Source organism: Miscanthus floridulus, chromosome 1, assembly GCF_019320115.1.
Source record: "Miscanthus floridulus cultivar M001 chromosome 1, ASM1932011v1, whole genome shotgun sequence".
Lineage (NCBI taxonomy): Eukaryota > Viridiplantae > Streptophyta > Magnoliopsida > Poales > Poaceae > Miscanthus > Miscanthus floridulus.
This window is the reverse complement of record NC_089580.1, coordinates 30,543,385-30,686,259: the sequence shown is the minus strand read 5'-3', so window position 1 is coordinate 30,686,259 and position 142,875 is coordinate 30,543,385. Positions and strand designations below refer to the sequence as shown.

Here is a 142,875-nt window from a genome sequence, read left to right as displayed (position 1 = left end):
GTTGATCAACATAGACTAGTTCATTAATAAAGCCATTTAAAAATGCACTTTTCACATCTATTTGATAAAGTTTTATTTCATGATGTGATGCATATGCAAGGAGGATACGGATGGCTTCTAATCTTGCAACCGGTGCAAAGGTCTCTCCAAAATCCAAACCTTCAACTTAAGAGAACCCTTTTGCAACTAGTCTTGCCTTCTTCCTCACAACAACACCTTGATCATCTTGCTTGTTTTGGAACACCCACTTTGTTCCAATGACTCTTGCACCTTTTGGCCGATCTTCAAAAGTCCAAACTTCATTGCGGGTGAAGTTGTTCAACTCTTCATGCATTGCATTTATCCAATCCGGATGTTGAAGAGCTTCTTCTACCTTAGTAGGCTCAAAGCAAAAGACAAAAGAGTGATGAGCAATAAATGAAGCAAGCTTTTATGAGCGAGTCATTACACCCTTTGATGGACTCCCTATGATGAGATCTTGTGGATGATCTTGTAGTAGAGGTGTATTTCTTCTATTGACCACTTGAGGGAGAGGTTGTGGAGCATCAACATCTTGTGCTTGTACCACCATTTGTTCATGGGAGACATGAGTATCTTCATTTTCTACTCTCTCATCTTTTTCACCATCTTGTGGCACACTTGATGAAGAAGGTGGATCAATCACTTGTACATCATCTTCATCATCTTTAGGCTTGATGTCTCCAACTAGAATGTTCTTCATAGCCTCCCTCAATGGTTCATCACCTACATCATCAAGATTCTTATGTGCTCCTTGGGAGCCATTAGATTCATCAAATTCCACATCTTATGTTTCTTCAACCAAGCCGGTGGCATGATTAAATACTCTATATGCTTTGGACTTTGATGAGTAACCAACAAGAAAACCAATATCACAACGTCTTTGAAACTTCCCTAGGTGTTGCCGCTTCTTGTAGATGTAGCATTTGCAACTAAATACCCGAAAGAATGAGACATCCGGCTTCTTCCCATTGAGCAACTCATAAGGTGTCTTGCCAAGAAACTTTTGAAGGAATAGGCGGTTGGATGCATAACATGCGGTGTTGATAGCTTCCGCCCATAGAGCTTCGGGTGTGTTGTACTCATCAAGCATTATTCTTGCAAGTATGATAAGTGTCTAGTTCTTTCTCTCTACTACACCATTTTTGTTTAGGAGTGTATGTTACGGAGACTTCATGCTTGATTCCAACTTCATCACAATAAGCTTCAATATTTGTGTTGTCAAACTCTTTTTCATTATCATTTCTTATCTTCTTGAGCTTCACTTCAAACTCATTTTGTGCTCTCTTGGCAAACTTCTTGAAACATGATGCAACTTCGGTCTTATCATGAAGGAATAATACCCATGTATATCTAAAGTAGTCATCAACAATCACAAGACAATAGAAATTTCCTCCCAAGCTCTTATAAGTTGTTGGTCCAAATAGATCCATGTGAAGGAGCTCTAGCACTCTTATTGTTGACATGAAAGCTTTTGTAGGATGAGTGTTTGCAACTTGCTTACCGGCTTGACATGCACTACAAAGTTTGTCCTTCTCAAATTTCACATCCTTCAATCCTCTCACCAACTCATTCTTCATAAGCTTCTTGAGTGAGCTCATACCAACATGAGCAAGTCTTCTATGCCATAGCCGCCCAAGTGATGTTTTGGTGAATAGGCATGTCTTCAAGTTAGCATCTTCGGAGGTGAAATCGACTAGATATAGGTTGTTGTATCTAAATCCTTTGAATATCACATGATCATTATCTTTCTTAGATACAACCACTTCCTTATCGGTAAACAAGCATTGGAAGCCAAGATCACAAAATTGACCAACGGATAACAAGTTGAAGCTCAAAGAAGAAACATATAACACATTTGAGATTGAGTGATCATTTGATATTGCCACTTTGCCCAATCTTTTAACTTTGCCCTTTGAATTATCACCAAATGTAATTCTTTCTTGACCATCAACTTCTTCATCTAGTGAGGTGAACATACGAGGATCTGTCATATATTGAGTGCAACCACTATCAATTACCCAGTGACTTCCACCGATCTTGTAGTTCACCTACACACAAGAGATCACGCTTGTTTAGGGACCTAAACTTGTTGAGGGCCCTTGACTTTCTCAACAAGTGACTTTGTAACCTAAATTTTCTTAGGCCTATTCTTGTTGGAAGGTCCTAAGAACATGACTTTTATTTTACCACTAGAGTCCTTTCTAAGCATATAATGAGCATTGAAAGCAAAAGGTCTAGCGTGCTTGGGCAAGGGTTGTGGTGGTGGAGTTTGACACTCATGGGCAAAGTGACCTTCTTGTCCACACTCAAAACACCTCTTTGGCTTTGGCTTTGACTTGTGTTGTTGTTGGTGTTGAGCTTGAGCCTTCTTCTCTTGATGTGCCAAATACCCAATTCCACTTCTATCCATCTTCATGATGGTGTTTATGAGTAGCTCACTTTGAAGATGTTGACCTCTTGTAAACTTGCTCAAGCCGGTCTTGAGATGTTCTCTTTCTAACTTGAGCTTCTTTTTCTCTTCTTTGAGTTCATCATGATTTTTTTCCTTTAGTCTCTTGTTCTCTTCTTTGAGCATCTCATTCTCAAGAGCTAGATCACTATCATGGTCAAGGTTCTCTATCACAATAGTGTTGGTGGTTAATAGCTTTTCAAGATCTTTCTTGAGCTTCTGATTCTCATTCTTGATCTTGACATACTCATCATAGTTGTCAGACTCAACCACTTGCTTGCCTTTGCTACTAGAACCTTGCTCAATGCTCTCAATAATCAAATCATCACATGATGTAGCTATATCAATCTTAACAACATGGTTAGTTGCATCATGTGGCTCATTGGATAATAGCTCATGAGAGACAACAAGATTATCATGATTGATCTTAAGATTTGTATATTCTTCTTTTAGCATATTGTAGCTAGTGATGAGCTCATTATGTATTCCCTTAAGTTTATCATGTTTTTCTTTAAACTCTTTCTTAGAGGATTTGAGCTCTTTGAGTTTGGATGACATAGCTTCATTTGCTTCTCTAAGCTCAACACTAGCCTTTTCCGCTATGTCACATTTAGCTAAAAGTGAGTCATTCTTAAGTTCTAGCTTTTCATTTTCAGCTCTTGTCTTTCTAATGATCTTAGTATATTGGTTAAGCAACTTGACAAGATCATCATAAGAAGGTGATTCAAATTCATCATCACTATCACTATCATCATTGCTAGCAAGATCATCACAACTACTTTCATCATCACTTTGTACCTTTCGTTCACCCTTGGCCATAAGGCATATGTGTGTAGAGGATGATGACGGTGGTGTCGGTGAAGATAGTGAAGTGTCAATCACAATAACGGCCATCTTCTCATTCTCACTATTATCATCGGATGAGCAACTTGACGAATCAATATCCGTGAGCCAATCACCGACGATGTATGCCTTGCCAATTTTCTTCTTCTTGTAGAAATTCTTCTTCTTGCCATCCTTCTTCTTGCATGGCTTGTTTTTTTTCTTCGCATCATCATCTTCATTGCTTGAGTCATCTTTCTTGCCCTTGTACTTCTTCTTATATTTGTCTTTCTTTGGCTTGGGGCATTGATGTGCAAGATGACCAAGTTCTCCACAATTATAGCAATCCATCTCCGAGATTGGCTTCCTTCTATTGCTAGTGAAGAACTTCTTTTTGTCGTCAAACTTGACACCGTTCTTATTGAGTTTCTTAAGCATCTTGGTGGTTCTTCTCACCATGAGAGCAAGGCTTACATCATCAATTTCATCATCACTTGAGCTCTCATATTTAATTCTTGCTTTGCCCTTCTCTTAGCTAGCCTTGAATGCCAAGTCTTTCTTCTTGGTGAAAGAAGAGCCATCTTGTGGTGTGATGTGCATATACATCTCATGTGCGTTGATCTTTCCCAATATTTGAGTTGGGGTAGCGGTGGAAAGATCACCTTGATGAAGCACGGTCACAATATGACCATATTTGTTAATAGGGAGGACACTTAAGATCTTTCTTACAACATCGGATGGTTGCATTTGTGTGAGTCCAAGCCCATTGAATTCCTCTACAAAAATATTCAAGCGTGAGTACATTTCATTAACACTTTCTTTCGGAAGCATCTCAAAGGAATTAAGCTTTTTCATGACAAGATGATAGTGTTCCTCATGCTCACTCTTTGTTCCCTCATGGAGCGCATAAATGTCCGACCATAGTGCATGGGCGTCCTTGTGGTTCCGCACACGGTTAAACACATCTTTGCAAATGCCTCTAAAGATGGTGTTTCTAGCCTTTGCATTCCATTTTTCGTAATTTACTTTATCGCCTTGAAGGTCGGAGGATCCTTAGGTTTTGGGAAACCTTGGGAGGCGGCTCTAAGAATTCCAACATCTAGAGCTTTTAAATAAGCCTCCATGCAGATTTTCCAATAAGAAAAATCATCTCCCTCAAAGATAGGAGGAGGTCCATCCCTGTAGGATATCTTTCTCTAGGCGGTTAAGCCTAATTTCGTGAGCACGAGGCTCTGATACCAATTAAAAGGATCAAGATGCCCAAGAGGGGGTAAATTGGGCTAATTCTAAAATTCTTTGCAATAATTAAACCCTACGCTTAGCCCACTTCACCTCTTGTGCCTAGAATGTGTTCCTATTGTTCTACCGCATAAAAGTTTTGCACCCTATATTTCAATCCTACTCTAGCATGACAATTCTAAGAATGTAAAGACAAGAAACGAATTGCTCAAATACAAATGCTTAAAGTAAAGAGAGGAGAAAGAACGCAGTGATGTTTTGCTGAGGTATCGGAGAGTCACCACTCCCCACTAGTCCTCGTTGGAGCACCCGCGCAAGGGTTTAGCTCCCCCTTGATCTACGCAAGGATCAAGTGCTCTCTACAGGCTGATTCTTCAACACTCCATCGCGGTGAATCGCTCACAACCGCTCACAACTTGAGTTGGGTCATCCACAAGCTCCGTCGGATGATCACCAAACTCCCAATCATCACCGAGTCGTCTAGGTGATGGGGATCACCAAGAGTAACAAGCACAAACTCTCACTTGACCATAATAAGCCTAATGAGAAAGGTGGATGCACACTTGCTACTCTCCATGCACAAATGAGGCCTTAATCTTGGATTCTCAAATCTCAATCACCTCACTAGGCTCTTGCTCTCCTTTACACTCTCAAGGGTGTTTCACAGTTGAACAAATGGGCAAGAGACCTCCCTTGAATGAATAGAGGAAGTATTTATACCCCCTCATTCAAAACGAACCATTAGGAGGTTGAGTCAGCACTCTGCGGAGTGATCAGATGCTCCGGTCATGGTGACCAGACGCTCCGGTCAGTTATCCCTGTCACAAAGCTGTTAAGTTGTGACCGGACTCTGACCTGCGTCCGGTCAGCACTGACCGAACGCATCGGGTCATGAAAACTACTCTCTAGACCTTACTGATTTTGATCGGACACTGGCACCCAGAGTCCGGTCACTTCACTGTTTAGCGTCCGGTCAGTAACCGGATCCTGACCAGTGTTCGGTCAGCACTGACCGAATGCGTCCGATCAGGAAACTCCCTCTCTAGAACCTCTCTAGAGTTGACCGGACACAGGAACCCAGTGTCCGGTCACTTTTCACTCAGCGTCCGATCACAACCAGACGGCTCTAGTTGATCAAATGAACTGACCAGACTCACCCTTCAGTGTCCGGTCATAACCAGACCAGCGTCCGGTCAGTCATTTGATCCTCCATTCACTTCCAACTTAAAATCATGTGTGAATTAAGTTTGCTCCAATTGATCTTAGGGCTACTCCTGAGCTACCTAGTGCTAGATTTGACAAGTGTGCACCACACCTAACCCACTAGACTCACTTAGGTCAAGCTACTAGTCCATACCCCCTGTCAACAGAATATCGTCGGCAGTCCACCAAGGGGTATCCCACGATGGTAGATTTGTCGGTGGGGGTGCGCGTAATCAGGAACCGAATGGTGACACAAGGCGTAGAGACAGCGATTTAGACACATTTAGGCCGTCTGATCGACGTAATACCCTATGTCCTGTGTCTTTGGTGTATTGTATTGAGATGTAGTAGATAGATCTGTATGGATCTTGTCCGCTAGGGAACCCTTGTCTATCCTTATATAGTCTAGAGGGACAGGGTTACAAGTAAAGTAGCCTATTTAGTACTATACAATATCTTGCGGTGCACGCCGAGTAGCGCCGTGCATGCCTTGATCTTGTGGGCTGGGCCACCTCTGATGATGCGGCCCATGTCTTGTCTTGAGGATACCGGGGGCCATACCCCTAAAGCTAGTCCCCGAGCCTAACAGTAGGTGACGTAGTCACGTGGTGCCAGGGTCAGAAAGTAGAAGACCAGCCGAGTAGGCAGCCAGTCCCTGGGCGTAGCCTCGAGATGAGAACAAGCACATTCACCGCAAGATGAAGTGTGCCCACTTAGTCCCCGAGCCTGACAGTAGGTGACGTAGTCGCGTGGTGCTAGGGTCAGAAAATAGAAGACTAGCCAAGCAGGTAGCCAGTCCCTGGGCGTAGCCTCGAGATGAGAACAAGCACATTCACCGTAAGGTGAAGTGTGCCCACTTAGTCCCCGAGCCTGCTAGAAGATGAAGAATGAATCTTGCAGCAGGGTCAAAGAAAAAGAAGTCTAAAAGCTTGCTGACGTTGTCTGACATGCATGTATCAAGACCCCAGACGTGCTGCCCAAAATTAGCACCCTAATCCGAACAACATGGAGCAGCTTGATAGCACACCGACAAGACGTAGCAAGATCCGACCACCAAGGGAGCACCGAGGAGTCCCCGACATCGCTGGCGATGACCGAGCATCGAGGAGCGAGGAGTCCCCGGCGTCGCTGGTGATGCCCGAGCATCGAGGAGCGAGGAGTCCCCGGCGTCGCTGGTGATGACCGAGCACCGAGGAGCGAGGAGTCCTCGACGTTGCTGGCGATGACCGAGCACCGAGGAGCGAGGAGTCCCCGGCGTCGCTGGTGATGACCGAGCATCGAGGAGCGAGGAGTCCTCGACGTCGCTGGCGATGACCGAGCACCGAGGAGCGAGGAGTCCCCAGCGTCGCTGGTGATGACTGAACACCGAGGAGCGAGGAGTCCCTAGCGTCGCTGGCGATGACCGAGCACCGAGGGGCGAGGAGTCCTCGGCGTCGCTGGCGATGTCCGAGCACCGAGGAGCGAGGAATCCCCGGCGTCGCTGGCGATGTCCGAGCACTGAGGAGCGAGGAGTCCCCAGCGTTGCTAGCAATGACCAAGCACCGAGGAGCGAGGAGTCCCCGGCGTCGCTGGCGATGATCGAGCACTGAGGAGCAAGGAGTCCCTGACGTAGGCGGTGATGTTCAAGCACCGAGGAGTCCCAGGCGAAGCTGGCGAGGTCCGAGCACCGAGGAGTCCCTGGTGTAGCTGACGATGACCGAGCATGGAGGAGCGAGGAGTCCCCGGCGTAGGCGGCGATGTTCGAGCACCGAGGAGTCCCAGGTGAAGCTGGCGAGGTCCGAGCACCGAGGAGTCCCCGGCGTAACTGACGATGACCGAGCACCGAGGAGCGAGGAGTCCCCGGCGTAGGTGGCGATGTTTGAGCACCGAGGAGTCCTAGGCAAAGCTGGCGAGGTCCGAGCACCGAGGAGTTCCCAGCGTAGCTGACGACGTCTGTGCGGTGTAGTGTGCCCACTTAGTCCTCGAGCACGAAGTATCTGTGCGCCGAGGAGTCCCCGGCGTAGCTAGCGATGAAGCATGAGCGACGAACAGTCTGGTCAACTGGTCAGCGGTGAAGTGAGCATTGAGTAGAAGCGACCGGCGAACAGTCCGATCAATTGGTCGAAGATGGAGTCCATGAACCAAGCGGTCCGACCAGTTGATCGGTGGAGAAGTCCGAGCACCAGGTGATCCGATCACCTGGACGATGATCCTGCAATACAAACATGTAGAACGGGTAGTACATGATGTAAAGATATATGAACTCTAGAGAAAAATCAGCAATGGTGATGAAACGGCATATGCAGTTTGGCGATCAGTTGGCGTGAAGATATATTTATATTTAATATAAACCGCCCAAACAGTTAGTGTGTAGCTGAGTCTCCAGCCCTAACTAGCCCATTAACCATAACATCGAGCGCGGAGCCCGTGCACGTGTAGGAGGAACATGCGTCGCTAAGGAGCCGCTGCCCACCACCCATAACGCAGAGGGCAGACGCTCGTGCACATGTAGAGAGGAGCCGGAGATAGGGCCATCTCTGGAGGCATCCGAGCATCAACATGACTGTTCGAGGGTTCGGAAAATCGTTTGGAGAGTAAATATAGAGAAAACAGCTCGGAGAAACATTATGACGATTAACGAAGATTGGAGAATATTTAAAAGAATATTAAAGCGTGACTTAGCTTTAGACAGAATGTCTGGTCGACGACGTATGGCGTTATCTGGTCGGCGTTGATGGCGAGCATCTGGCGGGTGGTGAGTTGTTGGTGAAGACGACCTCGGAGGTGGTTCTGAGATCAGATCTGCTGTCGCGGGGGCTAGAGTAGCCAGCGATGAATCGTCGTCGTCGACCGGCATGGATCGCTATGAGATTGATGACGAGAACGCGTTGTTGATTTGAGGTCCATCTGGCTCGCCATGGATCAAGCGCACACCCTGACCTGGCGCGCCAACTGTCGATAGAATATGCTCGGCAGTCCACCGAGGGGTATCCCACGATGGTAGATTTGTCGGTGGGGGTGCGCGTAATCAGGAACCGGATGGTGACACAAGGCGCAGAGACAGCGATTTAGACAGGTTCGGGCCGTCTGATCAACGTAATACCCTACGTCCTGTGTCTTTGGTGTATTGTATTGAGATATAGTAGATAGATCTGTATGGATCTTGTCCGCTAGGGGGGCCCTGCCTCTCCTTATATAGTCTGGAGGGACAGGGTTACAAGTAAAGTAGCCTATTTGGTACTATACAATATCTTGCGGTGCACGCCGAGCAGCGTCGTGCACGCCTTGATCTTGTGGGTCGGGCCACCTCTGATGGTGCGGCCCATGTCTTGTCTTGATGATACCGGGGGCCATACCCCCACACCCCCCTTAATAGTACGGTCAAAGGAAAAACAAAGCTCTAAACTACTCTAAGTGTCTCTTCAACACCAAACGGCACTTAGAACTAGTCCATCCTTAACATTTTCGTCCATTCTTTGAAAACCGAAACGATTTCTATCGTAGGGGCATGACAAACATGATTGCCCAATCAATTGTCATTACCATGACCTAATCTTAATTGCCTCTGCAAAACATACGTTAGTCATAGTAATCTCGTATTGTCATTAATCATCGAAACCCAACTAGGGGCCTAGATGCTTTCAGGGGTGGGAAAAGAAAAATGAGGAAAGATAGGGTTCGAGGTGAGAAAATCGCAAGAGAGAAAGATCTTGTGGGAGGGCTTGAATGGGTATAGAAATAAATTTAGGGTTCCTGATCTAAAACATCACAAATCCTGGGACCGATCAAATTTTGATATTGAAAGTGGAATACTAGAAACTCTTAGAGATAGACTTCTTTATTCCTCCTAATATTTTTTTAGGAGTTGGAAAACACCATGTTATTAGAAAGAAAAAATAGGATACTCTTGGAGATGCTCGTATAGGTACTATTACGGGTAGTGTTGCTAGAGTGATGTTCAAAATATTGATGATTTATAGATTGTTTGTAAAAAGTCAAAAATATAGTGGGAAAACGAAGTATTGTTTAAAAAGAGTAAAAGATAACGGAACTGCTCTTCTAGGGCCGCGCGAGAGTTTCTCGTGGCTGTAGAAATGTGAATAGCCGGGGGGCGGGTCGGGGTGGGGTTTCGCTGAAGGGTAGGTGTATTTGTTTGCTGCAGCGCGGTGGTGGTGTTGCCCACGGGCCACGGCAGGGCGTGGCCTCCGGCGACGTACAGGGAACAGGGGAGCCCTTAGCACGGATGAGGCGAGCTCGCCGATCGCCGAGCAGGAAGACGACACGGAGATTTTAACATTAGAGCTTCCCCGTTTCCTGCCGGTAATAGTTTCATCATTGACGACTGTTTTCATGCAATCATGCCTCCCTCCCTCCAACTCAGCATGAAGAACGACCCATTTTTCAACAAATCAAACTAATGAAAAAAAAACGCAGTTAACAGATGTAAGCAGAATTGCCATCAGAACATCAGACACAAGCCCAAAAACTGATTCTTCCCGTGCTATGTCCATTTTTTTTCCAAGAAAAAACTATAATAATAACCAGAAACTCTAATAAAAACCAGTGATTTTATTCGATGGTACATATACAGAGATGCATCAGTATACAGAACCTCCAATAAAAGATATTCCGAACGTTCCAGCTATTTACAGCATAATAAGACCACACACCGGTTTTCATTAGTAAGTAGAAAAGTACAGCCTAAACTGCATAGGTGCAACCCTAATCTTACCACAGGCCATAAAAACAGCTTCAGATTATCATGCTGCAAAACTTCCAAAAGGGGCACCTGGATGGTGGATGACTTGATTCAGTCAGTCTCATGATCAGGGCGTGGTGTGTACCAATTAGGGTATCTACCCATCCTTCTCAGCAACCTTGTGTATGGAGACTCTGGCATCAACGCCTCCTCTTCTTCGGCGAGCTCTTCCTGTGTTTTCGGTATCCCATCAGGCACGGGGAATGGCCTTGGCTTTGCAGTTTGCCCCTGGGAGCTTGATGGTACGGAATTACGAGCTTTCTCTGCCATCTTCTTCCGTAAATTTGAGCGATGATGGATGCTCTCAATCAGGTACCTCACGTCACCCTCTGAGTCCTTCACCATCCTTGAGATTTCCTCTTTGGGCAGCTCTTGCTGTGAAGAGTTGGATGAGTCCAGGTGACACGCATGATTTCAAATATCTGTTGACTGATGGATAATTAGCACGTACCTCAAGTTTATTCAGTTCAAAGTAAGCATCCCAACAGCTGCAACATTCATCACCTTCAATGGTCGTGCAATAATCTGTTCCCAAACAAGGAGAAGCATAGTTTAGTACTAGTTGCAAACAACTTATATGTCCAGCGATTGAAAGCACAAAGTTACTAGACTTGAGATCCTACTCGTACCTGATCCACACATGTCAGAAAAAAAAGGCTAACTGAATTGTGCGAGTTCAGTAAACTCTGTCTAACTTCCTCCACTAGCACTACATCTAATTCTGTCTAACTTTCTCCACTAGCACTACATCTAATTCCGTCTAACTTTCTCCACTAGCACTACATCTGTGGTCTGTCTAGTCTACGATACCTCAAATTTCACAGTTCGACATCATGATACAGATTATACCTCTCATGAAAACAATTCTGCTTTATAATTGCAAATGCGGGAATATGAAGGCTCACAAGAGTATGCCTACTTAGTATTTGCAGGCCTTTTTTTTGCGGGTAGCTTACTTACAGACCTTGGCAACACAAATATCATCTTACAACGTGACCATGTGTATGTAAAAAGCATATCCCACCAAAACAATTCAGAGATCCAAATATCCAATGCCGTTAAATACATATACCGCTTCAAATGCTTTGTGCCTCTGAATAATGGACAGCACTCTGACTAGAACATTTTCTCCTTGTGCTTGTTCACCAGAACATTGTAACCACCAAGCGGTTTGTGACTCAGTATTAATACATGCTAGTTATATGGTCCTCCGACGTTTACAAAAACATGAAAAGAATGTTTGAACTACAACAGAAGGTAGATCACGACTCTAGTTAATCCTATGCCAAAATAACATGTACTACCATCCAAAATTACTCCATTTTAATCAGGACGACAACAGAGCTATAAACAAATCTAAACTAGAAAAAACTGTGGCAGGACGCCGCATATGACACGCATAACAAAAATATTCAGAAAAATAGATCAGGAAGCAACGAGGCGAGGGCAGTGCGGCCGCCGAGCGGCGACCGGCGTACCTGTGATCTGGTCCTTGGTGCGCTGGACGAGGGGCTTGTCCTGCCTGAGGAACTCGTCGAGGATGCTGCGGCTGGAGCTGAAGGGCTCCCGCTTTGGGATGGAGTCGTAGTTCCGCGCCGCGCGCACCACTACCGCCGCCGGCGCACGCCGCCCCGACGCGGGCGAGCAGCAAGCGGTGAGGTGCGCCGGCGACGGCGACGGCGACACCGCCGCCGGAACCAGCGGCCGGAGTGTGGTGGAAGACAGCATTTGCCCTCGATTCTTTTTTGTTTCAGCGAGATCGGTGGATTTTTTTTCGCGTAGCGGAATTGCGAGCGGATTAGCTTCGGGAGAGCTATATAATAAATCGGCGGGGTCGGCACTCGGCAAGTGCTAGAGTAGAACGGATAAGGATCGGACTTGACCTTTTCCTGCTTTTTGCAGGTTGGTCCTTCATTATGGAATATTTTCGAAAATAACCTGGTTTTTGTATCTTGCATTCAGAGTCTTACAACAGTTGGGTCTGTCAACAACGAATAGGAAAAACTTGTAAATTTGTGGGGACTAGAATGCTTAGTGTGAACTCTGAAGAGACCCAATCGGCGAGCTGGTCTTGCCAACAAGAGTACAAAACGACGGTCTCAAAAGGGTAAAAGAAATATCTTCAGATAGGAGTAGGAGTACTTCAATTCTAGTTCCAGCTGCATGTCTGTATTGGACTTGTTTCCTGCGCCTTTGGTTGGCGCTTGTGAGCCGTCGGTTTAGAGGACGTAGATCCTGAGATCCATTGGCGCTAAGAAGCTGTGAAGAGAGAAATATCACAAGACCGATTGCTAGAATATGTAATTATGTAAATAAAAATATTGGTGTCAATACTTACCTACACCGTACATGGCATAAGATGTGCTAACTAGCGACGTTTGCAGTTTGCTACTTCGTGCCAAAAATAACTTTTTTGACAAAAATAAATGCTCTTAGCACCAATTAAGATGTGCTTAGTATAAATTGTTGTATGATGCTAAAGAAGTAATTCTAGATGACTATCCTTAGCACCCAACCATCGTGTTCGCTTGTTGGTTTCAGCCAGACTTATTCAACTGGTCAACAGTGTTTTCCTCTTACAATAAATCAGCCCAAACTAATCTAAAAATCAACCAGCAAACACGCTGAACATGTCAAAAGGGATAACGTCACCCTGCTAAAAGAATCATATGAATTGACCAGACGGACAATTTCTCTTCTTGAGTTCGCATGTTGACGGAGTATGATATCATGAAACTTGAACAGCTCCCTCAAATGCTCACGTCTTTATAGGAGTTTAACCCAAAGATTTTTCTTGCATCTGCAGATCCCCGGAATCAACCCGATGTCAGAATTCCTGTGCCAAAAAAAAAAAAAGAACAATGTCAGAGTTCTGTACAGTGAGACACCAGATCGTAGCATACCCGTTTTCTTCTGAAATCCTGTCAGGATATGTATCTGTGTGATGGGCTATGACCTTGTAACTGGGCCTGGAGTAGCTGGCGAGTATATGAGCCCAGAGTAGCGGGTGTTGCGCTGTTATAAGCAACATCCGTTCAAGTAGTTGGCAACGAAGAATAAACATTCTGTAACCGCCCTGAAACGGTCTGAATCTAACGGAAATCAGCCATGTTCTCTGTCTGTTCTTGCTACTTAGGTTCATAACAAATCCACATTTAATCTCGTCCCTATACAAACATCATGCTCGAACTCACCCAAACTGAAATATAAACAAACGAAGATTGCTTCCCAATCACAGGCTTCCCGCTTCCCAGCTATAAAAATTTTGAACAACAAAATATTTTGATTTCACGCGATCTGGAAATCTGGCAGCTCAAATTAACAAGGACTGCTTCCACGTGGCCCAGCCGGACAGCCGGCACCTTATTGCGAGCCGTTCGGCCTACTTTCTTCTGGACCAGTCCTTTATGCTAAATTGGTCCAAATACGGCCTATACTCCGGTCTTCATGTTTTTAAAAGAAACTTACCGGCTCAGCCTCTCTCTCTTGAGTACCTGCTTTCAAGTCAGGTAGGTCGTGATCATACAGCGTATGGGCTCAAGTCAGGTAGGTCGTGATCATACAGCGTATGGGCTGCATCAAAGGTCCCTCAGCATCATCCACGTCGGAACTGGAGGACTTTGACATGATCTTCGACGGCAACCTGACTGTATCCGACGTCAAAGCACTGGATGCGCTCTTCCCTGATGGCGGAAAGGGTTCATCCAGCAACCGCAAAGACGCAGGGCCACCTTCTAGGTTGTACCGCTGCGTTGATATTGGTTATTTTCCATTTATGTAATATCAAAACGTTAGTTCTTTTGATATGATGGTCCAGCTACGGCTGTTTTAGGTCGACCTCCTTTGCTGCTCGATAGAAGCGCGTTGTTTATATGTTTATGCCCCGTTCGGCTTGCTGAAATTTGGCTGAATTGGTTGAAAACACTATTATGACTGAATTATTGTGAGAGAAAAACATTGTTCCGACTGAAAAAAATAAGCTGAATAGTGCAGATTATAAGGTAAGCCAAATCTGGCCTTAAACTCTTCTTTTTAATATAATGATACGTAAATCTTTTGTGTATTCGAGAGGAAAAAAAACTTACATGGTTCGGCTTCAAGCACAACAATTGGGCTGACATGTTACGAGAGGCATCATATTCTGGAGTCGGGAGATCCACCTGCAAGTTCGTCATGCTGCTGTAGCGACCAGTGCTGTGATCTGGCTGCCCCTGAGGCACACCAACCAAGTATGCCAAAATCGGGCCCGTTCGTTGGTCTAAAACTTGACTGAAACTGACTAGTTCTATGAGAGAGAAATATTGTTTGGCTGGTTTGGTGAACAGTAAATTGTGAGGGGGAGCAGCCGGCTGGCTGGTCTTTCTAGACCAGCGAACGACCCTATTGTATATTCTGAATTAAATTGAAGGACTTTAGGTATAAGATCATAAAATTCTAAAATCATAGAAATGTAAACTCTATCGACTAGGATCGATCATAAAGATTGCTTCCCAATTTGTACGCCAAAATTATACTAGATTTTATTTTAATAGCAGTGACACCAACCCTTTTTTGAGCCCTGGCCCAGGTTTTGGTTTGGATAGTCCTGGGACCTACATTTGATTGGGTGTTTGGTTTGGTGGGATCCTTGGCAGGTCAATCTGTTTGACATGGCGGACATTTCATGGTACGGTTGGTACTCCTGTGATGGCTACGATGGCAATCCTACTAGGACGGGTACGATTGCAGACAGTTTTTAATGGCAATCCAAGCTTATGTGGTGTTCCATCCCGTTACTAAAATTTTGGAGATGTGTTGGAGGACGTTGCATGGGGTGTTTGGATATTAATAAAAAAACAAATTACATAATCCGTTAGTACTCCACGAGACGATTTTTTAAGCCTAATTAATCCAGCATTAGCATATGTTTACTGTAGCAAAACATTATCAAATCATGGACTAATTAGGCTTAAAAATTTCGTCTCGTAGATTAGTCGCAAACTATATAATTAGTTTCGTAATTAGTCTATATTTAATACTCCATGCATATGTCCAAACATCCGATAAGACAACAACTAAAATTTAGGAGGGAAAAAAAAACACCCCCTTAATTGATGTGAGTACGTGTACAGAATAATATTACTACCCACAGTTACCCTGTTCGGATGTTTTTTTTCAGCGAACCAGCTGCTTCTTCTTTTTTTGCAATTTTTTTTTCACGTGGTGAATATTTTGCTCTGCCGCATCTTTATTAGCAATCCCTAGTAACCCGTGAGAAGTCGGTGATGGTCCATTTGTAAAAGTAGTTTGGAAAAGAGGCCAAATTGAAAATTCGAACCATATCTCTACAAAGTCTATATCGTTCGTATACCAGACAATAGTACCTACTGCTGGTACAGTACAAACATTTGCAAATTAGATGACATGGAGTTTCATAGAGATATTCATGTGCAGCCTGCAGCTACAGTCTCCAGACTCCATACTAGTATGTGCTTGCTGAAAGAAGTGTCAGCTTTTAATTATTTTGCATCAAAGGGTAAAGGAGACAGGACCAGGGAGCTTTGCCCAAAGACGAGCTAGCTAGCCTGAGCTGCCACTCCAATTGGAAGCACCGAAGCAGGGAAGAAAGGGGCCAAGCTACCATGTACCATAGTGGATAGGTAAATCATAGAAGTGTCAATATTTCCCTGCAGCTATTCTAGGCCTTGTTTAGTTCCTCTAAAGTTTACTCCATATCACATCGGATGTTTGACACATGTACGGAGTATTAAATATAGACTAAAAAATAACTACTTGCACATATTGCGACTAATTTGTGAGACGAATTTTTTAAGCCTAATTAGTCCATAATTTGACAACGTGGTGCTATAGTAAACATGTGCTAATGACAGATTAATTAGGCTTAATAAATTCGCTTCGCGGATTACTGACGGATTCTGTAATTTATTTTTTTATTAGTATCCGAAAACCATATGCAACGCCCCGTGTGACACTCGTCATGACATCACCTTAGCAAAGGTCTGCAATTGCAGCTGTACCAGCATGTATGTATGGATACTAGTACAGTCTTATCTCCAATTAATTGGAGCTGGTCCTGTCATGGCTGTGTATAAAAAAAGGCTTCAAAAGCTATGGTTTTAGGTGTACATGCTTTGGCGGTTTGGCCTTTGGCCAAAAGTCTTTTCTTAGCTGTGGCAAAGGGGCTTCAAGAGGAAAGAAAACAGCATCATGATGGCATGGGCCAGTTGTGAGATAGATTTGGCTTTTGACCCTTCCTCCTTTTTCCCCAACGCTTTGCTGCTCAGTGGAGGAAGAGATGGAAAACCAGATTGTTCCTCCTAATACTTTCATCACCTGTTCACTTTAAAAAAATATATTTTTTTCAGCAACTGTCAAAGCTTCCCTGAAGATAAGTCTCGGGCTTGAATTCAGATGGGTAGACTGAACATCATCTATAATTGAGCTGTGAGCTAGTGTGGCATCAAGAGGAACCAGTCTAAACACATTCTTCTAGAAAGGAAAGCTATGCGTATCCTATGGTCATGCCAGGCTTTAAACTAATACCATTACTTTTCAAAAAAAAAAAAACTAATACCATGGATGCTCCACATGGAGAAGAAAAAAAATAAGGTAAAGATCGCCATACATGGGCATTGACCTAAATTAGTTCGATTTTGTCATGTGCCTTTGTTTATCTTAGTAGTCGATAAGCTTTCGTTTTTTTAAGGATAATGAATGATATGGTCACATTGGCGGCTTTGTCCATCCAATAATGTTGTTATCTTGTGCACCAACCGAGTCATCACACCATGATTGGGTTTAATAAAGTCAGACCACTCATGCATGTCTTGTAGTAGTACGCATAAATTACTGTTCAGGCTGTCAATTTCTCGACACATCAGCTGATGTATTGGGAAAAGAAGTTTATGCAGGTATATATTCTGGCTATTTCGAATAAAAAATGAAAATACGGGAATAAAAAACACAGAAACTGTCTATCATCATGCCTATTATATTTCAAGAATATCGAGATACGTACAACAAGGCTTCCTACAAAATCTCCCTAAATAATCGTTTCTTGAAGCAATATTCAATGGACAAACAAAAAGAACTAGCTTAGAAACGATCCTCCGTAATATTTTCTTACACATGTGTAGGGGTTCACTAAAATAAAAAATAATAATAAATGGAAAGTTTGCTGCCGTAATCAAAAGAGGGGGCTCACTATCAATCTATCATGATCCTGAACATCACATCGGAGACACTATGGGCAGGGCCCACATATCTGTCTAACCTATTGACAGAGAGCATTGCGTTAGAAGCCTGAAGATGACCCCCTGAAGATCTAGCAGCCACGGTCGCCAACGTTGACGCCGTGCAAATTAAAACGTTTCCCCGATCTCGAAGAGATTCGTGGATGGATGAGCAGGTAGCTGACGACTGACAAGTAGATCGATCGAGGACGAGGAGCTTGCGCTGAGTTTCCTCGTCATCCCTGAAGGACCAACACAGCTCCCTCTTAATTTGTATAGGTGATGAAGAACTGATGATGACTGAACATGGAGGATCATGTGCAGCACAGCAAGCAAGAAGCTGCAAGCCGCCGTGAACACGGCCAAGGAGAAAACCAAGGGCCACACAGTTTCTACGAAAAAAGTATCTATCTGTCTATCTCCAGCAGGACACAGCCCTCTCTATCTGCTCTAGTTTATTCACAGCTGATGGCGGCACGGCGTTAGCTTACAACCGGATTTTCAGGTTGACATTCGACCGTATCAGTTGAGATTATCTGCTTAATTAAACACGCACCCCCATCGCGCTTACGCAACGCAGCCAGGGGTTCGGTTGGTCCATGGTCCACATGGCCAACGGAGGAGTGCTAGGGCCGGCGCCCGGCAGGCCGGCAGAGATGTCTCGCTGGCCGCTGCTCGTCCGATCCCTCCCGTGAAAGGCTCCTGCGCATGCACGTACGCGGGTCGGCCAAAAATCTCAGAAGCCCAGACGCGTCGGTACCGGCCTTTTCTGCATGGTCGCCGGCCGCCGCACAGCGACTGTTGGCAACCGCAGCGCTACTACTGACAAAACCCCGAACAAATATGCCCATACCCTGATGCGCTTGTTTGGAGCTCGGAAAGCTACAAATTTCAAAGGAATCGGTATAATTTTCCGAGAGAGAGAAAAAAAAGAGACGGGGTTCACATGCATCCACTATGTCCCCAACAGTAGACGAGCGAGTGTTTGAACAAGTTGGTTCGCCATACGAATGCATGCTTGCAGTACGTGGGTGGGTGTTGACTGTTGAGACTCGAAATTTGTATACGCGTCCCTTTTCTCCCCGAACCATTTGAACATTTTGGATAGGACGGAGGAAACCACCGGACGCCGTCACCCGATCGTGTGGTCGTTTTTGCCGCGATCGGCGTACGTCCAACACGATCGCACGGTTCCATGGGCCCGTTCGCACGTACAGCTACTTGCCTTGTTGTACCCCCGAGACGACACGGACAGATCTGCCGGACCGGGGCCGGGACGACGGACGCGTCCTCGGCCTCAGAAATGAAAGCCTCCGCAAGTCAGCCGGGGTGACGCTGGTCTGACACGGACGCATGAAAGCGTCGCGGTCTGGGCGTCTCACTCTTGATTAACGCTGCGTGTTATTACAAGCACTCAAGCCTCACGTACCAGTTGTCTTCTGGGGACGAACTGACATGTCCGTCGCACGAACACTTTACCTTGAGCCTACGCGTTGGTGCGAGTTACCAAAACCAAGGTCGTCGCTACCTGTTGTCAAAAAAAAAAGGGGGGGGGGGGGGGGGGGGGGGGGGTGTCGTCGCTACCCAACATTTTTACGGTTCTCGTTTTACGCCTCATTAGAATAGGACAATAATTTCATAAGAATTAGATTATTTTTACAGAGAAAACATAGAAGACATGGAAAAAATTTATATATTTTAAAGAGACATTTAGTGCAGAAAACTAGGGACTACCCTAAACATAGTAATTTTGTAACTACACTGCACCGGTTGCAGATTCTTCAATCTACTGTGGCTCTAGCAACACCACTCCACGCCTACATAGATGTATTGATGCACTGATGGATAAAGGAAGGAGAGGTCGATAGAGAAAAAGGGAAATGGTGATGGAGGGGAAAAGAGCTCGGCCATCCTCCCCTTCTTTCCTATATTAATCTCACTTTATTATCTTGATTGATCATTTCTTTCCTTTATCTTTCGGGGTCAGCTTCGTCACATTTATCGACATATACAACCCAATTCATTTACTTCTTTGGATTAGCAACGCCATGCTCTCACTCCCAACCGTGTCACCACCAAACAAATACACATACACACCACAAAGAATCACCAGGGCGGAGCCAGGGACTTGTGACAGGAGGGCTTATTCTCTTCCTCCTCCCTTTCTTCTTCCTCTTCTTTCTCCCTATTTTCTTATTCTTCCTCTCCATCCATGGCTAGAAAAATTAGGGATGAGGGGTCTTTAGGAGGGCTCAGCTCCATGAGCAACTTGGAGGTATGGGGCTGGAGCTCCTACATTGGGTTCACCACTTCACCCCTGAGTGTGACTGTTGATGTTTCACCACCGATAGCCTGTCACGGGGGTACCCGGGGCAGTTTGTTCGGGCTTTAGCGTATGCAGAACTCGACGGTAAACGCAAGAGACAGTCGATTTATCCTGGTTCGTGCCCTCGACCGTGATCGAGTAATAGCCCTACGTCCAGTCGGCGTTTAGCCTTTGCGTTGGATTGATTGTAAAGTGTTGTGTTGCGTTATCTTCTGTCTAAGTCCAGGAACTCTGCCCTCCTTTATATAGTCAGGAGGCCAGAGTCCTAGTCGGTTTACAATGTAGAGTCCCTAGTAGGATTATAGAATAATACTACTACTAAGATTACATGAAAAGAATCCTAGTTAGACTAGGGCTTCTCCCTTCCTTGTGGGGTATCCCATCGGTCCCGTATCGACAAGCCCCTGAGCACTTAATGGTTGAGCCCTGGAAGCCTCATCTTGTTCCTTCAGGTCTTGCCGAGCAGGAACAAGCGTCGTTCGAGTGCTTTCTTGAGTGAAACCGTGTAGCGCTTCTTGGGATCTTCGAGTGGTGCGTGCTTTTTGAAGAAAAAGGTACTCCCATCTGGGTGTAGCCCCCGAGCCTCTTGCTATTTGGAACAAGGAGCTAGAGGGTCTTGTCTTAAAATTGCTCTGATTCTTCGTCGATATAGCTCGGTCCGGGTTTTTTTGGTAAGTCTTTGAAGTGGTTTATCTTGAAGAAGTCTTCTTGGCGACGTGCGCTTTTAGTGCACTCACTGAGTGTAGCCCCGAGTCTCTTGCTATTTGGAACAAGGAGCTGGAGGGTCTTGAATCTTATGTTGTTTGAAAACTGCTGTCTTGGAGAAGTCTTCTTGGTGACGTGCGCTTTTTCAAAGAAAAAAGTGCACTCACTGAGTGTAGCCCCCAAGCCTCTTGCTATTTGGAACAAAAAGTTGAAGGGTCTTGAATCTTATGTTGTTTGAAAACTAAAAACCTCTCCTGTTGCAGCCCCCGAGCATATATCCGGGTTCTTTTATACGGAAAGAACTCAGATGCAGGGTCTTGGTATATTCTCTGGTAATATACTGTTGTCAGATGTAGTTGTATGGTGGTGGTTGAGTGTAAATGTTGTTTGTTCATGAGTTGTACAGTGTTGGTATATCCTTTCGAATATGCTTGTCCTTGAGTATTGTTCCTTCACGCCTGAGTCTTCTTTTATTGAATTCTGTCTTTTCATTGTGTCCTTTGTTAGGTTTGTTCCGTTGGTGCTCCCGATCCATGTGCACCGCTTCTTTGATCTATAAATACCCTCCTGGTGTGCTGTTTTGATTCATCGAGCATTTTGTTGCGTGGTCTGAAATCTCCGTAGTCATGAATATGATAGTTTCTGAAGTAGAGCAGCCACCGGGCGTATCTTGTAGCTCTTGTATATCTTGTCGTAGCTGGAGGGAGTCTTGTGATAGAGATTAAAGGTAGATTAATCTCGTAGCGGCATTGTACCAGGAGGTACGTAGCGGTAGTTGGAGGAAGTCTTGTGATGCAGGATATGTTCCTTCATCCAGCAGTTCTAGGTAGATCCCCCTTGCCTGCCCTGCGACTGTCTGGTGTAGATCAACGCCTGATCTGGTGTCACATCGGACTTGGGTAGACAGATGCCTGCTGTGCTTCCCTGTTCCATGTTGTTCCACCATGCTGCTGACTTCTGCCTCGGATGTTCTGCGTCCGTCCTTTAAAGAAAACAGTGTAGCCGAGTGCGGTTTGTTCTATCGAGTAGCAATTTGGAACACGTAGTCGTTCCAGAGCCTAGTTGTGTCCGGGTTCCTTTTTGCTATCTTGCTCGTCGTAGTACCTCATTGGGTCTTGTCAGATGTGTAATCTTGTAATTTTTGAAGCCATTTATAATGGAAAGAATGTTGTTTTCTGGGTTGTCATTCTTTTTTCTGCTGATGTCCTGGTTGTTTGTGAGATTCCCGAGTTCTTTCTATAAGAACCGAGTTCTTGTGTTCCTTGTGAGGTAACCCTTCATTGCTTCATGGTTGATGAGTTCTTTTTATGGCAATATGTTAACTCTGCTTTGGTGCTGGATGGATAAGTCTGACATTTGCCCGTTGAATTGTACCTTTATGTAGAAGTGTGACGTCCGTCATTTTAGCTTTGTCACTTGTGTTGGGAAATGAGCTGTTGCATTCTGATGCCGTGTTTAAACGGGCCTAGTGGGCCATATTTTTATTGCTGTAAAAATCTATTTAAAGGCCTTCTTTCTTCTTTTTCTTTGCTGCCCTGCTTTTGCCTTGAAACCCTAGTCCTCACTTCGCCGTCGCCATTGTCACCGTCATCTGAGCGCCGCCGCCTGACCGTCATCGTTTCTTAGTGCCTTATTGCTTTCGCTAGTTTATGGGTAGGAAGAAATCAGCGAGCAAGTCCTAGGCAACCTTTGTAGATGAGGAGGCATCACTTTCTGTGACTGAAAATCAAGAATTCATGGCCATGAGGGCTGCTCAGAAGGTCTGGCCGGCTCCGACTACAACTAAGGATCAGTTGCGCGAGCTTGTCAGTGATTGCTTGATCTAGGACAAGGAGATTGCTGAGTGGAGAGCTCCAGGCCAGCATCGGGTCCCAACTCTAGGCTCTGGTAAGATTGTTCTTTTTGTCTCCTTTATCCATGCTGGACTTTGCCTTCCTGCCTCTGCTTTTCTTCATTGCTTTCTCAATTATTTTGGGATTAGCTTGAACCATCTTACTTTCAATGATGTCCTTCATCTTTCTATTTTTGTTCATTTTTGTGAAACTTTTCTTAGAATTCCTCCTTCTCTTTCTCTCTTTCATTACTTCTTCTGTCTGAAGCCCCAACCTCGCAGCGATGACACCCATGTTCTTGGTGGCTGCGGGATTCAGTTTCGTCAGGGTCATAAGGGTAGATTCTTTGATTATGACTTGATTGATTCTGTGAGGGATTGGAAAAGCAGAGGGATGCAGCTGTCCAGGAGGCCCTAAAGAATGTGGAGGCCTTGAAGAGTGAGTGCAATGGTATTGTGGGTTCTTTTTGTTTCCTCTTGTATTCAAATTTCCCTTTTGCTGACTTGTTTTTGGTGTTTGGTCTAGCTCTCCGAGCTGAAAAGCAGAAGCTCTCGGAGGGTATTGAGGAAATGAAGACACTTGCTCGCAATAGTCACAACAGGGCTGAAGAGGTAATTACTCATGCTAAAGAAGAACTCGCGCTTGCCAAGTTGATTAGGCGTGGAGCTGACAGGGATCTTATGCAGGTCCAAAAAATGGTTGAAGTCTTGACTGGTAAGTTGGCAACGGCTACTAAGAACTGGAATGCTTTGTGGAAATCATTTCGGTCAGTAGCCGATCTTCTCCAGACTCCATCGGATGATGGTCAATCTTGGGCTCAGTTTATTCCCCAAGTTCCGACCTGTTTCTAGGAGTTCGTGAAGAGGTGCGCCCAACTATGTACCAGAAATGTTCTTGCCCACGTCCAGGTTCTTGCTCCGGAGATGCCTTTGTCCAAGATTGCAGAGGAAGCCGAGAGTCAAGAATATCTGGATGCCGTTGAAAAGATAGAGCCTGAGGTCGAAGATTTGGCCAGAAGGATTGTAGATAATCTTAACATTGATATTTCTTCTCTTGATGACGATGCTTGATGTATTTGACCTTAGTACTCCAGCCTCTGTAATAGGCTATTATGCTTATTTTTAATGAAGATCCTTTATTTTTCGTTGACGTCTTCTTTGCCTGGATGTCTTTGATTTTGTCAAGTGCTTGTCATGCTTTCGTCTGCACCGTGTAAACAACTCGGTATTAGTAGATCGTTGTCTTAACAAACTTTCTTGATTTGTCAAGTGTTTGTCTGGCTTTCGTCTGCGCCGTTTAAATAGCTCGGTATTTGTAGATCATTGTGTTGACAAACTTTCTTGATTTGTCGAGTGCTTGTCTGGCTGCCGTGTAAACAACTCAGGGTAAGTAGATCTTTGTCTTTACAACCTTTTTGTTCTTGTTAGTACTGAAAAGACTTTTGCTTTTTGGGTCGGGTGTTAGCTTCTTAGCTACCCTCATCGGTGGGCTCAAGCATCTTTTCAACTCTTTTGCTCTCAGCCGGTGTGCTCAGGCGTAATTTCAGTCATTTTGCTTTTTGGTTCGGGTGTTAGCTTATTAGCTACCCTCATCGGTGGGCTCAAGCATCTTTTCAGCTCTTTTGCTCTCGGCCGGTATGCTTAGGCATAATTTCAGCCATTTTGTTTTTTGGTTCGGGTGTTAGCTTAATAGCTACCCTCATCGGCGGGCTCAAGCATCTTTTCAGCTTTTTTGCTCTCGGCCGGTATGCTCAGGTATAATTTCAGCCATTTTGCTTTTTGGTTCAGGTGTTAGCTTATTAGCTACCCTCATCGGTGGGCTCAAGCATCTTTTTAGCTCTTTTGCTCTCGGCCGGTATGCTCAGGCATAATTTCAGCCATTTTGCTTTTTGGTTCGGGTGTTAGCTTATTAGCTACCCTCATCGGCGGGCTCAAGCATCTTTTCAGCTCTTTTGCTCTCGGCCGGTATGCTCAGTGAAAACAACTGGGGGAAAGCCATAATAAGACATATGTTGTCAAGGAACACCATCTTTATTGATTATGAATGTTGATCTCTTGTGGCTTGTATATATATTCTTCCTTGAGTTGTTTTCATGCGTAGAATCTTCTTAGTTGACTGATGTGCTATGTATTGTTGACTTCTTTTCTATCTTCAGTTATCAACTTGTACGCACCAGCTGTCGATGTTTCGATGATTTTGCTTGTCTGGGTTGTCTTAGTTTTTTTCTATCTGGGAACCTCTCTCATGTCTTCTCTTCTGTAGTAATCATCTTTTCTACTATGCATCTGAATTCTTTATTGTTTCTTGGATTTTCTTTGCAGAAGTCCTAAAATTGCCACCTAGCCATGATTCCATCAGAGAAAGCTTTGATTACTTCTCGTTCAGTGATGTTATGTACTTGAGCACGTAGTTCACCAAATCATCGATAGTAATCTCTAAGACTTTCGCCCCCTTTCTGCTTAAGTCCTTTTAATTCTGCGTGGGTGATGGGGTGCGTAATGATACCCACGAAATTTTTACAGAAAACTCTTTGCAAGTCCTCCCAATTTCTGATTGACCCTGCATTTAATTTGTCGAACCATTGGAGGGGCATGGTTTCTAGGGCCATGGGAAAGAACAAGGTCTTGATGTCATCGTCTCCTCCAGCTAGTTCAATCGACTATGAGTAAATCCTGAGCCACTGCCTTGATTCAGTCTTGCCATCATATTTAGCGTGGTTGGATGGCTTGAACTTGTGAGGTAGCCGTATTGAAGCAAGTCTGTTCGTAAAACAGGGGAATCTCTCATGCGTTCTGGCTTCTTTGTATTCTAATTCGGCACCTCCTTCCTACCAACTGTCGTTTTGGTAAGAGTAGTTCTGTGGGGACATCTGAATGGGTGCTTCGCTTCTGATGTTCCTTGGTTGTTCGACTTGGTAGTTTTGACTATGGTCCCTTCTAATTTCTCTATTGTGACTCCCACTTGGTCCAAGTCTCTTGAAAGTGGACCTCCTTTGATTTTGATCTTCTTTCCTATGAGATGTTGACCTGGCAGGTAGTCTTGAGCAGGTCCTTTCATCGTGCGTCCTTAGGGCTGCTGACCGGAGAAGGTCCCGGAGCTGTTCCTATTTTTCATTGGGAAGTGATGTCGCTCCGAGTTCTTCTAGTGCTTCTCGGATCCTATTGTAGGGTGTTTTCGCCGTGTGTCTTTCTTCGACTTCTTGTTCTGATTTTCTTCTGTCGTACTTATCCAAATTTGACTCATATTTGATCCAGGCTTCCTTGCGCTGCCTAGCGTGGTGTTGGCGTCCTTGTTTCAATTTGTTTCTTCTTTCTCTGGCTTGCCTCTGATTCTTGGTCTCACCATCGTGCCCCTGGATAAAGGGTGATATGTTGGACTCAGATTCATCCGATGACTTGATGTCGGGTGCTTCTAGGGGGACCAATGGTGATCGAGGACAGCGAACCATGAATACTTCTCATGCGTGAATTGTTCTATTATCGATGTTGGTTTCCATACTGTCGGAGTCACTGACAACTTTAGTAGAGGCTTCAAGTTCGTAGATCGATCGAGTCTCCTTCTTGGTAGGGTAGAATCGCTGTCGTCGTCATGTCGACTAGTCGGGTTCCGCTATCCTTAGGAACAGAACCTGGCTAGTGGGCGATGCAGTTTTGAGATGTTATAGTTAATACTAGGCCTTCCTGAGCTCCTTTTAGTGGCATTCTAAGCACCAAATCGAGGGATCCTTCGGGCCATGCCTGATAAGATTTTGGTATTTTGTGGAGTTCAAACAGAAAAAGGACTCAACTTCTTGAAAGGATTCTGAGTGTACTCCGAGTTGTATTCTTGATAGGCTGAAACCGCGTTCTGGAACCCTACCAGAAAAGAACTTGGCCTCTCGAAAGAACTCGGATAGGACTCCATCTTGGATGCGGAGCCTGAGTTTGAGTTGGATGCGCAAAGCCACAAAATCTGAGTTGGATTGGTCATCGTGAGCTACGCAAATCTTTCGGCGAGTTGATCCATCATAGTCATCGAAATAGAAAGGTCTTCATGGTGATCCGAAACTTCAAGGAGACAGCTTTGGAGATTGCCATTGTCATCTACCTCGCAGATCCATGAATCGAAGATGAAGGTTGATCCCGTCGAGAAGATCATGTTGTCGAGGTCCGTCGAGCTCTCGGATGTAGTTTCGACAAAAGCCCCTACCTGGCACGCTAGCTGTCGATGTTTCACTACCGATAGCCTGCCATAGGGGTACCCGGGGCAGTTTGTTCGGGCTTCAGCGTATGCAGAACTCGATGGTAAATGCAAGAGACAGTCGATTTATCCTGGTTCAGGCCCTCGACCGTGATCGAGTAATAGCCGTACGTCCAGTCGGCGTTTAGCCTTTGCGTTGGATTGATTGTAAAGTGTTGTGTTATCTTCTAAGTCTAGGAACTCTGCCCTCTTTTATATAGTTAGGAGGCCAGAGTTCTAGTTGGTTTACAATGTATAGTCCCTAGTAGGATTACAAAATAATACTACTACTAAGATTACATGGAAAGAATCCTAGTTAGACTAGGGCTTTTCCCTTCCTTGTGAGGTATTCCGTGGGTTCCGTATTGACAGTGACCCTACTCCTTTGCCTACTATCACATTTTTTCTATCATATTACCTTAGAGAGTATATCTCAACCTTCATTCCATAGAGGTCGCCACTAGTGTTAGGCGTGAGCAAAAGAAAATTTGAGTTATCAGTATGTAGTTTGGTTCTCGGGCGAAGAAAACAAACAAAATTTTGGTCTTTTAATCTTTTTGCTTGGGTACCCATAGATCAAATGGACCAAGAATCTATAGATTCAGACTGCTTCACATTGTTGTATTCCCCACCCTATGGCAATAGCCTAGTCAATAGTCTAGGGTAGAGTCTAGCAAAATGAGGCAATAGGGTCATCATCAGAGAATCTAGGGGTGATATGATATGATGTTCTATTCAGACCATGAACTAAATAAGAGTTTAGTATATAGCATATTAGCTAAGAACCATTAGGATGGCTTGACCTCGATGGTTTATTGTACATCAACCTATGTAGCAGCCTGAAATCCCCTAAGGCCCCACCTAGGCATCGAGGTGCAACAACTTCCCTGAGTCCTCTACTCTTGCCTTCACTTCTACCACATCCAATCATTGCACATCGCCATGTGCAGACCCCTCGCCCCCCCTAAATATGTGAATTTGTGCGAGGTACGAGTTGTGGCAGAACAACCTGAAATAACATACTTTCGGAGGCGCTCGTCTTCTACTAGACACTAAGCACCTCAAAAGTGAGCTACATCGAACAGTTTCATCGAGAACACCCCAAGGGAGAACTCAAAACAATCCATGTTTTACCTCCAGAATCCAATAATGAGTACGAGCTTATAATACTTAGTCCATTTCATACAACAAGAGTTCTTGGAAATTATTTATTACAATACCAGAGTTCAGAGTGCTATAATTAAACATCGAAATGAAAATAAACATCTAGCAAAAACGATACAAGGATCCATCTGTGCCAACCAGAAGAATCCTCCACACAAGAGCTACTCCTCAAGCTGTACCTGCAATAGGGGTAAAATAAACTCTGAGTACATAATGTACTCGCAAGACTTACCCGACTAGTGGGAATAGTTTCCCGACTCTCAAGGATATGATAGACAATATGAGTTTGTTGTTTTCTTTTTGTTTGCGGAAAGCATTACTAATAGTTTATCCTAACAGTCAAGTTTTATTACCAGTCATGATTACTTTATTAGCTAACCATTCTAGGTAAGCACATGTTCTACTTTCAAGCAAGGGTTGAGCAATTAGAACCATTTCACCATCTTTTATCTTCCAGTTCTTACTAAGGCGTTAGACCATAGCCAAGTCGTACCATCACACGGAAATGGTGATTCGTAAACCAATGCGTCAGGGACCAATACTAGAATACCCGAAGAGGAGCTAATGACCATCAACATTGATTTATCTGAGTAGTCAAGAGCGCGACTATAGCTCCAACCGACCCACAGGTGTGCAAGCTTCGCCTTGTTCGACCTCTGGGGGAGGGCTCCACCTCGCCCAACCCCGAGGCCATAGGCTCCGCCTCGCTCGACCCTAAGGCCGCAGTCTCTGACTCACCCGACCCTTGGGTTTACGCTCCACCTCAACCGACCCCAAGGCCATAGGCTCCGCCTCTCTCGACCCTTGGGTTTGCGCTCTGCCTTGCTCGACCCTTGGGTTTGCGCTCCGCCTCGCCTAACCCCAAGGTCTTGGGCTTCGCCTTGCCTGATCCTTGGGTTTACACTCTGCCTCACCTGACCTCTAGGGGAGGGCTTTGCCTCGCCCAACCCTGAGGCCACGAGCTCTGCCTCACCCGACCCTTGGGTTCATGCTCCGCCTCGCCCGACCCCGAGGTCGCAGGCTTTGTCTCGCCCGACGGAGATCCATACCGCCGCCAACCATTCCATGTCCAAGCGTATGGGCCTGGGTCAAAGCTCTAACACTAGGTCAGGGTGGGCATTAGGTTCTCGGTTCGGTTCCCTTGGTTATTGATGAAATTCAGTTCCTAGAAAACAGGAACCGATCGGTTCCAAAAAATTTTAGGAACCGAGCATTTCGGTTCTTGGTTATTTCAGTTCGGTTCCGGTTCTAACCGAACTAGCTAAATTTTTTCAGAAGACCTCAAGACAATAATAAATATACTTGTTCTAAGGCAAATTTATGCAACACAATATTCATTTTTAATAATAATAATATATAAGAAAACAATAGCAATATAGTAAAACAAATATATAGCAGTTCAAATATAAAACATTACACATAAACTAAACATAATCCTACAAAATACAAGTAAGTGAAGTATAATTCATATAATTCGGTTCTTTTGGTTAATTCGGTTAATCGAGAGTAGGAACCGAATTTTCTTCGGTTATTTCGGTTCTTCAATATTAGGAACCGAACTAGGAACCGAAATTTTCGGTTTCGGTTCCGTTATTTCGGTTTGGTTCTCGGTTCTCGGTTATTTTTGCCTAGGGTTAACACTAGGGAAGAGACCGGCATGCCCCGATGTAACCCATGTCTATGATGGGTCATACCGAAGGATTCACATCAAGAACAACGTCGGACGTACCAGTGTTGTTCTACCTAACCCTCGTACGAACACTAACAGGCGCGTCAGCTCACCACGACATCCGCTGCGCTGGAATGGAACGCCATGACCGGCAGACGATGCCTACACATGGCGCTAGTGGTGGACATGGCCACGATGTGTAGCTGTCCCTATTGACATCTATAGAGTCGGTGGGACCTATATGAAGGATGAGAAGGACCCAACGATCCTAAAGAACTTCAGCTATCTCTGGTTCTTCTCTTTTCCTCTGTTGTAACCTGTGCTTTCCCTTGGCCTATAAAAGAGAAAACAGGGCATCCCCTACCGGAATCCAATTCAAGATGAACCCATCGAACCCCGAACCGATTAGAACATGACACAAGCACACGGCTGAGCAGCGATTGAGCTCTCAGCACCTGTTCATTCTTTCCACCAGAGACTTGAGACATGTCCCTCTCTCGCTCGTTTTGTAACCCCTACTGCAAACTTTCAGTGCTGGTAACACGAGCAATAGCAATGAACTGAATATAGGGACTTTCTGCCCGAACCAGTATAAACCTCATATCCTCTAAGCACACCATCCGAGCTAGATGCGCAATACTAGAAATTTACTCGTCGGTGGTAACTCAAAACACCGACAGTTGGCGCTCCAGGTAGGGGCCTTTTGCGCATCTCAACATCCACTTTAGGTCTCGGATGGCCAGTCATGGCGTCAGCTGGGTCCTGAGTGCGCACGTGTGCTTCGGGAACTAGGACTTCATCATCACAACGGAGGGAGGGTTGGTGCAGGCTCCCATTGCTGTCCAACCTCTCCACTTCACTGGCCTCGACATGATCGCCGAGGCACTTAAGGAGCTACAGCTGCACGCACCAGAGGCTCATGTCCCTAGGAGCGACTAGCTCCTTGGCTTCGACTACGGGAGGTTAGAGCACCAGCTCGGCGCCTTCCTAGGACCCCAACTATCCCAGGAGAACCTACGCCAGCTCACCTTCTCATTCGCCAATGTCAAGACACAGCTTGCCAAAGGAGAGCTGCTCTCCCCGGAATACCTAATCCAGAGCGCCGCAATAGCACTCCCGTCTAGTCTCCGCAATGCCACAGAGACCGTTGGCCACCTTGTGGCACAATGCATGCCTCCATCCCCCGCGAACGATGAGTTTGTGGGGATGACTGAATATGTCGTGGAGTCTTTCTACGACCTCCTCGCAGGAGAGTCGAAGTCGCCCTCTAGCTCTTGTGAATGTTTTATGGTAGTCATCACCCCTCTCATGAATGTTTCATGGCAGGTACCCCTAAGGGACACGTTGAAAGCATCCATGAAGAAGAGTATACCCCAACAAATGACCTCAACGACGAGGTCAAGAGGGATGCAGGGGCCCTACCTTGCCCACGGGTGGAGCAGCTGAAGGTCTAGCACCAAGAGCTCAAGGAAGCATGACTCTAGCTCGAGTAGGAATGCGTGGAGCTCTAGCGAGAGATCAAGTGCCACGGAGATGGTGGACGCGTGCGCTATGGCCCATGATGTGAACTGGAGGATCATCGAGGATGATGAAGCCCTTCCACACTTCACCCGGGTGAGCCAGAACATCGCTGCAGCGGTGGCCTTGCTTCGAGGGCTTCTAGGGGCCGCAACGCCCAAGGATCATCAGGCCCATCACAAGATAAGCATGCTACTCGAGCATGCAGTGCCATAGCAGGTCGAGATCTCGCTGTCCCAATGACGCAAGCTCGACGCCAACTAGCACACGCCCTCAGAGCGACCTGACAAGGATGCGTCAGTCTACCAGGCACCGCAAGGCTATAGGCCATGCACCGTGGCCCTGGTGCATGAGCATCTTGGGCGCCACCATGATGCGTGTGACACCCTCGATGCCCGTAGATGTACCCATGGTGACGCGAGGGAGGGGGCTAGCCACGGCTACCACCCTCATTGTGGCGAATGCTACGACAACTGCGAGGACCGAAGCCCGAGCCCTGACTTACTAGGACCTCAAGCCTTTGGCCGACACATCCTCAATGCCACCTTTCCATCGTGGTACCGATCACCGACCAACATCCCAAAGTACTCTAGGAAATGAACCCCAGACTATGGCTCGAGGATTATCGGCTTGCTTGCCAAGCTGATGGAGCAGATAATGATAATTTCATTATCCACAAAGTTCCATTATTCTTGGCCAATTCGACATGAACGTGGTTGGAACACCTTCCGTCCAACCAAATCCAAAGTTGGGTGGACCTAAACGAGATCTTAGTGGGGAACTTCTAGGGCACATACGCGCATCCTAGGAACCCATGGGATCTAAAAAACTACCAAGAGAAGGCTAAGAAAATTCTTTATGGGTACATCTGGTGCTTCTCCTAGCAGTGCAACGAGCTGCCCAACGTCGCCGATGCCGACATCATAGGAGCTTTCCTGTCTGAGACCACCTACGAGTCTCTACTCTATAATGTGGGACATAAGGGCCCTTGAACCACCAAGGAGCTCCTCGACATCACCACCAGCCACGCCTTAGGTGAGGAGGCGGTCGTAGCGATCTTTGACCACCTCAAGGGCAAGGCAAAGTGGGACGAGGATGCCGACAAAGGCGCCTCCAACCGTCTCGGCAAGAAGAAGAACAAGCAGCGGCGTGAGGGCCCACTTATGGCTGCTGCCAACCAGAAGGGTGGTCGAAAGCCTACTGAGGGTACCCCAAACCACTTCGAGAAGCTGCTCGAAGGGCTATGCCCAAACCATGCCTTACTTGTCAAGCATCTCTATAAGGACCGTGACCTCATGAAGCGATTCGTGTTCAGAGGCTCCAACAAGGGGGAGCATAGGGGGGACCTGTAACAGAACCGACCAATTATACGAAATTAAGTAAGAAAATCATCTGCCAGAGCAGACGATTTAGCAAACTTAAGCCCGTATAACCCGGTAGTCCGTGAAATCGCGAAGGATTTCAAACCAACTTCCATTCCAGCCAAGATCGTAATAAGTTTAGCGGTCACCATCACATATTACATAAAAGTTTGCATCACGGATACATCAGAGTTTCAATATAGTTATTACAAACCAGTTCGAATAAAAGTAGCGGAAGTCATTAGTTCAAACCACACACACACGCGGAGTTCAAATATAGTGCCAGCGAATGATCATATCTAACAAAAGCATCAGACGAGACGTAAGGAATGACCATGCCCATGGTCCTTAGCATCACCCATCATAGGATACAAGCAGTTGATACAGTAGCCATAATACATCTGCCCATCTGCAACAAGTGGGAATAAAACCCTGAGTACGAGAAGGTACTCAGCTAGACTTACCCGACATAACCAAAAATAAATGACACCAAGGATTATGAAGGGCTTTATAGTAGGGTAGCTGACTCATTTGCAAAAAGAAGCATTTTTAGTATTTCAAGAGGCTTTCAAAAAGCACTATTGCCAAGTTAATTATTATTAACCTGTCGACTAGATTTGCACCTATACTAGAGTAAACATGTGATTAAGCAGATAATGATAACCAATGATCATTAAACAACTTCCATACTATCATATTCATTATAACTGTCCAAGTGTTCCATAACATTTACTACGATGAAGTAACTCAAGTCAAGTGCTCACTATCCAGGAGCGATGGCGATTCGAATCGATTCCTAACCAGCTGGTGATTTATTCCTTACACAAACCTCACTCACCCGCTAAAGTGAGATATTGATCACCGAGTCAACTTTCTAGGAATCTTGAGTTTGCTAGGAACCACATGTACCCGGGGGCCGACCGACTGCACTTTGGTATTATCATCCCGCCCCCGTGTCCTACCACACCTGCTCCGGCACAGTGCGTTGTGGGCAATCTACTCGGCCCGAAAAATCTCCCAGCTTCGCGGTCGGAAGGTACTTTATCTGGCCAGCTAAATGTAAGGCATACGTTCAACATGACTCGAGGCCCAACAACGGTCGGTCCTTAATCGACACAGACGGAAACACTACAGTCCAAAACTCTGCAAGTCTTCGTCCGGTCTCAACTTCATTTAACACTTAGTTATACCATGACTTCATAGTCATCCAAGCAGATCCAGGTAACCACCAATAGCTCGCAGGTGACAGGAAATCATCCAACTTCTACCGGTCTAAGCTAGCTAAGCATTGACTCGACTGCGGATACCAGGGTAACAAGGATATAGTATAACAAAGGTAAACAAGGTATAATGCAGCAACGGTTGCAAACAACTCCTGAACGTAATGCATCAATTAAAGTAAAGCATTTAATTAAATAATTGCAAACCGGGAGAAAAATGCTCCGGGGCTTACCTCTCTCGAAGGAGCTCGGGTGGTGATCGGGGCACTCCGGAAGTTCTTCAATATCCTCCTCGTTGGCTTCTGGCACTTCCTACTGCTGCACCTCGAGCTGCTCCTCGAGCTCCTCGGGTATGATGACTGGGTTCTCGGTTTGCGATCCTGTATGATGCAATGTGCGTAAGTGCTTATGCAAACGGTGCATCGAATGAGATGAATGCAATGGATATGTTTAAATGCAAGGTAGTCAACATCATCCAAGAAAATATACTACAAGCACATGTCATCTACTGCATTCTCTTCTACTACTAATATGTTAAGTCAACATATTTTATTAAATACTTCAAAGATACACCAAAGCTTTACTAATTTCTTAAATCCCACAAAAAGCAACACTTAATTAAAACCTAATTAATAATAGGTTTGAATAGCAACCTCCATTTTTCTTGCTTAAAAAAAATCTTAGAAAATTACTACAGCATAGTACTACCCTAAGTAGTTTACTAACAGATTTTTATGATGTTTTAATGAGTGGATTAGCCTACACAAAAATAACAAGCTATGGCATGATTTTGTACAAGAAAATACTTTGAACTGTGAAAAGTGTCAAACAACAGAATTAATATTTTTCCTAGGTTCTTCATAGCATATAATGACTGTACAAAAATCATCACATGCATATTTTATACAAAGTTTGCTCTCTAACAAAAATAACAAAAATCAGCCATTAAAGGTACTTGAACTACACCTCAAAATTTTCCCACAGCACATGCATGAAACATATTTTTCCTAGGAAGTACATGACATAAGAAGATTAACAAACTTGGAGATCATATTTTTTCTAAAGTCTATAGATTTTTCTACACATTTTTCAAGTTATCATCAATATACATGATTAAATAAAATCCTATAGAAAAGTATCCCAAAAATGACATGCAATAATTTTCTCAAGTAGATCTGATGATAAGGAACCTAGCAAAATTTGTTTTAACAAATTTGGAGTAAATTTGAGCACCCAAACATTTTTCAAACCATTTCAGATTTCAAATAATAAAGAATAAATAAAAACAAATCATTTAAACAATGCTGGGCTGGCCCGTGGGGAACAGCTGGCCCATGGCCGCATCTGGCCCGCGCGGTCCGAGCGAAAAGGGGAGCGCGGCGGCCTGGTAGGGCTTCGGCCCACGGCCGCTTTCGGCCTGGCTGGTTGAGGTAGAGTGCCTCACCGGTGTGCGCGCTGGCGTGGCGGCGCAGCTCGGCTAGCGGCCGGCGGCCATCTTCGTCCACGGCAGAGCGAGATGGCGAGCGCACGGGATGTGCGAGGAGAAGGCGAGTGCGGTAGGGTAGCTAGGCGAGGCTGGAGAGGAGAAGGAAGACGGCTTCCATGGTGGCCGAGCACGGCGGCGCCATGGCCGTCGGTGGCGAGACGTGGGGAGGCTCGACCTGTGCTCGGAAGGCGGCGCAAGCTCGAGCGCGGCTTGAAGGAGGGCGAGGCGGAGTTGCGGGCGGGAGGAATCAGAGAATGGCGCGGTGGTGCGGGAGCTCGACGCCGGCGGAGCTGCGGGCGCGGAGAGCGGCAGAGCGGGAGGCTCTCGGTTCTGGAGGGGAGGAGAGGAAGCACGGGCGGGAGTGAGCGAGCGCACGGGCACCAGCAGGTGAAGACGGGCGCGTGGGCGCGGTGTCAGGCCATGGTTCCAAAAATTGAAGCCAAATTTTTGGAATTTATTTTTGAAGCCAAATTTTGAATTAATTTGAATACAAACATTGCTCCAAAAATTGAACTAAACATTGCCAGATGATTTGCAATAGTAGCCAAACATGTTTTACTAACCCAGCAAGAAAAATTTAGGGCAAAACAATTCTTAAACAGGCGTATGCAACATTCAAGTTTCAAGCATGTTTCAGATGTTTCAAAACAATGTTTCAATTGGTATTCACATGATTAAGCATGTATAATTTGGATGCTTGATGATGCATGATATGTGTGATTTGCAGTGCCTAAATGTAGGCATAACACCAGGGTGTTACAGCCCTCCCCCCTTATAAAAATCTCGTCCCGAGATTTGGGTTACGAACCATTTGTTATAAAATTCTTCATAAGCTTTTTGTAGATACTCTCCTGTTTCCCAAGTAGCATCTCCCTCATCATGATGATCCCACTATATCTTATATGTTTTCGCCACACTATTCCGAGTAGCACGTTCCTTGGTGTCTAACACCCGGACTGGTTGCTCACGATACACCAAATCTGATTTGAGTTGGATACCTCGAGGTTCTATTCTTTCCTCTGGAACACGCAAATATTTCTTGAGATGTGATACATGGAAAACTAGGAAAACGGTACTCATTGTTTCAGGTAACTCTAACTTGTAGGCTACCGGACCTCTTTATTCCAAGATCTTGTATGGTCCTACGAATCTCGCGGCAAGCTTTCTTCGGATTCCAAACCTTTTCTTCTTCATTGGCGTGACTTTCAGTTAAACATAGTCACCAACTTCAAACGCAAGGGGTCTCCTTCTTTTGTCTGCATAGCTTTTCTGACGTGATTGGGCAGCTTTCATATTCTGCTGAATAATATGAACTTTCTTCTCGGCTTCTTCTACAAAGTCAATGCCATAATATCTTCTATCACTAGGCTCGACCCAATTTAATGGTGTTCTACATTTTCTGCCATATAAAGCTTCGAAGGGAGCCATCTTGATGCTTTCTTGATAACTATTATTATAGGAAAACTCAGCTAATGGTAACCATGACTCCCATGATCCCTTAGAAGATAATACATAGGCTCTTAACATAACTTCCAAAATAGCATTCACTCGTTCAGTCTGACCATCTGTCTGAGGATGATAAGCGGTACTGCGAATCAAACTAGTTCCTAAGCCTTTGTGTAAATGTTCCCAAAAATGAGCCGTGAACTGTGAGCCTCTATCAGATACTATGGTCTTTGGTATACCATGCAACCTCACAATTTCTACGATATACTTCTCGGCATATTGAGGTGGTCGATAATCTGTTTTGACCAGCAAGAAATGAGCGGTCTTGGTAAGACGGTCCACAATTACCCAAATCGAATCATGTCCTTTTTGAGTAGTGGGTAGACCCGTGATAAAATCCATACTGATATCGTCCCACTTCCAACTAGGGACTGATAAGGGTTGCAACATACCGGCAGGTTTCATGTGAATGGCTTTCACTCGACAACAGGTGTCACATCTGGCAACATATACTGTAATTTCTTTCTTCATTTTGGTCCACCAATAACGAGATCTTAGTTCTTGATACATCTTACTACTTCCGGGATGGATAGATAGCTTAGAAAGGTGAGCTTCATCCATGAGTTTATTCCTAAGCTCTCGATCCTTGGGAACCACAAGACGGTCGTCAAACCACAACACGCCCTGTTCATCCACTTTAAAGTATTGAGACAGCTTTTCTTTTATTTTCTCTTTGATGTGGAATATCCCCTTGTCAGTTTTCTGGCCTTCTATGATCTTACTTTCCAAAGAGCAACTAATCTAAATACTATGTAACACAGCAGGATGCATTAGATCGAACCCATCTTCAAGTAATGGCTGCACATTCAAGTAATGTGACTTTCTGCTCAAAGCATCTACCACTACATTGGCTTTTCCAGGATGATATTGCACATTCAAGTTGTAATCCTTGATCAATTCCAACCATCTACGCTGTCTCATGTTTAGCTCTGGTTGGGTAAAGATATATTTAAGACTCTTGTGATCCGTGAAAATATTGCACACATTACCAAGTAGGTAATGTCTCCAAATTTTTAGGGCGTGCACAACTACAGCAAGTTCAAGATCATGTGTTGGATAGTTGACCTCGTGCTTTCTCAATTGACGTGATGCATAAGCTATGACTCTCCTTTCTTGCATAAGAACACAACCCAATCCAGTCTTTGATGCGTCACAAAACACATCAAATGGTTTCTCGATATCTGGTTGGGCTAGAACAGGAGCAGTGGTCAACAGTTTCCGCAAAGTGTGGAAAGCTGCTTCACACTCCTCTGTCCACACAAACTTGTGATCCTTCTGTAGGAGGCTTGTCATTGGTTTGGCGATCTTTGAAAAGTCTGGTATAAAGCGACGGTAATAACCCGCTAGTCCTAAGAAACTTCTAATCTCAGGAACTGTGGTCGGTGCTTTCCAATTCATAACTTCTTGCACCTTACTTGGATCGACTGAAACCCCATTCTCTGACAGAATGTGACCAAGGAAAGGAACTTCCTTCAACCAGAATTCGCATTTGCTAAACTTAGCATACAATTGATGGTCTCTAAGTCTGGTCAAGACAGTTCTCAGATGCTCTTCATGATCTTTCTCATTCTCGGAGTACACGAGAATGTCATCGATGAACACTACCACAAACTTATCCAATTCTGGCATGAAAACTGTATTCATCAAAAACATAAAGTATGCAGGAGCATTTGTCAAGCCAAAAGACATGACAAGATACTCATACAACCCGTATCTGGTGGAAAATGCAGTTTTTGGTATATCCTGTGGCCTAATCTTAATCTGATGATAACTGGATCTCAAATCTATTTTTGAGAACACCTTGGCCTTGGATAATTGGTCAAACAGAACATCAATATGTGGCAAGGGATATTTATTCTTGATGGTCACAGCATTGAGTGGCCTGTAATCTACGCACATTCTCAACGTGCCCTCTTTCTTCTTTTTCACAAACAAGGCGGGACATCCCCATTCAGACTTGTTTGGTCGAATAAACCCCTTTTTCGACAAATCTTCTAATTGTTTCTTTAGCTCAGCTAGTTCATCTGGAGGCATCCGATAGGGTCTCCTTGAAATCGGAGCTATTCCGGGGACTAGCTCAATTCCAAACTCAATCTCCCTATCTGGCGGAAGACCAGGTAGCTCATCCAGGAATACATCTGGGAATTCACACACTACCAGAATCTGATGAATAGGAATGACTGCCATAGCACATGTAACACTTATCAGGTCTGTTCTCCGAGGCAATGGTACTTGGAAAGTACCCTCACCTAGTGGATCCTTAAGGGTAAGTACTCGACCTCCAGTATCTATGACTGCTCCTCAATCCTTCATCCAATCCATCCCTATAATGACATCCAAAACTAATCCAGGCATAACTATCAAGTTCACTCGGAACTTCCTGCTACCTAATTCAAGGGTTGCCCCTCGAACCATCCGGTTGGTCAAAACATTAGCCCCTGCTGAACTTATACGGTAACCATAACCCAATTCTGTGCATAGTTGTTCATGTTTCTGTGCAAATGCTTGACTCATAAAATAATGCGATGATCCAGAATCAAATAGAACAACTGCAGGATTTTCGTTGATAGGAAACTTACCAGCAGTGACGGGCTCTCCCTCTGGAATTTCATCCACTGTTGTACTATGCACTCTAGCATTATAAGTCTGCTGCTTCTTCTTAGGCGGGTACGGACAAAACCTCAAGAAATGGCCGGGTTGATCACAGTTATAGCAGGGTCCCCTCACTGTCCCGGCAGATCCCACAGCTCCCTTGGAGCTGCCTTGTACCGCAGTTGCGGCTGCTTTGTTGGGCTGCACTGCCATCTTGTACGGCTTTTGAGGTCCACGGAAATTCTGACTTCTTTGCTGAGGTGGTCGGAACCTAGCGCCAGGTGCCGATGGGCGATATGGAGGACGACCTCCCATAGGTGCTCTAGCTTGAGACGGCCCACCTTCAAAGGCTCTCTTGCGTGTCTTGGCTGCGGTGCTGGCGTTGTTATTCTTCTCCTGCTTCAGACAGTCGCTGATGAAGTCATTGAATCTGACGCGGTTGTTGGTACCAACATGCTTCATCATTTTTGGATTGAGACCCCTCTTAAAACTGGCTATTCTTTTAGCATCTGTGTCAACCATGTCGGGAGCATAGCGACACAAATTGTTGAAGGCATGCAGGTATTGCGTCACGGTCTTGGTGCCCTGGTTCAACGCCAGAAATTCTCCCAACTTCATCTCGGTCAGCCCTGGTGGAATATAGGCTCCACGAAAGGCCTCAGCAAACTCTCTCCAAGAAATCTGAGCATTTGGAGGAAAGGTGGTGCGATGGTGCTTCCACCACATTCCCGCCGGTCCCTGCAATTGAAGTGCAGCATACTCCGTTTTTAGAACCTCAGTCATTCTCAACACATAGAATTTATCTTCCATCGTGTTGATCCATTCTTTAGCATCGAGTGGCTCTGTTGCTTCCTTGAATACTGGCGGCCTGGTGTCCATGAAATCTTTGAAGCTGCTATATTGGTTCACTCCCATGCCACCACCTTGATTGTTACCACGTTGAACGTTGTTGGCGATGGTGCGCAGAAAATCCTCCATGTTTTTCTGGGATTGTTCCGCGTTGCACTGACTCCCGAGCAGCTGTGCGAGGAACATCTCGGGGGTAAACCGAGGAGGAGGTGGCAAATGTGGTTCATGGGGAGGTTCATTGTTGTTGCCGTGGTTTCCACCACCACCACTAGTCCCCGCACCATTAGCACCGGGCTCAGCGGCCTCATACGTGGTTCGGCGAGTGTTTGTCATCTGCATATTTCAGCAACAAGTAACGATTGAGTGAAGCTATAATAATTGCGAGTGAAGGAAAAATCATGCCGTACTGAATTTACTGGAGAGAATAAATTCATACAATAAAACAGAGGTACAACAATCGCATCCCAATTAAAACAATAGCACTTAATCGAATTACTTAAACGGCAAACATCGCGTCCATACAATCACATTGCTAGCATACATACACTGGACTTTTTATGCGTTCAGATATCGCATTCAAAAATCAGTTCCAACCACATGCCAAGTCTCATACGTTCGAAACAACATACGATAGATTACATGCCAACAAAAGAAAGGTCATCGCGACAGGGCCTAGACACTAGCGCAAGGCAACTAGCCTACTCCTCGGGGCCATCGTCGGGGTCGGAGATGTCACCATCGCCTCCAGGTGAAACTGCAGGCTCGTCCTGGTTGTCGTCGTCGATGTCCATGCCAGCGGCGTTCGGTGGAGCATATGGGCCAACCCCATTGTAGAGCGCGTGAAACTCCTCGTGCAGGTTGCCGTTGTATTCCTCTAGCTCATCGACCCTTTGCAGCAGAAGGTTTCTTGCGTTCCAGACTTCATTCCTTTCCTGAACCAGCTGTCCAATCAAGCGGTCTGCATTGTTGTTGGCTTGAGTCAACGTATGCACTCGCTGCATAGCTCTATCACCTCTCTCAACCGCCTGATCTCGCTGTAAGTTCATATCAGCCAACTGCTCCTGCAAGCTAGCTATAGCACGTGCCTGTCTCTTCTTCTGCTTCTTCCCTTTTAGCTTATCCTCACTACGCAAGCCAGTTAAAGTCCAGTAGGTACGCTCAAGACCCTCATATGCTCTGATGGCGGCGAACATAGCACTCATTGCCTGGTTGTCGCTAGCCTGTCCTTCAGCTGGACCTCTGACCAATGCACTTCCTTGAGGCTGAACCCAAATAGCATCACGAGGATCATCCCTAGGAAAAGTACTAGCTAGAGCTGCTGCAAGCTCACTGGGAAATCTACTCATAATGTCCCTGATGACACGGAAGGCTGCTCCCTCTGCACCCTCAGCTGGAGTGCGACCCTCAAACTCCAAATGCCAACCATCCCAATCTAGAGCATCACCGAGAGTAGGAACCGTGATCTCCACCACTGCAAGTCCATCCTCTGTTAACTGGCTCTCATTCCAAGAGTACACCGGTTCTTGACCATCTGGGTACCCCACATCATGGAGCACTCTCCAAAGCAAAGTTGGCATGCCAAACTCGCTCAAGAAGGTGTTCGTGGTGCGGTGCTCCCTCAGGGCCAACGGACGTCGAGGTGCTCTTCCTCCGGTGGACTTACGGGCGGTCTGCTTCGTGCGGGCCATCTGTAGCAAAAGTTCTTTGATTACTTCAGGGAAACATATTTTAGGTGATACAACTTTTATCAAAATGAGATAATCAATTTATAAGGGGAGGAATGCATGAGATGAATGAAATGCATAAGTAACATGATGTATGTACGTGCCGTACGTTCTCACAAACTTAGGAAATAAATAATTTCTAACGACGAATTCGGTGGCATACAAACGATCTCTCAAATACATAGCTAATTCGTTCTACACAATAGTGTTGTTATGTACCTACAGAAGATTCATTTCAGCCCAATTCCCGATGAATGCATAAAAGTAGTAAAGTTTTATCTACACGCTCTACACGAATCCCCAGATACGTGTACAACGGTAGTAACTACCCAAACCATCGTCCTATTGATGGCATCGCCTCAACAGACAGAAGACCCATACATGAGATACGTTTGTAAAACATGCGTAGAACATGTAATTACTCCAGCATCATATAAGCATTCACCCTAGATCGACGGTGTATCCGATCATGCTCTCACAACTCATACTTACCGAGGCGTAGAGGCAAATGATCCATACATTACCACTCAAACAAGTGGCACTCATACAATAGCACGCCGTATGAGCGACGAAAAAGAAATATGATGCAAGAACCCCAGCCAGTACTTAATTAAGCCACCTAAAGTCCTTAGCTGGGCATAAAGGATATGATCACTGGCACACTTTATAGTTTTAAAATCACGTTTTCCAAATGCCTTTTTGTTTTAAATACACTTGTGAACAGTAACACGCTAAACCCATGCTCTGATGCCAGCTGTAACAGAACCGACCAATTATATGAAATTAAGTAAGAAAATCATCCGCCAGAGCAGACGATTTAGCAAACTTAAGCCCGTATAACCCGGTAGTCCGTGAAATCGCGAAGGATTTCAAACCAACTTCCATTCCAGCCAAGATCGTAATAAGTTTAGCGGTCACCATCACATATTACATAAAAGTTTGCATCACGGATGCATCAGAGTTTCAACATAGTTATTACAAACCAGTTCGAATAAAAGTAGCGGAAGTCATTGGTTCAAACCACACACACACACGCGGAGTTCAAATATAGTGCCAGCGAATGATCATCTCCAACAAAAGCATCAGACGAGACGTAAGGAATGACCATGCCCATGGTCCTTAGCATCACCCATCGCAGGATACAGGTAGTTGATACAGTAGCCGTAATACATCTGCCCATCTACAACAAGTGGGAATAAAACCCTGAGTACGAGAAGGTACTCAGCTAGACTTATCCGACATAACCAAAAATAAATGACACCAAGGATTATGAAGGGCTTTATAGTAGGGTAGCTGACTCATTTGCAAAAAGAAGCATTTTTAGTATTTCAAGAAGCTTTCAAAAAGCATTATTGCCAAGTTAATTATTATTAACCTGTCGACTAGATTTGCACCTATACTAGAGTAAACATGTGATTAAGCAGATAATGATAACCAATGATCATTAAACAACTTCCATACTATCATATTCATTATAACTGTCCAAGTGTTCCATAACATTTACTACGATGAAATAACTCAAGTCAAGTGCTCACTATCCAGGAGCGATGGCGATTCGAATCGATTCCTAACCAGCTGGTGATTTATTCCTTACACAAACCTCACTCACCCGCTAAAGTGAGATATTGATCACCGAGTCAACTTTCTAGGAATCTCAAGTTTGCCTGGAACCACATGTACCCAGGGGCCAACCGACTGCACTTTGGTCTTATCATCCCGCCCCCGTGTCCTACCGCACCTGCTCCGGCACAGTGCGTTGCGGGCAATCTACTCGGCCCAAAAAATCTCCCAGCTTCGCGGTCGGAAGGTACTTTATCCGGCCAGCTAAATGTAAGGCATGCGTTCAACATGACTCGAGGCCCAACAACGGTCGGTTCTTAATCGACACAGACGGAAACACTACAGTCCAAAACTCTGCAAGTCTCCGTCCGGTCTCAACTTCATTTAACACTTAGTTATACCATGACTTCATAGTCATTCAAGCAGATCCAGGTAACCACCTATAGCTCGCAGGTGACAGGAAATCACCCGACTTCTACCGGTCTAAGCTAGCTAAGCATTGACTCGACTGCGGATACCAGGGTAACAAGGATATAGTATAACAAAGGTAAACAAGGTATAATGCAGCAACGGTTGCAAACAACTCCTGAACGTAATGCATCAATTAAAGTAAAGCATTTAACTAAATAATTGCAAATCGAGAGAAAAATGCTCCGGGGCTTGCCTCTCTCGAAGGAGCTCGGGCGGTGATCGGGGCACTCCAGAAGTTCTTCAACGTCCTCCTCGTCGGCTTCTGGCACTTCCTGCTACTACACCTCGAGCTGCTCCTCGGGCTCCTCAGGTATGACGACTGGGTTCTCGGTTTGCGATCCTATATGATGCAATGTGCGTAAGTGCTTATGTAAACGATGCATCGAATGAGATGAATGCAATGGATATGTTTAAATGCAAGGTAGTCAACATCATCCAAGAAAATATACTACAAGCACATGTCATCTACTGCATTCTCTTCTACTACTAATATGTTAAGTCAACATATTTTATTAAATGCTTCAAAGATACACCAAAGCTTTACTAATTTCTTAAATCCCACAAAAAGCAACACTTAATTAAAACCTAATTAATAATAGGTTTGAATAGCAACCTCCATTTTTCTTGCTTAAAAAAATCTTAGAAAATTACTACAGCATAGTACTACCCTAAGTAGTTTACTAACAGATTTTTATGATGTTTTAATGAGTGGATTAGCCTACACAAAAATAACAAGCTATGGCATGATTTTGTACATGAAAATACTTTGAACTGTGAAAAGTGTCAAACAACAGAATTAATATTTTTCCTAGGTTCTTCATAGCATATAATGACTGTACAAAAATCATCACATGCATGTTTTATACAAAGTTTGCTCTCTAACAAAAATAACAAAAATCAGCCATTAAAGGTACTTGAACTACACCTCAAAATTGGAGCTAGGGGGTATTTATACCTTTTCCCTTCCTCCCCAACGTCTCTCTAGAGCACTCCACTCATTCAGCTCATCCAAGAACAGAAGAGAGCAACTCTCTCTCTCCCTCACTCACCATTGGAGCTCCTCAAGCTTCTCCCTTTGATTCTCTTCCAAATCCAACAGAGTTTGAGCCTCCAAACTGTATTAGAGAGCAGCCCCAACAATTCTTCATCTCCTAGAGCACTTGATTCATGTTTTGGTCGGTGGATGTGTTTATTCCTCTTGGAGCTTTGCTCCTAGCCAGTTAGAGCATCGCCCGTGGAGCTTGTCAACTTGTGTGACAGTCCCAAGAAGTTTGTAATCACCCCAAACAGCTAGTGAAATCACCCCTCATCTCAATAGTTCTTTCTCTTGACTTGAGAATGAGGAAAGGGTTAAAAGAGACCCAAAGCCTATGTGGCAACCTCAACAATGTGGACATAGGCAAGCCTTAGTGGCAAGCTAAACCACGAGATAAATCGATGTCTCACTTGTGTTCTTATGATTTGCATTGTTATACTTGTATTTGTGGTGATTCTAGGGTTTGGTCCCGATCTACTTGCTCATGCACTTTCGCCAACATCTAGGTGGTGGAATAGGCTCTACACTACCCTAGGAACATCAATAATTTGCTCGATCTACTTTTCCTTGTGCAGTTTTTGAATTGTAGTTTGAGCTTGTCTACAGATGTGGCAGTGCCACAGTGCGGCAGTGCTACACCTTGGGACCAACAATGCCACACCTAGAATTTAACTTCCACTACGAGCTTGTTTTAAACAGGCCTGTTCACCCTCCACTAGACGACATCAATGTCCTTTCAATTCCTGTAACATAAATACACAACACACATATATACGATGAATTATAAAATAGAGGTTATGCACAGGAGCTTGCCTTGGGAAGGCACGGTGTTAGCTGAGTCAGTCAGTGACGGCTTTGGACCTCCTCCTACATGAGAATCTCCTTCTCGTACTCCTCAATGATCTCCTCAAACTCGTGATCGCCGGTGGTCACGATCTCCGCCAACTCATTCTCTACATGCATTGCATTTAGACAACAACAACTCTTAAACTAAGAATACGCATACTAAGCTACTAAGCTAGCTCTAATGACTAAGATATTGAGCTAACTATCATCTTTACTAAGTAAAGTGTTGTGTTCAACTAACAAACACCTAAATTTACAAATGAAGGATATATCTTTATTTCTACTAAGGATTTAATGCATATTGAAACAAAGAGCATTTAACTACCCTAATGCTTAGTCTATTCTAAGGCTACAAAAATTACAGTGAGCATATAATAATATAATGAAGCTACCATAAAAAATTTAGGACTAAAGTTATCACCAATTTACCACAAAAATTCCTATGATATTTATCCTAATAATATTAAGCACTCTCAAATGATTTAATAGCCCCTAGTATCATCATGTATATGTATACATTAATTACACCAACAGATAGATCATAATTTTAGCAACCTAACAAAATTTGTTTCATAATTTTTGGGCATCTACAAGATTTTATATTAATTAAACAAAACTGGCTCTCGAAGAAAAATATAAAGCTATTTTTAATTCTTTACGAAAAAAGAAACCGAACTAGCCCAGTGCGGCCCATGTGGGCGCGACCCATGCACGGAAGCGGCCCACGGCGAGGAGCCCACGCGCGTGCTGGTGTTTTAGCAGAAAAGCCCCCACGCTTTTCTTCTATTAACAAGACCACTATGCGCCCTATTCCATTAGTCCGTGATTATGCGTGAAGGCCCCCGAAAAGACTCATCTTCGCATCAGGAAGGTCCCCGAAGCCCTCGCGCTCATCGACACGGTAGTGGCCAGCACAGAGCCGCTACATCGACCAACTAGGACACACGCAGACCTAGCTAGGGGGTCGATGCTCACCTACAGACCGACTCGCAACGCTGGGCAGCGGTTAGAAGATCGGAGACGAAGTAGGGCAACTTCTCCACATTGATGGGCAACCTACGGTGGTGACGATAATGTTCCGATGAGCCATGATGCTAAGGGGGTAGGAGAAGTAGTGGGTGAGCATCAACGACTCACCAAAGACCTAGCCCAGGCGATGGTTCGACCAGAGATGTCCAGAGCAAGGCTGGCCACGTACATGTGGCGAGCTCGGCGATGAGCCACGGCGAACATGACTGCGTCAGCAGTGTCGAGACAGTGGTAGGGGTACGGCTCAGGTGCGCATGGCAAGGAGGGGTTTGAGGCGAGTCTAGCGGTGCAGCCAATTTGGCTCGAGGTGGTCAGATAGCAGCTGCCCTCGGTGATGGGCGGACTCAGCCTTATCGGCACGGTGGCAGGGAAAAGCTCCAAAATTGAAGCTCGACCGAGCACCATTCATGGTGGGTGTGGGAACGGTCTGCTAGGTGGCTTGGTGGCGGTGCTAGGGATGCAACGAAACGATCGGAGGTGACCTCTCCTTGCGGAGTTTACTTTCGTAGTTCAGTCGGCCATGGTAGCAGAGAGGGGAGAGAGAGACGTAGGTGGGCTCAGCTCGGCCTCGTCTTGGCAGCACATGGTCGACGTAATCTGGGAGACACGTGCGCAAACGCTATAGACAAAACGTGTGTGTCCACGACCGGGCATGGCCTGCGCGTCCGCAGTGCCATAAATGGCAAGACGACGACGAGCACAGCCATGTGCGCGCAGCAGTAGCGGGCATCGGATTGGGCCAGCAGCGGCGCATAAGTGCAGGAGAGGGGGTACGAATAAGATGGCAAGGCGATGGCACCGGCAGTAGCCGCGCCACGATGTGAAGCAGGTGAAGGGATCGTGACGCCTAAGAGGGGGGTGAATTAGGCAACTTAAAATTCTAACTCTAAACTATGGCCTCTTTTTCTAACCCTAGCAAAACCTATGCAATAGATAAACTATCTAAATGTGCAACTATGATTTTGCTAGTGTGTTGCTATCTCTACCACAAATATAGTAAAGTAAGCAATGTAAATGCGGAAGCTAAAGAGCAAGGTAGAGATATGTAAACTCCCGTCGATGACTCTGGTATTTTTACCGAGGTATCGAGAAGCGCGCAAGTTTCCCCCTAGTCCTCGTTGGAGCCCCTCGCAAGGAATCCCTCGCAAGGGCCAAGCTCCCGGTCGGGTAACTTCGTGGATAGCCTCGGGCCTTCCCCACGCGCAAGTGGGTCTCCGATGTGCCTCTTGGCAAGCCTCTCCCGGATGCTCTCCGCCGTCTTCACTATTAAGCTTCCGGCCGAAACGCCGCGGGCCTTGTTCCCTCCGGTACACGGTGGCAGCCACACCACAAACGCGGTTGGTGTGATCTCGCAAGACTTCAGGCCCCTCCGATGTACAACACTTGTGCTCGCAAGCACGGGGTGGCAAGAGGTATGCAAACCTCACTAAACACTAGGCATAAACCTAGAGCAAGTGCATAAGCGGTGGTCTAATCAACCTAAGCACTTCGCAAATCACTTATGCTAATCACCTAATAAAACACTAAGCACTATGCATGTGGAGATCACTAAAATGGTATATCAACATCCTTGGTATATTTCCTCAGTTCCACACTCCTCAAATGGCCAGTTGGGGGTTGTATTTATAAGCCCCACTGAGAAAGTAGCCGTTGGGGTCGAATTTCCGCGAAACTGCTACTGACCGGACGCTGAATCGTCCTGACCGGACATGTCCGGTCGTCCCGATCGTCGAGCCAGCAATGTGCTGATCGGACGTTGGCCAGCGTCCGGTCGCAGATATGCCGCTCTGGAACCTTTCTGTACTCGATCGGACACTGCGTTCCTGTGTCCGGTCGGTTGCCGCCAGCGTCCGGTCCTTGCGTCCGGTCGCCTGTCAGCCGAGCCACCGGTCCAGCGTCCGGTCGCGCTTCCAGTGTCCGGTCCAGCATCCGGTCGCCTCTACGAGCTCGTTTCTTCGCGATCTTGCGTACGGCTTGGTTCCTATCTTCATGCTTGGACTTTGCTTGATATCTTGGGTCTTTTCTTGTGCTCTTAAGGTCTTGCTTAAGGTGTTGATCATTGGATCATCACGTCGCCTTCGTCCAAGTCACGTCTTGCACCTTGTTGGACTATAAAATAGACACTCGTAAATTCATTAGTCCAATTTAGTTGTGTTGGTCATCAAACACCAAAATCCAAAGTAAATGGGCCTAGGGTCCATTTTCCTTATAGCAGGGAGGGAGTAGCACCGCGAGGACATGGGGCCGTAGCGGCAGCAGTGCAGCAGCGGATGGGCAGGGTGGTCGCCGGGCGCGGTGGCCAGCGGCTGGCAGCAGGCACTACGGCCAAGGGTGGCCAAGCCGTGGCCAGACCGAGCTCGACCTTGGCCGGCCGGCGTATGGCCACGCGCGGTGACCATGCGCCCAGGCCTGATAACCTGAGTCAGAGTGCGTGCATGAATTTTAAAGCACCCTAAAAACTAAACGATTGATCTTGGAACCAAGCCACCTTCACCATGCTCAAGTGAGCATATTAGGCTACCCCTAAGAACTAAAACATAGTACTAATCTTTAACTAGATTTCTCGGAATAAATTTGCAAACCCGGTGCTGTCAAACTGTTTTTAAGCTTAAGAATTTTCTAAGTCTTTTAGCTAGTTTTGATTTCAAGTTCTATTTCTAAGTTATTGGAAACACTAGCTTGCAATTTTATTTTTCTACAACAAAGGTTGCATTGTCATCTGCAAAGTTTGTATTTTAAATTTTATTTAAGCATCACGCACATGTTCTATAGTATTTTTGTTCCATAAAAATTGGTTTCAAACTCTACTTCGTATACATGAGCTATTGAATCAACTTTCATTTAACATTTTTATTAGTCATTTTAGGTTACAAGAAGTTGATCTACACACTTTATCACATGCTTTATCACATAAACATGATGCTCATGACATGGTTTAGTGGTTTGTTTAGGGTGTAACACCGATGGTGTTACATGAGTCAATAATCTACACACTTGCTATGCATCGCCAAAAGTGTAGTTTGGATGCTTGTACATAAAGCTGACGGCCATGCATGTCCCTTGTAGCAGAAACAACTCGCTTGATCGTTTATGTGACTTATAAGTCAACTGATGCTGTTTTATTTTGAGAGAAAAACACTATATCATAGCTGATAAATATGGCTGATACGATCAAACGGACAAGGTGTCGGAAGGCGTTCTTTAGACTTTTATTTGTTGCCACCGCAAGAAGCACATGTCTATGCTCTCCTCTCGCCTCCCCGAAGCTACTCCACTTGGGATTTGATATGCTATGCTATGCTAGCTTCGTCTCTCGCTTGCATACTTGCTGCCATGTACTACGTATACGTGTGCTACAGGACATGTCCGCTAACCTGTTTGTATCACTGGCGTGAATCACAATGCTGGCCGTCAGTTAAGCATCGATCCTGGACGCCGGCCAACTGTCCATCAACACGTTCGTTTCATCGTAAACGATCATAAATTTTTAGTCAGAATAATATTTTTCTCTCACACCAAACCAGTCAGCAATAATAATTCACGATCATATACGATCGTATCAGCGCCAACCGAACAGACTGAGTAGCATGACTTCAGATTCAGAAACATGCTTGCTTCATCGTTTGGCCAAACTTGTCTCCAAATCTGATGAAAGCTGGAGGCAGAGCTTTGTGAACGGATCTTGCCATTCTTGGTGCTGAAACCGAGAGATCAACCAACGTCGTCTCGATGGGAAACCAGCTCGTTCCTTTCACCTTCAGACCAGCTGCCCATGGCGAACTGGCGATCATGGTTCCCACTATTAAGCTTAGTCCCTATCATATAGGATATTTATACGCTAATTTAGATTATTAAATATACACTAATTATAAAACTAATTGTATAGATTGTGGCTAATTTGTGAGACAGATCTATTAAACTTAATTAGTGCATAATTTGACAATGTGATGTTACAGTAAACATGTGTTAATGATGGATTAATTAGGCATAATAGATTTTTCTTGCGAATTAGTCACGACTTCTGTAATTAGTTTTATAATTAACTTATGTCTAGTTCTACTAATTAATATCCGACATCCGATGTGACAAAGACTAAATTGTGGATTGTTGCAGTGCCCTCCGTGCATTATTGAGTTTCGTTGGCATCCCAGGAATTTTTGCTGACTGCTTGGAAATATTTTGGCTCCGTTCGCTTTCTGGTTCTTGCATTGGAGAATTGCAGGTAGAAAGCGTGGCAAACAAAAAATGGCACTTGTGAATATAGATGGCCACCCATACACTGTACGGTACGGTTGGAGAAAAGAAATCAGTGGCTGGGTATCATTAGGTTTGAAAATAAAACATGTAGGATTGGGACGTGGAGTTCCTAAATTACCATAGTAATCAGGCCGGGTCCCATTTAGATGCACCGTTGAAGAAGCTTTTGCTGAGGTGGACTTTTGTGAACCGTGGCCAATTGACCATAGAATGGAAAACCAGTAATTCCAGAGGGCGTTGTGTGAATCCAGGCCCCCAAGGAGAATATCTTTACTTCTTTAGGTCAAAGTCAACGAACATGAGCGATCCCATTTCCACTCTCATCCAGCGACGAAGCCAGGAATCGACGAAGCCAGGGCTGGCTTCCTCTTCTTCTTCCTCCAGCCCCTCCTTGCCTTCTTGTTCCTCCTCATGGCAGTAGCCCGGACTAAGCCCGGACTCCATGTAAATCATGGCCGTAGGAGGGGCTGAAGCACAGGTAACCCCCCGCTGGCTTCGTCGCTGCTCTCATCTTCTCACCTTGACCAAAACCAAACGTTTCAGTGTGACAGAATATTCAACCCCAAAGAGTAAACACCTATAGTGAGAAAAATGGAAAATCAAATGCATTTGACCCTCTGTTTTCTGCTTGAAAAAATAGTAGGAAATGCCATGTAATACAAATAAAGTTACTCTCCATCCTAAAATCAATTAATTTTAAATCTAGAATAAATCAAAATTTTAAAACATAATATCTACATGTATAAATCTTAAAATAATTTATTGTAAATATATCCTATAATTAATCTAATATCTACATATATATATCTTAAAATAATTTGTTGTAAATATATTCTATAATTAATCTGTTGATATTTGTTCGGTGTGATAAATATTGTATTTTTATAGATTTAATCAAATATAAAATTCGAGAAACGGTAATTTTATTTTATTTTTAAAAAGATCAACGGGACGAGCTGGGTGCCTGCAGACTGTAGTGCAAGCAGTAATCAATGAGTACACCAGCACTGCAAATCTGCCACACCTGTGCAGGTTGCTGCCTGCATACAGCCTCATTTATCTTCAAAGATCGCTTGGATACGGATTTCATTTCCATCGGAAGGCAAATCTGGGATATCTGTACAATAACTTTTTCATAAATGAGATCGAAAATCTACCGATGTGCAAAATACTACAGAGAAAATATGTGGAGTCGCCATTAAATGCTTGGATGGGACCCGCTGCTTTTAATTCCGCGCAGGCGAGTTGGGTGTGCTCCAATAACTCCCTTCCGCTTCCTCCTCCTCCGTCTCCTCCTCGTCTGTCGTCTCCCCTTCGGCCCTTCCTCTTTCACTCCTCCGCCTGTCCCCTTGCTCTCTGCTCCGTTCCTTGATCCAGATTCCGCAACGGTGAGGGCACCCAGCCCGATCGTCCGTCTCCGTCGATCCCCCGAAGCCCTAGGAGGAACCCTGCTCCGCGTCGAATTCGGTCGCGGGCTGATTTGATCCCGAGAATTCGCGGGGGGACGCCGGCGGCGGGGAATCGGATGGTGTAGGAGGGAGAGGGGAAGGAGGAAAGGTCCCGGATTTCTGGGGCGCGCGGGCGGGCGGCCATGCATCTATCGCTGTGGAAGCCGCTCTCCCACTGCGCCGCGCTGCTCCTGGACAAGAAGAACCGCCCGCCGCGGCCGCCGCCGGCGGGGGCGGGCGCGGGGTCCGGCGGCGGGCGGCGGCTACAGGAGAGCAAGCTCCGGAAGGCGCTCGAGGAGGCGTCCGAGGACGGGTCCCTCGCCAAGTCCCGCGACGCGGCGCTCCTCGATGGAGGGGACGGCGCGGAGGAGGGGTCCGTCGGGGCGGTCCCGGTCGCTGGCGCGGCTCCACGCGCAGCGGGACTTCCTGCGCGCGACGGCGATGGCCGCAGAGCGCGCGTTCCAGTCGCCGGACGCGCTCCCGGTGCTGGAGGAGGCGCTCGCCAAGTTCCTCGCCATGTACCCCAAGTACGCGTCCGCCTCGGACGTGGACCGCCTCCGCGCCGACGAGTACCCGCACCTGGACAAGGTATGCCTCGACTACTGCGGCTTTGGCCTCTTCTCCTACCTCCAAAGCTGCAACCCTGCCGACTCGTCGGCCGCGTTCACGCTCTCGGAGATCACCGCCAACCTCAGCAACCATGCGCTCTACGGCGCCGCCGAGAAGGGCACCGCGGAGCACGACATCAAGAACCGCATCATGGATTACCTCAACATCCCCGAGTCAGAGTACTGCCTCGTCTTCACGGTCAGCCGCGGCTCGGCCTTCCGGCTGCTCGCTGAGTGCTACCCCTTCGGCACCAACAAGCGGCTGCTCACCATGTTCGACCACGAGTCACAGTCCGTGAATTGGATGACGCAGGCCGCGCGTGACAAGGGAGCCAAGGCATACTCCGCCTGGTTTAAGTGGCCCACGCTCAAGATCTGCACCACCGAGCTCCGGAAGCTGATCTCCACCAAGAAGCGGCGGCGCAAGGACTCCGCCACTGGTCTCTTCGTGTTCCCTGTGCAGTCGAGGGTGACGGGGGCAAAGTACTCCTACCAGTGGATGGCATTGGCTCAGCAAAATCACTGGCATGTCCTGCTCGATGCTGGTGCTCTGGGGCCTAAGGACATGGACTCATTGGGGCTGTCTCTGTTCCGGCCAGACTTCATCATCACTTCATTTTACAGAGTGTTTGGGGCAGACCCAACAGGTTTTGGATGCCTGCTGATCAAGAAGTCGGTAATGGCGTGCTTGCAGAGCCCGAGCGGCGGCACGGGGGCAGGGATGGTGCGGATTGTGCCGGTCTTCCCACAGTATCTCAGTGATTCAGTTGATGGGTTTGATGGTGTCCTGGATGGGCTGGAGGATGATAATATTATTCCAATTGAGGAGGGGTCAGCGTCCAACAGTCACCATGCATCCCAATTGCCTGCATTTTCGGGCGCATATTCATCAGCACAAGTGAGGGAGGTTATTGAGAGCGAAATGGACCAGGACAGTTCAGATAGAGATGGTGCCAGCACAATATATGAAGAGAGTGAGAGTGTTTCTGTTGGAGAGGTGATGAAGAGCCCTGTGTTCAGTGAGGATGAGTCATCCGAGAACTCCTTCTGGGTTGATTTGGGACAGAGTCCACTTGGTTCAGACCATTCAGAGCAATCAAGCAAGGGGAAATTGGGCTCTCCATTGCCAGCGTCCTGGTTTTCTGGTAGGAAGAATGCTAAGAAGGCGTCGCCAAAGGTGCCATCCAAACTGTCAAGAAGCCCTATTCATGACAACCATGTTATGTCATTTGATGCAGCCGTGAGGTCGGTATCACAAGAGCCAGGGCCTGTGAAAGTGGTTCCAGATGAAGATCATTCACATAATGACATCAAGAATATCCCTATTAGTGAGATTGAAGAAGATAATAAAGATGCTAAAGTAAATAAGAGGTTCGTAAAGTTTTCTTGTGCCAACGGCCCTGCTGAAGGCAGTGCAACCTCTGTTTTCGGGAGCTGTACCGCCCGTGAGAATGGCTCCACGTCCGAGATTTGCTCAGAAAGTCAAGCGGAAAACAAAGAGAGTGCTATCAGAAGGGAAAATGAAGGTGACTTCCGTCTACTGGGAAGGAGGGAAGCATACAACGGCAGATTCAATGGTGGAAGATTCTTTGGAGTAGAAGAATCAGAACGAGCGTCAAGTATGGGGCGCAAGGTATCATTCACCATGGATGATAGCAGGCTCTATCGTAATTCAGATGCTGGGGAAACATCTGGGTATGCAATGGCAGATGACGATGACGACGATGCATACAGTGACTATGATGAGGCTCAGGATGGCAGGAAAGAGCCCGAAATTATCTGCAAACATCTTGATCATGTGAATATGCTTGGACTTAGCAAGACAACACTTAGATTGCGATACCTGATCAATTGGTTGGTGACCTCATTACTGCAGCTCCGGTTGCCTGATTCAGGGGATGGCGAGGGGGTACCCCTTGTTTATATATATGGTCCAAAGATCAAATATGATCGTGGAGCAGCAGTTGCATTCAATATAAAGGACTGCAACACTGGAACCTCCCTGATCAATCCTGAAACTGTACAGAAACTGGCAGAAAAAGAAGGCCTCTCCTTGGGGGTTGGGTTTCTAAGCCATATACGCCTCCCAGACAACCAGAAACATGGTGCTGTTGATGTGGGGCTAAGTTCTTCCTCTCCAGCAGTAAATGGCCGTCGTGAAAAGAAAAATAGCAAAAATGCTATTATTGGGACCGAAGTGGTCACTGCTTCTCTTGGGTTCCTTACAAATTTTGAGGATGTCTACAGGTTGTGGGCATTTGTTGCAAAGTTTCTTGATTCATCATTTCTTGAGCAAGAGAGGCTATCATCTATTCCTGAGGATGCAGAAAGATAGTATTAGATGGTTCCAGTTTATGGCTATCGCAGCTACTTCATAATAGAGGAGGGTGGCACCAGTGTAATTGAAACTGAAAGGAGGATAGAAGAAGAGATGTCAAGGTGCTTCTGCGTTTTTTTTTTATCCAAATGTCTCAGCATGGCATCAAGGGGCAATACTTGGCAGGTGCGGCTGTTATATTTTTTAATTCTTGTTTTCTCCCTTTTCTAGGCATGCGACTTTTTTGTTTGTAGATTTTGTTGGAGATCTATATGTACCACCTAATTATTTTGAGGAGCATCCTGTCCATGTACTTGCTTGTAAATTGGCTCCATTGGCCATGAAATAGATTTGCTCGCTTGTATGATTCTTGCAACATGAATGGCATGATGATAGGTGATTCTATCCTTTTTTCGTTTTGTTGTTGAATCCAAAGGTGTCCCAGATGTTAATGTCTGCTGTAGTGCTGTTATGAATTTATCGACTTAAGTACATGCTAATTCCCATCAGGTCGGTTTCAGATGACATTGATAATAATGGTCTGCTAGCTACAGTTTTTCTTTTAGCTATCATTCCAGACAATACTTTTATCTTGTCTCTCTCTTTTACCTCTTTTAGCTTTACTGGTAGTCTGGTAGAACTAAGCGCAATAAAGTAGTCCAGTTAATCATGTGACAATTCGTTCAAAGAGTGGATCCTGGTGAGACTGAAATGGCCTGCTTCCTAACATATGCTGACCTTTTTCTGGGGCGCTGTTGCCAGTTGCAAATTTTGTATTTGTATTATATGGTCATTCCGGGTGATCCCTTGTAAAGCTTATGGACAGGGTTGTTGAGCAGGTGGTTCTCTTTTGGTGCATTTGGCCGTGCCTGTATCTCAAAAGGTAAATTGTTCTATTTGCTGCCTTTTGTCTGTTTGCTTAATCTCGAAGCTCTGTTGTTGTCTTGCGGGAGCCGGGAGAGTTGGATTGTTACGGGGCAGCAGGTGGCGCGGGCGTGGGGCTTCTTTCGAGCTGCCGTTACGTTCTGAATATTCAGAACCGCCTTGCCTGCATGGGGAAACCATAAGAAAATGGAACGGACAGACTCCTAGCTACAGAGTACATGTCATAGTGCATTATTCCTAGCTGCATAAATCGTACCAAAACTGTTTGTTTCATCCCACGACGTTAGCATTCTAGGTAGCTCGTCTCGTGTTCTTCAAGACCTACAGCTGCTTCCTCATCATGTGGAAACGAAGCCAGGGTTTTACCATGACATTGGACACACGGTGGAGTTGGGTAGCAAAGTTGTGCAGTAGCTGAGGGCGATCGCCGCCCAGCCTCGACCACCAAACGCAAACCGGCGTGCTGTTTTGCGGCTCCGTCTCGTGCCGCACTGCCGCGGCGGCATAGCCCAAAAGGCTAAAACCGCCCGCCCGGCCGGCCACCTTTCGCGCGCGCACTGATTCCGTTCGGCGACTCCGACGTCCGCCCGTCACGTCCCGTTGGTGCGGTGCCTGTCAACCCAGCCGGATGGTTGGTGCCTGCCAACTCGCTGCCCCGGGTGGAAATCGCGCGCACCCGGCAAGGACGGGCGGCAGCAATCAGAGGCGCGGACCGTGGTGCCGTTGCCGTCGTGGGGGGCGGCGGCTTGCGACATGGCGAGACGGGACGGCACGCATGTATGGTGTTCAGGCCTAAGAACGAATAGTATAGTAGAGCCTCATGTATGGTGTCAAAATTGTCTGACACATGTATGGTGTGACTCTGGCATTGACTATACGTAATAGAGCCTCATCTCTGTCTGTCCAGACTTTTGACTTGGTTTTTACAACTAATAAAACTGTTCTCTTTCGCGTAAAAGTCAAATCCTACGTGACGCAAAGACAACAACACCGTTGGACTGTCATCGTTCCTGCAATCACAATCGGACGGACGACTAATTGCGCAAGCACACGGGGCCCAGATCGCAGCACCTGGACGGAAACACAATGCAGGCACGTAGTACAAACCTAACGTCGTGTCAGGAAAAATGGAACAACTTGCTGGCCGGCCACCAAGACCATCAGATTACCAGTAGTGGAAGACCACTGCTCTGCTGGCCATCCGACGTAACCTGACCTTCCCCATGCCAGCCGCTGTGCCGCACCAGTCGCACCCCCAAGACCCTCCTTTAAAAGGCTAAAAGCACCCGTGTCGCCAAGCGCTGCTGCCTACCCATCACATACGTACGCGGTACGCCGATCCAAATATCCCGGTCATCCCCAGCAATTCGTACTCATGGCGCCGCCGGGGTCCAGCTCGTCCGTTCCGCGACGTGCTGCCGCCGCTCATAAATACGCTGTCAGGAACCGCCGGGCCCCCGCCGGCGAGCGAGGAAGCGATCGGATCCGGCAAAAACACCGGAGATCTTTTGTGAGTTTGTGGGCGAGGGCCGAGGGTGGACTGGTCTCGCTCTCATCATGGCGATGCACATGCAGTGCGTACGTCCTATAGCTAAACGCTCGTACATGTACATGGTCCTGTGCTTGCCTCGCGCGCCTCATCAGCTGGTTAATCGCTCGAGCGTTTTTCCTCAATCTACCTGGACGATAGCAACGCGGAACGTGGATCGAGAAATGAGAAGTTTGGTATGGTACTTTTTCCAGATTTGCTATCTCATTTTTTTATGAGCTTTTTACGGCATGGAGCGTGGCCAGGAGAACGCCACAATGGCAGCACAAGCATCCCTGTTGTTCCCGGTCGGTGCCGTGGTTGATCCGTTGGTTTCAAATTTGTTCTGGTCCCCCGCCAGAGCCGGGTAAGCGCAGGAGGCGGGGAACACGCGAGCACAGCGACGCGCCTGACCCCATTGGGCGGCGCGGGTGAACGCAACGGTCGGGGGCGTGTGCCGGGCGTCGCGTCATCGCATCGCATATTCGCACAATCGCACGCCGGCCTGGGCCTCGCGCGCCGGTTTCGGAGCGGTTGTTGGTTCCTGGCTGTGGGTTGCGGGCTTGCGGCATTAGCGTGTGTACATGGGCTCTTCAGGGCTTGTTGACACGATCAGGTAGTTCCGTGGGCCGTTTTAGCAGGATTTGGCGCGATCGTTGTTGGGCTAGGCTTCTTCCTACCTTTCCGATAGAGAGGCAGAAAAGCGGAGTATTATGGGCTTCGCCTTCTCGAAGGAGACCTGTAAATGGAATCCCGCCAACATAAAAAAAAAAGGTGTAAAAATCGTGGCATTAACGTCTGGACAGGAGGAAAAGGTGACTCGAGGAGGGGGTGTGGAACTGTGGACTGTGGAGCTTGCAGACGGAGCTTAATGTAATGTGTGGGTGTAAACTGAACGCGAGGCAAATGAGAAGGATGAATGATTCATTGATTCGGCGTCGTTGCATATTTCCGGTAGGGAACCAACGCCGCGGTGGCAGCCGTCGTCCACGGCGATGTCGCTCCTAGTAGATCGTAGATGGAAAACCCTGACCCCATATGACGGTTGTTGTAGATCTCTCGCATCAAATCGCCTATGCATTTTGTATATTGTAACAAGTTTGTACATGGATATATCAAACGTATGTCTCGTACTGATGTTTACTAAACAGAGAAGGGTTGCACACACACGCTCGAATGAGAGATGAGACTCTCAGGTTGTTCTGATGAGCACCGTAACAAACTTCATCCTAGAACTAGAATAGAACGATCCTGCTGTGCAAAGCCGCTAGCGAACGACAGCCGCAACATAAAAGCTAGCGTTTGCCTACGGGAAGCCTGCAGGCCGCAGGCAGCGTGTGCTGTGTGCATCCCACGGACGCCTCCGGGAGAAGGAAGACGAAAAGAATAGATTTGCGTGGATCATCCCTGGTCAATCAGTGTCCCTCCGCCCACCAGATGGACCTCCTCCATGTCACCACCAAGGATAAACTCCCCCTTGGCAACCGTCCATTCCCCGCCCCGCCTTATCCTCCCCTCACCCCCACGTACAAAACCACGCTCCCTCCCGCCCGCCCGCCGCTCAAGCCATCCATCCCGTCCACCACCACCTCGCCGGCCACACTCGTCTTTCTCACGAGCCACAGGTAAGCGTCGTCGTTGCCTTCATGCCGCATTCCAGTTCTCTGCACTGCATTACAGTCACAGTAGTCCACACAGCGCAGGGATGGCGTCGTTCGCCGTGGCGACGATCCCGTCGCTGGCGGCGCCGGCGGCCAAGAAGAGGTCCGGCGGCGTCACGTACGTGGAGGGCATGAACGCCTACAGCGGCCTCAAGGGGCTCAACAAGGTGAACATGCTCGGGGTGCGCAAGACCGCCGACTACTCCTTCGCCAAGATCGTGGCGTCGCTCAGCCCCGCCGCGGGCAACAAGCGGCGCGGCGGCGGCGCGTTTGGCGCCCAGATGAACGCCGCCACGGAGATCTTCAGGATCGCCGTCACCATGAACGGCCTCGTGCTCGTCGGCGTCGCCGTCGGGTTCGTGCTGCTCCGGGTGGAGGCCACCGTCGAGGAGGCCGAGTAGGGTGCGCGCGCCTCTGCCCCCGTAACAGCTACTCACTCGGCTGTCGCCCATAGCCCTCCTCTGCTTCATAAGCCGTGATATATATATATAAACGTGATGTATGCTTTCGATTCAATTTACTTTGGTATGTAACCCATGACAATTGGTCAATACTGTGGAAACATGTTTTTGGAGTCGAGGTCTGCAATTGATCTTCAGCAGGTGCTCACATCAACAGGACTTCATGCGGTTTTGCGATTCTGAAATCATAATGCAAAAACATCATGCTGTCTTGAAAATCAAATCAAATCAAATCATACACAGCTTCGTAGCAGGAGAGAGATGCGACCAAAGTTTTTATTCTTCGTCAATACTGTGGAATACTTGAATTATCTGATCTATACGCTAGATGATGCAACTAAATAGAGCATTCAAAATGCACACCATAATAACAACAAAAAGGTTTCAGATCAAACGCCTTCACGAGCATCTGTTACAGAACAACTCATTTGAGGCATGGGTTTCTGCTCTACAGCTCACAACAGATGAGTCTAAGTAAAATGTTCTATAACCGAACGCCAAGAAGACTTGTAGTGGAAAGGCTCAAAGGATCATCCTAATTCTTCTGACGTATCATGAGGCTTCTTCAGGACCGTCAAATCGAACAGTAAAACTGGCAGTGCTATGGATGTCTTGTTACATCGGTCTCTGACAAGCCGAGAACAGCTGCCAGCTGATGAAAGCCATAACAAGTGAGGAGAAGAGCTCGAAGCCAACCACCTTTGGTGTCTGCCACTCCAATGACCTCCTCAAGTAGCTGCAATATTTGAGCATGTTTGGCCCAGTGTATAATACGGCAGTGATACTAAAGAACTACAAAGCATGGAATGCACAAATCACAGCAAAACAATGATTGGTAAAGAATGGTATTTCGCGGTCAGTGGAGAGTGTTTTTACATACTCCCTCCATCCCAAAATATAAGTCATTTTGACTTTTTTGGCACATCCATTTTGCTATGTACTCCCTCCATCCCACAAATCAGTTCGTTTTGGACATGATTTATGATACCAAGGAGCAATTAAGTAGAGTGTATTTTTCCCTGTATGCCCTTATTAAATAGGGCTGTGGGTATCATTTATACACTAACCGTGCGTAGCTGGGGTGGTATGCACGCTGCCTCCTGATCTAGGAGGCCTCAGTTCGATCCCTACCACGCTCGGCATTTTTGCAAAGGTCACGAATTTTGCATGGCAATTGTGCACTCGGCCGCGTTTTTCAATGCAAGACGTGAGCTTTTGGACCTTACAGTATGGTTTACGTAATCTTTCTTTGCATCTTGTTCTTTCTTTAAATATTGCTTGAACGTCCTGCACCGTCTTCTCCGACGCGACCTCCGCCGTCATCTTTTCCAGCGCGATGGACTCCGGCGCCGACGCGATCGAGGCGCGAGCTGCATCTGTTCAATGCCCGTCCTCGTCTTGCATGCAGTCATGCGCTAGCGCCGCTCCGCGTTAATGACCCGTGCGGTAACCGAAGAGGCCGGGGCAAACTCGTCTACTTTAGCCGTGGTCCACTCAAAACGAACAGATATGTGAAAACTGATCTACAGCCCAGAACGAATTGATTTGTGAAACGGAGGGAGTATCTAAATATGATATTATGTCTAGATACATAGCAAAATGGATGAACCAAAAAAGTCAAAACGACTTATAATTTGGAACGGAGGGAGTATATAGTCCACCATAATTGGGTAGCATGAAACATATGCAAAAGTTAGTCCTAGCTTAGGTAAATAAGAACTACCATAACTCCTCAAAGAATAAGATTAATTACTATTCATGCCGTAGTTGAACAGAAAACTCAAACGCCCTTTGGTGTACTAAGTTTGATTAACAGGGAGCAAGCGAAAAAAATTCAAGGTATTCATGGAACCTTGCACATGACGTTGATACATCCAATGGAGATGGAAAATTAGGACTTCTAAATTAGAAAGTTTAGAGTTGAGAAAAAAAAATGCTATCTAATCCATCAGGTGTTAAGCATGGTGTTGAAACGGTTAAGAACTCAGATAATCTTCCTGAGCTCATACTGATTGACAACACCGGCAACAACAATGAAGCCTTTTAGTCTCAGTCCATACAAATTACAAATCATGCTAGAATAATCTACAGCATGGTTTAACAACAAAAAAGATGACATACACACCTAGAAATCATTATTTCTTGTAATAAAGCACTTTCTGTTTCAGAAAACAGGGGAAATAAGAACATATAAACAAAGTGGAGCGTTGTTTACCTGGTGATAGATGGCATTGTTGCCAAGAGCAGAGCACATGCATAAATTATTGGAATCAAAGTCCTAGGCTTGTTCTTCCTAAACCACATCAAGGATCCTAATGCAGCAAGGGAGAGGGTCATCACCTGTATAAAAACATAAATAAGCATTCTTCTTGTTGACAAATATGTCAAATAAACATCATGAGTTGCAGCACTAGGAAGTTGCTTTCTTCAAATCAAGGAATCTGGTACTATATTTTCACATAGTACTGAGTGCATACAAGATTAGCATTCGCTTCAAGTCCTTGAAATATGTACTCCCATGTAAATTCAAGCCCTCTTGCCCTAATCCAGAGAGGTGCCAGTCGGTGCAGAACTGAATCAGCAAAAGCCCAACCTGAAAACCCCAAAACAACCGCCTTTGATGATAAGTGACAACAAAGTTATCATTCACTGAGAAAGGGCCAAAATCTCACATTTTTTCACAAATTTATGCAGAGAAACTAACAAAACGAGATGTCGTCAAATTTCAGACACTGAGAAAGGGCCAAAGTCTAAGGGCCTGTTCAGATCTCATTCTCAGAGCGAGATTCTGGATTCTGGATAGTGAATGTAGAATCTGGATTCTGGATAAAAAAAATAAGGGGAGTTTGCATCCCATTCTCATAGTGATTATTGCCTTTGCATAGTGAAAATCTCTAAATAGTAGTTTGAGGTAGATAGTTGGATTCTAGAATCTCATTCTACAACCCAAGTGTTTGGATCTCATTCTCATAATCTCAGTTTTCTACCTCATCTCATTTTTCTTAGGAGATCCAAACAGGGCCTAAGTGTGCTTCCATATATCCAAGCCATGTCATGCAAAACTAGGTGCAGTGCAACTCAAGATGGGCACAGGTAGTAAAGCTTAAGCATATATTTTCAGCACATAGCAGGACAAATACAAAAGGCACAGGATGAAGATGCAAAATTAGAAGAGAGAATAAATGTCACCATGGCCAAGGATGCAGTTTGATAATTTGACATGAATCAAATTTCAGAGACAACTCTGTACTTACCAAGACCAACAGCCTGGAACTTATGATTCTGAGAGATATTTCTGTGGGTCAACTGTGTCAAAGCAAAATACAGTCCAGCTACATCTATGAATCCAATAAAAACTTTCATTAACTCCTGAAAGTGGAAACAACAGGATAGATTAGAGGACACCAAGTTCGAACCAAAGTGTATTTTGCGTGTCCAATAAAGTGTAGCAAATATACCTGATAGGGATCAAAGCTATCAGTTCTCAGGTACTTTGAGCAATGTTGCCAAGCAAACAAGCTGCCAATATGATATAGAAACATTAGCAGCCAATTAACTACCATTGGTTCACTGAACTCATCATGATAATAAGCATAGGGAAAAAAAAATAGAATGGTATGGCAAGGAATTACACAAGTAACATCAGACGCTGAAAGTTAAGAACAAAACTTTATAGCATGCAAAATAAACTATAGAAAATTGAAATCAGGGAAAGGTTGAATAACTTCTTTAAAACAATCAAAGAAAAATACTGTTCCTTATGTGTCATGTTACGCAGAAGGCAAAAGTTTGTATTAAAAATCAAAAGGATGTATATAGCTTGCAGGATATATTAACGTTATTAATAGGAAAAACTACTGAAAGAGCATCAAGTATTAATCAAAAAAGGTAGGCACAACAAGGCGACGAGAACACAATCAAACAAGAAAAAAATGATTGGGTAAGAGATCACTTTATGATAGATTATTTGGCTAAACAACAATGGTTCTCACTGGGAAATATGACAAAGCACAACTAGGCACAAAAAGATTGTGCACCAAATAACGCCAGAAGAAATCCAAAACCTAGGCATACCACCTCAAATTATTATTGTACATACAAAATTTTGGGTTTTACCAATCTATGAACAAGTCAATAATCCAGAGGCAACATCTGATTTTCTTTTTCCTTCTGGAATTTTTCATGTTATTTGGTGCCCAAACAAAAAAGATTTGTTTTCCCAAACTTGCACCTAATCGTGATTTCCCACTAGATGTATCCCTTTACTGCTTTAAATTTCACAATGCATAAGAATCCTGGACTGGTTGCTGACCTTTACAAGTGCAGTTCCAAGATAAACAGCAGCCGCTTTTACAGAAGTGCCGATTGTATCATACTCTGACCTGAAACGGATGATTGGATAAAAAAATGTTTAGTCCAAGGAACCTTTGGATGCAGAACGCTGTTTTCTTGTATGTTCAGATAAAACTAGGTCAGCTAGGTTACATTGCAAAGAATCCATGAACTAGTCTACATGTTCCATGGGTTATGGGTAGACGCCCTCATTCCTCAAGTGGGTGACAGTAAAAAAATAAGTAGGGTTTAGTTGATCTGGATGTGACTAGACCTTTATGTCACTGAAAAGGCACGTCGCCACAACCTGAAACCTACAGAAAAAATACTACACTAGCAACCATTTAATATAATTCAATCCGCCGGCCTGTTATTTACATGATGAATATACTTTCAATGTAATCTTTTCCACTCCGGAATACACTAAACATTTTCAGTACTATCATGTGGTTACTCTCTAGTCTTGACTGACAATATGGATCCAGTAAGCATTTACATCCACTTCTGGTAACATTAAGTCCTTCACAAGGTTCAACAATCAGTAGGATCATTTCATATCGCTAGTGGGTAGTTCACCAGCGCCTTCCACTCGATCATATTCCCCTCCCAGCCCACAACAAGATGTACGAATGAAGTGAGCTTACCTGACAGGTACAGCTCGTAAAACACCACATTAATTGCGGCTCAGCTAACTAGATTCGACTGGTAAACCCTAATCCACTCAAACTAAGCTCTGAATCCCAACGAACAGTGCAACGTAGGTTCGCCAACCAACTTCACTGAGCGAAATTCACTGCAATTGCACTGACTACAGCCCCATCCCACAATCCGGGTCAAAAATAGAACTCCCACAATCAGGCGTTCGGACTCTCCGGTGCAGATCACGCAACAAAGCGACCAGATCAAGTAACAAACGCAGATCCCGCAAGTTTAGCATACGGATCTCACGGAGACAGGTAGGGGGGGAGAGAGAGGAAGCAGGGAAAGGGAGGTACAGGGGGGTGGCGGAGTAGTAGACGACAGTGGGGGCCGAAGGTGAGGAAGGCACAGTTGAGGAAGTGGAAGACCGTCATCTCGCCGCCGTCGTCGTCTCCGGCGTCTGTGCAGCGGCGAGGGCGATGCGCCTGAGACCGTACGTGCGAGACGATTGGGGGATGCGGTTGGGTAATTGGGCTCGAGTCGGACCCGGTCCTAAGTATGTCGGGGAATGCTGCTAACTAGGCTTTTGCGCTTGTGATGGGCTGATGGGCCTGAACTTGGGTAGCAACCGACACGGCCCACACAGTTGGGCCATGAAGCTGCAGCCTTCAGGTCAGTTTTTTGTTTTTTGACTGCAGCCTACAGATAAGTTGGCATGCCCACGAATAGCAACACCACTGCAGATCACGACTTAAAGAAAACACTGCGTGTGATCAGAGAGAGTTTCAACGGTGCTGGGCTAAAAAACTAGTGCTTCCTTTGTTGATGTTTTTTTCTGCCCTTTGATGTTCTTTTTGTACAATCAACGATGGGCAGTTCTCTGATTTGATATATATCTCAGCTCTTTCGAAAACAAACGTCATGTTCACTTGGTCGGTAAGCCGTACTTTTTTAGCCAATAAATAGTATTTTTCTCTCATAACAAATCAGTCAACAGTACTTTTAGCCATGTCTTATCAGCCAAATGAATAGGACAAAAAGTTTTGTACAAATGTTTGGCTTCCCTGATGAAAAATGCTTACCCGTACACCCGCCACACTGGGTGGGGACTGAACGTAATAGTCAGTCGACTCGGGTCTCGGGAAAGCAGAAGCCAGAGCCTGGGTCTCAGTCAACAAGGGTTCGACGTACGTGTCCTCTGTGAAACACCTGACGAACGACAGCTCTCGTCCTGCGCTCGGCGGCTACTCCTTGGACGCGTGCCTGTTGTCGCGTAACAAATGACGCCGGCCCCAACCCAACCCAACGAAACTCCGTGGCCTTGCCACACACACCTGCTGCTAGCCGCTTGCATTGCCTGGCTTCAATCAACTGACACCGGAGTTCGCCTAGCAGCAGTCCCCCGAAACCCGTCAGGTACTCGTCCAGGAGTGGAGAAATCATCATGGATTTCCGGGTCGTGGTCCGAGACCCAGTCATCTACCCCCGTCGACCAGGCCACCGAGCCGGCAAAAACGTAAGCTGAGGGGAAGTCGCAATGATCGCACGGAGAAAGGTATCGATTTCCCACCTAAACGGTCGGGAAATCACCGCGCGCCCGGGGGCCACCACGGCCGAATTTTTTATTTTTAGTCTTTTTTTTAAAAAAACAATCACAAATATGTTCCATGAGGTATGATTTCAAAATCATGACCTTTAGCTCGGCGTCAGAGTTATTGACGCCGAGCTTACATTACTCGGCAACATCGTTACTAGCACTACTACACAAACTTTACTGAAGGCGAGCGTTTTCGGTTTTCCGCGGCGGGCAAAGCCGTCCGCCGCGGCCTAGGCGGGCGGTGTAACGTGCCCGCCGCGGTAAATATACTTTTACCACGGCGGGCACGTTAGGATGCCCGTTGCGGTTAATCATTTTTAAAAAACAAAAAAAAAACAGGAGCCCGCCGGCGAGCCCGTTCTCGAGCCCACTGGCGAGCCCACCGGCGACGGATCCGGGCTTCCCACGGCTGCCCGTTTCCCGAGCCCGCCGGCGAGCCCAATCAGAGCCCGAAAACCTAGGCGCCGCCAGGATCTTCGCATCGTCGTAGTCGTCCCTGGATCCGATCGCCTCCACCTCCTCGCGCCGGATCCAGTCGGCCCTGCATCAAGGGAGAGACACGGTCCCACCGTCGCCAGAGATGGGTGTGACCGGCCTCCACCTCCTAGATCTGGCTCGCGGCGGCTCCCTTCACCGGATCTGAAGAAGGAAGAAGAGTGAGCAACATCAAGAGGGCAAGAGAGAGGAAGAAGGGACAGTGAGCAACACCTTCACCGAACCGGTCTGATGGATCTGAAACCCTAGCCGCTGCGCCACCTCGAGCTCCAAGCTCCACCACCGCCGCCGCGAAGGGAGCGCGGCCCGCCACCCCGCCGCGAAGGGAGCGCGCCGCTGTCGAGGAGGGCGACCCCACGCCGGAGGCGTGGTCCCCCTCCGCCACCGCGAGAGCGGGAGGGAAGGGGGAGAGGGGAGGGAGAGCGCGTCGGCGCTATCGCGAGGAGAAGGAGGAGTGCGGCGCGGGGTTGCTTGGTGGGAGACAGAGAGAGGGTGAGTACGAGTGTAGAAACCCTAAGCTCTGGTATTTATATATGAGCCTGGTATGGGCTGCGCCTGGGCTCCGAACTGGGCCAAAAATTTATCGTGGCGGGCCTTATTGGATGCCCGCCACGGTAAATCGATTTACCGTGGTGGACGTCTTAAGATGTCCGCCGCGAAAAATAGGGTATTTTCCGTGGCGGACATCTTAAGACGCCCGCCACGGTAAATCGATTTACCGTGGCGGGCAAAAACGCCCGCCACGGTAAATAAAAAAGATCCGCCTCGGTAAATCATGGGCATTAACCGCAGCGAGCAAAAATTGTGCCCGCGCACGGAGGCTATTTTGGTGACGCAACGTAAATTCGTTTCTGTAGTAGTGTAGCGCCGAGGTCTTGGGCTCAACGCAGACGTGACGGTGACTTGGCAGGCAGCTCGGCGCCATAGATCTTGGCGCCGTAGATCTTGGCACCGAGCTCGATGCCATAGATCTTGACGCCGAGCTTGGCGCCATGATCTATGACGCCGAGGTGGTGTTTTAACCCCGGCCCCAACCTTCCCGCCCGAGCCTTCTTCCTCTTCTTTCTCCTTCCTCTCAGGTTTTTCTCTCTCCCCACTTCGCCCTACCTCACGAATCGGCATATTGGACCTTAGAAACTTTAATTTGATCCATAGATCTTCGAGAGCAATGTATCATCGTTCCCCTTCTAGTTTTTTTTTTCATATCGATTCAGTATATATTAGTCGGATTTTTCAACCTAAGAATCGTCGTGACTTAGGGTTTCATGTAATTTTTAATATTTGTATTATACAACCATAGGATGATGCTAAGACGTGGAAAAGCTAGTAAACCTAGGTAATCGCAGCGCATGTTGTTATGTTATGAGTTCATTGTTGTGCATCAAATGGGAAACCTTAGGTTTATGGTTTAATATTAATTGCTTTTGGTTCTTATAACGAAATTGGTTGTATCGTGGTTAGGGTTCTCATTGACATTAATTGTTTTCACTGTCTTTTTTTTATTTGTGTAAGTAGGCTACTAATATTTTATTAAAATTTTGTTGTGTAGGACCATGAGATGTGCCTTTTCTTTCAGTGGATCGACGGTGCAGAGAAGTTTAACCCTAGGTGCTCAAGCATAAAAATAAAATCAAAAGAGAGACACTCTAGCACTCCATGAGCACGTAGAATATTTTTTAGTGATTATTGGTGTCGAAAGTCCCGACGTAAGCTGAAACTCCCGACCGTCGAAAGTCACGACTCATGCCGGAAGTCCTGACGTCCAGTCACTTAGCCTGCGCAGTGACTGTGGTCGTCGAAAGTCCCGACGTGAGTCAGAACTCCCGACAGTCGGAAGTCCCGACCCAAGTCGGGAGTCCCGACACCTGGGTTTTTTTTAGCCGGCTGTCTGCGCCCGTCGAAAGTCTATTTTTATTGTCTGAAAAGTCTAGATTCGTTCACTCTTACGGAAAAAGCCTAGATTCATCTACAAAGCGTCTGTACGATACGATTAGACTATACACGTTCTAATGAATTTATATTTAATCTGTGTACTATATTTGTGCATTTTTAACAGTGTAGTATAATTAATGATTCACGGAAAAAATTCGCAAGAGTTTTCCTTGTTTCAGGAGCATCCACAGTTACAAACAGAGACATCATTATATAATCTAAACATTTAATCGTCCAAAGAGCACAATGCAACTACAATAAACATCACAATCAACATAACATGTCCTCCATAGTCTAAATAGTCTACAATATACATACAGTCCCAAATAGTTTTAGAAAAGTAACTACATAATCCATAATAGAACATACTAACATCTACCACAAACACTCATTGTCTCCTAGTCTTACCCTTACCCTTGTGACCAAGAGCACTGGTACCTGAAGTGTAAGGGTCAGGTGGACGACGTCGCCTAGTGCCTGAAGGCTGTGTAGGCTGAGGCGAGGGAGCGTCCTGGAGCTAAGAGGGGCCAAGCTCCTCGTGCCTTTGATCCATTGAAATGATCAAGATGCCCAAGAGGGGAATGAATTGGGCTAATTCTAAATTTCTTTCAATAATTAAATTCTATGGTTAGCCCAATTAACCCATTGTGCCTAGAAAGTGTTCCTAATTGTTCTACCGCATAAAAGACTTACAACCTAAGTTCCAATCCTACTCTAGCATGACAATTCTAAGAATGTAAAGACATGAATTAAATTGCTCAAAGTAATTGCTCAAAGTAAATAGAGAGGAAGGAATACAGCGATGTTTTGCTGAGGTATCGGAGAGTCGCCACTCCCCACTAGTCCTCGTTGGAGCACCCGCGCAAGAATGTAGCTCCCCCTTGATCCGCGCAAGGATCAAGTGCTCTCTACGGGTTGATTCTTCGACACTCTGTCACGGTGAATCACCCACAATCGCTCATAACTTGAGTTGGGTCACCCACAAGCTCCGCCGGGTGATCACCGAAGTCCCAATCACCACCAAGCCATCTAGGTGATGGCGATCACCAAGAGTAACAGGCACGAACTCTCACTTGACCACGACAAGCCTAATGAGAAGGTGGATGCACACTTTGCTACTCTTGATCTTCACTAACGAGGGCTCTCTTTGGGATTCTCAAATCTCAATCACTTCACTAGGACTTTGCTCTTCTTGGCACTCTCTAAGGTATTTCTTAGCTGTTGTAATGAGTAAAAGTACTCCCACACACGAGTGGAGGTTGTATTTATAACACCGGCTGAAAAATGAACCGTTATGTGCCTCTACGGGGTGACCGGACGCTCCGGTCAGTATACCCCGAAGTCCAGTGTTTACAGTGTGACTGGACACGTCCGGTCATGATTTTCCCTCTCTGGAACCTTACTGGAGTCGACCGGACGCTGGCCCTCCGCGTCTGGTACCATGACCTAGCAGCGTCCGGTCAAACCAGACGCAATCACCTTGGTCAAATGAAGTGACCGAACCCTGAGCCAGCGTTCGATCAGTATTTGACCCTCCATTCACTTACAACTCTCGATCATATGTGAATGAAGTTTGCTCCATTGGATCAAAGGGCTGTTGTGAGGCTACCTAGTGCTAGTTTTAACAAGTGTGCACCACACCTAACTCACTAGACTCATCTAGGTTAAGCTACCTGTTCATACCCCCTTAATAGTACGGCCAAAGAAAAAACAAAGTCCTAAACTACTCTAAGTGTCTCTCCAACTCCAATAGATACTTAGAACTAGTCCATCCTTAACCTTGTCGTCCATCCTTTGAAAACCGAAACGAGTTCCATCGTAGGGGCATGACAACCATGATTGCCCAATCGATCTCCATTACCGTGACCTAACTCAATTATTTCTGCAAAACACACGTTAGTCACAGTAATCACGTATTGTCATTAATCACCAAAACCCAACTAGAAACCTAGATGCTTTCATCCATGTCGTCGTCGTTCTCGTCCTCGTCTCCTGTAGCTGCTAGAGGAACTTAAGCCTCCTCTGCCTACGGAAGGAACGTACACGTCTTGTGTCGTGTCTATCCTGCAACCACAACGAGTAGCCGCACGTCTTTGCATGTCAACAAACTCAACATATCCATAGTGATCGCATTCAACGGTGTCTCCATGATATATAGTCACTAGGTTGTCCATCTAGTTCAAACACATAACGAAACATTTGTCCTTTAGTCCAAATTAGACGATAGATAGTAACTAACAAGTACTTTCTAACTACAAACTAAGTAAATAAGATAATAACTACATATATATACAGTGTACTCACAAAATAGCTATGTCCATGTACCTATGTATATATGTTTCTATCTATCTACATATTTAACTATATTTATGTACCTATGTATCTATGTTTCTATCTATCTACATATCTATCTCACTAGATCACTAACTAAATCAACTACCTGAGTCATCACATTAACTAGTAAATAACAAATAATCGAACTACTACATTACAATCAAAGCTAACTAAGCACCTACATTGCATATTCACATTTTTTACCTGGCGCGGCCGGCCGCTACAGGCCCCGGGACGGTGCGGCCGCGGGCGGGGACGACTGCCGAGGGCGAGAGCGCGGCCGGGGACGGTCGGCGCGGGCGCGCAAGCGGGGCGGCTACGGCCAGGGCGGCACAGGTGCGAGCGGGGCGGCACGTACGGGCGCACGGGCGGGGATGGCGGGGACGGTAGAGAGAAAGAGAGAGGAAGAGAGAAAGGAACCTCGGCCCCATACGTAAGAGAGCTTGGCGCCAGGATTGTTGGTGCCGAGCTCGATGCCGAGCTGGCTGCCATATCAGCGTCCATGGCGCCAACGTATCCCCGACCTTGGCACCAGCAACGATTGCGCTGAGCTAAGGGTCCATATTTTGAAATCATACATCCAGAACATATTTGTGAATTTTTTTAAAAAAAAAGGCTAAAAAAAAAATCGGCCACCATGGCTGGTTGCTGGGCGCGCCTCCGCGCCGGGAACCGCGGCCGGGGCGAGGTCTCTGCTGGACCGGCGGCTGGGGCGGGTTGGGCGATCAATCATGCTCTCCCACCGCGCCGTGCCAGGCCGGGCACATGCGTTCGCCGGGGCTACTCGGCGCGGCAGCCGGCAGGCAGCTTTTGGAGGCCACCACCACGTCGCGCTCGACCAGTACGTGTCCACTCTGCCCAGCACCGACCACTGCGGCCACCGCGGGGCTTTGGAAGAAAGGAAGAAGGGGGGACCACACTTGGGGTAGACCACACACAAGTTCCTTGTAGGCAAGGTCCACGCGGGCCATCGAGTACGTACGTACGTACGTGCAGGCTGTGCCGCGCAGCTTGCTAGCGGTGCACGGCGCGTGTAACAATGGTGCCCTTCATTCAATCCATTAGTGGGCCGGAATCTTGCAATGGAAGCGTGCAATAGTGCAACCCGGGGATCTCATGTTGTAGTGCACGATCGACATCATCATGCAGGACAGCAGGAGTCGTCTATCAGATCATGAGATCAGTCTATGGACTGGAGATGCCGTCTGGATTGCTCTATACACGCAGTGACGCAGAGTCTCGATTGCATTTAGCCGGTGGAGGACGCGGTTGGTCCTTCCACTACCAGGGCCTGGGTTGCGTCGTGCCAGGCACTCAGGCAACACGAGCGCCGCTCGCTCTTGTTTGCCTCTGCCTCTAGCCATCAGCAGTGTCCCACGAGCATCCATCATGCACGTTTTTTTTTTACCTAGGAGATCGATGCCAGCGGTGAGGCTCATCGATCGGGCCCGCGGGACGCTGTAGCGCTTTTTTCAGTACAAGCGACTTTTGACTGCTGGTCTAAGCTCGGAATAATGCCGTTTGCCTCGGACATGCATGGCATATTGACCATTATTGAGTTCGCAAAAGCGTGCGGTTGTACCACGCACGTACTAAACGTATCCGATCCATCCGGTTGGCGACATACGTATACGAACGGACGTGTTCCAGGAGACAGCATAGTACTGTACCATACCAATTTCCCGTGACAGGCTGACAGCTAGCGTAGACTAGCTGGAATATACTCCGTACACAGTACATGCTCTACCACGTGACGTACTGGCAGTACTATACGTACACGTACGTACTCTACTAGACACAACCATCACACGATGGACACGGGCGCAGCAAGGAGGCAGACAGGGCTACCGACTCGCAACACCGATTAAACAAAACGCAAGCGGGACGTACCCGCGGCGCCCCGGACCAAGAAGAGACCAGGGCACGCACGTACGCACACACACACATACGTACACGACGCACACAGGCGCATGCATGCGGCACAGCCAAGCCAAGCCAAGCCAGCAATAACGCGCGTGCACGGGGACCCGCGCGCGGGGTCGAGGCCGGCCAGCAGCATCGGCCATCGAAAAGCCGCGCGTAACTTTTGCGAGGAACACGCCGCGTTAGGTGCTGACCCGGGCGCTAAACAACGCGGATCAAAATTCCCTTGCCCCCGGCCTGCCCATTTGTTTAGCCGCCTCGAGAAGTTCCTCCCGCTTGTTGGCATCTCCCCGGCCGCGCGGGCCGCGGCGCTACGGCTGAGCGCGGCGCGCGCCCGGCGGTCGGGATCGCGTACCGGCGCCGCGGGGCGCGGGCTGAGCGAGCGCCTTAATTTTCCTTTGTGCCGCGAGGCCAGGACTCCTCCTTGTTTATATACTTTCAAAAAAGGACTCATCCGCTTTCCGGGGGGCGCTCATTTCATTGGGCAATTATGTGAAGACGACGACGAGATCGGAATGTATGTAGGAGCCGTACTTTTGCCCCCCTAGCTAGCTCTCTTTTTGTTTATGCCGCTCTCTCCTGGGCGATCGATCGGCCGTAGCATAGTATCGACCCGGGCCTTGCGCTCATCACGTGCGTGCCGATTCGGTCGGCATGCTAGCTTCTGTGGATTGTATTGCTCGCTCGTCGGCTATGATTGATACCTTCAGGCACGTACGTTGACAGATAGATGCGTGCAGCAATTATCGGGCTGTGTTTAGATTCGTTCTCTACAAATGTTGCATGCTGCATGCATGCATGTTTCACAGTTCGTTCCACCAGTAATCAAACCATCGAATCGTCACTGTGCATGCATGTATATGCGAAGGAAGGATAGCTACCCCTCATCATCCTGATTCCTGACGCATAGCTATCTAGCACTGTCTGAAACAGCTAGCTCCCGTGTCACTCTCGCGCTCGCACCAGCGGTGCAGCCGCGGCAGTAGTGCCCCATATCGTGTTGTCGCATTCCGCCACATTCAATGTCACGCCCGGCCGCCGTGCAGCAGCCAGCAGCTAGCGCTGCAGCGGCGTCCCACGGCGGACGGACGGACGGACGGGCGGGCTCGCGATCGGATCGAGCCCCTTTTATTAATTTCCTCCCCTTTCATGAATATGGGAAGATCCCCAGCGCCCTCGCCCGGGGGCATTATACCTCTGCTTTGCTGAAAATGTGCAGCCCCAAAGAGGCCGTCAGCCCGTTTTACACCTGTGTTGCATTGCATCGGTCCCTGCACTGCACTGGCACTGCGCGCGGCTGCAGATCCTTCAGATGACCAGATCAAAAGGTGACCTATCTTTGCAGCACCATGGGTAGCCCTGGTTGGCTTGGATTGTTGTCAGACCCTACCATGTTTATTCACTGCCCCTGATTTGGCTCCGATCCCTCCCCCAGTTCCCAGCAGATCCATAAGACCGGCCATCTTGGTTGAACATTCTCTAAAATCACTCGTCTTCATATCCACTGTGTTGGGCTTCAGCTAAATAAGCACATCTGATAGCCCCATAGACCAGCCATGATCACCAAAACCACACTAAATATATACTAGCAGGACTGTGAAAACCATGGTATGAGTTTTCCAGCAGACCAGCACACGCACCTCTATATTATTGTGTGCGTTTTAGGAGTATTGTCCTAGTAGCTTGTAGCACCTAGCATACTGCATACCTATGGCATGCAGCCTCAACTTTGACCAGTAGTGTACAAAAAGCAATATTTACTTCCAGCGTATGAAAAATACTTTACTTTTTGCAAATTTTTGGCATCAAAATAGCGTCCTCGTTGTTACAACTTTGATTGATATTCGACTCCCTCTGTTTCAAATTGTAAGTCGTTCTCGCTTTTTTAGCGGCTTTTATTATGTATTTAGACAAAATGTATATCTAAATGCTTAACAAAATGAGCGACTTACATTTTATAACAGAAGGAGTAACATGCGGTGAAGAAAGTTTAGCAGTTGATGTCCAAAACAATAAGTAATCATGAAAAAATAAAAGTCAAAACAAGATCTAAGGGTTATTTGGTTGGATGCCTCATAAGCAAGCAACCAACTAGGCATCAATCTTATCCCCAGACGTTCAAAATCAAGCACTTGGGGATGCTCCATGTGCGAGGCAAGGTTGTCTGGTGAGAAACAAAATAGACCCTAACAATCGTAAATGAACAACAACTTAATTAGTTATCGTAATTATGTGGCCAAATCACTCCCTCAGACCATAATTAGTTTGATGATGTTTTGGATAGAAGACGTGATCTAATTATGACAGAAGAAATTACCAAGATTGCGCTTCTTGTTTTTCGTTTTATGCGCTTCTTGTTTTTCTTTTTATTTTGCGAAATGCATGGGTATTTGGAGAGAAAAATCTAGGATATTGTTTTGAGTCACAGAAGAATCTGCTAGAAAGTCACAAATGCCCCATATAGCTAATCCTAATAGGCGGGTGCACCATATACCTATTAACATCTCTAGTCATGTCAGGAAGTCGTTACTTATGAAAAACATAAAGACAACCAACATTCAGTGACACTTGTAAAGGGCATCACTGGAATTTTTCTCAGAAGATGGAAAAATTAGACAGGGAAATGTAGCAATAGGTGCGCAAGTGTAACCTTGATGGAGATCAATCTAAAATAACCTAAGATAGAAGATATAATGAATAAGTGACATAATTTGTAACAAGGGAATGATTAAAGTGAAGAGGTGTGCAGGCCATGAAACATCCCAAATGCCGATTCTTGAGGACGTGCCATCAAGTACCCAAGACACATTCCCGCGACCGTGTGCATCTCGTTGAATGTTACTTAGATGGTTACACGTATAATATAGGATAAAATTGATAAAAGTGGTGTTTTTTTAATCCTACATGGTAACATGCCTGCTTTTTTTTGGACGTGTAATGCTACTTGAGCTATGGTAACTATTCTCTCTGTGCCAAATTATGAGTCTTTCTATCTTTTTTAGATGCATAACTTTTGCTATGCACCTAAAAAAAATAGAACGACTTATAATTTGAAAGAGAGGAAGTTGTAAGGTAGCAGGCTGTGTTTGCAAGCCTATGAAACGACCTAGCACCAAAACATATTGCGTCTTCTCACAGGGATTATTTTAGACGCGAAGATAGTATTTGAACAAACATTTCTTTTGAATAGTTGATCATTGGTTGCAGCACCAAATAATCTGTTTCTAGCCTTCCACGAAAAGGTGTTCACTTTAGCATCTACTACATGATAATCATTTTATTAAAATTTTTAATGAAATATGTCTTCATAGTGTGTTTGTTTGAAGTTGTTGATGTTAATATTTTGAAAAAGTTTGATCAAAACTAGAAAAAATGACTTAGAATAAAATTGAAGTGAATTAATTTGAAATATATAGAGAGTACATACAGACAGTTGTTGTCTAGTTAGGCCCCGTTTAGTTTCAAGCCAAAAACCAAAAATTTTCAAGATTCTCCGTCACATCAAATCTTGCGGCACATGCATGGAGTACTAAATGTAGACGAAAAAAAAACTAATTACACAGTTAGCCGAGAAATCGTGAGACGAATCTTTTAAGCCTAAATAGTCCATAATTGGACAATTTTTGCCAAATAAAAACGAAAGTGCTACAGTAGCCAGAAGCCAAAAAATTTCGGAACTAAACGGGGCCTTATTTTCCAGGAAGAAGACTCATTCTTTCCCGACTTCGTATAGTCAACAGATAGAGTATAAATAAAGTACTTTATCCACCTGAAACATCATGACACGAGAGACGAACTACGTTTTGAACATTCAATGACCACCCACATACCGCTACAGTACGTACGTTCACTTGTCAGATTGCACATGCAGGTCAGAAAGAGTACATGTAGCCTTCAAGCACCAGTACTTTCAGTTGCACTATTGGAGACGACTTCTTTGTCGAGTGTTCCGTACTTTGCCGAAAGATTTTTATCGGACGCTCGGCGAAGAGGCTATTTGCCGAGTGCCAGAGAGAAAACACTCGGCAAATAACTAGCACTCGGTAAAGAGGTGGTTTGCCGAGTGCCGAGCGCTCGGCAAACAATAATACTCGGCAAAGAGGTGGTTTGCTGAGTGTCGGGCACTCGGCAAACCAGAACACTCGGCAAAGGGCCGACGCCGTTAACCCTTTGCCGAGTGTCTTCTCCTGACACTCGGCAAAGCGGCGATTTGCCGAGTGTCATTTTTTTGACACTTGACAAACCATATTTTTTTTCACTTTTGACCTCCAAACTTTTTCTGTAGTCCTCATATAATACCTGGTACTCCATGATCCAATGTAGCATATTTCTCGAACTTTTTCTATATTTCTTTAATTTATTTCATTTAATTGAATTTTTTTGGATAATTCAAATTATAACGGCTAGTCATTCGAATAATGAAAAAATGAATGGAAAAATGATATTCATGATATTTAGTATAACGTGAGGTCGTATCCAGAAACAATCACCAATTTCGAACATCTTGTTCACAAAACATGACCATGAACATGCGGTCGAGTTGTTTTTAAATTCGATAAAAAGCAAACAAAGTCCGAAAATCATAAAACTTGTTAAAATGTCATGATATCATATGTGGAGGCTGTGATAAAAATTTGAGAAGATTTCGTGCAAGTGTGTCACGTACGATGCTTGCAAACCGAAGAAGTTTCATGATTTCGTGAAGAGGCCGACGAGGTGGTAAGCATCGTACATGACAAACTTACGCGAAACCTCGTCAATTTTTTATCATGGCCTCCACATATGATATCATGACATCTTGACAAGTTTCATGATTTTTGAACTTCGTTTGCTTTTTATAGAATTTAAAAAACAACTCGACCGCAAGTTCGTGATCATGTTTCGTGAACAAGATGTTCGAAATTGGTGATCTGTTCTTGGATACGGCCTCACATTATACTAAATAACATGAATATCATTTTTCCATTCATTTTTTCATTATTCGAATGACTAGTAGTTATAATTTGAATTATCCAAGAAAATTCAATTAAATAAAATAAATTAAAGAAATATAGAAAAAGTCTGAGAAATGTGCCACATTGGAACATGAAGTATCAGGTATTATATGAGGACTACAGAAAAAGTTTGGGGGCAGGAAGAAAAAAAATAAAAACGGTTTGCCGAGTGTCTGCGTTTGGCGCTCGGCAAAAGAGCCTCTTTGCCGAGTGTTAGGACGGCTGGCACTCGGCAAAGAATTTCAAAAAAAAATTAAAAATACCCCTCTTTGCCGAGTGCCAGGCCGGGTGGCACTCGGCAAAGAATTTAAAAAAAATAAAAAATACTTTGCCGAGTGCTAGATTGTGGGCACTCGGCAAAGATTTTTTTAAAAAAAAACTCTTTGCCGAGTGCCAGGCCAGGTGCACTCGATAGAGAATTAAAAAAATTAAAAAAATACTTTGCCGAGTGCTAGGCCAGGTGCACTCGGCTGAGAATTAAAAAAAATAAAAAAAATACTTTGTCGAGTGCTAGATCGGGGGCACTTGGCAAAGGGGGGATTTAACCCTGGCGGCCCAGCTGGCCCACACACACCGCACACACGCACACACGCACGCTGACCGCGCCAGCGCCGCCATCGCCGCCCACGCCAGTGCCGCCGCCGCGGCCCCCCACGTCGGGCCACCGGAGGAGGAGAAAGAGAGGAGGAAGAGAAGGAGGAGGAAGGAGGAAGAAGAAGGAGGAGGAGGCGCCCCAACCGCCGTTGCCACATCCCCGATGCTTCCCCAGCCATCGCCTTGTCCACCGACGCCCTGGCCCCTTCACCACCGCCGCCCTACGACGCCCACTAGGTATGCCCTACCACCATCGTCGTCGTAGTATTACTAGTAGCTGTGGTAGTGGTAGTGGTAGAGTAGCTGTGGTGGTAGTCATAGGAGTTGTAGGAGTGGTTGTGACATTGTTATATATATGTGGTTGGATATAATCTTGTGCATGTCGGCCATCGTGCCGTTCATATATATGTGCATGTCGGCCATCGTGCCGTTGGTTTTCTTGGTGGTTTTGGAAACTTCACCGTACAGGGGAGGTGCTGCCAAAATTTTGTATTGACAGTTTTATGTTTCTTTTTTTGCAGAGAAGACCCCGATCGCCTTCCTCGCTGCTGCGGGTCTACCTACACCGCGTCGCCTCGCCACTGCACCGACCCACCATGGCCCCGCTAGCCTGACTCCACGGCTACCCTAGGTATAACCCCTCTTTCTGTATCATCACTACTACAGAAATGAACTTGCGCAGCGTTGCATAATTGGCCTCCGTGGCGGGCACTGTTTTTGCCCGCCACGGTAATTCGGTGGCCGGCCGGCCACTGAGACGCCCGCTGCGGTAAATGATTTACTTTGCCCGTTGCGGTAAATCCCCATTTACCGCAGCGGACATATTAACGCGCCCGCCACGGTAAATCGATTTACCATGGTGGGCACACTAAAAGGCCCGCCACGGAAAAAGGCAAGGCCCAAATGGCCCAGCGCTGGTCCGATAGTTGTTTTCATATATAAGCCAGCACTTAGGGTTCCCTTTCACTCCTCTCACCCCCCTTGCCCTCCCTCTCACTCTTCTCAGACGTGGCCGCACTCCCTTCCCACGTGCTGCCCATCTCCCTCGACCCCCACCCCATACACTCCCCATCCTCTATCTCTCCCGGCGGCAGCGGCGCTCTTCTCGGCTGTGGTGGCGCGGCTCGCACGGGCGGAGGGCAGCGCGGTGGCGCTGCTCGCACGGGCAAAGGGCGGTGCCATGGCGCGGCTCGCGCGGAGGGAGGGCGGTGCGGTGGCGCTGCTCGCGCGGGTGGAGGGAGGCACCATGGCGTGGCTCGCGCGGAGGGAGGATGGCGCGTTGAGGTGGCTCGCGCGGGCGGAGGTTGTCGCGGCGGCCCGTCCTCCACCAGGCTAAAGCGGCGCGGCGTCGTCTCGATCCACCTCTAGCGACGACCACGGCGGTAGATCTGCCCCGGCGAGGGCGTATCCGGCCCCGGCGAGGGTGGATCCGGACCCGGCGGCTCCACGGCGTCGATCCCGCCACCAGCGGCTCCACGGCGTCGATCCAGCCATCGGTGGCTCCACGACGTGAATCCACATCTGGCGCCCCTCACCCGGCGGCTGGTGGGCCTGTCGACGGTGGATCCGGCGAGGTGGAGGTCAAGGCGAGCTCGCATCGGATCCCGGCGGCGCTAGGGTTTTGGACTATTGGGTTGGAAACGGGCTCGCTAGTGGGCTGAGAATGGGCTCGCTGGCGGGCTCCTGGGTTTTTTTTTTGTTTTTTAAAAACATTAACCGCGGCGGGCAAAGCCGCCCACCGTGGTTAAGCCACGATTTACCGTGGCCTCTAGGCCGCGACGGACGGCTTTGCCCGCCGCGGGAAACCGAAAACGTCCGCCTCCAGTAAAGTTTGTGTAGTAGTGCATGGTCGTAGATCACGTAACCCAGTTAGGCGTCTCCCATTCGAAAGAGATACGGTTGGAAATATGTAGATATTTCCATATCTAAAACCGTATCTGTTTCGAATTATCCATGTTTTTTGGATAGCCATCGGATGGTAGGTGGGGTTAGTTTCCATGGTCTGCTCTGATCCGAGATAGAGTTTCGGCATCATCTCTCTGTTGTTCTCCGGATACACACTCTCCCTGGCAGGACGTGTATTTGGAGAACAGCGGGGAGGTGCTGCCAAAATTCTGTCTCGGATAGGAGTAGAGCATGGAAACGAACCTTATCTATGGATACTCACGTGGGATTAGGACCTATCCTCACCTATTAGATGGTAGAAACGTCGTGTAGATGCAATTGATGTTTATATTACTCGCCGGTATATATGTTAGAGGATGGAGGACCATGAGTGGATGTACACGGGCCACACAAGTCAGGGTCGGGTCACCAATGAATGGATCGACAAGACCGATGCTTTCTTGGAATGGGCATTTGGCATGGCTGCTAAAGGAACGAGTAAAATTTGTTGTCCCTGCAGCAAATGTGCAAATAGGAAAAGACAAACGAAGAAGGTCATGGGGGAATATTTTTGGAAGAATGGATTTACGACAGACTATACCCGGTGGGTCTACCATGGTGAAGCTGATCGTATGAGAGAGGAGGTGGTGAGACCACGCGTCGAGGATTATGATGCCGATGCCGGGTAGCAGACATGTTAAATGACTATCACGAGGCACAGTTCGCTGAAGGACGTACGGAGGAGGAGCTAGAGGCAACCGTAAAGGCGTTCTACGACCTGTTTGCCGCGGCACAGAATCCCCTTCATGGCTAGACAAAGGTTTCTCAACTAGATGCCATTGGACGCATAATGGTGTTAAAGTCCTAGTATAGCCTGAGTCGAGACGCCTTCGATGGTATGTTGACAGTTATTGGCAGCCTGCTTCCGGACGGTCACCTTCTGCCAAAGAGCATGCACGAATCACAAAAACTCCTTCGTAAACTTAAGATGACCGAGGAATCCGTGAAACAGATGACATGGCACAAAAATGGCAAACGATATAATCCTGACAGAATGGTACATGCATCCGATGGTGAAGCATGGACCCACTTTGATGGCATTCATCATGAGAAAGCTAAAGAGGCTCGTAATGTACGTGTTGCGCTGGCAACAGATGTGTTCAATCCTTATGGAATGATGGCTGTCCCATACACATATTGGCCACCTTCGCTATTCGATGGCAAGGGAGGTCCATGGGCCAGAGTACGATCCGAGCATCGAGGACCTTGATGGAGAAGTCATCATGAGGGTGGGAGGAGGCAAGAAGCATGGGCGGTACTGGATTGGTGACGGCGCAATTGACTCAGCCGCTACTCCCAGTCTCTCTCAGATTCGAGCAAGCAACACGAGCACGAGCTCGGCCATACGACCTCGGCAGGACAGTTCACACCACCGGGTGGAGGCACTCGAGGTTATTCCTGGTTTATTCGTCGTTCATTGGTTTTTTATACCTTTCCTTTGCATTATTGTAACATTAGGGTGAATATATTGTAGGCCCAGCTGGAATAAGAGAGAAGGATACGGGAGCAGATGCAGGCGAAGATGGAGAGGGTGGAGGCCGAGCGGGAGGCTGAGCAGCGGAGGATGGCGGAGATTCTTCAGTACATGCAAAGTCTTGACGCCGCTACGGGTGTAGTTCCGCCACCTTCGCTATTCGCTCCACCTCCACCTCCACCTCCTCACTATTCTACCCTGTGAGTATAAATGTTTTAATTTGTATGTTCATGCTTACGGTCAAACCTAGTGGAGTATGAAAGTTTTATTCATGTATGGTATATATTTATCTTGTCTCACACATGCAATCTCTTCTCCTTTGTACAGAATCAATCGGCGGCATCGAACGATCCTTATGCTTCAGCGAATCCTTCACCAAATCAGTCTCATTGGCCATCTGGTTAAGATTCTTGTGGTTGTTAATGGTACTTCTATTTGCAATTGTGGTTGTAGATGATGGAGCACTTGGATTACTTATGAACTTATTTGTGATAAATTGTGAGACATGTGACGTTTGTGATATATATGTGACGTTTGTGATATATATGTGGTGTTGGTGATATATATATGTGCCGTTGATGATATATATGTGATGTTGGTGATGTTTGTTATATATATCTTCTGTTTGTTTGGATGGGATGTAAAAAACAAATAAAAAGGCTGTTTTCAGTCACTTTGCCGAGTGCAATGGCCATGACACTCGGCAAAGTGACTACCTGGAAACATGCTTTGCCGAGTGCAAAGGCATTGCACTCGGCAAACATCACAGATTTGCCGAGTGCTTGACCTTGACACTCGGCAAAGCCGCCGTCACGACGACTTTTCTTTGCCGAGTGTCAGATTAGCGCTCAGCAAAGGCTTTGCCGAGTGCCCGATAAAGTGTACTCGGCAAAGAGGTCTTTACCGATAAACTGTTTACCGAGCGCTCTTTGCCTAGTGTAACACTCGGCAAATGCTTTGCCGAGTGTATATCGGCCTTTGCCGAGTGCCTCAGGCACTCGGCAAAGAAGCTGGATCCGGTAGTGTTTATTCACCCTGCCCTCCAAAGTATACATACACCCTTGTCTAAGCAGCATTCCCAAGGTACCAAATCATACACCACTCATGACCTAATCACCACATCTTCTTTTGCCCCTCATCACTACGCCCCAGGCTCCAAGCCTGTCCTCCCCCCCCCCCCCCCCCCCCCCCCCCCCCCCTCCTCCTCCTTTTCACTTGCCACTTTGCTCAAACCCACCATCCGCACTCCTCTCTCTTTCTCTTTCTCAGTGACTGTACCACTGTCCTGACTTTGCCATCTCCTCATCTCCTTTCCTTTCTGGCTTTCTCTCTCTACTATCTTATTTCCTCATCTTTGATCACCAGCCGGACCACCGCTGATATAGCTACCGATCCTCCCGTCCATGGACTCCTCTTGATTCGACAAGTATATGACTCGATCGATCACAACAAGAAGTACGATCGATTACTAGCTAGGAACTTGGTGTCCGTGCTCCATTTGATCGTGGAACAACACCTGCAACGCTGTGACTTTCCATTTGCTTGATCTCCCAATGCTGCAAAGGAACCTACCGAATCTCTCCCTCCAGATAAGCCCGCCAGCCGCCTCGTCGGCCGCTGCGCCGGCGGTGGCGAAGGCTCCGCTGACAGAACCAATTAGCACGGCGACGTACGCTGAAGGAAGCGGCGAGGTAGGGTTCTTTGCAAACCCTAGCCCCGGCGCGGAGCCCCCGGGCCTCAGCCTGGGGCTCGCCACGCCGGCGCGTGGCGACGACGCTGCCGGACGGCAAGGCCACCACCTCCAGCCGCAGGGGTGCGCGTTCAAGCGCGCGGCCGCCAGGGATTCCCTGCCCGCCGGATCGAAGCGAAGCGCCCGGGCGCCGCGGATGCGCTGGACCACCGCGCTCCACGCGCGCTTCGTGCACGCCGTCGAGCTCCTCGGCGGCCATGAGAGTAAGCATATATATATATATATATATCGTTCACGTGCGCTGTGCTAAACACTGGGCATGATCCGATATGCTTGCATTCCCCTTCCCTTCTGCACAAGCTTATTGTTTATGCTCAATTCTCTGACGATCTTTTCTGCTGGCGCGCGCGCGCGATCCGTTCTTGTGGCGGCCGCCCGTCGCTGACTGCCGGCAGGAGCGACGCCGAAGTCGGTGCTGGAGCTGATGAACGTCAAGGATCTAACGCTCGCGCATGTCAAGAGCCACCTTCAGGTACGTGCAGAAGAAAGCAAGAAAAAAAATGAAGGGATACATCATCCATATCATATAATTTCATACAAGGGAAGAAGCTACCACGCCATACACAACTAAAAAAAAACACGGTCAATCTTGGTGCATGATGGCTCCTTTTTGTTTTTTCCACCACTTTTTCGGGTGTTCTTACTATTGGTAAACTAATTTGTCCCTGGTGAATCTTGGTCAAGTGCTAGGTGACAAACAAACGGCATCTAGGTAGCTTGGCCGCAATGGAACGACAAAGTCACAAAAACAAGACACATGATTCTTTCAGTCTTTCACCGTGCACCTTCGCACCCACAGAAAAAGCTAACCAGATCATGCATCATGCCACAACAACATCACGCAAATTCCTCAAAAAAAAAAAGAGAACATCACGCAACTAACCGCTGTCATCCCCTTGGTTTGCAGATGTACAGGACAGTAAAGAGCACAGACAGATCGTTGCACATAGCTACAGGTATATATATATGTATCCACGCAAAGCTAGCTAGCGTGGATCATGGACTTCGTAGTCCTAGCTATTTCATGCCGGGCGGGGCGTGCAATGACCGATCGTTGGAACATTGTGTGTCACAGGCGTGGCGTTGCCGCCGGTGCAGAGGACTACGGCGACAGGGAAGGAGGCGGCGGCGGCAGAAGCAGCAGGAGGTGGGGTGGTAGTGGTACCAGTGCCCGCATGTGACGGCATGGTTGGGATCTGCAGCTCTCCTTCGGCGGGCTCTGCGCCGCCTGCTACGGCGCCTACTTCCGCTGCTCACTTCCTCTGTGCGCCAGCAGCAACTGCTCCACTGGCGGCAGCACCGTCACCTCCTACACCCATTCCCCCGAGGTCTGTCTGCATGTCACCTTCATCGCTTACTTATCTGTTTGCTGTTTTTACTGTTATCCCATGGTTATACAGTCGCTTCTGCTGCTGGCTGACCAAAAGATAACATTGATTTGACCGTCTCTCAGTTTGTTCCCTAGTTCAAATTTACTGTTTTAAAAAGGCAACGCATATAGGCATTACAAACTCTCTAGTGTAAGAATGAAAGTATACTTATAAAAAAGAGAGTGAAAGTGCTTACATACTTTGCTAACCTTAGTCAAATCACATCCTTTTATTGAATTTATCTATTACTAGTATACAGCTTGTGAGACACTATGTGCATGAAATGTGATTGTGTTCGGCATTCTTTTCTTTGTTTTAAAAAAATGCTTGACATTATTTTCTCCACAAATAAATCACGTCACATGGCAGTTTTTTTTTACCATTTGTAAATAACATAAGGCCTAAGGGCAAGTACATTTGTGTCCTCATATATATATAGACGATTCATATAGTCACATAACCACAAGACATGTAAGGGGTGTTTGGGACTGCTCCACTCCACGTTTTTCAGCTTCGCTCTACGTTTTTTAGCCAAACGGTTTCAGCTCCACTTACTCTGTTCGAGGAAAAAAGGTGGAGTTGTGAGAGCACCTAAAAGGGTGCTCCACAAACTCCAGGTTTTTGTGAGAGCACCTAAAGGGGTGCCCCTATGTTGTCTTTTATGTTGTCCCACATAATTCAATCATTGATCCTTCATTTGTCCCACATAATGGTGAAAAAATGTCTCATAGTCCTAAATTCTTACTCACTAGGTTGCTTCATGAAACCATGACCTATATATTTATTTTCTTTAACCTTTTTTCTCCCCTCTCCACATCATAAAAAATCTTATGTGGCATTGCATGAGATGACCTTAAGACATGTAGCAATATAATTGCCCTAACTGCTTGGTTAAAACGGGTGGAATGTGTTCACTCTTTTATAGAAAAAAAAAAGAATACAAAGGCTCTTGGAGTAAGCCGAACATACAGACACTCTAGCTAGATGATAATATATATAATATATACTACTATATAAGAATAAGATGGATTCCATTCAAAGCAATATTATGCTAGCTAGCACGTGGTATAATATATGTTTCCCGTGCCTAGCTAGGGTTCACGTCTGATCCAAATCCAAAGTAAGTGCTTAAGAATCAAATCTACTACAGTATTTGTGTGTTCTAAATAAAACAAGATGTATCGTGCATCTAAGTTTATCCAGTTTCCAGTGTAACCATAACCTTATCCATGAGTTAGCCAAAGATACCCATCCAAGAATCAGCGTGTTCGCTGGTTGGTGCTGGTGCTGGGTTGGGCTGGCTGGTGCTGGTTTTTTGTGAGAGAAAAACACTGTTGACTGGTTGAATAAGCCTGACTGAAACCAACAAGCGAACAGGGTGAATGTTTAGAGGCAGGAAATGGGCCCGTTGTATAGTTAACTCTGGCTGCATGTTGAGTTGGTTTAACCTAGGACACAAAGGGCCAGGTATAGTAAATGTCTAGGCCCCGGCCTCTTTATAATACAAGTAGAATCGGCAGGTTAATAAAAATTGATTGGCCGGTGAATACGTTATTAAGTCTAAAAAAAGCCATTTGTCTATCCCAATATTATGGATTAGTATTAACTAGTTTTCTTTAGAGGAACATGTCTACCTTCAAGTCTGCATTGTGTGGCAGTATGGAAGTAAATGGCAAAACCATTCTGCACAGGCTATCTAAATCATCTTCAGGGCAGGCAGTTTTCATTCACAAACACAAAGAGAAACATGCCAGGAATTATCAGTTAACCGACTGATATCAACTAATCACCTGTTTTTTTTACTCATAAAGCAAAATCCATCATCTAACTTTTTCTTGAGCTGACCAACATTCAATACTATATATGCAATAGAGAAAAAAGATATATATGCCTGCATACCTTCCCTTTCTCCTGTGCAAGCATATGTATGTGCATGCCCTCTCTCTCCAGACCATACGCCAGTTCTCTACCCATCTCCACCCCCTAATTTTCTTATAGAACCCGGAGTAGGAGTAGTAGTTATCCCAGGCATGGACTGAGCGACAACCAGTGCTCTCGCTGTAGCCGATATGTCACCCTGCCGACCTCTTCCGCGTGTCGTCACGCATCCACGCACCCTTCTGCTTGTCCGCGTCCGCATCCGTAGCTCCAGCCATCATCGCGCTCCGTGCCGCTGATAGATGTGCTCTCCACCCCTGTCACCCTCTCGATCTGCTTCTCTCTCCTGGTCAGTACTGTTCACCTGATGCGATGATCATGGTCAATCCACCCGTCTACCTCATAGCTCAACGGCAGCTATATATATAGAGAGAGAGAGAGTCCATGATTCAACTGGATGCACTACCGGAATCCTTAAGTTTGCTAAATGTTTTTATGTTCGCTGAGTGTATTTTCTCGGACACTCGACAAGCAGATCTTTGCCCGAGTGCTTTTCAAAAAAACACTCGGGACACAACTGATTTGCCGAGTGTTTTTATTAAAACACTCGGCATACAAGTTATTTGCTGAGTGCCCTGGATGCTTTGCCGAGTGCCAGCTCCAGGGCACTCGGCAAAGCCTCCGCCCGCAACACACTTAACACGCACGCACACCCCCTCCTTCCCTGCCCTCGCTCCCCGCACCCCTCTCCCTGCCCGGCATTCCCCTGTCCCAGTTGCCTCCGCGCCCCTCCCCTCCTCCCGCCGGCGCCACCCCGTCCTTCCCCGGTCGCCGCCCCTTCCCTCCCTCCCCTCCTCCCTTTCCGGCGCCAGCGCGCCCCTCCCCTTTCTCTCTGGCGCGCCCCCCTCCCCTCCCTCCCCTCCTCCCTCTCCGGCGCCGACACGGCCCCGCCCTCCCCTCCCTCTTCGCCGCACCCCTCCTCTCCCTCTCCGGCACGGCCCCGCCCTCCCCTCACTAGATCCGCCCGACCCTCAGCTCCCCTCCCTCTTCCCCTCCCTCTTCCCTAGATCCGCCCGCCCACGCCGCTCCCCTCCCTCCCCTCCTCAGGCGCGCCCCTCCCCTCCTCCCTCTTCGGCGCGTCCCTCCCCTCCCTCTCTGGCACGGCCCCGCCCTCCCCTCCCTCTCCGGATCCGGGCGCCGCCCCTCCCCTCCTCCTCTCCGGATCCGACCGCCGCTACTCCCCCTCTCTCTCCCGGTGGCGGCGTGGTGCTAGTGGTGGTGGCGTGGCGTCGGCGGGAGGCGTGGTGGTGGTGGTGGCGTGTTGGCGGCGAGCGTGTCGACAGCGGGCGTGGTGGGCAGGCGCAGGAGCTGCGCGAGCCAGTCAAACGCGAGGAGGCGATGAGCTCACCGGCGATGGTGGCGGCGCCGCGGCGCTGTTGGTGGAGGGGCTGGCGTGGTGGTGCTGTTTTTTTATTTTTTTGGAAAAATATTTGCCGAGTGTTTTTGGGGCACTCGGCAAAGTCTTTGCCGAGTGTCCGACAAAAAACACTCGGCAAAGATTCTTTGCCGTTAAAATTTTTACCGAGTGCCCACTCGGCAAAGGGTTTGCCGAGTGTTTTCATGCCTTTGGCACACGGCAAAGATCTTGTTCCCGGTAGTGATGGTATACGTGGAGACCACCTAATGATCAGCTTCATCATTACTTAGAAGCTAATTGAGCTAACCGAGTCCATGATAAGTCTAAGATAAAAAAACAAAGAGTCCATGATAAGTCAAACAACACCATTCCTTTGTCGAAGCAAAGAAGGTGGCTATTATGATCAGGATGCACAGGGGATCGATGGCTGGCAGATGCATATAGACAGACATGGAGGCCTAGCAACAGTGCTGCTGTCTTGGCTTCGTTGTTCTGGCCTTCTGGGACTCTTGGTTATATATGTTCAGTGATCATGCATGCAAATATGGATCGGCCGGTCGAGAAACAGCGAGACAGTGCTCCAGGTTGTTGTTGGCCTGTGGTGGTGTCCGGCTTCCTGTTCATCTCTGTGTACCGGAGGCCTGGCATGGTAGGGACAAATCAAGGCGGGCATGTTCCGATATATATGCTAGAGCCGCGCAGAAACCCCAGAGCCCTCACTGTACATATATACAGATCAACAGTAAACAGCACGGAGCAAGGCTACAAGGAAATATGGAAGATAGTTCGTGCATGTGCGCGACTGCAATGCATGCAAGTGTTAGAATCCAAAGTATATACTTGCTGCATGCAGTGATGGGTCAAATAAATATAATACTACTCGTTATCAGCGAAAAAAAAATGCACGTATGCTACCGATAGTATTAACATGTGTGTTATGCTGTTATGTACGTGTATGTCTATACTTAAGTCTGGTTTGGATGCGTATATATTCATCTTAATCCATATGTGTTGGAGTGGATTGAGGTGGAATTGTATTAAATTCCATTCCATTCCACTCCAACACATATGGATTGAGATGGATACACAGGGCGCATCCAAACAAGGCCTTAAACTGCAATTTCTTATAGAGCTTGTTCTCCTTGTCTAGTCTCAACTTATTTTAGCTTATTCTCTCTCACAGAACGCTATTGAATCAGCCGAAATCAGCCGTCCACATTTTCCAAACTGGATCAGCCGAACACCCCCAAATAACATGTGCTATATATATACTTATTATGGTCTGTGTGCAGCATGTTGAGACTGTTAACCTGCATCTCTGACCACGGATTAAATGACTAACAGTCCAACTCACAGTTTAATTTATATAGCAATGTACTACTGTGGGCTTCATGAAATTGATAAGAGCGCTGTTCATTTGTTGAGCACACAGGAACAGGACTGACCACGCACCAGCAGTGCCGGAAAAAGGTGTTGCAATTGTTGACTCGTTGTACCGCTGTCAGGAACATAATTTCTCACCGCCAATGCTTCAAGATACTCAGGTACGTACACAATCGCAAGCAAGCAAGAGTTATCTAAACATGTTAATTCCACCATGCAAACGCATGCACATGTGACTCTCTTTGGCACCTCTTGTTCTGAACAACTTATTTGCACTATTGTACTGTTGAAGTAGGCCATGAAAAACAGTAGATAGAGAAGCACTACAGATATAAGGACATATATACCATATGCTATTCTCTGAAAGAGCATATACCATTGCTCTCAAGTTATATGTTTTTTAAACAAAGATGTTATTAAGGGCCCTTTGGAACGCAGGGATTTCACGAGAATTGTATAGGAAAATTTCATATGAATCAATTTATTTTTTACAGGAAAAAATTGTAGAAACAGAAAAAAAATCACACGTTCCAAAGGGGGCCTAAAATTGTATGGGTCCACATATATTATATACATGTAATGTTTTATCGTGACAATGTATCAGGCGGCTCAAGAAGAGGCAAATGGTCACCTTGACCCCATCGCTACAAACTGCTCAAGCCCAGCGAGCTCTTCCCCATCTCTTGCTAGCCTGGAGCAGCTGACGGACGACATGTACGCGCCGAGCCTAGAGATCTCCCTCGGGAGGCAGGACTGGAGCATGGACCGTACGGAAGGACTTTGCCTGAAATACCTGTGACGAAAGGGGGATCGAGCTTTGTTTTTATGGTTTCGCTCAACTAATTAATCATTGATCAATATTCATGAAGTAGCTAGGCTTTATGTTCGGCACGGCATGGAATGAAATCGATCTATGATGAGCAGGTTGTGAGTGCTTTAATTAGTATCTTTTGGATATGGAAAGCACATATATGAATCATACGTTCATTTGGATTGGATCAAGATTAGTGAATGGTTATGAGTACATATACAATCCCATGGGTTTGAAACTTAACGAGAAAACCTGCAGGTGCCGGCATATATGTGTTCACTCATCCGTTGAGACGACTGAGTACTGACGCTGCTGAAGAGAGACGAATGCGAGATGGGCAGCAGGCAGGAGCCAGTGGACGGATCGGAGGAGGCCACCGTGGCATGAAAACTGGACGGATATTTTCTGACTGTATTTGATACCGAATTTATTTAGAGGGGTTTAGATCTGTTCGTATTCAAGTCCAGATATTCAACATCTGATACTATCCATATCCGAATACTGAAATCGAATATTTATAATGTCGATATCCAATCGTATCTTATCCGACATGGTTGATATATTCGTATTCGAATCTGAATCCGAACTGAAATATGAAAACAATATCAGTGACGTCTGTTCATATCTGATCCGTTTTCGTCCCCGCCTCTGACTATGATGGAAGGCGCGGAAGCCATCGATGGCCGTCGGAGCAGCAACCGCACCGCCCCCGCCGCCGTCTCTCTTTCACGCCGCGCACGCTGGGGCTTCCGGGAGTAACGCCTTTCGGCGTGCCACGCGCATGCGTTCTGGGCTTCAGGCGAGAGAGGCTGGATGGAGCGGATCCGGTCTGGCCCAATTAGCACGCCAGTTTGCGGCCCACCAGGCTTAGCACACAGCAAATTTCGACGTCGCATCCCAGCCCAAGACAACGACGTCGGTCTTCCGCAAGGTTCCGATTCCTCCTCCACTGATGAAAAGTCGTCAATTCCAGGAGCAGACATGACACAGCCTGTTCGCTTTGGTCGTAAACGATTCTAAATTTTCAATCAAAATAGTATTTTTTTCTCATACTAAATCAGTCAGCAATAATAATCCATAATCGTATACGATCGTTTTAGCCCCAACCGAACAGGCCGACAGCAACCGCAGAACAGAACAGTCCATGACAAAAATGCCGCAGCTGCTGCCATCGAGCCCACGGTAATCGCGCGACTCCGTCTCCACCCACCGGTTCGGGCAGTCGGCACCGGGCTTGAAACTGCCTGCCACGGCCACCCCAACCTATCGAGCCCAAGCGCGTGTCACGGATAGTAACTGAGGCCCTGTTTAGATCTCACCTAAAATCCAAAGTTTCCCAAGATTCCCCGTCACATCAAATTTTGCGGCACATGCATGGAGCATTAAATGTAGGTAAAAAGAATAACTAATTGCACAGTTTGCCCATAATTGACGAGACGAATCTTTTAAGCCTAAATAGTCCATAATTGGACGATTTTTGCCAAATAAAAACAAAAGTGCTACAGTGTCCATTTTCCAAACTGGAAGGGATCTAAACACCCCCTGACTGATTATCCGGCTACTACTCCCCTGGATATCGGTGGCCTGTGGGGCTATGGGCACGCAGTGACGCAGACTCACCCCGGCGGCAGCTCCGATTCTGTGTGCCGAGCATGGAAGCATGCCCGGGTTTCCACCGATTCCATGGAGTGAGCTAGTAATCAGCGCAAAAGACCATACTATCATGGACACGGACTGCCCGGCCTGGATGCTTCCTGGATACCGTCTGTACCGCGTTTGCTTGCAGCCCTGTATCCTTGCCTGGTCCAGGCATTCCAGAAACACAAAAACGATCGTCTGGCCACAGGCAACGTTGCCTGCTTAGGCCTTCCACAACGTGTAGCTAAAGTGGTGTCAGAAATAGAGAGAGAAAGATAAAGCATCACTCTAGACACTGCAACTACCGATGCTTGCACCGGAAAAAATAGGAGCGGCGCAAGTAGTTGCGCCGGTGCTATCTTCGTTTTTCAGGGCTCGTTTGGTTCACGGGATTTTCACGGGAAAATCAAAGGAAATAAAAACGGAGGAAAGGATCGGTGGTGGAGCGTTTGGAACAGAGGAAATAGCAAACCCTTTCCTTAGGAATACTGTAGCTGGATACCGATTTCACCGGAAAAATCAAATCCAGTCCGATCGCTTGCTTTCTCTTCCTTTGCGGAAGCCCGAGGCAACTCGCCCGTCTCACGCTAGCAAGAGAGGATTTTCTGTTATAAATTCCTACGTTATAAATTCATGTGTTCCAAACAGCCTAAATTTTCTGTTTCTGTGTTTTGAAATCCCGTAGTTTTTTATTTTTCATCATACCTTATTCCTGCGTTTTTTCCTATCCCTGTGTTTTGGATTCCTTCGTTCCAAACAGGCCCTCAATGGAGGGAAGAGAGAGAGTCTGTACTAGCTGAAGGAATGGGAAGGACAGAATGAGCGCTGGCTTTGGTTTTTTTAATTATTATCATGTGGGTTCGCTAGTGATGCTAGGCTGCTCCGCACGCTGTGGCCTTTGCTGGGTGATGCCAAAATCCTGATCGTGGGGCCCAATTGTTTTAAGGCACCACTCCACACCGTGGAGGGCCTTAGATTCCTTCACAGTTAACGAAGATGAAATTGTCATGCAGATATTTCAAACCAAACAACGTATTTGTGATATAGCCTGAGTAGGCAAACCATGATGACTCAACAGGCAACATCCAGGCAGTCATGTTTCTGAGGCAACAGCTCCAGGGTTCCATCCAAACTAACCCGCCCTCCGCGCTCGTGCTACTTTCCCACTCCAAAACATCTCCGACCGATTTTTGCTAGGGACAACTGTCTGTTAGACATCAAAGTGATGTCCTTCGCTGATGGACACCCACTTTGGAGTATTTTGCCAGAAAGACACTCTGGTTCGGTGAAATTAGATCACAGAACACCACGGATCGTTGCAGCCGGTTGAGGAGAGAGAATAGCGGTGAAATGATATTCTTGCCCCTGTCGTTTTCTTCTTCCTCTCTCCCTTTCTCTTTTTTCTGTTTCCTGTCCTACGATGGCGCGCAGCGGCGGGGGCGACGCGGGGGCGGCAAGAACAAGGAGTGCATGCGCAACCATGTGGCGGTCATGGGCGTGCAGGCCTTCGACGGCTGCAGCAAGTACATGGCCTCCTCGGACTCGCTCAAGTACGCGGCCTGCGGGTGCCACCGCAGCTTCCAACCACCGCGCCGCCTTGTTCCTGTCGTCGGTGCCAGTGCCAGCGTCGCCGCACCTCGCGCTGCCATACCACGCCGTGCCTAACGCCGCCTCACCCCCCGTGGCTCGACACGCGCGCCGGCTCTGAGATGCCGCCGCGCACGGACGACTTCGGCATTGGCGTCGGTTACGTGCTCCGAGACGCCGCCGCGCACGGACGAATTTGCGGAGAAGCAGGGCTGGCGCATCCAGCGGAATGACGACAACACCCTGGACCGCTTCTGCGACGAGATCGGGGTCAAGCTGTGGCAGAACCTCCTAAATTATAGGGCCCACATGCACCTGTCACTATCCAACGACCTTTGACATCTATGCATATGTTTCTGATAACTTAAGAAGACTGTCGGGTGTCCTCGGGGAACCCCGAACCATCCACGATTTCCGAGCAGGATCACATTACAGAGTCATTGCAGTATTACAACATTTATTCAAATATATACATTAGAGTAAAAAAACAGCGGAAGTCTTACGATAACATAGTTTACAAACCAGTTGTTTCAAATCTTACAAACTAAGTTCGATAATTATTACAAACCATAGTAGTAGTGGAGTGGCATAATTAACATATCCATAACACACAAAATAAACATCCTGTCCAAGGATCACACATTTACTTCTCATCGTCAGAATGAACGATAGTCATGCAGCACGATCCAAAATAGATCTGCTCATGAGGCTCACCTGCAACAAGGGGTCAACGAACCCTGAGTACAAAAGTACTCAACAAGACTTAACCGAAATAAAACTGATAGAACTCAGGAATGCCGGCTCATGGGATTCAAGGTATGGCTTTAACAATAATCAAAGTTCTTTTGCGTAAAAACTCTTTAACAAAATTCTTTAATTCAAAGGTAAAACTCTATAAGTACCTCATATGAATCTGCCATGATCCGTAATGAGATCATGAACTTCATATCAATCTCTTTCGCAAACCTTTCTCAAGTTCCAGTTATTAATACTACGATGATGAACAGTGAGTTGAGTCTCCATAACCGAGGAGCAACGACGATTCGAACCGATTAAACCCAGCTGGGAATTCCAGACCACACGACATATGCAGGTCCCTGACCTCCATATACCAACCTACCCCCGGATCCTCTAAAACAAGAACGGGTCCGCGCCACCCGAGAATACAGTACTCCACCATTCCAGTCCATGGCCACGTGGGTACATGCTACTCTCGCCATCTCTCCACTCCCAGTGCGTGAGTAGCCATTTTCATAATAGAATAGCCGAGCAAAGGGTTACCGGAGTATGTGGTTAGTACTACAAATTCTCACCTCATGCAATTCAACAACGGACGTGCCTTAATCGACACAGGTGGAAAGAACCCGCTCACAAGACCTCCATGTCTTGTGGCTCACACGCACCGAGTCCGCCCGATCTAGATTTATTACTCCACATTTCCATATCACATGATAACATAAGTTAACCAAAATTCCGTTTAAAGTTCGCAGGTGACAGGTAATCACCCGACTTTCATCGTTCTAAGCATAGCTAAGCAAAACTAGGCATATACGAATTTAAAACTGGTAATATGGTAATTATGGAATAACAAGGTTGGTAATGCACCAATTTGTTTTTCACTTGACTCCTAATCACTTAATGCAGTAAAGAGAAGCAAAAGCGAAATCAATTTGTAAAATACAAGGTAGGGTTGTATGCATCCGGGGCTTGCCTTCGTTGATGGAAAAGTTAGGTTCCTGCGATGTTCCACAAATATCCGATCCAACCTCAACAGACGGATTAACCTCCTCAACCACTTGATTAACTACCACGTGTTCACCTTCGTTCACTACACATAGTAACAATGCCATGTTTAACATGATGCGAGATATAAAACATGATGCTCGATGATGGATGCAAAAGTTAATAACTTGAATACAACTTTCCTTCGCGGTATAGTTACAAACCATTATCATAAAGCATTTTTAGTCGTTCTTCTAACAAGTCAAAGGTTCACTTATCATACCTGCTTACCAACTAAAGCTTTATCATGAAAAGACATGTATAAACAATATACAAGGAAATGTATAACTTTTACTTTTTACCCAAGAGGTTGCATCTAAGAAGCAATCAAGTTTATTAACATGCATTTACTAATGAAATTCTTAATTAAGTCATTTAGAATTATTAACTAAAGGGCGAACATAAGCATATCAAGAAGGTAATCACTTGGCCATGACACAGCAGGGGGTGTTTCATGATCTATAATCAACTTCAAAAATCATTCAGGACATCTCATGATCTATGTTTATCATTTTAACAATTATTACTAATAATTAAGGAATATAAATAAGAGTATAATTAAACATCATCAAATTAATCCCAAACTTTTTATGGAGGCAGGCTTTAACAATAAACAAATACACTAAAAATTTCATGGTCACTGGATATTTATTTTGGCCTATAAAAATCACACAACAAGCATTTATTAATTAAAAGAGCAAATTTTTAAGCATCCAAAAACTATTGATTTTCATGGTTTCATATTTTTCCTACATAGAGGACATCATGAAGAGGCTACACAAAAAGTTTCATGATTTTAGCGTGCACCAATAAATAGCAATCAAATTCACAAGTTTCAGCTGAAAATTGAAAAAGAAAAAGAAAAATCCTGTAGTGCACTATTTATCTGAGTCACAAGATTCACAATTAGGCCCTTGCCTTTGTTCTAATTGCTGCGCGAAGCCCCTGTCGCGATTTTCAGAACAGAGGACGCGGAGAAGCTCGATTTCCGGCCGGTGAAGACTCGTCGGCAGCAATTGGAGGGATGGTCGAGCGATGGGGTGGCGAGGCGAGCCTGAGGGTGGTCGCAACTCGGCTTGTCGCGACCCGTGATGGTCTGGCCACGCGAGCCCGTGGATCAGCGGCGAAGAGGCACGTCGGCAGGGAGTCACGACGGCGAAGCGAGGTCGAAGTGGAGTTGCGGAGGTACAGCCTGGTCCGGGGAGGCTGGTGGCTGTGGTTACTAGGCACAAGGAGGCGCGGAGGCTCAGGAGCTAGTGACAGCTGCGGAAACCGGCACGGCAGCCATGGCGACGAGAAAAGCAGAGGACGCAAACGTTGAAGAACGGCGACGTCGGAGGCTTTAAAATGCGGCCAGGAAGAATGAAGAAGCCACGTAGGAGCCTTTCCCACGCCAGCGCGGAGCCGAAGGCGGCCACAGGCGTGACTGGAAGACAATCGAAGCTCGCCGTCGGTGAGTTGGTTTCCGTGGTTACTGTTCATCGAAATTACAGAATTGCCACTCGCTTAATTTCCCAATTTACACCAAATTTTATATGGTAACTCAAAAATCTCCAAAAATAAAAGTTGTTCAAAATTCAAAGTTCTACAACTTTGCTTTGTATAACCAACCCCTAATTCAGCTTACATTTTGAAATGAACTTTTTAATTCAAATAGGGGATATTTAACGAATTACGTCTTTTCGAATTACTTCAAATTTTTCATAACAACTTTAAAAACTCCAAAAACAAACTTTGTATAACTTGACAAGCTCTACACTTTTGCTTTAAGGCTCAACCCTAAAATATGCTTAGATTTTGAAATGAGTTTTTAGGGTAGGATTTAAATATTGAAAATCAGGATTTTCAAAATTTTAAATCAATACAAAGATTTCGAACTTGATTCAAACAATACCAAGCAATACTTATAATATAAATGTAAACTTGTTTTAGTGAATGCATATCAAAGTTTGCCATATGACCAATGCCTTGCAATGCATATGATGATATGTCCAGTTTTTAATATTTAAACACCCGAGGTGTTACACAAGCGCCAGGTGCTCAAGGTGTGGATGCTCAATCGCTAGGAGTTCAATCGCGGGAGGGGTGGAGGAGATTTGGTTCTTTACCATGTGAAGAGGAAGAGGATGAGCGCGCAGGCGCGGGAGCCTCCCGGCTTGAGCCCGTGGTCGCAGCAGAAGCAGCGGCTGGCGACCATGAGCACGACCTGCGCGGCGGCGAGGAGGAGCAGCGCGCCGGTGTAGTTAAAGGCAGTGCGGGTCGCGGGTCGGTGTGGAGTGCAGAGGAGGCGAGGGAAGTGAGGGCTTCGCTTTTTTTGCGTTTTGGGGTGGGTAGTCACGCTCACGCGGCTCTCTCCTCAAACAGAAAAAGAGAAAAGGGAGAGAGAAAGAAGAAAAGCGATAGGGGCAAGAATGTTATTTCGTCGTTGTTCTCTCTCCTCAATAGGCTGTAACCGGTCCGCAGTGTCCTGTGGCCTAATTTCACCGAACCAGAGTATCTTCTGGTAAAATGCTCCAAAGTGGGTGTCCAGCAGCGAATGACCGTCACTTTGGATGTTCAACAGATAATTGTCCCTTTTTGCTATCACCTGTAACTTTCGTTCTCTTGTTGTCTCTTCCTGCTACTAGTATAGTGCCCGTGCTAACGCCATGACTTTATTTTAGGGATGTATATGAAAACAACCAAACAACGATATTTTTCCATAGTTTGTCTTATACAATTGTATATGACTATGTATATGATCCAAAAAACACTCATGCATAACAAGGCATAATAAAGTCATATCTCACATACTATAAATAATTTTTGAATTGCTTAAGTAATGGCATGGCCATCATCAATCAAAGCACGTGAGTAGAAAGAAAACAGAGACCGAAAATATTGTCACTGCATACAAAATAGCTAGAAGAAGGGTGCTCACATACGTTTCTAAAAGCCTTAATCAGTTATTGCATCTCCAGTCATTTGAAATGTAAAGAAGCTCCATTTTCTTTCAGCGAGATGGGGAAAAGTTAAAAATAAAACAATCTTCATAAAAACAATCTTTCATATATGCAGCAGAGAAGCTTCATGTTGTACATAGCTTTATGTCATCATTTCACCTCCCTCTTACAGACAACATTTTAGTCTGTGCTACCATGACGTCTTCCAAACATTGTGATTGCCAATCAGATAAAAACACTTGTGTATGCATAATTAATGATTCAGCTGATGCTATATAAAATCAACTCCATCAAAGAATTTTGTCAAATTTACTGCGGTCAGGCTTACAGCATCATATCAAAAAATTAATATTGTTTCTAAGTGACATCCAAGATACTCCGGTACAAAGTAACAAATATTATAAAGGATGCATCTCTTGGAATGGAGAACACTGAAAGTAAATAGGCCTCCTCCAATATTTTTCCATTAGTACAAGAGATATGTCACAAGATATTATGTCCTTCCTATTCATCTCAGAAAATATTAATTTGCTCACAGTAGTTTCTAGATTGGCTTGCAAAGAGATGCAGCTATCACCAAAATGATCAAAGATCTAAAAAAGTAACTAAATGAAAATCACGTATTCACGTTACAACTCAAAACAAAATTGTTTCTAGAAAAAGGAACCCACCTGCATTGGTTTTTCCAGAATAAGCTTTTAGATTGATACATGAGGTGTTAGATCCATTCATGGCCTTTTGGCAAATTCTGAAGAAGGATTGGGTCCCTCTGGTTGGCCTCTCTTTCTTAGATGCACATTTATGTCAGGTGCTTCCATATTTTGATATTTGCCAGGTAGGTGGGTCTACACAGGTCCGCACAAATCAACACGGTTGCTAGGCGCAGAATTAAATCTCTGATTTGTGTTATCATCTAAATATGCTGAAGAGAGCACTGAGATGTCTGAGAGAAGCCTAGCGTTTGGAAACTCTTGCTCGTCTGAGCATTTGCCAGGTTTCGCTCTTACCTGTACATAACACTGGTCAAAATCCCATAAGTTCATAAACAAAATAAAAGCAGAAATGTCAGACCTATCACTATCTGTAATAAGATTTAGGCTCTGGCCTCAAGACAGCTTAGTTACTGGTGGGGGCGCCTAAACGTTGAACTTCATGTTTGTACTTTTTTGGGATATAAAAGTGGGGGAAACCTTTCTTCTAAAAAAAGAAATGTTAGACCTCAGTTTCATGAGAGAAAGAATGATGGAAGAAGGAACCAACCTGTCAGCCTGTTCGTTTAGCTGGTTCGTATCGTTGCTGGTTCGTGAAGAAGTACTGTTGGCTGATTTGTGTGAGAGAAAAATATTGTTTCGGCTGAAAATTTACGTTCGTTTACGACAAGCCACAGCTAAACGAACAAGCTGTGTGTCAATCGCTTTGATTCATCTTTTGTCCTGCTGTCCTAAGGTGCTACCATTCACCTTTGGCCTTTTTTGTGGTCAGGATCATGTGTTGGGCCTCTCCTTCTTAGCTGTTGTCTCTCATATGCCTCCATATAGCGATTTTCCAGGTAGGCATGCAGGTAGGGATATGATGCAAACTTCAGTGCAGTTCCTCAGTGTACAATTAGATCTATGAGTTGCAATCTCATCCCAAGATGATGCTGAAGAGAGACCTGAGACATCAGAAGCCATCATGGTCTTTGGAGACTCTCCCCTCCTCTGAGCTTGTGTCAAGTTTTGCTCTTACATGCACATATCACACGGCTAAATTCATTTATCTATATAAATAAGCATAAGACAGATGTCAAACCTCAGTGCATAGGAAAGCATGTGGATGAATTATACATGAACAAAAATGCAACGGTAAGCTTGTGTGCATAAAAAAATAGGCTCCCCAATTGTGCAGTTATTCTGACATAACAGTTATTTGACGCAAGTGAAGCCAAGTCACTTTGAACAAATTGAGTTTGAAAGGCAGCCCTGCAGCTAACGAAAATGGGGTGTCCAAAAACAAATCCCCCAAGTTAATACTTGGAAGTACAATACATAATTCCAATAGACCATGGTCTCTTGTATACCAACAGGAATAGAATTTGACATCTCCTATTCCACATACAACACAAATGGTTATGCGCACTTGGCAGAAACTAACATAGTGGCTCATTTGCAAATCAACAAAGATCCATGGGCTGTTGCCATATGTAGTATTAAATTACCACAGTATATATTTTTTTCTGAAGTCCAACCTAGAATATAAGTTAAATGACAAGTTTATCACCAGAATTGCATAGACCACGCCATTGATCAATAGAAAGTTGGTCTTTAGCCCACCAGTCGACATTGCACATGCCTAGGGACCAGGAACAAAAACTAAGAGGTGAAATAACATTGACAAAGCAATATATATTGAGGTCTGACAGAGACAAAAAGAGGTGCTCGATAAATCTCTACATATAAGAGCACTAAAAAGCTCATATGTCATGAAGAACGGAAGCCTGGGCGTATCGAGAAGCACATGTTGTATTATCTGTGGTACCATATTGCTTCAAACCATTACTCAAGACCTCAAAAAAATTCATTACACGAGTATAGTATAATCATCAAATCAGCTACAAACCTCAGGCTCTATGAGTTTCACATTTCGCCGCAGCATTGCGAGCTAGTCCACGCTGATCCTCCACAGTGGTGCTCCTCCTGCTCGAACGGAAACCTCCGTGCGGGATCCCCAGACCTCTGAGGACACAGAGAGAGTGATGAACTAACGACCCGATGCGGCCTAGTCGTGTCGGTGTCGAGGCCCTGCAGCCACGCTGGAGCGAAGGCTGCTCGCGCCGGCGGGGGATAAGGCCTGCTCGCGCCGGCGCGCCTGAGCCCGTCGCCGCGTCTCCCACGACATACCCGCGGCGGTGTTTCAGGCGTTGTGCCTCCACGCTACATACCCGCGGCCGCATGTGCGGGTGTGTCCCCCAGCAGCCCACGCCCGGCGGCCATGGCCGTGGCGGCGGGGGATGCGGCAGCCCGCGTTGGGGAAGAATCCCACGCGCGAGGTGGAATCGGCAGCATCAAAGGCGGTCTGACGTTTCTTTTTTTTCACGAAAGAGAGAAAATGGGTGCACGGGGACAGGAATCGAACCCTCGCCGCCCGGGCGCCGTGCGGGTGCAGGTGCATTTGAAGCCTGCGTGAGAAGGCTGGCGTCACACGTCAAATCATGACCATCCGATTTGGTTCGGATGTTTTATTACTTTTTAATTTTAATGAAGATGAGTTTCTATATGTTTTTTTTTGGTGCACGATGGTCATAGACTGAGCGTAATTTTGATTGGTCCGTTACAGTAGAGATAACTCTCGCTAGTTGCTGCTACGATGTCAGGCCTGATCGATATTTGGACGCCGGAGCGGGAGCGGATGGTCCGGGCCGACGGGGCCGCGCAGGCGTTCAGGTCGGTGGTCTCGCTCGGCGGAGGCGAACGGCAGGGACGACGCGACACGGCTCGATCGGAGTCTGGTGGGAGTAGTAACGCCGCCGCCGCTAAGCCCTGCGACGGAGTCGGTGCCGTGCTCGTGGACGCTGCGGAGAAGCAGGCCGCTGCGTCTTCTGGTAGTAGCCCGCCGGGGTTCGTCCGAGAAGACGCTTTCTTGTCCATCCTAATTGATTGATTCGGCCAGTAGATTTTTGAACAATAGGTAGTACGTATATATGTTAGCTGTGTATACGTCCGACTGCTTTGTGGCATTGTGTGGTTCTTGTAATCTTCTGAAACATCAAAAAGTACATCAAATGATGTTTGTATTTTCTGAAAGTCACTGGTATATATCAAGAGGTCTGATGTCTCAGAACAAGTTCGTTTACATGTGCTAGAAAACTACAAAGATCGATATATAGGGTCCAAGTGGAAGCAAGAAGCTGTAAAGTGAAAACTCCTCGCCACCACTCGGCTAAACGGGATATTTGAACTCAGATACTTGTCAAATATCTTTACGAACACAGTTATTTTACTTGCTAGCTTTCAAACAAGATCTAGAGGTACTAACACCAGTCGGGAACTCAGAGATGACATCTAGATGCAAGAAGAGATACTTGTCAGGGGGTTGGACTAGCTCAGCCCTTTGTTTCTGGTTTGAAACATGGGGATTTTTGTTTTCTAATTCAGATCCTGATCCATGATATTTCTGTATCATTCGTGTGAAATCTATGTATGTTGTTGGATGGGCTTTTAAACATGAGAACTTGGTGCTGTTTCTAGTTTTCAACCCTCCAGCATACACCACGGATCGATTTATCGCGGGAAATGTGATGCGAACCGTTGACAGGCTCTCCAACCTCGCAACCAGTACATCGTCGTAGGCCATTGATTCCCCGAATCAAATATGTTGGAATATAATACGAGCTCGGCCCATATAATATTTAATAAATCAAATAAAACTCTATGGTACGTAACATTAAGTGTTGCATGGTTTAATATCATACGGGATTTTGACTGAACGCTGACTCAGCTTATATTGGTGGAAATTATTCATCTAAATTGAGAAGCTGGAAAAAGAATAAAGGCGTGCCATATGCGCGCGTGCCGCCGCCGGCCGGGCCGTGGCGTGGCGAGGCGGGCGTAGGTAGTCTTTTGCCACTTAAATTCACATTATCACGGGAGTTTCGCTCTTTGATGGTGGAGGCAACTGATTGCATCAGTTACCGTCTCCTGGGATTCTACGCTGTCTTCGTCTTCTCTTCCCGTCAGCAGCCATATTATCCTGTCTTCCGTCAGTCCAGACGAGAGAGATTCTTCTGTAACCACTCCTGAGAGAAACACAGTTCAACAGCTTTCTGATTTCCCCGTACGCGCACGGAGGAGCGGGAGAGCAGGAGCCTCTGAAACCCTCGTCCGCCTGAGAATCCTGCACGGGGTGAGCGGCGATTAGGTTTTTGGGGAGCGATCAGGGACTGCTCGTACATCTTCTCCCTGGAGATCGCTCTTGGATTAGTCCTCTCTCTGGAACATCGAGGTGTCTTCTTCTTCTTCTTCCTGGTGATACGTTCATGGGACTGCACTGCGAACATCTTACTGCATCGACTGTGGTCCGCGACTTCGAGCAACGCACTATGTCGACTAGTGCGAATGGAGCCTCCGATGCCCTCGGCATGGGACCCTCCTGTGACAGAACCGCTCAATTTATACAAGATCAAGTTACTTAACGAAATTTGGAGAACGCGAGACGTCAATGCCGATATCGATGAATTTCAGACTTAGAATATTTCTAAGTGCTGAAATCAGCAGCAGGTTCCAACTTCGAGCCTCTGTTTGACTTATTTCCAAGTTGATCTAGCTCTTGGTCCAAAAACAAAGTTTGTTCTACATGATATGGACTACAACTTTCATTTAAGGTCCAACCTCAAAACTGGTATAGAACCTACTGTTCTACTTTGACCAAAGTAGGATCACGATGAAGCTTAAATTATCCTTTTTGATCCATTGGAGCATTTTCGTGGCATTTTCCCAACATGAACCTTTCATGACTTTTGTTGTAGAGTTCATCTAGAGTCATTTGGGCATGGTTGCAAGATTTGGTTGATGATCGAGAATTCCCTTCACTTTATAAAATAATTCAAGCAACGACATAACTCGTCATTTCATGTGACTTCTTGATTTCAAACTTCACGAAACTTTTCCATGGATCAATATAGATGGTTATTGATGTGAGACACACGAAGATATTCCAATAACACCACCCAAGCATATATCTTGAAAAAGAGGTCTATAGGCGAGCAAAGGTGCAATATCCAAGTTTAGGTTGGGGCTCGTTTCTATAGGTTGGACCTTGACATCTTCATCATCACTTAATATGCCATGTTCGAGCTCAAACCCATTGCTTAACTGGTGGCAAACACCTGGGGTGTTACACCTCCGCTGGGTACAGTCTAATCTCTATAATTACTGTATTTTGTATTCTTGCTGTAGCAATAAGTATGTCATCTATACATGCTGTAGCGTTCATAAGAAATATACACATGCACATACATGCTGGCATAAACCTGCTGATGTTATATTTCTGGATTAAACTGATAATAAAAATGCCCAAATTCCTAGCAATCCAAAAACCTAATGTTAGGCAATTTTCTGTCAGTGATTTTGCTGCCGCTTTGAAGCCGAATAATTTTGATGGCAAGAATTTTATGATATGGCGTGTAAAGATAGCATTGTGGTTGACTGCGATGAACTGCTATCACGCCACACAGGGGAAGCTTGAATAGTTTACTCCTGAGGAGGAGCGAAAGTTCTTGGCTGCCGATAACCTGTTTCGAGGCGCCGTGATTAGTGCACTTAATCCGAAGTATGAGAAAAACTACATATCTTACACATCAGGCCAAGAATTATGGGATGCTCTTGAGACAAAGTTTGGCGTTTTTTATACTGGCAGTGAGCTGTACCTTATGGAGCAGCTGTACGACTACAAAATGGTTGAAAATCGTTCTATTGTTGAACAGGCTCATGAGATACAGGCGCTAGCAAAGTACTAGAACATTTTTCGTGTCTATTGCCCGACAAGTTTATGACTGGCGGTATCATCGCTAAGCTGCCACCTTCTTGAAGGAATTTTGCTACTTCTCTAAAACATAAGAGACAAGAGTTTAGCGTAGCTGAGCTTATTGAATCTCTTGATGTTGAGTTGAGGGCGAGAGTAAAAGACAACCGTGGAAAAGGAGTTGAGTCTTCCGCTGCCAATATGGTGCAGAAGAAAAACTCATTTGCATCTCGTAATAAAAATAAGAAGAACATGCAAGAGAACAACAATGCAAAGCCTAAGCAGACTGCACAGTTTAAGAAGAAAAACAATAGAAAATGTGGAGGATGCTTTGTTTGCGGGAGTGATGAGCATTGGGCAAGTGCATGCCTAGACCGTAAATACAAGCCAGAAAAGAAATTAGCAAATGTGGTCATTAGCGAGACTGGAGGAGGAACATCTGGGTATGGTAATTCTTTACCCTTTGTTCTTTCAGTTTATCTTTCACCTGAGTGGTGGATGGACAGTGGTGCTAATATTCATGTGTGTGCTGATGTTTCTTTGTTTATTTCCTATCAGGCCGGTAGAAGTGGAGCCTTGCTGATAGGAAACGGTTCGTATGCGCGTGTTCTTGGTGCTGGTACGGTCATTCTAAAGTTTACTTCGGGAAAGACGGTGCTATTAAAGAACGTGCATCATGTCCCCTCCATCAAGAAGAATCTTGTTAGCGCTTCTCAGATGTGTCGCGATGGCTTTAAAATTATGCTTGAGTCCAATAAATGTGCTGTGTCGAGACATGAAACATTTATTGGAAAATGTTATGATTGCGGAGGCTTGTTCCGCCTATCTTTGCTTGATGATGTGTGTAATAAAGTAGTGAACAATATTATTGTTTTGGATGAGTCGAATATATGGCATTCACGACTTTATCATATTAATTTTGACTGTCTCACGCGGCTTACAAATCTGAATTTAATCCCGAAATTTAACTTAGTCAAAGATTCTAAGTGCCAGGTGTGTGTGCAATCAAAGCAACCGCCTAAGCCTCACAAGGCTGCTGAGGCGAGGAACTTGGCACCATTAGAACTCGTTCATTCTGATTTATGCGAAATGAATGGTGAATTGACTAAAGTCGGTAGACGATACTTCATGACTTTTATAGATGATAGCACTAGATTTTGCTACGTGTATTTGCTGAAAACAAAAGATGAAGCGTTGCATTATTTAAGGTCTATAAAGCCGAGATAGAAAATCAACTTGAGAAGAAAATCAAGCGTTTGCGGTCCGATCGCGGGGGAGAATATTTCTCAAATGAATTTTCTGAGTTTTGCGCGGTGCATGAAATTATTCATGAGAAGACGCCACCATACTCACCACAGTCCAATGAGATTACAGAGAGAAAGAACCGTACTCTAACTGATTTGGTTAATGCCATGTTGGAGACTAGGGGACTATCTAAGAAATGGTAGGGTGAGACTATATTGACAGCGTGTCATGTCCTGAATAGAGTGCCCACAAAGAACAAAGAAATCACACCATTTGAGAAATGTGAGAAGAAGAGATTAAATCTCTCTTACCTACGAGCTTAGGGTTGTTTGGTAAAGATGAATGTGCAAATAAACAAAAAGCGAAAGTTTGGACCAAAGACTGTTGATGGTGTCTTTCTTGGTTATGCTATTCACAGCGTGGGTTATAGATTTTTAATTATAAACTCTAGTGTTTCTGAGATGGCTGTTGATACAATCATGGAATCTAAAGACGCTACATTTTTTTAGAATGAGTTTCCCATAAAAAATGCACCTAACACAACTAGTCATGAATTTATAATTCCCCATGAGCATAAAATTTTTACTCCGATAGAACAAATTGAGGAACCCTATGTGCAAAATCCAGAGAAGAATAACACTATAGTCATCAGGAAAAGCAAGAGACAGAGGACTGCAAAGTCTTTTGGTGATGACTATACTCCCTCCGTTTCTTAATATAAGCTATATAGATTTTTAAAGAAAATTCCAAAATATAGGTACGTATCAGCTCCCACGCCGATTAGTTTGAAAACATTCCCACCGTACATAGCACATGCCCCAACCAATCTCTTAGATTTAGGAAACAATCTGATTAGGAGAGAGAAGATGGACTGATTTTCCTTTTTTTCCTCGGTCTCACATCCTTCTTCAAGCCGTGCGTTAATATTGGTGCTAAAAACTATATGGCTTATATTAAGGAACGGAGGGAGTATTGTGTATCTTGTGGATGACACATCAACGATCATTGAAGATGCATATTCCTCTCCTGATACTGACTTATGGAAGGAAGCAGTACGGAGTGAGATGGATTCTGTTATGTCCAATGGAACTTGGAAAATTGTTGATCGTCCCTATGGGTGCAAGCCTATAGGATGCAAATGTGTGTTCAAGAAAAAGCTTAGGCCTGATGGTACTATTAAGAGGTACAAGGCAATGCTTGTGGCCAAGGGTTATACTCAAAAGGAGGATGAGAATTTCTTTGATACTTATTCACCGGTTGTCCGATTGACTACAATTTAAGTTTTGCTTTTCCTGGCAGCCTCTTATGGTCTTATCGTTCATCAAATAGACGTTAAGATAGCTTTCCTAAACGGAGAGTTGAAGGAGGAGATCTATATGGATCAGCCTGATGGGTTTGTAGCAAATGGTCAAGAAGGCAAGGTGTGTAAATTATTAAAGTCATTATATGGCCTAAAACAAGTTCCTAAGCAATGGCATGAGAAGTTCGACAGAACTTTAATATCTGTTGGCTTTGTTGTGAATGAAGCTAATAAATGTGTGTACTATCGGTATAGTGGGAGTGATGGAGTCATTTTGTGCTTATATGTTGATGACATACTGATCTTTGGATCTAGCCTTAAAGTGATCGAGGAGGTGAAAGAATTTATATCTAAAAATTTTGAGATGAAAGATTTGGGAGAGGCTGATGTTATTCTTAATATTAAGCTTCTAAGAGAAGATAATGGTGGGGTAACTTTGTTACAAACCCATTATGTGGAAAATGTGCTGAGTCGCTTTGGGTTTAGTGATTGTGCACCTGCTCCTACACCTTATGACCCTAGTGTGCTATTGAGAAAAAATCAAAGAATAGCAAGGGATCAGTTGAGATATTCCTAGATCATTGGTTCGCTCATGTATCTTGCTAGTGCAACAAGGCCTGACATCTTGTTTGCTGTGTGCAAGCTAAGCCAGTTTGTGTCAAATCCAGGAGATGATCACTGGCGTGCTCTTGAGAGAGTGATGCGCTACCTAAAAGGGACCATAAGCTATGGTATTTGTTATACCGAATATCCGAAAGTGCTGGAAGGCTTTGTGATGCCAACTGGATTTCTGATGCTGATAAGCTTTATGCCATAAGTGGATATGTGTTTTTGTTTGGAGGTGGTGATGTTTCCTAGAAGTCTTACAAGCAGACTATCTTAACAAAGTCTATAATGGAAGCAGAACTCACAGCATTAGACACTGCTGGATCTGAGGCTGGGTGGCTTCGTGATCTTCTTATGAATTTATCGGTTGTTGAAAAACTCATACCGGCTATTTCTATGAACTGTGATAACCAAACTGTAATTATAAAGGTTAACAGTTCTAAGGATAACATAAAATTCACAAGGCATGTTAAAAGACGACTAAAATATGTCAGAAAATTGAGATACTCTAGAGTAATAGCGTTGGACTATGTTCACACATCTAACAATCTGGCAGATCAGTTCACTAAGGTTCTATCACGCAATGTGATAGAAAGTGTATCGAGAGAGATGGGTTTGAGACCCACTTGAAATTTACTATAGTGATAACCTGTTCTATGTGATCGGAGATCCCGTGAAGTAGGACGGTGAAACAAGCTAGTAGTAAATTATGAGGAAAGATTCTTAGTAAGACTCATTTCTAATGCATATCTTTTCTTTTTGTAAGGCACGCTGGCTTTTGCCTTAATATGTTTCAAATGGCTTGTTAAAGCAAAGATGTTGTCCTACAGAACATCTTTTGAGGAATACACCTATATGAGTCAGACTGCTGGTCACAGTTTATGAGATTTGGGTGATCTCTAAATACTAATGAAAGGCACTTAAGTATGACTTATATGCTTCAATTAAAGATGATGTCTTTTGTTGTCTAGTATCAGCTAAGGACTTTAGTGACATTCACTTCACATAAAACTGTGAATTCAAAACTTAGTCCATTGTTCAGTTATGACTGAGTAAAACTATTGTTCTAGATGGATGTTCAACTTAACAGTCTCCATCGAAACACTGATATATAAAAAAATATGGTTCTAAGACTACTTTATACAAACCTTAGAGTTTGGTAGGGATTGTTGATATAATATGGGCTTGGCCCATATAATATTTAATGAATCAAATAAAACTCTATGATACGTAACATTAAGTGTTGCATGGTTTAATACCATACGATATTTGCTTATATTGTTGGAAATTATTCATCTAAATTGAGAAGCTGGAAAAAGGATAGAGGCGTGCCACGCGCGCGCGCCGCTGCCGCCGACCGGACCGGGTTGGCGATCGAGCGGACGGGCATGGGCAGTCTTTTGTCACTTAAATCCACATTATCACGGGAGTTTCGCTCTTTGATGGTGGAGGCAACTGATTGCATCAGTTACCGCTCCTTTCGCTTCCCGTCTCCTGGGATTCTACGCTGCATTCGTCTTCTCTTTCCGTTAGCAGCCATATATATCCTGTCTTCCGTCAGTCCAGACGAGAGAGATTCTTCTGTAACCACTCCCGAGAGAAATACAGTTCAACAGCTTTCTAATTTTTCCGTCCCGTACCTCTACGCGCATGGAGGAGCGGGAGAGCAGGTGCCTCCGAAACCCTCGTCCGCCTGAGAATGCTCGTACATCTTCTTTCTATAAATCGCTCTTGGATCAGTCATTTCTCTGAAACGTCGAGGTGTCTTCTTCTTTTTTCTGGTGATACGTTCGTGGGACTGCACTGCGAATATCTTCCTACATCGGCTGTAGTCCGCGACTTCGAGCAACGCACTATGTCGACTAGTACGAATGGAGCCTCCGGCACCCTCCGCTGGGTACAGTCTAATCTCTATGATTACTGTATTTTGTATTCTTACTGTAGTAATAAGTATGTCATCTATGCATGCTATAGCATTCATAAAAAAAATATATATATGCACATACATGCTGTCGTAGACCTGCTGATGTTATATTTGTGGATTAAACTGATAATGGAAATACTTAGCCGGCACGCGCGGGGATCGGCAGATGCAAACACGGAGCGGACGGCGATGGCCTCCAACGTTGCCTCGCTGGAAAGTCCCTCCCGCCGCGCGGTTGCGCGGCATCGGCCGCCGATCCGAATCCGTGCGCGGAATCAAGAAATATATCCCTCCGTCCGGCCGCGGGGCCGCGGCGTCGTCAGTTGGCACCGGCATATCCACCACCGCGACACCGCCCGCGCTCGGATCCCTGAACGACCACCACCACACGATGGCCCCGCGCCCGCGCGCGCGCCACGCGGTGCCGCGCGTCACGACGGCGAAGGCGTGGCCCCGAAACAGGACAGCAACGACGACGATAAGAGGCGTCTGGCTTGGCTGCCGCCGCATAGCGCCGAAACCGTTTCAAGTTTCGTCGACGATTCCCTCTTCCCGTGGAGCACGCCGCGCCTCCAGAGTCCAGACCCCGGCCCCCGGGCGTCTATAAGTAGAGCCCCGGAGCCGCGCGGCTAACAAGGCAGCCAAGTGGAAAAGAGCTAGCTAGTAGCTCAAGAACCTTCTTCTTTCTTTCTAGTGCGTGGAGCGAGGGGACCTGTGACGGCCTCGAGTAGTGCGGGGATGGCTGGCGCGGTTGTTGTATGGCTGGGGGCGTTCGCCAAGAGCGGCCAGCCGGAGGCGGCGCAGGCTGCCGACGCGGAAGCCGCCCGGCGCCATCGGGGAGATGACGATGGCGTTGGCGCGGTTGCGAGCGTGGAGAAGGGTGAAGTCCAGGAGAAGAGGAACAGCGGCGTGCTCTCCGACTCGGAGGCCGTCGTGTGCATGCTCACGGACCGCTTCGCTCCGGCGTGACATGCGGTGATGCGGGGCGGCGGAGAGCGCGCGCGTAGCCTACATAGCAGCAGGGTAGGTGCAGTGGTGCACGGCACATACAAGGAATGGAAGTGTTGTATCTTGATGATCTGAACTGTAACCCTGTGGCTAGCCGTGTTGACTGTATCATATGGTTTTATTTCTTTGATTTACTAGATGCGAATAATTCTTGGTTAATAAACATCTCGGTCTGTTCTGACTGGGGCGCCGGCAGAGGTAGAAATCACAAGATACTTGATGACCGATGGCTGTTGGCAGCACCCGATGTGTCCGACCTAGAGCTATGATCGAAGCATTTCTCACTCTTGGAATTGTGGTGCTTCGGCTCGGAGGATGTACGTGTAGCTTATTTGTTCTGCGTCGTGGCATCGTACGTGTAGCTATGGTTATCTATTTGTTAGGGCTATATTTAGAGTTATTTGGATTTTATTTGTTTTAAATAAATAACGAGCATGACTACAAGCAATAAAACAATAGGAACGTAAATATACCAGTTCTACCTAATTATATATAGATCACAAAAAGACAAAAAACATTTTTAGTAGTATTAGCCTAGATGTTTAAATGGATTAAATGGTCACATACCGTTTAGCTATTTATTCAGGGTAAATGGTCATTTAAACGAACTAAACGGTGATCAGACAGGATAGACGACTGATTAAATGGACACAACAAGCCATGCCACCTACGAGCATTTACACGGCGTGTAAACTGGCTAAATGGCCGTGTACATGAACAATGAATATTTTTAGAAGAAAATTGGTACTAGTTTGATAATTTTATGGTTTAAAATAATTTAACTATCATTTTTAGTGATTAAACCAGATTTTAAAATCATTTTTATAAAATAGAAAACCACCTAAAAACTAGTCTGGAGACCAAATTTGTTGGATTTCGATAGTTGGAGGGTGTTTGTTACCCCATCTTGTAGTTCATGGTTGAAAGTTAGATTGACTTGTAACTTGAAGGTTGAAAATGTACTTTACCCTGTTATCATCCTTTTAGAGCATCTCCAATAGTCTCCAAAAAATTCAATTGGTGAATTAATGAGTTCTTTAAGTGGCTAAAAAAAGTTAGAAGCACATCTGTTGGATTCCTCTAACAATTTCTAAAATCTCGCTCGTAAAGTATAGAAGGTAATTTGCATCAGGAATCTTCGACTATTTCGAAATCACCATAACCGTTTTTATACTTTCTTTCTCTCTTGTACATTTGCATTGGTAACCCTATCTTACTCCTTATTCTTCCCGTTCCATCTCCGTATTGGTCAATCATATACGCGCGTATATTTCCATGCAATTGAGTCGATTTTCTCAAGTGCGAAAAAGATTGGCAGTTGAGATTAGGAATCGTTGGAGAGCAGTTTTTTCAATCTTGACAAAAAATCATGATTGAGAGTGGATTTGGAAACTGTTCAAAACCCTCTTATTGACGAGCTAGACTATAACGAAAAATGAGACAAGTATCACCCGTTATAGGCAGTGTAAACTTTAATGAAAAAGTAAAATACAAGCATGTAGATAGACCATCAAATAAATATATTCCTTAGTCTTACATTATATATAGTCTTTACTCTTTAGGTGATATGTTACATATTCTTATAACTAGAATTGGTATGGCAATGAAAAATATTGTTTTTGTACTAGATTCATTTCTCATATGTTTACGAACCAGCTAATTGGCATTGGTGAAATGGAAAAATATTGATTATAGTTGGTTCAAGCTTTTCTTTGGGTAATACTCCCTCCGTCCAAATATCGTCATCGTTATAGTCAGAGAAACATATGGGCTTTGGTTCTGGATATTGTTACGGTATAAGGATATAAGAGAGCATCTGTTTGGCGAGTAAAGCTTTGGAGGTTGTGACTCGGGACATCGTCGGTGTTTTCGTCACCGATAATTGCCCTGTTCGCTTAGCTGATAAATCATGGCTGAAAGTATTGTTGGCTGATTTGTTGTGAGAGAAAAATACTGTTCGTTGGCTGAAAAAGTACGGCTTATAAGCCAAGCGAAAATGATGAATGATTACTAGGTGATGCTAGGGTGCCCTAAGTCCCCGACGATGTTTTACTTCTGTATCAGGTATGTTGATAAACGATGGGGTTGCTTGATGCTCCAATCCAAGGTAAACATTGTAAGAAACTATTTATTTTTTACAAAGTCGGAGATGCCCTGAAAAACGGCATCGATTTTACTGCGCAGGGCTAGAACAGTAAAACGTCGAACTAGGTGGATTTTTTCGTGGTTTCAAAAAGATGGGCTCAAATTTGCCAGGCTCAGTCGGGCCCAAATTCGCTTTCAGCTCGAATCCACGGTCCAACCTCTAGTCTATACTATTGCTCAGTGTCGTCTTGTTCAACTTCTCGATCAAGGCAGAGAGAGCTTTAATCCGACAGCCGCCGAGCCTGAGATCCCTGCACCGCCGCCCGCCCGCCGGAATGGAGTTCGCCTTGGTCGAGACTGAATCGTTTTCGCCTTCCTGCCCCACGCTCATCATGGTTTGAAACCCTAACGCTGCGAGCTCCCACTGATTATTGCTGGAATCGGGTTTTTAGTAGTTTTAACTGATGCCCTGCGATTACGTTTGGTCTTCCAATCACCCGGCCGCAGCCAGCGCTGTCGATTGGCAACGTGGGGCAGCTCGCCGTCGACCTTCTGATATCCTCGGCGAGGGCGAGGCGGGTGGCCTACCTCGACGAGCCCTCCGTGCTGCCCTGCGCCGGCAACGACGCCTTCGGCCCTGACGCCGTCGGCGACCTCGCACTCGCTCTCGAAGGTTGGGTACTCGATCCCTGTTGTCACTCTGTGTTATTCATACCTCCTGTTTGATGTACTGTTTCAGCTTTGCTGCTGCCGTTCCTTCTGCTTGTCTCTTTATTCCCTGAGCACCAACTGTTCGATGAAATGTGTTAGCGCTCTGCTGGCGCTGCAAGCAATTCTGCTGTGCGCACAAGTTGTCTGATGGAGTAACCTACTAAGTTCCAGATGGAGTACAATTGCCCTTTGTATTTTTCATTTAATCTGCGTACACCTTAAGTTATAAACACACATTGAATCAGTGTGTGTAATGTTGATACACAATTTAGACTGACCGCCTTTCTCTCATCCTCTTGGCAGGTTATGAATCTACATCGCATAGGCTGGCTTTCATTCAGCAAAGGTCTCCAGTTATTACAGTAAGTTGATCTCAGCCTTTAGTTGTGCAGTGGTAATTGGACCCTGTTTACTTCATTCTTGTGAAATACCTTTTGGTTGGGACGAGGAAAATAGACGCAACATTAGTGCCAGTGCGCCACTGTATCTGATAACTATATTCCATCTTGCCTGCTTAAATTACATGAAGACATTAATTTGCCTTTTGTTGTTAACTTCACACCATGCAACTTGCAAACTTATAGGTCATAACTGATTTCTTTTGGAGATCTATATTCTTTGATTCAACATGATTTTGTCAAAGAAAGCAACATAGTTATTGCACTCCCAATCAAAGTACATGGTTAATTTTTAGTACCTTTAGTTTAGTCTTGTGGTCTCAGTGCATACAATTCCTGACTATTTCATGACTATATCAATTTTCCGTTGCTAATATAGGGGATGATGGTTTCATTTGCAAAAAATGTTGCTGATTTCATAATCAGCATTGGGAAGAACCATATTGTCATTATTTCAAGTTTAGATTCTGGAAAGAGGAGGGTAATTGATGCATCCAGGTAACTAAAATGTCTAACTGCAGCAGTTCTATTATAGGATTGATTCTCTGTCAATGTTTATATCATTAGTTAACAATGTTTTATATTGTAGTGACATGCAGGTGTATTACCTTTCAAGTTGCAACGAAGATGGTTCTGATCCAGAATATGAGAAATTGGGGTGGAAGAAGCTTGAGGATTACAATACATCTCAGAAACGTTGGAGTTATCTTGCGAGCCTAGTTGAGGGTGGTGGTCTTTCAGAAGATATGGATGATGATACTGATGAGATGACAATAAATGATTACTATGCGAGCTTGCCATTTGCAGCACTATTCTCTGCCTGCAAGGTGTCTGATTTTGTTTCAGCTTAAAATGATTTTATCACTTCGAAAGTTGAGTCAATGTTATAACATCTCTTTATTTGTGATAGGCTAAAGGCTTGAAAGTTTCTTGTGTACTGTGCTACTGCTCAGAAGGCGACAACATGCCAGAATCTTTCCAGTTAGCTGAGGCAGTATGCAAACTTCTAGGTCATGACCCTGAGAAATTCCATGGTACATTTCTAATCGCCTTAACACTTATTCTGAAAAGTGTATTTCGATCTATTCATCTATTATCAGACTATTAAAGTACCATGCTTAAGTGCTTTACGCCTTTAAATTGGCCCCCTTAGTTTCGATTATTTTGGAAATGCTGTTTCTAGGCATCCTGTCATCATAAGAAATGTTTGGGTAGCCTTCTTAATGAATCTTTCTGTGTGCATACAGGAAATGGGTCAAATGGGTGGATCATTCCCTTGTCATGGAAATCAGTTTATGGACCACCACCTGATATGTCCATCTTTTAGTGTTGAATTATGATCTGGTAAGTGGTAAGTCAATTTTGTTATTGGAAAGGGAGCTCTATATTTTGTAATGTGTATCTGTGTTGTCATTGGCTACAAATTCAAACGATTCACTTGCATTCAATGATTTTGGATAGAAATAGCATTTGCAAAAGAAAATGAGCTACATCATGGGATTTACCAAAACATTCTGCATGTATGAAACACTCTTTTACAACATTGTTATCGATAACTAGATACCAAAATGAGCCTTCTTTTTAAAGATAATACTCCTATTATGGAAGTTATCTTCTTTTGTTTACAAGTCCTCTGTCTGAATTTAGCAGCTATCCTTTCCTGGAAGCTTGCAGTTTCAGTTAATAGAATAGTGTTAGCACAAAATGGTTGTTTTCACAAATTTCTAAATTATCCTGGTTCTGAACAATTATATTTGTGGAAGATTAACAGCTACCAATGACTATTGGACTCCGTAAATTTGATAATCCTAACCAACTTCATTCACATTAGCAGTAGCCATCAATCAATTGTCAATTTGTTAATGGGTTTCAAGGCAATGTCTGTTATGATACTATGGTGACATGTTACCATAATGAATAAGGCAAGGAAAAAGTCTACTTAACCCCCCCCACCTATCATACTTGGTCTACTTCACCCCCTCAACTATGAAACCGTCTGTTTTACCCCCCCGTCTGTTTTACCCCCCGGGCGGTTTTCAGCGGTGGTTTGCTACAGCAACAAAGGGTTGCTATAGTAACGGTGGTTTGCTACAGTACCCATGGTTTTGGATTTCCTTTTTTTTTATTTTCAGTGAATTTTTGAAAAATCATAGTAAATCATAGAAAAATCATAAAATGAAAAATATAATTTTATTGGACTCCACATGAGTAGATCTACACAGTGAATATATAATACGGTATGTTTTAGTACAAATTTTTTTTTTTAGCTTTAGATTAATTGGAAAATCCAATTTTGTCTGTAATTAATTAGAATTTATCTATAACTAAGTTATACATAGTCCAATGACTACGAAATTTTTACTATAGTTCAAGCATACAATAATTAGCGTACCATAAAAATTTCACCACAATTGGACCATAGAAGCTGCAGCTATGAATTATTCCAATTAATTACAGACAAAATTAGATTTCCCAATTAATCTAAGGCTACAGTAAAAATTTTGTACTAAAGTATACCGTATTATATATTCACTATGTAGATCTACTCATGTGGAGTCCAATAAAATTAGATTTTTCATTTTATGATTTACTATGATTTTTCAAAAATTCACCAAAAATAAATAAAAAAAGGAAATTCAAAACCACAGGGACTGTAGCAAACCATCGTTACTGTACCAACCCGCCGTTACTGTAGCAACCAGCTGCTACTGAAACCCGCCCAGGGGGTAAAACAGACGGTTTTAGATAGTTCAGGGGGTAAAACAGACGGTTTCATAGTTGAGGGGGTGAAGTAGACCAAATATGATAGGTGGGGGGGTTAAGTAGACTTTTTCCAATAAGGCAAGTAGTCAAGTGGAGTGGTCCAATAGCACATCATTCCTTGTGGCCCTTGATTTAATCTTAAAGAAAGCAACAGTTGGATCAGCATCAATGATTACAGATCGGACGACTAATCACGATTAATCGTGATTAGTCGTCCTTATCGTAAAAAGGTGCTCAATAAGGGTCCTCGATTAGTTTGGACCGATTAGAAACCTTATCGTCCGATAAGTTGCGACTAATCACGATTAGTCGTCCGATCAGACACACATGACGACTAGTTGGGCCAGTATATTCAGCTAAAGAATTCGGCCCAGCTAAAGAATTCGGCCCACCTAATAGCTGGCCCATTAGGGTAAGATAAGAGTGAGTGTCTGAGTGACGACTGACGAGTGAAGGAGCTGGCTGCAAGCGCCGCACACGGCACATTTCTCTCTCGCTCTGGCTCTGCTCTCTCTCGCAGCTCCGTCCGCGGCCTGCAGCTCCCTCGCCGGCGCAGCTCCGTCCGCGGCCTGCAGCTCCCTCGCCGGCGCTGCTCCGTCCGCGGCCTGCAGCTCCGTCCGCAGCGGTGCAGCTCCGTCCGCCGGCGCAGCTCGTCCGCGGCCTGCAGCTCTGTCCGCAGCGGCGCAGCTCCGTCCGCCGGCGCAGCTCCGTCTGCAGTGGCGCAGCTCCGTCGGTCAAGCGCCAGGGTGCGGACGATCTACGAGAGCAAGCTCCTGGAGCACGACCCCGAGCGCCACCTCGCCTGTCTCCTCCCCTATCTCGTGCGGACGGCGTTCACGAACAAGGACTGCAGCAAGGGCGAGCGCGAGGCACAGTGGGCGGTAGAGCAGAGGGCACTCCACGGCCTGAACCAGCTCGCCACCTCCTCCTCCTCCGACCTTCTAGTCTGCAGCTCCGTCCGCGCCTCTCGCCGACGTCCGCAGCATCAAGATGAGACACCACTCTGCCTCCTCTGCCATGTTTACATATATTTACATCATAATATATATAGTATATACATGGTCGATCAGGCCATCTAGGCACAAGGACGACTAAATGTCCGACTAGCCGATTAGACCGATTAGGACCGACTAATCGTCCCTTATCGACGACTAATCGTCCCTTATCGACTTATCGGTGGTCATACGACTAGCCTCGATAATACGATCTGAAAACATTGATCAGCATCCCAATACAAGTCTTGACAAAAATTTCAAACACTGGAGTGGTTAATTAGATTCATCATTCCATTATAGATGTCCTAGTTTTGAAAAATTCCAATACAAGTCTTGACAACAATTGACCATGATTTCAGCTATAACTTGTTTACTGTCAGTAGAGTTTGGTATTGCCTGCCACATGTTATTTTTATTGACCTAATCAGCTTGTTCGCTTGTTGGTTTCATCCAGGGCTTATTAGCCAGCCAATAGTGTTTTCCTCTCACAACAAACCAGCACCAGCCGAGCTTATCAGCTCAGAAATCAACCAGCGAACAGGTTGAATGTTTGTCTGACTGTTGACCCTGATTTCAGCTGGAGTTCTTTTATCTGTCAGTAGAGTTTGGTGTTACATCCCACTTTTTTTTTGTTTCTTTAATCGCGACTTTCTTGTGACCTGTTCTGTTGGTTCATAAAGTAGTTGTTTTTTCTCAATTTTATAGGTGAAGTTGCCATCATGGAAAATGCTGAGTTGAATCGAGGATGTTGAACTCTTACATTATTGATTAGACCGTGTACCAGAAGTATCCAGGAATGTGAGTTGCAGCCGTTTGTGTAGAAGTATCCAGGAAGGTGAGTTGCAGACGTTTGTGGTTAGTTGGTCATGAATTAACACTTAAGGGTGGAGCTGCTCGAGGCACCATGATACTTAAACCCTTGAATGCATGAATTGGAATTTTTTTTTGTAACTGATACTGTGGCTGCTAAGAGTCAGATCTTTGTCAATTCAGGCCTGCTAGGGTGGCTACGCATGTTGCTTACCATGTGCCATTTCTATTCTAACCTTGGAATTCCAAGCTTCTCATCTGCCGTTTTGCCCTACTGGTTTGGTTGATTTTGATCTGTCTGTTCGCTGGTTGGTTTCTGGGTTGATAAGTCCGGCTGGTGCTGGTTTGTTGTGAGAGGAAAACACTGTTGGCTGGCTAAGCCCTGGTTGAAACCAACCAGCGAACAGGCTAGATGTGGTGGAAGAATCTTTGCTAGTGCGTACCCCTTTATGAAAAGTTGCCATTGAAAGGTGGAACTGTTAGGTGAGGCAATTCCGTTAGCAATGCATGGTTGCCTGTTCATTTTAGCTGCCTCCCCGAAGGTATGGTATGGAATCATTACGCTTTTAAGCCCTGTACATATGACATGGTATGTGACCAGAAGCTGGAGTTCTCCATGCCATGTTACATGGCTGCTTGCTCCTATTTCAAGGGGTGGCCGGTCGGTTGCTCCTATTTCAAGGGATGGCCGGTCGGCAAAGCTGCCCTGCCCTATCGAGAAAAGCTCGTGATCGCATGAAATCAACCTTTCAGCCAATGTCAGTTCGATCACTTTTCAGCTGTTCATCCCGTTTCTTCTGTAAATTGTTAGTGCATAATCAGGAGAAATGAACTGGAAAATGGTGCTACAAGCAAGCGATAAGCAAGGTTTACGATCCGTCGATCCCAGCCAGACTGCTTTCAGAAACCAGCTTTTGTGGCCATTGTCCATACAATAAACAGTCACAGAAGGCTTAAAGCAATAATGATAACGTAACAACTAATCCACTCCATGGACCCCAAGAGAATGAAGTGTAGGTAGGTTTGGCGTTAATCTACTCCCAATAATTAGCAAGCCCATCCTCCTGATTAATAGCAGCCGATGAACATTATACTTTGGCATCACTGTCCACCTACACCTACTTTATATCTCAGTCCATTTTACATTGATGGATCCGTCATGGATAAGCAACATGAACAGTAGGTTCATGTCTCCCTCAGATCGCTAGCAATTTTTCTGACATCAAATCTCCAGACATCGGAGGTCCCTGAGAAAATGGTCTCTCATTTTTACTAAGGGTGTGTTTAATTCGCGAAATGAAATTTTTTGGATGTCATATCGGATGTTTTGAGAATATCGGAAGGGGTTTTCGGATACTAATAAAAAAACTAATTACATAGCTCGCCTGAAAACTACGAGACGATACTGTAGCACTTATGGCTAATCATGGACTAATTAGTCTTAAAACATTCGTCTCGCGATTTCCAACCAAACTGTGCAATTAGTTTTTATTTTCGTCTATATTTAATACCAGTGTTCGCCTACACGGCCGTGTAGACCGATTACTCGGCGTGTAATCGCTACTCAGTAGCCGAACGTGCAGTTTAGGCCATAAACGGTAGGTTACACGGGATCGCCGTGTAAACGGTAAAAAACGGCCGTGTAATCGGTCTACACGGCCGTGTAGGCGAACACTAGGTAATATTTTGAAAATAAATTATTTTCAAAATATTACCAATGTTTATGATGTGTAATAAGTACCATTAGATTAGTTGTGGAATATACTTTCATAATAAAATTATTTGAATATACAAATATTAATATTACTTTCTACATATTTAGTCAAACTTAATAGAGTTTGACTCCTCGATAAGCGAGATGTGCACTTATTTTGAGATGGATGGAGTATTTTATTAGGCACTTAGGCTATTAGGTCTAGCACTTAGGTTCTTAATTCTATATTATTGGACTAACCGTTGTTGTGTAATTCTATATTATGATATTATCTATGTTATAGGAATATATACACAGGTTATTATAGTTATTTTTACAAATAAAGTAAAAACGAGTAATCCGTGTAAAACCGTGTACACGTCGTGTACACGGTCTAAACGCTACACGAGACCTCGCCGACTGTCTACCGTTTACCGTTTAGGAAAACATTGTTTAATACTCCATGTATGTACAGCAAAATTCGATGCGATAGTTTGAGTTAAAAATTTTTAGAAACTACACCAGGCCTCAGAATAGACATTTTGTTATACCTGACGATCACACAGTAGCACAGCGCTAGAAAAAAAGTATCGAGAGGGATTTGGGGTGGGGTGGACAGACAAGGACAACGCAGTGTATATCCTACGGTAAAGAAAAAAGAAGTGCACGTGCCCGGCTCCAGCGACTTTGACGGGCGGTCGATCAGAGATCCAGAGCTCAGAAGGTGGCTTTCTTGAGCGAGGTGATGGTCACCGACGACCCCAGCGCGGAGGCGCCGACCTGGACGTCGAAGGAGTCGTAGCGGAGGAAGAGCTCGGCGACGAGGAGGCGCGCGATGAGCACGACGAAGTCCTTGCCGGCGCACTGCTTGTCCTGCAGCGTGGGCGACGCCGTCTCGGGCCCGTTGGACCAGACTACGTGGCGAAGCAGCTGCGCGCCATCCTCCCCGAGGAACCTGTCGGGCACGTACTCCTCGGCGCGCGCGAAGACGCGCGGGTCCTTGGTGGCCATGGGCTGGTAGCCGAAGAGCATCTCCCCCTCGCGCACCTCGAAGCCGTAGTCGTGGCTCTCCACCACCATGTCCCGCTTGGCGCGCCCGTACTGCATCGCCACGGGGGGCTCGATCCGCAGCGCCTCGTACACGGCCGACTTCACCAGCGGCATCTCCGCCAGCGCCTTCATGGTCACCTCGCCGCCGTGCGCGCGCACGGCGTCGCGCACCTCCGTCGCCAGCCGCCCGTGCGTGCGCGCGCCGGCGCGGCCCAGCCACTTGACGAGCGACGGGAACAGGATCTTCATGCCGCCGAAGGAGTTGAAGCACATGGCGAAGAGGATGTTGTGCACCGCCTCCTCCCGCGCAATGCCTAGGCGCTCGCCCTCGTCGACCACGCCCCTGGCCGCGTCGCGGAAGAAGTCGGCCAGCCGGTCGTAGTCCTTCTTGACCAGCGCCGGCGGGAGGCGGAACGAGTGGAGCAGGGAGTCCTCGACGTGCTTGGGCAGGCCCAGGCTGAGCAGCGGGCTGAGCTGGAACAGCACCCACTTGGTGATCAGCTTGGGCCCGTCGCCCTGGAGCGCCGACTCGGCGGGATCGCGCCCCAGCAGCGCCTGGCAGAGGAAGGAGAAGGCGGCGGGGTCGTTGTAGTGGCCGAAGTCGGCCTTGCCGACCCTGGCCAGCTCGTTCTCCATGTGCCCGAAGAGGTCGCCGTACACCTCGCGGAACTTGGGGATCACGTGCTGCCGACGGTGCGACAGGAGGTAGAAGAGGAGCGTCTTGAGCGGCCCGTGGTTGGGCTCGCTGGGGTCGAGGTACGAGAGCACGCGGTAGCCGCCGGTGAGGTCGGTGGAGGGCATGAAGGTGCCCGTGAAGAGGTCCGTCTTGTCGACGAGTGAGGTGTCGAAGAGCACCGGGAAGGAGGCGGCGTCGAGGAGTGCCACCACGCGCGGGTCGCGCGCCACGAAGGGGCCCGGCGGCATGTTGAGCCGCACCACGGTGGAGCCGTGCGCGCGCACGCGGGAGGTGAAGAACCCGTCCCGGCCGCCGGGCCCGTAGAAGTACTCGAACCGGTCGCGGATCGCGCCCAGCACCGGCGGGCCGTAGTCGCCCGGCACCTTCCGCAGCGGGAGCCGGCGCTTCGGGGACACCACCTCGCGCGGACGGTCCGTCGCCGACGCGGTCGCCCTGGTCGTCTGACGCCGCAGGCGGCCGCGCGACGACGGCGGCGCCAAGATGGAGGAGAGGTAAGTCGCCGTGGCCATTTCTTGATCTGCTCGCGGACCGGTGCCGAAGACTGGTGCGGTGCTACAAGTACAGACAGCGAGTGCCGTGTAGAGTGGCGCCAGCTGATGTGATTATAAGCGTGTCAGTGCTCAGTACTGAGCCTTGGGTGTGCGTTTTAAAAGGGTTGGGACTTGGGAGGAGGGGGGAAGAAGGCAGTTGTCCGTCGGCTGAGCGCGTCAGGGTGAGAAACGTGTGCCATTTCCGGCGGTGATCCGGTAGCGAAGTGCGGCCAGCCGGTGGTGGGCTGGTGGCGCGTTATGGATTCGTGAACCCGGGCGCCTTCACCGTCAACTGGGACCTCCCGGGCGGCACCAATGCACGTGGCGAAATGGGCTGCAGAACGTGGAATACTTTAATAGGTTTACTAGCCACGTGTGCCCGCGCTTCACCACGAGTGAAGTACTTACAACATATTTTATTTAATTAGTTTTTTTTTTTTGCTACGAACAAATTAATCCCTTTTACCATTATTGTATGGGTAAAAAATTATCTATCTATTTTAATTGCTGGGTGCAAGAAGCTTATTAATGCCAACAGTTTTAACTACTCCCTCCATACTCAAAAATAAAGTCGTTTTAGACAGCGATACGGTCTCCAAAGTATTACTTTAACTCTTTGTTTTTATAAAAATATTTATCAAAAAGCGATATATGTATATTTTTATGAAAGTATTTTTCAAGACAAATCTATTTATATGGCTTTCATATTTCTAAACTCAACGACTTAAAAGTTATTCACGATTTATCGCACTGTTCGCTTGGCTTATAAGTCGTATTTTTTCAGCCAACGAACATTATTTTTCTCTCACAAAAAATTAGTCAACAGTACTTTTAGCCATAGCTTAAGCCGTACTTTTTTCAACCAACAAATAATATCTTTCTCATAAAAAATCAGCCAACAGTACTTTCAGCCTTGACTTATCAGCCAAGCGAAAAAAACATATATTCTCAAATCCGCCTTGTCCAAAACGATTTTTGAGTACCGAGGAGGGAGTACTCACTTCGTTACAATAATGAGCATCTGTTTCCAGCAGGCAGGCAGGCATGCACATGCACATACACACTCTCACTCAAGTATGCATGCATGCCTTTAATCACTGCAGCCATACAAATGAGATTTGGTTAATTAAGTTAACCAGGCGTACAACAGCCCAAAGCATTATGTATTAACGCAAAGAACGAAATAAATAACATGCCTTATACAAGGAGCAAGTAAGATTAATCTGCTAAAGAGACTTCGTGGGCATTGAATCAACTAATCCAAATTCCTAATGCACTGGTTAGACTAAGGTACAGTAATTACCTTTCAAAAAAGGTACAGTGACTGCGCTAAAAAAAGAGAGAGTAACTACACCATACACTTAAAAAAGGTAGTATCTATACTAATGGACCAGACACCCATACACATTACCGTAACTATCCCAACAAATAGTAAGAGCTAGAGTTGACTTAATTGGACACACATGGTTTAACACATACGGAGTACTCCCTCCGTACTCGTAAAGGAAGTCATTTAGGATATAATTGTGCTTATCAAGGAGTGATTAATTAGGGGGTATTTTTTCCTGTCTGCCCCTATTAAAAAACGGTTGCAGGTGCATTCCATACGAGAAACAACCATAGTTTAGACGGCTAGTGCAGCTAGGCGTTGGCCCTGAGGACCCGGTTTCGATACCTGGCGGGCAGCATTTTTTTTGTTATTGGCTTGATTTTGCATGGCACTGTTTGGCCTTACGTGTCACGTGCGCTGCGGCTGCATGGCGCGTGGATTTGATTCTGCTAGGCGTGGTGCGCGTGCTGAGCCGCTTGAGCGCGTTTGTGCTCGCGTTTGGGCGCGTTTCTAGGCGTATTGGGCGCCATGTTTTCGTTGATTTTTCACATGCAAACGATTTTTGCGGTGGCGCCACGGGATTCTAATTTTTGCGCTCGATAGCTCCGACGTTTGTGTTCCACCATGCCTATTTTAACGGAGTCTTTCCCCCGGCCTCTTCTCTTTCCATTACCGTGCTTCATCTCCTCACTTTCCCTCTCTTCTCTTCACTACCGCATGCAATGGCTGATCCTAGAGTTGCTGCCTTTGATCTGAACGTTCGCTTAGAAGAAGATGACAACGGTAATCTTGCATTCGATCTCAACAAGCCAATATTGGAGTCCGGCAACGACAATGGTAATCACCTCTCTTGTCTGAGTTTGTTGTTTCCCTCAAGCGCCATCTTTTCTGATTTTTTGTTTCATTTTTGGACAGGATTTGATTTGAACTTTCCATTAGATGAATATGGTGTGGTTGACTTTGATTACATACAAACCTCGCTGGTAATTTTTTTTCAGTTTGTTCTTTCCTTTTTTATTATTTTTATGTAATTCGTGGCTAACAAGAAGAATGTTCTTTGTTCTTTTAATAGAACAAGATGTTGAGGTTCCCGTTGAAGTACACCATAGAAGGAAGGACATGACTGAAGAAGTCACAAGACAAGTGTACCAAGCATTGTTGGCTAGAAGCAAAAATGGGACACTACGCAAGAAGGATACAAGAATTGTTGCTGATCAATTTGGAGTGCACATTCGGTCAGCGAGGTAAACACCAACTTGCTCATAACATTCCTGTTGTGGTTGCAAGTAAAAAGAAGGGTAGATGTGGCCGCAAGGCAGTCCCTCTTGATTTAGAACAATTGCATAACATTCCTCTCAAACAAAGAATGACCATAGACGATGTGTGGGGGTATTAACCCCTATACCCTTACGGCTAGGCTTGGGCTAGCCCGGATCAAGGGGTTCGGCCCCACTGGAAGACGACGCACGGCCCGGCCAACCTGTTCGGAATCCTGCGCAAGGAATCAAGGCAGATTTGGAGATCAAGCAAGATCCTGGTCGGTTAGAATAGGAATTCTTATCTGGCCACCTATGGCAGTTGTAACTGACTAGGATTAGTTTCCAGATCTGTAACCCTGCCCCCTGGACTATATAAGGCGGGTAGAGGACCCCTCTAAAAAACATCTCTCATTAACATACAGCAATACAATCAGACACAGGACGTAGGTATTACACCTTTACGGCGGCCGAACCTGGATAAAACCTTGTGTCTGTCTTGCATAACCATCTTGTTTGTTGCTTGCGTATTTGTCTGTCGATAATCTACTACCTTGGGCATACCCCTAGGTAGACTGCCGACCATATTTCGTCGATAGTGGAGCGCCAGGTAGGGGGTATGCGTACTGCTCTTCAGGCGAACAAGATGGTCATCATCCCTGGTTCCATGTCTACGCCGAACGACCTCATGTTCACCATCGGCCAGATCACCTGGACCACCGGCTTCGATGACTTCATCGCCATGACCCCGGAGGAGGTGCGGGTTCAATCTACGCCGACCACCGCTTTACCTGTATCGGCTATGGCTCTGACCACGGTGGATCTAGCTCTGACCACGGAGGATCTAGCTCCAACCATGGTGGATCTGGCTCTGACCACGCCAGTGTCGTCTTCAGCCACGCTGACAACCCGTCGTCCGCTTCCTCGCTACAAAAGGAGGCAGATCGACAACACCGACTTGCTCGACTCCATCGATCGGGTCAGCACCAAACTTGCCGAAACCCTGGCTCTGGTAAGTTTGATTCAAAGTCAACCTAATGAGCAAGTAACTACGACCCACAACAGATCTAACCGACCAGCTCAGGCCAGTTGTCCTGTACGACTTGGTACGGATCTCGTGGTCACATCTACTCCTGAAGGGCGCTCCGTCCATCGCCGGCCAGCCCCTGCGACGGGTCTCTGGCTCTCCGAGTATGAAGTCTCGATGGAGAACCACCAGGTCTAGCCCTACGGCCTACACAACTTCGTCAACATGGTTCGAATTGAGGATTATCAGGAAGGATCGGTCCACACAGTTCAAGAGGGTGGCTCAAGCTCCTCGTCTGGCATCGCATCTAATGCCTCCATCCACACCGAGCTCCAGCATCACGACGATGAAGCCGTTGAATACGATCTGGATACCCCAGACCACGCCCCGAGTTTCCCACAATTCCCGTCCTTCCCACCAAGGTGAGGAGACTTAATCAATGTCATCAGTAATGACGAACCACCGGTGGTCGACGAAACAGAACAAGAAAGGCTAGCACGCGAAGCACGCAACATTGACCGGTTTAATCGCCGACAAATTGAAGCCGAGGCAAAAGAGGAGGCCTGACGCATAAGGGTCCAGCCACACGACCTTAACAATGCTTTTGACAGCGTGGGGGACAAGCAGGTCTTCAGGACTCCAAGCGCCAACATAGTTGTTGCTATAGAGACAATGCAACGACTACCCTGCACCTCGGAAACATAGGTAGTTCGTGATGATATACAAGCTTACCTGACGGCTGCTATGGCCTAGACCATAGAGATTGTAAATCAAGCCCGGGCTCCATCCGTCTCAGTCGAATCAAGCCACAGTCGCCAGTACTCAAGTCGCTCACAGCCACCCAACCAACATGGCTCGCGTAATAATGACCCATCAGACAACCGCTAAGGCGGAAACGGTGGCCATGATGGTGGTTGGGACGTCAACCACCGTCGGGAGGACAACCGCCGTGATGTTCGGGAGGACAACCGCCGAGACAATCGCGATAATCGCCACGATAACCACGGTCGCAGGGTTAATCAGGATGGCAACCGAGATCGCCGTGATGGCAATAACGATCTCCGCCATTACCTTGGAGGACGCGATATGCGCGATCGCATCAACCAAAGAGCCAACGATCATGCATCCCACAAAAGCTATCGCCGTATGGAATATGATACTGCCCATGGTCCTCTGGGTTTGAAGCAGTTTACTCCGCACCTTCGCCAAGTCATATAGCCCAAGAACTTCAAGCTCGAAAAACTTCAGAAGTACGACGGCAAGGAGAACCTTGAATTATGGGTCATGCTCTACGAAACTACATGCAGATCAGCCATGGCTGACGAGCACGTCATGTCTAACTACTTCCCAGTCGCTGTCGGCCATGCAGGTCACCAATGGCTGGTCAGCTTGCCGACGAACTACTTTGATTCTTGGTAATAGCTTAAGCAAGCTTTCATCGACAACTTCATTACTACTTGCGAGCAACTCGGCAACAAATATGATCTACAGCGGATTTGAGACCGGAAAGATGAGCCACTACGCGAGTACGTCTGGCGTTTCTCGGAGATGCGTATCAAGGTCCCATCAATCTTCGACAATGAGGCAATCGAGGCTTTCATCACTGGTCTCCGCTTCCACGATACCCTACGGGACAAGCTCCTTCGCAAGAGACCTGAATCAGTCACAGCGCTCCTAGCCACTGCCAAGAAATATGCGGATGCCGACGATGCTAAAAAGATAATCATCGAGGAAGCAGCAAGGGTTCCACACTCTGACCCCCGACACCGCGACGACTACCACGACAACCATGGTCGGAACGACAATTTTGATCGCCGCAACCAGCGCAACGAGCCCCGCGACAACTGCGACCAGCGTAATCAGCGGCGTAATCACAGTGACAATTATAGGGTTAAGCGTGCTCGGGAAGACGACGGCGAGGTCAACACCGTTAAGAAAGGTGGCGAACGTCGCAACTACGAAGAAGACTACGCCAAAGCATTGAAAGGACCCTGCCAGCTCCACCCCAAGTCAAACCATACCATGAAGAATTACCACGTTCTCAAGTCTATCTACACGCGTCAACAGGCTCCGGATACGTCCAACCAGCCTAACAACGCAGGAGAACAGCGCAATGAAGACAACGATGATGAAGACGCAGATCCTTGTCATAAGTACATCAAGCCAACCGATTGTGTCCACACCATCATTGGAGGCAAAGTGTCCATCGAGACCAAACGAGAACGCAAGCTGCTCGCCTATGCCTGCTTGAACGTGGCCAACACCGACAACCTCATCGTCGATCCACGGCTCCCTCCTTGGTCTCACCACGAGATCTCCTTCAGCAGGAAGGACCAATGGGCGGCAATACCTGAGCCAGGGCATTTTCCCCTGGTCCTCGATCCTTGTATCAATAAGGTTCAGTTCGACAGAGTACTGATTGATGGCGACAGTTCTATCGATATACTATTCAAGAACAGTCTGCCAGCCCTGAAGATAACCTAGGCGGATCTCAAACCATACGAGGCATAGTTCTGGGGTGTTCTCCCCGGATAGAGCTCTACACCTCTTGGGCAGATCACGCTACCCGTGCAATTTGGGACCCCGGACCACTTCCGCACCGACTACGTCAACTTCGTGGTTGCTGACTTCGACGGCAACTACCATGCTATCCTTGGTCGACCGTCGCTCACCAAGTTCATGGCCATACCTCATTACAGGTATTTGGTGCTCAAGATGCCTACCGAGAAAGGGGTTCTAACTCTCAGGGGTAATGTATACGCAGCGTATACCTGCAAGGACGATAGCTTCAAAATAGCAGAGGCTCACGACCTCTCTATTTGCATGGCTAAAACCATGCTCGATGCCAAGAAAACCTCAGCCGACCACCTGGAGATCCCAGAGCTCGAGGCTCCACGCAAGAACATCAAGTCTAAGGAGCACAAGGTGATCTAGCTGGTCGACGGTGATCCCAGCAAAATGGCCCTTATCGGGGCCAACCTAGATCCCAAATAGGAAGACGCGCTAGTTAGGTTCTTGAGGAGCAACGTGGATGTGTTCGCATGGAAACCTACTGACATGCTCGGTGTACCTCGGAATTTGATTGAGCACTCCTTGAATGTCAACGGCAAGGCCAAACCTATCAAGCAGAAGCTACGACGGTTCGGTCGCGACAAGAAGGAGGCAATTAGGGTAGAAGTTACATGGCTTTTGGCAGCCAGATTTATCAAAGAAGTGTATCATTCGGAGTGGTTAGCCAACCCGGTTCTTGTACGCAAAAAGAATAATGAATAGAGAATGTGCGTTGATTACACTGATCTCAACAAACACTACCCTAAGGACCCCTTTGGCTTGCCTCGCATAGACGAGGTCATAGATTCAACCATCGGTTGCGAGCTGCTTTCCTTTCTCGATTGCTACTCTGGTTATCACCAGATCACTCTAAAAAAGGACGACCAGATCAAGACATCTTTCATCACGCCTTTCGGCGCCTACTGCTACATGACCATGTCGTTCGGGCTCAAGAATGTTGGGGCTACCTATCAACGCGCCATACAGGCCTGCCTCAAAGACAAGATAAAAGATGACCTTGTCGAGGCTTATGTTGATGATGTAGTTGTCAAGACCAAGGAAGCACATACCCTTGTTGACGACCTAGCACGCACCTTTGCAACCCTTAATACATTCCAATGAAAGTTAAACCCAAAGAAGTGCATCTTTGGTGTTCCTTCTGGTATACTGCTTGGCAACGTCGTCAGTCACGATGGCATACGCCCTAACCCAGAGAAAGTCAAAGCCGTCTTAGACATGTAGCCGCCCAAAAAGGTGAAGGATGTCCAGAAGCTTACCGGATGCATGGCTGCTCTCAATCGTTTCATATCAAGATTAGGAGAGAAAGGACTACCGTTTTTCAAGCTGCTCAAAGCATCCAAGAAGTTTGAGTGGTCAGAGGAAGCACATGCTGCCTTCACACAGCTGAAACAATACCTTACATCACCTCCGGTTCTCACTGCTCCTAGAGAAGATGAAACTCTCCTACTTTTTATTGCAGCAACTAATCGGGTGGTCTCCACTACCATGGTGGTCGAGCGCAATGAGCCTGGCCACACCTACAAGGTACAATGACCAATCTATTTCATCAGTGAGGTACTCAATGAATCCAAGACCAGGTACCCACAGATTCAGAAACTGATCTACGCCATACTTATAACATCTCGAAAGTTGAAACATTACTTTGACGGATATCGTGTGGTAGTCATGACCGAGTACCCTCTGAGAGACATCATTCGCAACAAGGATGCGAACGGGCGCATCGTCAAATGGGCAATGGAGCTATGCCCTTTCTCCTTGGAATTTGCAAGCTGTACTACAATCAAGTCTCAAGCACTCGTCGATTTCATCGTCGAGTGGACAGACTTAAGCACACTTGCCTCTCAGGGGCCCGATGAGTATTGGAAGATGTACTTCAACGGCTCTCTCAACATCGATGGCATAGGAGCAGGAGTCATTTTTGTGTCACCATCCAAGGAGCAGCTCTGGTATGTCCTCAGGATTTATTTCCCAGCATCGAATAATGCCGCCAAGTACGAAGCATGCCTACACGGTTTGCGCATTGTGGTCGAGCTCAGTGTCAAATGTCTCTATGTTTATGGAGACTCAGCTCTGGTCATCAACCAACTCAACAAGGACTAGGACACTACCAGTAAAAAGATGGATGCATACTGTAAATCGATCAGAAAGCTAGAAGGCAAGTTCTACGGCATCCAGTACGCACACGTGGTTCAGGACAAAAATCAAGCAGCAGATGCGCTATCAAAGTTAGGATCATCCCGAGCCAAAGTCCCACATGGTGTATTCGTTCAAGACCTGCTCACGCCTTCCATCGAAGAGGAAGACCCCACGGTCGACAAGCTTCTAGACCAGCTATTGGTGGCTATGGTTCTAGTGTCAAGCACCACCGAGCCACCTCCAACCACCAATGAGCCCGACTAGAGAGTACCTTTCATCAAGTACCTAACAGATGGCAGCGGTTACACTGATCGGACAGAAAACAAACGCCTGATGCATCGCAGTAAGCAATACCTGCTCGTCGATGGCAAATTATGGTGCAAGAACGCAAAGGAGGAAATCTTGATGAAGTGTGTAACCCAGGAGGATGGCAAACATCTCCTGGACAAAATCCACTCTGGCTCCTGCGGCAACCACGCGGCCTCGAGAACGCTGGTTGGCAAGGCTTTCCGAGTAGGGTTCTATTGGCCGTCAGCTGTAGCCGATGCATAGAAGCTAGTCCACCATTATGAGGGTTGTCAGTTCATTCACCAAGAGAATCCATGTACCAGCACACAAGATCCAGACAATACCAGCCTCTTGGCCCTTCGCATGCTGGGGACTGAATATGATCGGGCCCTTCAAACCGGCTCTTAGGAAATTCACATGTGTCTTTATGCTGATTGACAAATTTTCTAAGTGGATAGAGTACATGCCTCTGGTACAGGAATCTTCGGAAAAGGCTGTCACGTTCATCGACCAGGTCATCCACTGCTTCAGCATACCCAACAGCATCATCACTGATCTGGGTACTCTGTTCACCGGGAACGCTTTTTGGGACTTCTGCGATGAAAGGAGCATAGTAGTAAAATATGTCTCAGTGGCGCACCCCAGAGCTAATGGACAGGTCGAGCGGACAAACGGTATGATCTTGGACGCACTGAAGAAGAGGATGTGCAGAGAAAATGACAAGGCTCTCGGAAGATGGCTCAAAGAGTTACCAGCCGTGGTCTGGGGCCTCAGAACCTAGCCCAGTCGCAATACCGGCGTATCACCATATTTTATGGTTTACGGCACTGAGGCAGTGCTCCCAGCAGATATAGCCTTCAGATCAGCACGGGTAGAGAACTTCGACGAAGTCAAGGCCAATGAAGCGCGGGAGCTAGAAGTGAATAGTGCAGAAGAGAAGCGGCTAAATTCTTACGTACGTACAGCCAAATACCTTGCTGTTTTGCGCAGGTACTACAACAAGAACGTTAAAGAGCGGTTCTTTGTGGTTGGGAATCTAGTCCTGAAGTGGAAGACGAATCAGGCTGGTATCCACAAACTCGCAACTCCATGGGAAGGGCCCTTCATGATCAAGGAAGTTACACGACCAATGTCTTATAGGTTAGCTCACCTAGATGGTACGGACATACCCAATTCATGGCACATCGACAAGCTTAGGCGTTTCTATGCTTAACTACTAATATATGTAGTCCTCTTGTACTTTTGATTTAATTCAATAAAGCTGTTATGATTTCTCCGACCACTCTAATGTGTCACTTTGAAGTCTATTGTTAGCCTAACTCAACCAGTCAAAACCGACCACCATTCCTTCCTGGGTTTTTAGAGTAGGCCTTGTCTCCGGTTCTTCCCAATGCATGTATGGGATCTGCTCTCTATGCTATGGGTGATCGGTAGGTCCCCTCTGGTTTGACTTGTCTATGTCTACGTGTGCACAGGCTACGCACCTCACACTCCGACCACAGGACAAACTAGGGCCATACAAACCTGACAGGATGATGTGTCGACTAAACTGGTACAACTAAACAGAACGCTAACATGTTCTCACTTAGTTACACCAACATGAGATCCAAGCTTAAATACATTTTCCACAAAACAAACAAGCTTATGTTGATATACAGTTATGTTATTACAAGCTTTCCTAAAAAGGTCTAAGTTTACAATAACACAACTACATCTTTTTCTACAGCTATAGCCTATACTATTGGCTGGTCGGGTCACGTGGCACCTACTGCTCACCGGGCTTGACATCGTGCTCGAGTCCTGGGGACTCCTGTACTGGTTGAGCTGAAAAAGATGGCCCCGCCGATGCCTGGCTAGTCGAGACCGCAGGCTTTGCCGGTTGGCTCAAAACTAATGGCGTTTCCAGCTGACTTGTTGATGGCGTACCCTGCATAGGTGTTGTCCTGCCTCCACATAGGTTAATGTCACCAATTATCTTTGAAGACAAGTCTAGCTGGGTCATCCGAAGCTCCTCAGCCTTGTCTGCATCTACCTCCTTCGGGTATCCAGCCTCCAGGCGCTTGAGATCGATCAAGGGGTAGTGAGCACGTACCATGCTTAGCACATGTGCGCCTGTGTACTCACCCGCCTCCTTCACGAACTCTTGGAACCATCCCTATGCCTTTCGGCACCTATCGACCAGTCCAAGCTGCGGCGTCCTTGGCACTTCCTCTGTAAACGCTGGGTCGATAAGGTTGAGGACTGGCAAAATGCCGTTGCCACCTCCTGGCACCGGTCTTTCCATGTGTTCCGATCCTCGGTGATCTCTTGGCACCACGCCTTCTAGCCATCACGATCTTTCATCACGGCTTCCAGATGCTTTTTGGCATTGACTTTTAAAACAGCAAACCGCACAAGCAATTAAAACATCATATCACGACAAGATCGGGCAACAAAAGTGAGCAAAGGGGCTTGGAAAACTTACTTTTCAGTTCCTCTTTCATCTTGGTCATGTGGTCTCGGAGCTACGACTGGTCGTGCGCCAGTTTTCTGTTGTCCTCCTTTAGGCGATCACACTCCATGACCGCACGATTGTTCTTCTCTCGAAGATAGACCACTTCGGCTTCTAAGTCTGCACTACAGCTATTACTACCAACAACGCAACAACACTTGTCATGCACTCGTTGTGATAAAGTGACTACTTACTTGTTCTCTCCTGCTCTTTGTTACTGAGCAGGACGACTAGGTTCTAGTTCTGGGACTCTTTTTCTGTCCTCTCACGGCTGGCGGCTTCAAGTTGGTGACGCAAACGTTCCACTTCCGCCGTCAGCTCTTTGTTGCTTGCAGTGATCCCCTTGATCTGGTCGAAGCATTTCTTACGGTACCTTGTGGTCTTCATTAAGTCCTATGTGCAAAAAACTAAGTAAGAAAGTTTGACTACATAGCAAGATCAGGTGATGAAGCAAAACACACCTGGACCTCCGTCACCAGTCGTTTCGCCGCTCATTCAACCTTCTTGGTCTCTTCGACCTCTGGGATTTCCTCATGAATAACCCATTGGTTGTTTCACCAGCGCGACACATATACATGTTGTCGCCTGTCCTATGGACAGCCCAGGACCTCTTCTACTTCATTCTCTTCGGCCTCTTCTTTAGGTACCGATGCTGGTCTGGAGTTGGTAGCTTCTGCGATAACTATGGCCTTCCCACGGGCTACAGCATCGACAAGCGTGCTCTGTGCTCTCGACTCCGGCCACCGCTCCTCGGTCTAACCCGTTACCCCTAGTGTTGAGGTGTCGCCCTCCGTAGGGTTGGTGCTCGGAGCACTTGTGCTTGGCTCGGCTCTCCCCTCGACCACCTACTCAGGGACTATTGTCTGGCCGCTTGTCTGCTGAGGCTCCGGTGGACTTTCTACTATGGGTTCCTCCATGGCCGGCTACTGGGCAGTCTTCTCTGACATTGTTGGTAGAGCCACGCCGCTCCTGGCTAGTTGGTCTGAATTTTTGGTGGATGCCGACCTAATATATCCAAGATAAGTTCAGAAGGCAACCGTAATCAATATAAATTATAAGCTTACATCAAGGTTACAAATACTTATATGTTGGAAGCACAGAATGATGTGGCGAAGGCGCGTCTCTTCGGCCGTGCTTGCTCCACGTGCTCTGTGGGTGACACCTGGTCTCCCTCTAAGACCAGCGCCGATGCTGGGGCTTGGTGCTCGACCCCTCCCCCACTTGTCCTCGGGGCTGTAGTGGTATGCGATGTGAGTCCCACCGGCACGGAGGAGCCACCTTGCTCCGTTGACTCTAGTTGCCTCCTCCTCTTTCGAGGGACGAGTTGAAAGATGTCTGCATCCTCTATGTTGTTGTCCGACAAAGTCAAGATCGCCTGACGACGCTTGCTGGTCGCCGGCTGCTTACCAGTAGCTCTGGCCGCTGCTTCCTCTCCAACTCTGAGCACGACCCAGTCCATGTCCTCACCCCTGATGCTGGTCTAGGTGGTCGGGTCAGCAACTTGTGGCCAATCTACACCAGGGGGTGGCGACACAAACACTATCGCTCTATCCCGACCATTAACCTAGAAAACAAATAGGCGATCACACAGTAAGTTTCTACTATAATATGAGACTATGGGTACAAGGCAAGATGAGTTACCTTTGGGGGAGGTCGGGCAAGCTTGAAAGCGTGCTCGATGGCGCTCAATCTAACATAATTTGGATCAGCTAAGTTGAATAGCTCTCTAATTCTGGCTCTGACTTCGATCTTGTCAAGTGCCTCCTACCTCGTCCTCGTTGGATCTACACTACCTTGGTACTCATAGCCAGGATGTACCCTCCTCTGGCAGGGCTGGATCCTTCGGCTGATGAAGTTCCTGACCACGCTAGGACCATCTAGTTTCTTCCATGGGATCATCCCAATTAGTTCTGGAATATGTTCTAGGTGCTCGGGCTTCTCCGACCTGCTGGTCCTCTTCTCTGGAATAAACCCCACATCGCACAATGTGGTCGTGTTCGGCTCTTCGCGGATGTAGAACCACTTCTTGTACCAGTTGTCAAGCGACGTGTTCCAAGGGCAGTGCAGGTACTGGGCCTTCATCCCGTCACGGAGGTTGAGGTACACACCTCCAGCTATCTTTGAGCCGCCACTTCCTTTCTTCCGCAAACAGAAAAGATGGCGAAAGAAGTCGAAATGGGGCTGGAAGCCGCCATATGCTTTGCAAAGATGAATGAAGGTGGAGACAAGGAGAATCGAGTTGGGATGCAGATTGCAAATCCCAATCTCATAGTATAGACAGAGTCCCTGAAGGAAAGGGTGTACTGGAACCCCAAAACCCCGCTTGAAGAAATCTTCGAAAACCACAATCTCACTTGGTTGTGGATCGGGGTACCCCTCGCCCTCTAGCACGCGCCATCTTGTGAGTTCCTTGTTATGGAGTACTCCCATGAGGACAAGGTCTTTGATGGTCTGCTCGTTGCTTCTCGACTTCCACCACTCCTTCGCCACGACTCCTGCTTTCTTCTGGGCGTCACTTTTCGTCATGAATCTGGCTTTGCTGATGAACGAGGATACGGTGGAGGATTGATTGGTGATGATTTTGGAGGTATTAGGGTTGGCAAGAGGAAAAAGAAGGCTACGGTGGCGAATGGTAATGGGATTCGGTAAAAAGTAACGCCCCAATTTTATACTACATTTAACCAAGAGTTCCGTCGTTTCGTCTGCCCAAGATTCTTGAGAGGTGTGCGCATGCACCGTGGATGGTTGTTTTCACAACCTCAAGATCTATGCCAATATATGCGCCTCTTCGTTACCAGTGCGATAGAGCCCACACTGCGCACCTCCTAACAGGTGCTAAGTGACTGTTTGCTTAAAAGGACAAGAGGGCAGTATGACGTGCTATACCCGTCTACTTTTTTTACCAGACATGTCAGATTGGACTTGATAGAGTAAGAAGATAAATAAATACACCAAATAATAGTACAAGTGGCATTTGGTTCTTCGCCGTACCTCTCATGCTAGAGGACTACCCAGACTACTACCATGCTCGGGGACTGTCCAGACCACTATCGTGCTCGGGAACTGTCCGGACCACTACCGTGCTCGGGGACTGTCCATACCACTACCGTGCTCGAGGACTATTCCGATCACTGCTCGGAGACCGCTCTCCTCGGTTACATGTGATTCGTACTCACATACAGTCGAGAGGCATTTATTTAGACCTTGTTACAAGGCTTATACTTCGCCTTCCAGCAAGCTCGGGGACTATATCAGTACGATGCATCTACCAGTGCATCTCGTATTGCCTATATGACGGTTGGATTCTCAACTTAACTAGGAATTCTTTTTAGACCCTGGCACCATGTGCCTATGTCACCTACTACCAGGCTCAGGGACTAAGTGGGCACACTTCACCTTGCGGTGAATGTGCTTGTTTTTTGACCCCTACGCTTTGACTGATTGCCAGGATTACTGTTGTCCAAGGGTCACTTACATTTCTTTTTAGAAATACAAGTGGGCACACTTGATAAGGAAAGAAATCTTTTTCTTTTTTCTTTAGAGCACCATGCATTCTTCGGACAACCAAAATCTTCAGCTATAATCGTGGTCTACTGCTTTCTGTTCTAACCAGAATGCTGGCACATTCGATTGGTCAATGTTTCAATCAGTTGGAGATGACATGAAGACAGATCACATTAGTCGAAGGAGATCGAACGGCATGTCGTGGCATAATACATGGTGCCTAGGGACTAGCAATGGGGGTATTAACCCCTATACCCTTACGACTAGGCTTGGGCCGGCCCAGATCAGGGGGTCCGGCCCACTGGAAGATGACGCGCGGCCCAGCCAACCTGTTCAGAATCCCGTGCAAGGAATCAAGGCAGATTTGGAGATCAAGCAAGATCCTGTCGGTTAGAATAGGAATCCTTATCCGGCCACCTATGGCAGTTGTAACTGACTAGGATTAGTTTCTAGATCTGTAACCCTGCCCCCCGAACTATATAAGGCGGGCAGGGGACCCCTCTAAAAAATATCTTTTATTAACATACAGCAATACAATCAGACGCAGAACGTAGGTATTACGCCTTTACGGTGGCCGAACCTGGATAAAACCATGTGTCTGTCTTGCATAACCATCTTGTTTGTTGCTTGCGCATCTATCTGCCGATAATCTACTACCTTGGGCATACCCCTAGGTAGACTGCTGACCATATTTCATCGACACGATGTGTCTAGTAAACTTGGTATGAACAAAGCTAGGATACAAAGGTATTTGAAAAAAGGTTTGCTTAGGCGTCACTCTAGTAGCATCAACCATACCTCACAGATGCTAACAAGAAGACTAGGTTGAAGTGGTGTGTTGACATGATTGAGCAGGGTTTGCTTGGTGATCCAAGATTTAAGCATTTTTTGATTTTGTGTTCATTGATGAAAAATGGTTCAACCTCTCTCAAAAATCTAAAAAATATTACTTGTTACCCGAGGAAGATGAACCACATCGCACTTGTAAAAACAAGAACTACATCCCCAGGCTCATGTTCTTGTGTTTGTGTGCTCGGCCAAGGTTTAGGAATGGAGAATGTGTTTTTCATGGAAAAATAGTTTGTTTCCCACTTGTCACTTATGAACATGCTGTTAGAAGAAGTCACAATCGTCTTCGTGGAGAACAAGTAATCAAGCCAATTACTTCAATCACAAGAGAGGTTATTATAGATTTCATGGTAAACAATGTGCTGCCTGCCATTCGAGCCAAATGGCCAAGAGAAGATGTGAACAAAACAATTTTCATACAACAAGATAATGCACCTTCCCATTTAAAAGTGGATGATCCTATTTTTTGTGAGGCTGCTAAGCAAGAAGGGTTTGACATTCGCCTCATTTGTCAACCACCCAATTCTCCAAATTTTAACATTTTAGACTTGGGGTTTTTCAAGCTATTCAAGCTATTCAATACAAGAAGGATGCAAAAACAATAAAAGATCTAGCTCTAGCAGTCCAACAGGTAAATTGATCAATTGTTCACTTGTTCCATTGTTTCTTGAACAACTAATGTACTCATTGATTGAATTTTTTAACACATGTTTTGTAGGCATTCTTAGAGTACTCTCCATGGAAAGCAAACATGATTTTTATAACACTTTAGAGTGTTTTGAGGGAAGCCATGAAAGTTAAAGGGTGCAACAAGTTCAAGATTCCTCGCATGCAAAAAGAAAAACTTGAGAAAGAAGATCGGCTGCCATTGCAAATCTCTTGTGAATCTTCCTTGCTAGCCAAAGCAATTGCTAGCCTTCCTGTAGCAAATTAGAAGAATATTAGAAGATGCAAGCATGTTAGTCTTTGCAGCATGCTAGCTAAAGCAAGAATATTACTAGCAAATTAGTTTTTGCATGCCTGTTAGGTCGACTGAATGAGACTTGTACCTTACTGTTCTTTCTTTGCATATTGCTTCATCTTTGCATCTTCCAACTTCTTCATATTGTAGATCTCATCCAACTTCTTGATAACGTGCTCAGGAAGAAGTATTGTGTCACCATCCATTTGGTGCTTCTCCACATCAGGAATGTAAAGCTCACAATCAAAATTTTCTATGCCATCAAGTATCCATGTTGTGAGATCGTAGTCTCTGTGTACAATACCGCAACGTGCACACCTGCTAGCTTCACGGTGAGCTTGGTAGCAGCCTTCATCGTCGTTGTCGGTGTGGAACATGCCGCAGTGAGCACATAGAGACTCTGGCATCACCTCGATGGAGTCTGACACCACATCGACAGAGTTCGGCGCCATCTCGACCGAGTCCAGCGCCATCTCAACTGAGTCCGGCACCATCTCGACCAAGTCTGGTGCCATCTCGACCGAGTCCAGCGCCATCTCCGAGGCTAGCATCATCTCCGAGTCTAGCGTCATCTCTGAGTCCAGCGCTAACTCCATGGCGTGAGCGACCTCCATGGCGTTGGACTCCATGGCGCGAGGAAGGAAGGGAGTAGACCAGCGAGTGGCGAGGAAGACATGTGGCGAGCGGTGAGGAAGGAAGGTGCGGCGTGAGGGCGACAAAGACGTGCGGCGAGCGGCAAGGAAGGAAGGCGCGTGGCAAAGAAGGAAAGCGAGCGTGCGGCACGAGGAAGGAAATTGAAGCGACCGTGCGGTGGCGAGTGAAACGAAGAGGCGAGATCAATGCGGTGGATTGCGAACGCATGATTACTGTGGACGAAAGCTGAAACATAGGGGCAATCGCATCCAACTCCTCTCCTCCGAGCGTGCGATGACATCCTTTGAGAAAACAGGCCAAGAGCCCAAAACATCTTCCTTTACGAGTACGGAGGGAGTATTACTTATTATCATGTATGTCGATGCAACCATCAAAATTACTACTCAAATGACATAGCCACACATGAGATATTACTCGGAAGACAAAGACATGAGCGTGTGGAAATTAAATGTATGTGCTAATGCTCTAATGCATGCATGTGTGTGTTCCTGTTTCAAGTTTGTATGCGTCCAATAGAGGTATAGTGTCAATGCTTTCTTGGTTGGTAGAATAAATGCCTTAGATAGAATAAATAGTGGGTGAAAGGATCAAGATGCCCAAGAGGGGAGGTGAATTGGGCTAATTCTAAATTTTCTTGCAATAATTAAATCATATGGTTAGCCCAATTAACCCCTTGTGCCTAGAAAAGTGTTTCTATTAATCTAACGCACAACGAACTTGCAACCTATGTTCCAAACTTACTCTAGCATGGCAATTCTATGAATGTAAAGACAATTATTGAATTGCTCAAAGTAAATGCTCAAAGTAAATGCTCAAAGTAAATAGAGAGAGAGAGAGAGAGGAACGCGGCGATGTTTTACCGAGGTATCGGAGAGTCGCCACTCCCCACTAGTCCTTGTTGGAGCACCCACGCAAGGGTGTAGCTCCCCCTTGATCCGCGCAAGGATCAAGTGCTCTCTATGGGTTAATTCTTCGACACTCCATCATGGTGAATCACCCAAAACCGCTCACAACTTGAGTTGGGTCACCCACAAGCTCCGCTGGGTGATCACCAAGCTCCCAATCACCACCAAGCCGTCTAGGTGATGGCGATCACCAAGAGTAACAAGCACAAACTCTCACTTGACCACTCGAAGCCTAATGAGAACGGTGGATGCACACTTTGCTACTCTTGATTCACTAATGAGGCTACTCTCTTGGATTCACGAATCTCAATCACCTCACTAGGACCTTGCTCTTCTTAGCACTCACAAACATATTTCTCAGCTATTGGAATGAGCAAAAGTGACTCCACACATGAGTGGAGCTTCTATTTATAAGGCAGCCTGAAAAACGAACCGTTATGTGCCTCTATGGGGTGACCGGACGCTCCGATCATGTTGACCGGATGCTCCGATCAGTTCAACCCGCACACCAGTGTTTAAGTGTTGACCAGACGCTGGCAGGGTCTGATCACCACTGACCGGACATGTCCGGTCGCATTAAACCCTCACTGGATGCTTACTGTACTCGACCGGACGCTGGATCCTCAGGGTCCGATCAGTAATGACCACTCATGTCCGGTCGTAGAATTCCTTCTCTAGAACCTTACTGGAGTCGACTGGACGCTGCCTCTCAGCGTCCGGTCACTTGACCACTCCAGCGTCCGGTCGTACCGAACGTAATCTCCTTGATCAAATGTACTGACCGAACCCTGCGGCCAGCATCCGGTCACACCGGAGCTAACGTCCGGTCAGTATTTGACCCTCCATTCACTTCCAACTCTCGAACATATGTGAATGAAGTTTGCTCCATAGGATCATAGGGCTGTTGTGGAGCTACCTAGTGCTAGTTTTAACAAGTGTGCACCACACCTAACTCACTAGACTTATCTAGGTCAAGCTACCCGTCCATACCCTCCTTAATAGTACGGCCAAAGAAAAAACAAAGTCCTAAGCTACTCTAAGTGTCACTCCAACTCCAATCGACACTTAGAACTAGTCATCCTTAACCTTGTCGTCCATCCTTTGAAAACCGAAACGATTTCCATCGTAGGGGCATGACAACCTTGATTGCCCAATTGATCTCCATTACCATAACCTAACTTAATTGCCTCTGTAAAACACACGTTGGCCATAGTAATCTTGTATTGTCATTTAATCACCGAAACCCAACAAGGGGCCTAGATGCTTTTAATCTCCACCTTTTTGGTGATTGATGACAATACCACCTCGAGTATATGAAAGAGTGAGGTTTTTGTTATGCTTGGTTGATATAAGTTTTTGTCAATAAGAACAAAAGAGTTAGGCAAGCTTATATGACCCAAGCAAACACGATGTACTCAAAAGATATGAAATAAGCATGAGTACAAGTAATAAAGCTCATTTGCATCGGAGTATAAACGCGGAAGCAAAGCAAATGAGCATAGCACAAGTGATAAGACATATAAAGGAATTCAAAGTAGAGAGCACGTATGTCATATATCACAATCACATAGATATCACTATCATATAGATATAATAATATGCATGAAAGTAACATACGAATGCATAATAGTAATAGTGTATCACATAAATAAAACTCCAAATATATATAATAGACTAGACTAATAGATAACTAGCTCCCCCTAAATGTTGCTCCCCCTGAGACAACATACTCAAACCCTCTCCCTCTTTGGCATCAAACACTAAAACCTAAGGGTCAGTCGGCGGGGCTACAG

General features: G+C 46.3%; 5 protein-coding genes and 2 pseudogenes across 9 annotated transcripts; 4 read left to right on the top strand and 3 right to left on the bottom strand.

The window, feature by feature from the left end:
• Nucleotides 1-10,243: 10,243 nt before the first annotated feature.
• Nucleotides 10,244-12,297, bottom strand: LOC136477462 (CCG-binding protein 1-like). Its single transcript, XM_066475635.1, has 3 exons — nucleotides 11,951-12,297; nucleotides 10,924-10,997; nucleotides 10,244-10,847 (listed from the first exon to the last, which is right to left on the bottom strand). Exons 1-3 carry the CDS (start codon nucleotides 12,198-12,200, stop codon nucleotides 10,524-10,526), a joined length of 648 nt encoding a protein of 215 aa, XP_066331732.1. The 5' UTR covers nucleotides 12,201-12,297; the 3' UTR covers nucleotides 10,244-10,523.
• Nucleotides 12,298-52,327: 40,030 nt separating this feature from the next.
• LOC136472468 (uncharacterized) lies at nucleotides 52,328-55,857 on the top strand (annotated as a pseudogene).
• Nucleotides 55,858-59,281: 3,424 nt separating this feature from the next.
• On the top strand, nucleotides 59,282-60,118 carry LOC136472237 (uncharacterized). 3 transcript variants are annotated; one of them, XM_066470056.1, is made up of 2 exons: nucleotides 59,282-59,484; nucleotides 59,558-60,118. In XM_066470056.1, the coding sequence occupies exons 1-2, from the start codon at nucleotides 59,297-59,299 to the stop codon at nucleotides 59,919-59,921; spliced, it is 552 nt and encodes a 183-aa protein (XP_066326153.1). In that variant the 5' UTR covers nucleotides 59,282-59,296; the 3' UTR covers nucleotides 59,922-60,118. The 3 variants fall into 3 exon arrangements, with proteins under 3 accessions (XP_066326153.1, XP_066326096.1, XP_066326210.1); XM_066469999.1 differs by having other exon boundaries at nucleotides 59,549-60,118; XM_066470113.1 differs by having other exon boundaries at nucleotides 59,347-59,484; nucleotides 59,563-60,118.
• A 120-nt stretch (nucleotides 60,119-60,238) lies between these two features.
• On the bottom strand, nucleotides 60,239-65,494 carry LOC136472142 (uncharacterized; annotated as a pseudogene).
• Nucleotides 65,495-83,478: 17,984 nt separating this feature from the next.
• Nucleotides 83,479-91,026, top strand: LOC136477448 (transcription factor NIGTH1-like). 2 transcript variants are annotated; one of them, XM_066475626.1, is made up of 6 exons: nucleotides 83,479-84,192; nucleotides 84,385-84,461; nucleotides 84,897-84,945; nucleotides 85,065-85,317; nucleotides 90,093-90,198; nucleotides 90,642-91,026. In XM_066475626.1, the coding sequence occupies exons 1-6, from the start codon at nucleotides 83,793-83,795 to the stop codon at nucleotides 90,834-90,836; spliced, it is 1,080 nt and encodes a 359-aa protein (XP_066331723.1). In that variant the 5' UTR covers nucleotides 83,479-83,792; the 3' UTR covers nucleotides 90,837-91,026. The 2 variants fall into 2 exon arrangements, with proteins under 2 accessions (XP_066331723.1, XP_066331714.1); XM_066475617.1 differs by having other exon boundaries at nucleotides 90,087-90,198.
• A 22,507-nt stretch (nucleotides 91,027-113,533) lies between these two features.
• On the top strand, nucleotides 113,534-119,394 carry LOC136477435 (uncharacterized). 2 transcript variants are annotated; one of them, XM_066475605.1, is made up of 8 exons: nucleotides 113,534-113,858; nucleotides 113,971-114,136; nucleotides 114,478-114,536; nucleotides 114,952-115,070; nucleotides 115,162-115,399; nucleotides 115,483-115,606; nucleotides 115,820-115,923; nucleotides 119,036-119,394. In XM_066475605.1, exons 1-7 carry the CDS (start codon nucleotides 113,799-113,801, stop codon nucleotides 115,897-115,899), a joined length of 846 nt encoding a protein of 281 aa, XP_066331702.1. In that variant the 5' UTR covers nucleotides 113,534-113,798; the 3' UTR covers nucleotides 115,900-115,923; nucleotides 119,036-119,394. The 2 variants fall into 2 exon arrangements, with proteins under 2 accessions (XP_066331702.1, XP_066331696.1); XM_066475599.1 differs by having other exon boundaries at nucleotides 113,619-113,858; nucleotides 115,820-115,916.
• A 1,896-nt stretch (nucleotides 119,395-121,290) lies between these two features.
• On the bottom strand, nucleotides 121,291-123,317 carry LOC136477427 (allene oxide synthase 1, chloroplastic-like). The gene has a single exon (XM_066475589.1). It carries the CDS (start codon nucleotides 123,087-123,089, stop codon nucleotides 121,551-121,553), a length of 1,539 nt encoding a protein of 512 aa, XP_066331686.1. The 5' UTR covers nucleotides 123,090-123,317; the 3' UTR covers nucleotides 121,291-121,550.
• Nucleotides 123,318-142,875: the final 19,558 nt, after the last annotated feature.

Coding starts and splice junctions, on each gene's coding strand:
- LOC136477462 (XM_066475635.1), bottom strand. CDS start 12,200: ATGCTGTCTTCCACCACACTCCGGCCGCTGGTTCCGGCGGCGGTGTCG. Junction 10,998..11,950: donor CACCAAGGACCAGATCACAG/GTACGCCGGTCG, acceptor GTTTGGGAACAG/ATTATTGCACGACCATTGAA. Junction 10,848..10,923: donor TTGAACTGAATAAACTTGAG/GTACGTGCTAAT, acceptor AACTCTTCACAG/CAAGAGCTGCCCAAAGAGGA.
- LOC136472237 (XM_066469999.1), top strand. CDS start 59,297: ATGGACCTCCTCCATGTCACCACCAAGGATAAACTCCCCCTTGGCAAC. Junction 59,485..59,548: donor GTCTTTCTCACGAGCCACAG/GTAAGCGTCGTC, acceptor CAGTCACAGTAG/TCCACACAGCGCAGGGATGG.
- LOC136477448 (XM_066475617.1), top strand. CDS start 83,793: ATGCTGCAAAGGAACCTACCGAATCTCTCCCTCCAGATAAGCCCGCCA. Junction 84,946..85,064: donor ATCGTTGCACATAGCTACAG/GTATATATATAT, acceptor TGTGTGTCACAG/GCGTGGCGTTGCCGCCGGTG. Junction 90,199..90,641: donor CAATGCTTCAAGATACTCAG/GTACGTACACAA, acceptor ACAATGTATCAG/GCGGCTCAAGAAGAGGCAAA.
- LOC136477435 (XM_066475605.1), top strand. CDS start 113,799: ATGGAGTTCGCCTTGGTCGAGACTGAATCGTTTTCGCCTTCCTGCCCC. Junction 115,071..115,161: donor AGGGTAATTGATGCATCCAG/GTAACTAAAATG, acceptor TTTATATTGTAG/TGACATGCAGGTGTATTACC. Junction 115,607..115,819: donor TGACCCTGAGAAATTCCATG/GTACATTTCTAA, acceptor GTGTGCATACAG/GAAATGGGTCAAATGGGTGG.
- LOC136477427 (XM_066475589.1), bottom strand. CDS start 123,089: ATGGCCACGGCGACTTACCTCTCCTCCATCTTGGCGCCGCCGTCGTCG.